Consider the following 144,179-nt stretch of genomic DNA (forward strand, 5'->3'; position numbering starts at 1 on the left):
ACAATTCAGCATTCTTGCAATTCAAGCATTTAACCTTAGATTTATTAGGATAGCCATAATAAACCTTATGTTTTCCTAATTAAGTTGACCAAACCCAGCATTCGATCAACACTTATCACCACTCAACTAGGTACGATAGCGTTCCATGTTAAACAATGATAGCATTAAAATTTGTGAAAACAGTTAAACCAAACTAACAATAATTGAGATAGTTGCAATTACTGAATTTTGTTCCATCGATTCTTTTAGGTTGAACCATGTTAAAACATTGGTCAAAGGCTATCACGAACAATTGACCCAAAAAGATATCAACCTAATTGCTACTTGTACCATTATTCATGACAATTACGGATCACCGAAATCAGGGATAGCAGTAGGAAAATCAACATTAATTCAGTTTGTCAGACTAATTAACATTAACATCCAATAAAAATGTGCACAAGAATCAATGAATACTTGAATTAAAAAGAAAGAAAATAAAGTAACTACAGAACCTCACAATGACACAATCGAACCTCCCCCCTTGAACCAGAAAAAGAAGCTTAGCTACTCATGATCTGCGTAATCTCCATGCTTTGCTTCTCCATAGCCGAACTGCCTTCTTGCTTCTTGGTCTTCTTGATGATCTCTTGGATCTTGGAATGAGTGATTTCTAGAGCTGGTTCACCCCCCCTCTTTATATAGCCAAAGGAGATGGCTGTTTTCCAACTCCTTCTAGGAGATCATCTTATCCTTAGGGAGTTTTGATCTTATCTTGAACTAATCCTATCCTACCTCTTATCTAATGCTCTAATCTCAATCCTTTTATCTCTCTAGGATTACATTCAAGAATTTAGATCTGATAAAACTCTCTCCTTGGAGATTACATTCGAAATTCGGACTCTTAACTCTTGAATTCGAGTTGGGCTGCTTCAAGGTACTTCTGCGAGTTGGGCTTAAGTTGTGAAATGGGCCTGGCTGCGAACTTGCTCCGACTTTGGGATCGTGTTCGTACTCGATGCGAATCGAATCTGTCAAAACCCAAAACATAAAAGTTGTGGGTCTTCCTTTTATCTTTCTAATGCTTTTTGAATTGTCCAATTCGGTGTCCGGAATTGAGAGTTAGGCTCAGATTACTGAATGTCGCCGAAACTGTGCAAAATCACCCGATTTGTCCTATTTTCTTCCAATTGCCTTATTTATTGCCCTAGATCAAAAGACAAGAGTAATGAGTTCATTTAAGTGATAAATAAATATAAAAGAGTGAATATTAGAGGATAAAAATAGGGTTCTTTTTGGTCTCATCAGTAGTACGCAACCTATTGGTTCCGTTCCATCCACAACTGTGTCATCTTCAGTAGGAGCGGATCTTGGTTTCTTCTTTGGGCGTGAACACCAAGTTTGGGAGATATTATTTCTCTGGATCAGGTATAATCCCTCCTGTTTCTTTTTGGTTCAGATCTAGTTTGTTTATGGTTCAAATAGAATCCTTGAGTAATGTATTCTAAATTTAGGGAATATGATTCCCAGTTGGAAGAAGGTAGGAAATATTTTTTTGAAATTCGCCCCCCATTCCGCACCCTTCTTGGTGTCCATTAGATTGATCCTACCATTCTTTCCAAGAAAGGTAACATCGAAACTTATGTTATAGAAACTAATATGTTAGTTACTTCTGTGTCCTAGTGTGTTGACTCTGGGGCTTCAACTCATGCGTGTAACTCACTGCAGGGGTTCAAAATTAGCAGAAAATTGAGTGATGGCGAAGTGACACTATTTTTGGAAATGACTGCAAGTGTTGCTACTGCGGCAATAGGAACCATAGAATTAGTTTTTAGAGAAGGACTCCTTGTACTTAAAGATTGTCTTTATGTACTGAACTTGAGAAGAAATTTAATTTCTGTTTCTAAACTATGTGCTGATGGATATATTGTTTATTTTAGTAATATGATTACTGTTAAACGGAATAACAAGTTCATCGCATGCGGGGAACTGGAGAATGGTCTCTATGTTCTACATCCTTCTCTGGAAACTAACCTAACCAAAACTACATTGGTCGAAAATCCCAAGAAAAGGAATCGTGATACAGTTAATCCCACGTGCCTCTGGCATTACCGACTTGGCCATATCAGTGTTGACCGAATCACAAGACTGGTAAAGGATGGTCCTTTGGATTTTCTAACCATAGAAAATCTTCCCACTTGTGAGCCTTGCCTTCAAGTTAAGATGACTAAGCGGCCATTTGACGGTAAGCCTAAAAGATCTGAAGGCACACTTGACCTGATACATACTGATGCATGTGGTCCCCTGAGTGTTAGGACACAGAATCAACATGTGTAATTTCATCACCTTTACAGATGATTTTTCACGATATGGTTATGTATACCTAATGAGACACAAGTCTGAATCCTTTGAAAAGTTCAAAGAGTTTAGACAGGAGGTCGAGAAACAGTTAGGGAGAGAAGTTAAGGCCCTTCGATCGGATCGAGGTGGCGAATATCTCTCTGATGAATTCAGGGACAACTTAAAGGACAATGGGATGGTGTCACAACTAGCTCCTCCTGCTACACCTCAACTCAACGGTGTTTCAGAGAGGAGGAATAGGACCTTGTTGGACATGGTCCGGTCACTTCTCGTACGCTCAGAATTACCCAATCCTTTTGGGGATATGCATTAGAGACTGCTACCTACATGCTGAATCGGGTTCCAACCAAATCAGTTCCAAAAACTCCATATGAACTATGGACCGGAAGGAAGCCAAGTGTAAGACACTTGAAGGTTTGGGGTTGTCCTGCACACGTTAAAAGAACAAGTGCGGACAAGTGGGAATCCAAAACCAGTTGTTGCCTATTTATATGCTACCCAAAGGATTCAGTGGGTTATCTATTCTATGACCCAAGTGAGCAGAAAGTGTTCTGCAGTCGAAATGCCCAATTCTTAGAATCCGAATACATCATAGGCACTCACCGTCAGGAAATAGTTCTTGATGAGGAGAGCTCAAGAGCAGTGGGAGATGTTCCACAAGTTCTAGGGAGTGACCAACCTAGAAGGTCCACTCGGGTATCCAAACCTCCAGTTCGATATGGTTATGACCAGGATAGCTACCTGGTGGAAGCCTTGACTAGTGAAGAGGATCCCGTGACTTACGCGGAAGCTATGTTGGAAATAGATTCCCAAAAGTGGGTGGAGGCCATGAGAGCTGAGATGGACTCTATGGAGATCAATGGAGTCTGGACTCTAGCAGATCCACCCTCCGGGGTAAAAGCAATTGGTTGCAAATGGATCTACAAGAGGAAGAAGGGCCCCGATGGCAAGATTGAGACCTACAAAGCTCACTTGGGGGCGAAAGGGTATACTCAAAAAGAAGGCATCGATTATGAGGAAACTTTTTCGCCTGTGGCAATGCTTAAATCCATTAGGATCCTGCTATCTGTAGCAGCATACCATAACTACGAGATTTGGCAAATGGATGTCAAAACCGCATTCCTGAATGGAGATCTTAGTGAAGATATCTACATGCAGCAGCCGCAAGGCTTCATTGCTGCTGGTGAGGAACACATGGTATGTAAACTCAATAGATCCATATATGGATTTCAGCAGGCATCTAGGAGTTGGAACATCCGTTTTGATTCTACTGTCAAAATGTTTGACTTTGAGCAGAATCTGGATGAGCCCTGTGTTTACAGAAAGTCCAGTGGGGATAAGATTACCTTTTTGGTATTGTACGTGGACGATATCCTACTCATTGGGAATGATGTAGGAATGTTGACTTCGGTCAAGGTATGGCTATCACAGCAGTTCTCCATGAAAGATCTTGGAGAAGCTTCATATGAACTGGATCTTTGACTCTATAGAGATAGATCGAAGCGGAAAATTGGATTTGAATTTGGTAACCTCCTGATAAGATTAAGAGTTAAATAACTTAATTTGCGGATAGGATTGAGATTATCCGCTATCCAAATACTGATTTGGATTGGGATCACTCCCAAAATATTGGGAGGTTTCTTAATCAAGAAGAAAGAGGAGAAAATCCCAACAAAAATATCAGATTTCGAACTAGGGTTTTGTGGATGCAAGAGACACCTCCTGCGAATTGAGATTTGATCTCTCACAAACTCCACAGAGAAGAGACAGTTCTGCCCTCTTCATCCCTGGATTTCTCCTCCTCCAGTAGCCAACATTCCCTGTTGGAAGATTGGATCTTTGCAGCAACCAAAAGTCAATAAATCAGTTCTTGACAACAGTCTTGCAAGAAAGACCAAAAAGATTCGGTGTTCAAGGTTTCCAGAGGATTCTTGGGTGTTGCAAGGTGGCTTGGCCTAGGGACCTGGCTGTTGCAAGGTGGCTTGACAACAGTCTGCCCACTGTCCCAGGGTGTTGCAAGGTGGCTTGGCCCAGGGACCACTTAGGGTAAGTGTTGGACCCATAGAGACCATGAGATGGTTTTCAGGGGGTGCACTGTCCATAACAGTGTATTCAGCTAGGCCTTGTAACAAAGGCTGGGCTGAACCCATGTGGCTGTTGTGTAGATCAATGTTTGGGTCCCACGCTATACAAGGAAGCCCAACTGGGCAGCAGTTTGGAAGGCTAAATGATACATAACCTTAAATAGGCCTTAAGCCCATTTCGAACTGGACTAATTTGATTAGTCACTTAAGGGGCGAATTCTGAGATGGATCAGCTGATAGGATTGGGCCCACACCCTATCCACTTAGAGAGTCCAAGATCTAAATAAGATCTAAATAAGATTTAGATCTGGAAACTTCCTAATTAGATTAGGAGATGGTTGATCTATTCTGCAGATAAGATAAGGGTTATCCCTTATCTTAAAGGGACTTCTAATCCAGATATGATTTGGGTTAGCAACTCCTAATGGGATTAGGAGTTGATCCCTTCAAATCAATAAAAGGAAGAGTGATGAACCTACAATTTATCTATATTTTATGAGGTTTTTGCATGAAATTTTATGCTGGTTTAATTAGATTTTGCCCTATTTTAGCTGGATTGCAAGAAAGATTTCAGGGGGAGCCAAATCAACAAAAAGAAGGCAAAAGCAAGAAAAGATAGCCCAAAATTTATCAAGTTCAGCCCGACCCAACAAGGGAGTTTCATTCGGCCCAAGTAGTGCAAGCTAACTCTTTGGAAAACCCAAGGGAAGAAGCCTAGCAAAAAGGAAATTTCGGCCCAGCCCATTTTTAGCCCAAATAACAGCCTAGAGTGTAGCCCACATGAGCTCAAAAGCAAGCTAAGTTGTAGCCCAAATAGAAGCCCAAAGGGAGCTAGGGGCGGCAACTCCTAGATGTTTCTTGAAGAGAAGGAGGGAGCACTCTAGAAGGTTCATGAGAGGTGTAATACACCCAATTCTAGAGACTTCAAGAAGGGGCAAGAGCCCCCTTTAAAAACTATATAAGGAGGCCTCTAGGAGGGGGGAGAGGTGTTCAATTGCTTGAGAGGAAGGCTCGCCCACTCTTAGAGGTTCGGCCACCTTGAGAGAAGAGAAGAGAAGAAGGCTAGGCGCAAGGAAGAAGAAGAAGAAAGGCTGAAGGAAGTTCAAGACAAGCAAGCTAGAAGAGAAGGTGAGTTCGAATTGAGGGTTTGTGATTCAAAGATCTTTTGTAATAAATCATTTGTAGTTTCATTCTCTTTTGATTTGAATTCAGTTTCTTTGTTATATTTTCTTTCTTCTTTCTCCTTGTTCCATTCTTCCTTGATGTATTTCAGCTTGTAAAATTTCAGTTCAGTAATCTAATTCTTTTTGATTCATTCAAATGGTCATGAATTATACTTGAAGTTTCTTGAATAAGGGTGTTATTGTAGATTAATTCGGCCAACTAACCTCCAAAACTCAGATCTAAGAATTCAGATCTGAGATTGCAAGATCTGAATTGCTTGAAAGAGAATTCAGATCTGCAATTTTCAGATTGGCCGAATGGATCTAAAGCTTGGAATTCCTAGAGTGCTTGAGAGAGACTCTAGGAATTCAGATCTACTATTCAAGAACTGAATTGAGTGCAAGGTTAGAGATAACTTGCACAATTCAGTTGGTGATCAATTCAGATTTGAATTGATGCCTTTGAAGTGTTTGAAAAAATGCATGCATGGAGATTAGATTCTTGCTAGAGATAGAAGAACCGTCACTCATGCATAGGATGAACATGCGCTTGAGAGAGGCTGTTCATGACCTTGGGGTTTCACCAAACCAATGCTCAATCATGATTTATTCGAATGATCCAAATTGGTAGATTGCTGAATTCTGAGATTGACATTTACTGCTTACTCTTATAACCTGATTTGAAGGCAATTGGGCCAATGATTTAGATAGATTTTAATTTAGGATTTCTTAGCTTTCATTAGAGTTTTGATTTATTTGTTGATCAGATAAGAAGTGCTCAATTTAGTATTGGTAATTGTTTCCTAAATCCTCGTGGGAACGATACTTCACTCTCTACTTTATTACTTGAACGGCTAGTGCACTTGCTAGTGTCACAATGAGCAACACATCAAGTTTTTGGCGCCGTTGCCGGGGATTTATAGAAGCAATATTAGGAAACATTGAGCATTCTTAATCTGGTATCATTCAGCATTGCATTCATAGTTGGTTTAATTTGCTTAACTTTACATTTTAGCTTTGAATGCAACTGCTGTACTACTGTAGTTATGTCTCTTCTTTCTTAAGTAGATTACTTTCTTTTTCTGGTTTCAGTTTCATTTTAATAAAGGCATATTTGATTTCTATTCAATCTTGGTGTTGTTCCCTTCAAAAAGAAGAAAAAAAGAAAAAAAAATCACAAGAACATGAGTGTTGCAGATCTGAGTTGCATTCGGCACTCAGATCAGCAGATTTCAGATCTACAGCACTCAGATCAGCAGATTTCAGATCTGCAGCACTCAGCCGAAAAGAGTTGCTTGTGTTTCAGACTTTTATTTCTTTTTCCATTACAAAAAGAAAATATATATATATATAATGAAAAAAAAGGGGAGATCTTTTGAACAACAAAAGGAGCAATTGAGAATTCGGATCAGAATTCAGATTTGAGTTCAGATCTGAATTCTGCTATTGCAGATATGCAACATTTCAGATCTGAGTTTCTCTGAACTCAGACCTGAACTGATGCAATTTTGAGGGGAATTGGGTGTCATCACCACCCCAATTCACCCTAGAGCACTTCTACTATTCCCCAAAAACAATTTGGTAGCAATAACTGAAGGTAAGGCAATTGAGAATTCAGATCCGAACTCAGACTTGAGTTCAGACCTGAATTCTGCTATTGCAGAACTGCTCAGTTCAGATCTGAGTTCAGATGAACTCAGACCTGAACTGATACAAGTTTAAGGTGAATTGGGTGCCATCATCACCCCAATTCACCCTATGATAAATCTGACATACCCCAAAGGTAATTGCATAGCAAAGAATGAAAAAGAAAATTCAGATCTGAACTGATACAGATCTGAACTATAGTTGAGGACTGAACTGATACAGAGCACATTTTGGATTTTTGGGTGACTTGAACATTTGCTTTATCCACTTGTAACCGAGCTACATTAGCTAAGGAGGTGTATGTTTGGATTGAATAATTGTTATGCCTCAGATATTTAAGAAAAATTAGCACTTTCCAAGTATTTCTATTAGCATTCAGATCTGTAGCAGGGCTGCTATAGTGCAACAGTTAGCAGACCTGATTTCAGATTTCTACAAAAGTTGTATGGACCGAATAGCTTGTAATACCAAACATTGCAGACCCAATTTTCAGGTCTTAGCAAGTGTTTGATATGCATCAGCTATACAGGTTTGAGCTTCAATTGTAGAGTTTAAAATCCTTAACCCAAGCCTAACTCAGGACTGGTTTTAGTTTATTTCAGATCCTTTTAAATTATTTTTCAGATCAGATCTGATTTCAGCCCTAAAGCATCACAGAATTGATTTCAACCTTAATGGATGTATATTGTAGTGTATACCAATGAGTGTGTATGAGATATACAGCTCAGATCTGAATTATTATTTGTTAATTTCTCTAGACTAACAATACCAAAGACTTGTAGATCTGAACTCAACTAAATTGGGTCTGAATTCAGATGTTGCAATCGATGGATGTAGATAAAGGAACCTTGAATAAGATGATTGGTTTAAATCTGCTTTTAGTATAATCGGCTTCATTTATTCATGATAGGATGTAGGTTTTTGTATTCCAATAATTCACTTTACATTTTCAGTGTGATAGGACTAGTTATTTATTTTCTTTTGTGAATATTGGCATTTTTATTGCTTTGACTTTAACAGTTTATGACAAGCAGACCTGAACTGGAAGAGACCCTTTACGACCCAGAGATTGAACGGACTCTCCGTGTCCATTTGAGAGCTGCTAGGCAAGTCAGACAAGAAGCACAAGAAATGGCTGAACAAAGAACTATGATGGATTATGCCAAGCCCACCCTCACCGGGACTGTCTCTAGCATTATCAGGCCAACTATTGCTGCCAATAACTTCGAAATTAAACCGACCATAATCCAAATGATACAAAATACGGTTCAGTTTTGTGGCATGGCCCATGAGGATCCGAATGCCCATATTGCTAACTTCTTGGAAATCTGTGACACCTTCAAACACAATGGGGTAAGTGATGATGCCATCCGGCTGAGGTTATTCCCATTTTCTTTGAAGGATAAAGCCAAAGCTTGGTTGAACTCATTACCGGCAGGATCTATAGCCACATGGGACGAAATGGCCAGCCGTTTTCTCTCTAAATATTTTCCCCCTTCTAAAACTGCTAAAATGATGAATGACATCACTACTTTTTTCCAGCAAGAGGGGGAATCTTTAAATGAGTCATGGGAACGATACAAGGAGCTGTTAAGGAGAGTTTCTCACCATGGCCTCCCCATTTGGCTGCAAGTGCAGACTTTCTATAATGGTCTTACTGACTCAAATAAGACCATATTAGATGCTGCAGCCGGAGGATCCATAAATAATAAAACTCCTGAGGTTGCCCATGCACTTATTGAGGAAATGGCAGCCAACAACTATCAATGGCATTCGGAAAGAACTCAAACTAGGAAGCAGCAAGGCTTGCATAATGTTGACACTTATACAGCACTAGCTGCACAAATAGGAGCACTCAGTAAGAAAATAGATGAAATGCAGATAGCTGCCATGCATGTGCAGCCTCTTAATTGTGAATTGTGTGGGGGAGGCCACATCAGTACAGACTGCCAAGTTGGCAATCAGTTCAGACCATCTACTGAACAAGTTGACTATGTCAGCAATTCGTCAAGACAGCAGGGTTACCAGAGTCACCATACTTTTCATCCAGGATGGAGGGGACATTCAAACCAGTCCTGGCCAAATCAGCATATTTCCAAGCCATTCCACCAGACTAATCATCAGCCTGAACCAAAATCCAATTTGGAGGAACTGATGACAAAATTTATAGTAGGTGCAAAAACTAGGTTCCAGAACCAGGAAGCCTCAATCAAAAACCTGGAAAACCAAGTGGGGCAATTGGCGCAATTAATCTCTTCCAGACTGTCGGGAACTCTTCCAAGCAACACTGAAGTGAATCCACGAGAGCAGGTGCAAACTATTACCTTAAGAAGTGGAAAAGAGTTGCCTGAGGTAGAAAAGAAGAATTGGGCTGAACCCAAGGCAGAAACAAGCCTTGGGACCAGACAACAGAAGACGGAACAACCAGAAGCACAACAAAGGATGCACCAACAACCACAAGTTCCATTCCCTAACAGGATGAAGCAACAAAAATTGGAGAAGGAATTTGGTAAGTTTCTTGAAATATTTAAAAGTTTACATATTAATATTCCTTTTGCTGATGCTTTAGCCCAGATGCCACACTATGCAAGGTTTTTGAAGGAATTATTGGCAAACAAAAGGAAACTGGGAGATGTGGCTACAGTTGCATTAAATGAGGAATGTTCTGCTATCCTTCTGAACAAGCTGCCTCAGAAACTCAAAGATTCAAGGAGTTTCATTATTCCTTGTACCATTGGCAGTTTAAAAATTGAAAAAGCTTTATGTGACCTGGGAGCTAGCATCAATTTAATGCCATATTCTATCTTCAAGAAATTGGGGTTGAATGAACCCCAACCCACTAGAGTGGCATTACAATTGGCTGATAGATCCATTAGACATCCTAGGGGGATCATAGAAGATGTGTTAGTTAAAGTTGAGAAATTCATTTTTCCAGTTGATTTCATTGTGTTAGACATGCAAGAAGATGTGGAGGTTCCGCTTATCCTAGGGAGACCTTTCCTGGCTACCGAGAAAGCAATGATTGATGTCCAACAAGGACAACTCAGCCTTAGGATACAAGATGAGGAGATAATTTTTAAAATGTCTAATGCTATGAAACATGCACCCTCTAGTGATGATTCTTGTTTTATGATTGATGCCATTGAATTGACAATTGATGAATGCTTCCAGGTAAGTAGAATAACTGATCCTCTTGAACTCTGCCTCCAGCAGGGAGAACTTGAAGAAGGAGAAAATGAAAAAATAAACCTCATGATAGCATACCTAAACGATAAGCCTCAATTCAAGGGAAAGGGGTTTCTTAAATTAGAGAACTTAGGCAAATTGCCTGGACCATCAGGTAAGCCATCACCCCAAGAATCCCCCACCCTTGAACTGAAGCAATTACCATCCCATTTAGAGTATGCTTTCCTTGAGGAACCATCAGATCTCCCCGTGATAATTTCCGCAGTGCTGAATCCCTTACAAAGAGAAAAATTATTAAGAGTGCTGCGGGAACACAAAAATGCTATAGCTTGGAAGGTAGAAGATATCAAAGGCATTAATCCATCAATCTGCACTCACATAATTTTGATGGAAGAGGACAGCAAGCCTTCCGTTCAACCCCAAAGGCGCTTGAACCCCAACATGAAAGAAGTAGTAAAGGCTAAAATAATTAAGTTGTTAGATGCTGGGATCATTTATCCTATTTCTGATAGTTCTTGGGTAAGCCCTGTGCAAGTTGTGCCCAAAAAAGGGGGTACGACTGTTGTTCCAAATGAGAAAAATGAACTCATCCCTACTAGAACCGTTACCGGATGGCGTGTGTGTATTGACTATAGAAAATTAAATGAAGCCACCCGGAAGGACCATTTCCCTCTCCCATTTATGGATCAAATGTTGGAGAGGCTAGCCGGGCATGAGTATTATTGTTTCTTGGATGGATATTCAGGGTATATCCAGATACCAATTGCACTAGAAGATCAAGAAAAGACCACTTTTACTTGCCCGTATGGAACCTTTGCATACCGAAGGATGCCCTTTGGGTTATGCAATGCCCCAGCAACCTTTCAGCGATGTATGATGTCTATATTTTCAGTTTTTGGCTCTTCGTTTGATGCATGTTTGAATAATCTGGAACAGGTGCTTACTAGATGTAAAGAAACACATCTTGTGTTGAATTGGGAGAAATGTCATTTTATGGTGCAAGAAGGCATAGTGCTTGGACACAAGATCTCTCAAAGAGGTATAGAAGTCGACAAGGCCAAGGTGGAGGCAATTGAAAAATTGCCAATCCCAACATCTGTTCGTTCTTTGAGAAGTTTCTTAGGACATGTCGGATTCTATAGAAGGTTTATTAAAGATTTCTCAAAAATTTCTAAGCCATTATCTACCTTGCTTCAGAAAGAAGTGCCTTTTGAATTTTCAACTGAATGCCTTCATGCTTTCAACATCTTGAAAGACAAATTGATCCATGCACCTATCATGGTAGCACCAGATTGGACCCTCCCATTTGAATTAATGTGTGATGCGAGTGATTTTGCTATAGGAGCTGTTTTAGGACAAAGAATGAACAAACATTTTCAGCCAATTTACTATGCTAGCAGAACCTTGACTGGACCCCAACTCAATTACACCACCACAGAAAAGGAGCTGCTAGTAGTAATATTTGCACTTGATAAGTTTCATTCATATCTGATATTATCCAAGGTTGTTGTCCACACAGATCACTCGGCATTAAAGCACTTGCTTACCAAGCAAAACTCAAAACCAAGACTGATCAGGTGGATCCTTTTATTGCAAGAGTTTGACATTGAGATTAGAGACCTGAAGGGTGCTGCAAACCTGGCTGCTGACCATCTCTCCCGGTTGGACACGGTAAGCTCAAAAGAGGAGATAACCAGCAACATTCGAGAAGAATTTTTGGATGAGCAGTTGTACTCAATACAGAAATACTCATATCCTTGGTATGCTGATTTTGCTAATTATCTAGCTGCACAAGTCCTTCCTCCTAACCTTTCATATCAATAGAAAAAGAAATTCCTTTCTGATGTAAAATACTATCTGTGGGAGGAACCCTTTTTGTATAAATTGTGTGCAGATCAGATCATAAGGAGATGTGTCCCCGAGGAGGAGATGGAGCCGGTACTCCAATTTTGCCATGATAAAGAAGCAGGAGGTCATTTTGGAGCTAGTCGCACTGCAGCCAAGGTTTTGCAATCAGGTTTTTATTGGCCCACACTTTTCAAAGATGCCCATAGGTATGTGTCCACATGTGACAAATGCCAAAGATCGGGAAACATTTCCCGACGGAATGAAATGCCCCTTTCCAATATTTTAATCTGTGAAATCTTTGATGTTTGGGGTATAGATTTCATGGGACCTTTCCCGAATTCTTTTGGGAATAAGTACATCCTCGTTGCAGTTGACTATGTATCCAAATGGGTAGAAGCCATGGCTTTACCCACAAATGACTCAAGAAGGGTGGTACACTTCCTAAAGAAGCTATTCTCCCGATTTGGCACTCCGCGAGCTATAATTAGTGATAGGGGAACTCACTTCTGCAATAGCCAATTTGAGAGGTTAATGCAGAAATATGGAATTACACATAAATTAGCTGCCCCTTATCACCCTCAAACCAGTGGCCAAGTGGAGTTGGCTAATAGGGAACTCAAAAGAATTCAGGAAAAGACCGTAGCATCCGCCAGAAAAGATTGGTCCATCAAATTAGATGATGCATTATGGGCATACAGAACTGCATTTAAGACACCCATTGGCATGTCCCCCTACAGATTGGTCTTTGGTAAAGCATGCCATTTACCAGTTGAATTGGAACACAAGGCCTATTGGGCTCTTAAATTCTTAAATTTTGACATTTAGGCCACAGGGGCTAAAAGGCGGTTGCAATTGAATGAATTGGATGAATTCAGACTTACCACCTATGAGAATGCCAAAGTTTATAAAGAAAGAATAAAAAACTGGCATGATAAGAACTTGCTGAGATGGGACTTTTATGTAGGCCAACAGGTATTGTTATATAATTCCCGTCTCCGCTTGTTTCCAAGTAAGCTGAGATCCAGGTGGTCTGGACCCTTTACCATTTCACAGGTTTTTCCCCATGGGGCTATAGAACTCACCCACCCAGTTCAGGGCACGTTTAAAGTAAATGGTTAGCGCCTGAAACCATATTTAATGGGCGGTAGTACCCCCTCCATCCACTATTTATCTTGATAACCAATAATCTTTTATGCTTGCTCATGAACAGGTTAAGGAATCTTTTTGTCATTTTTAGAATATTAGTTAGTAAAATAAAGATCTTTTTCTCAAAATTCCAATTCTTTAAGGACTCATTTCATCATTTTCTTTTCTTCAGTTTGCTCTAGCAAGTTTGATCCCCTAACACTACGAACATTGAGGACAATGTTCATCTTAAGTGTGGGGGAGTGAGCCCGAGGCTAGGGTATGGGGGTTGAAACCATGCACCTCATTTACCCCAACACACATATGCAGGCAATGACATAACCAAAAAAGACTGGAACCCCTCAAGTTCATTACTATTTATTTGATGATTTTTTTTTTCAATGAGTTGAGGGAAACTAATGTACTTGTTAAGTTTTTATTCTTGTGAATGACCCAATTTGATATATGCAGGAAAAAAGGGGAGCTGAATATGCCTTTCAGCATGACTAGCCCTAACTTCCTTCATGTGTATGGAAGCCCTTGATTTCATTGTTAATAGTCAAGAAAGCTAGTGCACATCTGAAGTGTTTATTCCTGAGGTTCAATAATTGCAAAGAAGGACAAAAGCCCAAATTGACTCCGCTATTCTAAGCTGAATAGTAAAACTAGCAGCTTAGAACATGAGTCCTATTTACCTACCTCAAGCAAGTGACCAGTGTGAGATGGAGCATAAGATGCACTCACACCAAAAAAAAAAGTAAATGAGAGAAAAAAGTGTGTGAGAGGGAGCATAAAATGCACTCACACCGAAAAAAAAAAAAAAGGGTGAGATGGAGCATAAAATGCACTCACCCTTAGAAATAAGTAATTGTGGTGACAACCGAGGTTCAAAGGGGCACTCTAAAGTTGAACTCTCATTGAGATTTAGTTACAGATGTGAAACTTAGTGAAATTTGATTATTAACCTTGACAATTAAATAGCTGATTTATATATGAATTAGGAGTGAAGGCTAGACTATGATGAAATTCATATTCTCCTTTCCTTGGATCTGATACATATCTTAAATGGTAATTTACAAGAATAAGAGTTGAGCACTTACAAAAGTTCCCCGACTACTCAATGCATTTCTATCTTAAAAAGTTCACCAGGTAAATGGTGAGAACAGAAGGGGGGAATGTTAAGTTTATGGCTGATGTCTTTGCTTGAGTACAAGCAAAATCTTAAGTGTGGGGGTATTTGATGAACCTACAATTTATCTATATTTTATGAGGTTTTTGCATGAAATTTTATGCTGGTTTAATTAGATTTTGCCCTATTTTAGCTTGATTGCAAGAAAGATTTCAGGGGGAGCCAAATCAACAAAAAGAAGGCAAAAGAAAGAAAAGAAAGCCCAAAATTTATCAAGTTCAGCCCGGCCCAGCAAGGGAGTTTCATTCGGCCCAAGTAGTGCAAGCTAACTCTTTGAAAAACCCAAGGGAAGAAGCCTAGCAAAAAGGAAATTTCGGCCCAGCCCATTTTTAGCCCAAATAACAGCCTAGAGTGTAGCCCACATGAGCTCAAAAGCAAGCTAAGTTGTAGCCCAAATAGAAGCCCAAAGGGAGCTAGGGGCGGCAACTCCTAGATGTTTCTTGAAGAGAAGGAGGGAGCACTCTATAAGGTTCATGAGAGGTGTAATACACCCAATTCTAGAGACTTCAAGAAGGGGCAAGAGCCCCCTTTAAAAACTATATAAGGAGGCCTCTAGGAGGGGGGAGAGGTGTTCAATTGCTTGAGAGGAAGGCTCGCCCACTCTTAGAGGTTCGGCCACCTTGAGAGAAGAGAAGAGAAGAAGGCTAGGCGCAAGGAAGAAGAAGAGGAAGGGCTGAAGGAAGTTCAAGACAAGCAAGCTAGAAGAGAAGGTGAGTTCGAATTGAGGGTTTGTGATTCAAAGATCTTTTGTAATAAATCATTTGTAGTTTCATTCTCTTTTGATTTGAATTCAGTTTCTTTGTTATATTTTCTTTCTTCTTTCTCCTTGTTCCATTCTTCCTTGATGTATTTCAGCTTGTAAAATTTCAGTTCAGCAATCTAATTCTTTTTGATTCATTCAAATGGTCATGAATTATACTTGAAGTTTCTTGAATAAGGGTGTTATTGTAGATTAATTCGGCCAACTAACCTCCAAAACTCAGATCTAAGAATTCAGATCTGAGATTGCAAGATCTGAATTGCTTGAAAGAGAATTCAGATCTGCAATTTTCAGATTGGCCGAATGGATCTAAAGCTTGGAATTCCTAGAGTGCTTGAGAGAGACTCTAGGAATTCAGATCTACTATTCAAGAACTGAATTGAGTGCAAGGTTAGAGATAACTTGCACAATTCAGTTGGTGATCAATTCAGATTTGAATTGATGCCTTTGAAGTGTTTGAAGAAATGCATGCATGGGGATTAGATTCTTTATAGAGATAGAAGAACCGTCACTCATGCATAGGATGAACATGCGCTTGAGAGAGGCTGTTCATGACCTTGGGGTTTCACCAAACCAAGGCTCAATCATGATTTATTTGAATGATCCAAATTGGTAGATTGCTGAATTCTGAGATTGACATTTACTGCTTACTCTTATAACCTGATTTGAAGGCAATTGGGCCAATGATTTAGATAGATTTTAATTTAGGATTTCTTAGCTTTCATTAGAGTTTTGATTTATTTGTTGATCAGATAAGAAGTGCTCAATTTAGTATTGGTAATTGTTTCCTAAATCCTCGTGGGAACGATACTTCACTCTCTACTTTATTACTTGAACGGTTAGTGCACTTGCTAGTGTCACAATGAGCAACACATCAAAGAGGGGGCGGCAGACTTTAGACACAACAACATCACAAGCAAGCAACAGATAGTCTTGTCTTCAGAGCTGAAATCACAGAAGAGAGAATCTACACCTTGCAAATACTCTCTTGCCGCCTCCTTCCTGCAGCCGCTGCCTACAGCAGTTCGATCTCCAGTTCTTGGGAGAAATCAAGATTGGATCTTGATTCCAATCTTTTGGAGAAAACATTAGTGGGAGTTGTATTCCCAAGCCGTCTAGGTGATTCTTGAGAATGATCAAGTTCTTTTGGAAGAACACTGTTGATTCTGCTCCACCCTGCATTGCGTCATCTTAAGTGGGAGTAGATTTTTGATCCTTCCTTGGGCGTGAACACCTCCATTGGGACATACTATATCTCTGTATCAGGTATTATCTTTCCCTACTCCTTTTGGTTCAGATTTGGTTCAATTTATGGTTCAAGAATGATCATTGAAAATATGATTTTCTAAATAGGGAATTCGATTCCCAGTTGAAGGGAGAGAAAAAAAATTTTGGAATTCGCCCCCCTTATTCCGCAATCTTTGGGCGTCCATGTGATGGATTTCCTATCCCCTCATGGTATCGGAGCCATGGTTCAAATCTTGAACCATTCTGTTTCAGATCTGAACCTGCGCAAATAGGGAGAAGGCATTCTACCCAATTTGCGCAGATATGGGTTTTGGGAAATTTGTTCCCAAAATTGATGGGCAAATAATCATAAATTAATTTTATATAAATCTGATTATTATTTAGAATAGTTCTATATGATTTTCTTGATTTATGGGCTGTTCGTACAAAAGGAGATCAAATTCTTCATTTGCGCAGGGAGAACTGCAAGATTTGCAATTTCTTGAATTTATTTATTACATTTGGCCTGTAAATAATTTTTTTTTTATTTTTAGACTCAATGTATAGGCATTCGATCTGATGTAATTATTAATAGAAATCGGTTTTCTATTTAATTTTATTTTGAATCGAAGATGGCGCAGAGAAGGAGATTTCGCAGATGGGACATTCGCTATCTATGATTTGTAGCTTGAGAAACAGCAATCTATGATCTAACCTCTGTTTTGTAGGATGGAGTGTGTGAACAGTCCTGATTAACTGATTCTTGATTTTCTTTTATCAGTTATTTAATTTAAGATTATTTTCTTGTATTAAGGATTTAATTAAAGATCAAACCCTAGACCCATTCGAACCAAGATTGGTTCAAAACTATTGGGACAAAATCTAGGGTTTAATCAAGGCTGAAAGTCAGCCCTAATTTTTTCCACTAATGGGCCTGAGGATTGATATTTAATTAAATGGTTAATTCGGCCCAACCTGTAAAGGCTCTGTTTTAAATAGTTAAAACTGCTAAAAGCCCACTTCAAAGGATAAAGCTATATGGGCCGAACTGTAACCCAGTTCAGCCCATATACCTGGATAATATTAATGGTTAATATTATGGATTTTTAATGGGCTTCCAATGGGCCTTACAGATAATTAATTGATTTGATCAGTTTATCCCTGTATGAGATGTATGGATGTGTGATGTGTTGCGTGCATGGGCCATAAGTGCTTGGCCCATGCTCATTCGACAGTGGCTCTTGCGCACATCATGGCTGAATGCACATCATTGCCATGGTGTCCATTTTGGTCATTGGATGACTTCCCTCAGTGGTAGGCCCCACACCCCATCAAGAGGTTACATGCGGAATCCTAGCCGATTTGAGGCCCACCAAAATCTGGCTTTGTGAAAGTCAATGGGAGCCACTTAGGTTTGACCTAAATCAAATAGGGGGTAATTAACTGTTCCCTCCAGCTAATATGAGTGCAAGTGATAGGGAGATTCATATGATGAACTCTCTAAAGGCCTTCCATCATTAGCATGAGGATGGGTCCTTCAGTAATGGGGAAACGCACAAAAAAATGGGCTATCCATTTGCTGTTGGGCTTGTCTGAGTGTTTCATAAGATGATAGGGGCATCATAGACCGATGTGGGAAGGGCTTCACCAGAAAATGGGAACTCTCTCACGGTACCTTGGCGTTCACGAATATGATGGGTAAGCACTCACTGGATAGAAAGGTTTACCTCAAAACGGCTCTGAACCTTGTCTGACAGAGGCCAAAGGGAAAACTCATATAATGAGTGGATATGATCCTTCACAGAAAGGTGGTGGGGTTATGCAACTGAAACAGTTGGCTCCATGCACCCTATGTGATTTCCCACATTTCCAGAGACAACCCATAGTCTCCGTCACAAAGAAATGAAGGAAATCATAGAGATGAATAAATGGAAATGGATCATAGATTAAAATCCATATCTATCAAATGAACATGAATCAAATTAGGTTATGGACTGATATTTGCTCTTTTATCAGAAAATGGCAAACGGATCTTTTGCAAATCTTCTTGATGACAACAAGCTTAAGGGCCCAAACTATGCCGACTGGTATAAGAACCTTATGCTAGTCCTAGCTTCTGAAAAGCTGGACAAAGTGGTAAAGAATCCTGCCCCGGAGCGTCCGAGTGACAGGGCTTCTGAGGCCCGAAGGAGAGACTATTAGGAATGGGAGGAGAAAAACTCCCTCACCCGATGTTACATCATTGCCTCATTGGACAACCCAATACAGAGGCAGTTTGATCATATCGAACTTGCCAATGACATATTGGATAGTCTCAGAATGATGTATGAAGAGCAGAATCGTTCTACTCGACAAAAGGTCTTGAAATAGTTTATGACCTGACAAATGTCCAAGGGCCAACAAGTTCACGACCATTGTCTTCGGATGATGGGATACATCAACGAACTGGAAGCTCTTGGATCCAGGCTGGACCTTGCAACCCAAATAGATGCTATCCTTAACTCTTTGCCTCCTTCCTTTAATCCGTTCATCATGAACTATAACATAAACAAGCTGAATGTCAGCTTGCAAGAGCTCAGCAATATGTTGCAAAGAGCTGAAGAACTTATTAGAAAGGATGAGCCTGTACCTATGCTTGTTGAAACTAGCAAGACAGGCAAGAGAAAGAAGAAGGCAAAGAAGCCTCAGAATAAGGCCACTAAGGGAAAGAAGCAGAAGAAAGACAAAGCCTCGGATGCCTATCACATCTGCAAGAAGACCGGCCATTGGAAAAGGAATTGTCTTGCCTACCTGGAATCCAAGAAAGGTAATTCCGAAACTTGTGTTATAAAACCAATTTATTGGTAGCTTCTGCGTCCTGGTGTATTGACTCTAGGGCTTCAACTCATGCGTGTAACTCACTACAGGGGTTCAAGGTAACCAGAAGGTTGAGTGAAGGAGAAGTTACACTCTACTTGGGGACTACTGCATCTGTTGCAGCCGTAGCGATAGGAACCATGGAGTTAATTTTTAGAGAAGGAAAATTTGTATTAAAAGATTGTCTTTATGTACAAAATTTAAGAAGAAATTTGATTTTTGTTTCAAAACTGTGTGTAGATGGTTATTCTGTCCTCTTCAGTAATACGATTACTATTAAAAGATATAACAGATTCATCGCATACGGGGAACTGGAGAACGGTCTCTATGTTCTACATCCTTCTCTAGAAACTAACATAACCGAAACTACGTTGGCTGAAATCACCAAAAAGAGAGCCCATGATACAGTTAATCCCACGTGTCTGTGGCATTACCGATTTGGCCACATCGGTGTTGACCGAATCACAAGGTTTGTAAAGGATGGTCCTTTGGATTTTCTAACTGTAGAAGATCTTCCCACCTGAGCCTTGCCTACAAGGCAAGATGACGAAACGGCCAATTAACAGTAAGCCGGAAAGATGTACAAGCACACTTGACCTAATACATACTGATGTATGTGGTCCCCTAAGTGTTAGGATGCGAAATCAACACGTGTATTTCATCACCTTCACAGATGATTTCTCACGATAGGGTTACGTGTACCTAATGAGACACAAGTCTGAATCCTTTGAAAAGTTCAAAGAGTTTAGAAAAGAGGTCGAGAAACAGTTGGGGAGTAAAATTAAAGCCCTTCGATCTGATCGAGGTGGCGAGTATCTCTCTGACGAATTCAGGGTCTACTTAAATGACAATGGGATAGTATCACATTTAGCTCCTCCTGCTACACCATACTTAATGGTGTTTCAGAGAGGAGGAATAGGACCTTATTGGATATGGTCCGGTCACTTCTCATACACTCAGAGTTACCCACATCCTTTTGGGGTTAAGCATTAGAGACTGCAATTTACGTGCTAAATCGGGTTCCAACCAAACCGATTCCGAACACTCCATATGAACTTTGGACCGGAAAGAAACCAAGTGTCAGACACTTGAAGATTTGGGGTTGTCCAGCAAACATTAAAAGAACGAGTGCAGACAAGTTGGAATCCAAGACCAGTCATTGCCTATTTGTAGGCTACCCAAAAGGCTCTATAGGTTACCTATTCTATGACCCAAGTGAGCAAAAAGTGTTCTCCAGTCAAAATGCACAATTCTTGGAGACCGACTACATCTAGGACACCCATCGTCAGGAAATTGTTTTTGATGAGGAGAGCTCAGGAGCAGTGGGAGATGTCCCACAAGTTCCAGGTAGTGAACAACCTAGAAGATCCACTAGGGTATCCAGGCCGCTAGTCCGTTATGGTTATGACCAGGATAGTTATGTTAGACAGTTTTGTATGCCCTTAGCTTCAATCTGATTTGATGTACTTTTGTTATTTAGTGGAAATAAATAAAGTGCATATTTGATTCATGTTGTTTGGTTTAATTCTGTGTAAAACCCTAAAACTGGATATTTATAGAGACTCATGTTAGTTTTAAATGTTCACAACCGTTGGATAAGTCTGGGGAGATTTATCCTGCCAAGGCTGATACTGGTGTGCCCCCAAGTGTTGGGATGGCCTGTCTCAGCCATCAGGGTAAGACCCAAGGCACATGCAGTATGGGATTACTTGAATCCGTGAACTGGACTAGATTTCCAGTATTGCCCTGGACCTTGGAGATAGATGGGCAAAACTGGAAAGTTACACCTGACCCCTAGACTCGATTATGACATTTCACTAGGTGTTGGATCAGGCTGCCTTTGATATTCCATTCAGTGAGATCCTTAGCGGGGATCAAAACCTGGGTATGTTGGGGCAGTTTGAGAATTCATCGGAGTGGGTGATCATAGTGACAGAATCAGCCACTTTGTCGGACAAAGGGTAATGATTGGGAATGCACTCTCTCTGATGGAAACCAAACTGCCGGCAGTTGATTTCAATCGTTGGAATTTTGTTTTGCAAAATTAATATATTTATATATATATGTACGGTTTTGAATTGTTTGCAAATGGTTTTAATTCCCAGGATCCATGTGAGAGGAGAGTGCGGCACTGTACCTTGCAACCGAGGGAGAGGTCCTCTCTTGTCGGGCAGTGCTTGATCATTAAGGGCTGAGAGGTTAAGTGTAAGACCATTGAGGATAATACCTGATGGGCTAATCTTGCACCTGTCCACAGTCCCTGGGTTTTTATAAGATGGCTTGGCCCAGGGACCACTTAATGTAAGTGTTGGGCCCATAGGGTCCATATGATGGACTCAAGGGGTTCATTGAGTTTTTCAGTGAATTCGGCTGGGCCTTGTATTAAAGGCTGGGCCGAACCCATGTGGCTGGTGTGTAGATCAATGCTTGGGTCCCACGCCATACAAAGAAGCCCAACTGGGCAGCAGATTGGAAAGTAATTAGACACTGAACACTTAATGGGCCAAAAGCCCATTTCGAGGTGGGCTGATATGATCACCCATCCTTGGGGCGAATTTGATATTAAAGTTAGTAAAAGGATTGGGCCTTTAGCATTATCCACTCTTAGAGACCAAATTCAAATTAGATTTGAATCTGGTAACCTCCTGATAAGATCAGGAGTAAGCTAACTCTATCTACAAAAGGGATTAAGATTATCTCCTATCCAAATACTGATTTGGATTGGGATAACTCCTAAAAAAGAGGTTTCTTAATCAAGAAGAAAGGTGGAGATTTCGAACCACTTTGAAGAGGTATAGGATACCTCCTACGAATTTAGATCTGATCTGATTCATACTCTCCAGAAAAAGAGAAAAGCAGTTCAGCCTTTTTCGTTTTTGGATATCTCCTCCTGCTGCCACCATCTGCCATTGCAAGATTAGATCTATGCATAAAAGAAAGTCAAGAAATCTGTTCTTGACATCAGTCTAGCAAGAAAGACTGAAGAGGATTCAGTGTTTAGTACTTCCAGAGGATTCTTGTGAAGGATCCAGTGTGTAGGATGCACCCTGCTGGTTCTGTTCCATTCACAGCTGTGTCATCTTCAGCAGGAACGGATCTTGGAGCATTCTTTGGGCGTGAACACCAACTTTGGGAGATATTGCTTCTCCGGATCAGGTATTTTCCTCCCATTTATCTTTTGGTACAGATCTGGTTTGATTATGGTTCAAGTAGAATCCTTGAATATTGTATTCTAAATTTAGGGAATATGATTCCCAATTGAAAGAAGGTAGGAAATTTTTGAAATTCGCCCACCCATTCCTCAACCTTTATGGCGTCCATTAGATGGATCCTACCCTTCCTTCAAGTTACCTTTGACTAGTGAGGAGGATCCCGTGACTTACATGGAAGCTATGTTGGACATAGATTCCCAAAAGTGGGTGGAAACCAAGAGAGCAGAGATGGACTCAATGGAGACCAATGGAGTCTGGACTCTAGTAGATCCACCCTCCGGGGTAAATGCAATTGGTTGCAAATGGATTTACAAGAGGAAGAAGGGCCCCGATGGTAGGGTTGAGACCTTCAAAGCTCGTTTGGTAGCGAAAGGGTACACTCAGAAAGAGGGCATCAATTATGAGGAAACCATTTTGCCTGTGGCCATGCTTAAATCCATTAGGATCTTGCTAGCTGTAGCAGTGTACCATGATTAAGGGATTTGGCAAATGGATGTCAAAACTGCATTCTTGAATGGAGATCTTACTGAAGATATCTATATGCAGCAGCTGCAAGGCTTTATTGCTGCAAGTCAGGAAAACATGGTATGTAAACTTAATAGATCCATTTATGGACTTAAGCAAGCTTCTAGAAGTTGGAACATCCGTTTTGACTCAGTTGTCAAATCGTTTGACTTTGAGCAGAATCCGGATGAACCCTGTGTTTATAGGAAGTACAGTGGAGATAAGGTTACCTTCTTGGTTCTGTATATAGATGACATTCTACTCATTGGGAATGATGTTGGAATGTTGACTACGGTGAAAGTATGGCTTTCACAGCAATAGGATTATCCCAATTTGCCTACATTGACAAAATAGTCAAAAGATACAGCATGAAAAAACTCCAAGAAAGGAAATGTTCCTTTCAGGCCCGGAGTCACTCTCTCCAAGAAGATGTCTCCCAAGACTTCTGAGGAGATTGATGGCAGGAAAGACATTCCCTATGCCTCTGCTGTAGGGAGCATCATGTATGCCATGCTGGTCACTTGTCCTGACATTGCTCAAGCAGTGAGTGTAGTAAGCAGATTTCAGGCCAACCCAGGCCAGGAGCACTGGACTGCTGTGAAAAAACATACTTAAGTACCTTTGAATAACTAAAGAGTTTTGTCTAGTATTCGATGGTAGCTCACTACAAATCCAAGGGTATACAGATGCCAATTTCCTGTCGGATCTAGATGATAGAAAGTCTGCATCTGGATATGATTTCACGATAGGATCGTGTGTTGTTTCCTGAATGTCAACAAACAGGCCTAAGTAGCAAATTAATAGTCCACAACCCAAGCCGAGCGCATTGCCGTAAGTGAGGCTGCCTTATGAATGAAGGTGTTCATTCCTGAATTTAGAATTCAGCACATCACCCATTCCACTATTGTATGACAACACTGGACCTACGGAAGAATGATATTAAGAGGTAGCATCAGCGGAGAATGTGGTAAACCCATTAACAAAGCCACTATCACAGAAAGTGTTTGAGAAAACACGTGTTTGAGAAACCACGTGCAACCGATTGCTTTTACCTCGGAGGGCGGATCTACTAGAGTCCAGACTCCATTGGTCTCCATTGAGTCCATCTATGCTCTCATGGCCTCCACCCACTTCTAGGAATCTATGTCCAACAAAGCTTCCGCATAAGTCACGGGATCCTTCTCACTAGTAAAGGTTTCCACCAGGTAACTATCCTGGTCATAACCATAACGGACTGGTGGCCTGGATACCTGAGTGGATCTTCTAGGTTGGTCACTACCTAGAACTTGTGGGACATCTCCCACTGCTCCTGAGCTCTCCTCATCAAGAATAATTTTCTGACGATGGGTGTCCAGGATGTAATCGGTCTCCAAGAATTGGGCATTTCGACTGCAGAACACTTTCTGCTCATTTGGCTCATAGAAATGGTAACCTAGAGAGCCTTTTGAGTAGCCTACAAATAGGCAATGGCTGGTCTTGGATTCCTACTTGTCTGCACTCGTTCTTTTAACGTGTCCTGGACAACCCCAAATCTTCAAGTGTCTGAACACTTGGTTTCTTTACGGTCCAAAGTTTATATGGAATGTTCGGAACCGATTTGGTTGGAACCCGATTCAACACATAAATCGCAGTCTCTAATGCATAACCCCAAAAGGATGTGGGTAACTCTGAGTGTATGAGAAGTGACTGGACCATATCCAATAAGGTCCTATTCCTCCTCTCTGAAACACCGTTAAGTTGTGGTGTAGCATGGGGAGCTAATTGTGATACAATCCCATTGTCTTTTAAGTAGTCCATGAATTCGTCAGAGAGATACTCACCACCTTGATCAGATCAAAGGGTTTTAATTTCTCTCCCCAACTATTTCTCGACCTCTTGTCTAAACTCTTTGAACTTTTCAAAGGATTCAGACTTGTGTCTCATTAGGTACACGTAACCATATCGTGTTAAATCATCTGTGAAGGTGATCAAATACACGTGTTGATTTCGTGTCCTAACACTCAAGGGACCACATACATCAGTATGTATTAGGTCAAGTGTGCCTGTACATCTTTCAGGTTTACTATTAAATGGCCATTTCGTCATCTTGCCTTGTAGGCAAGGCTCACAGGTGGGAAGATCTTCTACAGTTAGAAAATCCAAAAGACCATCCTTTACCAACCTTGTGATTCAGTCAACAACAATGTGGCCAAGTTGGTAATGCCACAAACACGTGGGATTAACTGCATCACGGGCTCTCTTCTTGGGGATTTCAGCCGATGTAGTTTCGGTTATGTTAGTTTCTAGAGAAAGATGTAGAACATAGAGACCATTCTCCAATTCCCCGTATGCGATAAATCTGTTATTTCTTTTAATAGTAATTGTATTACTAAAGAAGACAGAATAACCATCTGCAAACAATTTTGAAACAAAAATCAAATTTCTTCTAAAATTTTATACATAAAGACAATCTTTTAGTACAATTTTTCCTTCTCTAAAAATTAACTCCACGGTTCCTATTGCCATGGCTGCAACAGTTGCAGCAGTCCCCAAGTAGATAGTGACTTCTCCTTCACTCAGCCTTCTGCTTACCTTGAACCCCTGTAGTGAGTTACACGCATGAGTTGAAGCCCCGGAGTCAATACACCAGTACGCAAAAGCTACCAATAAATTGGTTTCTATAATAAATTGGATTCCAGGTAGACAGGACAATTCCTTTTCCAGTGGCCGGTCTTCTTGCAGAAGTGACAGGCATCTGATGCTTTGTCTTTCTTTTGCTTCTTGCCCTTAGTGGCTTTCTTCTGAGGCTTCTTTGCCTTCCTCTTTCTCTTTCCTGTCTTGCTATCTTCAACAAGCATAGCTACTGGCTCATCCTTTCTAATCAGTTCTTCGACTCTTTGCAACATATTATTGAGCTTTTGCAAGCTGACATTCAGCTTGTTCATGTTATATTTCATGATGAACGGATTAATGGAAAGAGGCAAAGAATAAAGGATAGCATCTATCTGGGTTGCAAGGTCCAGCCCGGATCCAAGAGCCCCCAGTTCATTGATGTAACCCATCATCCAAAGACAATGGTCGTGAACTTGTTGGCCCTTGGACATTTGTATGGTCATGAACTGTTTTAAGACCTTTTGTCGAGTAGAATGATTCTGTTCTTCATACATCATCCTCAAACTATTCAATATGTCCATGGCGAGTTTGATCTAATCGAAATACATCTGTAACTGGGTTGTTCAAGGAGGCATTGATGTAACACCAGGCTAGGGAGTTTTTCTCCTCTCATTCCTTATAGTCTCTCCTTCGGGCCTCAGAAGTTCTGTCACCCGGACACTCCGAGGCAGGATTCTTTGCCACTTTGTCCAGCTTTTCAGAAGCTAGGACCAGCATAAGGTTCCTGTACCAGTCGGCATAGTTTAGGCCCTTAAGCTTGTTGTCATCAAGAAGCTTTGCAAAAGATCCGTTTGCCATTTTTTGTTAAAAGAGCAAACATCAGTCCACAACCTAATTTGATTCATGTTCATTTCATATATATGGATTTTAATCTATGATCCATTTCCATTTATTCATCTCTGAGATTTCCCTCCTTTCTCAGTGACGGAGACTACAGGTTGTCTCTGGAAATGTGGGAAATCACATAGGGTGCATGGAGCCAACTGTTTCAGCTGCATAACCCCACCACCTTTCTGTGAAGGATCATATCAACTCATCAAATGAGTTTTCCCTTTGGCCTCTGTCAGACAAGGTTCAGAGCCATTTTCAGGTAAACCTTTCTGTCCAGTGAGTGCTTACCCATCATATTCGTGAACGCCAAGGTACCATGAGAGAGTTCCCATTTTCTACTGAAGCCCCTCCCACATCAGTTTATGACGCCCTATCATCTTATGAAACACTCAGACAAGCCCAACAACAAATGGATAGCCCATTTTCTTGTGTGTTTCCTCATTACTAAAGGACCCCATCCTCATGCTAATGATGGAAGGCCTTTAGAGAGTTCATCATATGAATCTCCCTATCACTTGCACTCATATTAGCTAGAGGGAACAGTTAATTATGCCCTACTTTGATTTAGGTCAAACCAAAGTGGCTCCCACTGACTTTCATAAAGCCAGATTTTGGTGGGCCTTAAATTGGCTAAGGTTTCGCACGTAACCTCTTGATGAGGTGTGGGGCCCACCATTGAGGGAGGTCATCCAATGACCAGAAGGGACACCATGGCAATGATGTGCATTCAGCCATGGTGTACGTAAGAGCCATTGTCGAATAAGCATGGGCCAAGTACTTATGGACCATGTACGCAACATATCACACATCCAAACATCTCATGCAGGGATAAATTGATCCAATCAATTAATTATCTGTAAGGCCCATTGGAAGCCCGTTAAAAATCCATTATATTAACCATTAATATTATCTAGGTATATGGGCTGAATTAGGGTTATTCAGTTCGGCCCATATAGCTTTATCCTTTGAAGTGGGCTTTTAGTAGTTTTAACTATTTAAAATTGGGCCTTTATAGGTTGGGCCGAATTAACCATTTAATTAAATATCAATCCTCAGGCCCATTAGTGGGAAAATTAGGGCTGACTTTCAGCCTTGATTAAACCCTAGGTTTGGTCCAAACAGTTTGAACCAATATTGGTTCGAATGGGTCTAGGGTTTGATCTTTAATTAAATCCTTAATTCAAGAAAATAATCTAAAATTAAATAACTGATAAAAGAAAAACAAGAATCAGCTAATCAGGGTTGTTCGCACACTCCATCCTGCAAAACAGAGGTTAGACCACATATTGCAGTTTCACAAACTGCAAATCGCAGATAGCGAATGTCCCATCTACGAAATCTCCTTCTCTGCGCTGCCATCTTCAATCCAAAAATAAAAATAAATAGAAATCCTATTTCTATTAATTATTACATCAGATCGAATGCCTATACATTGAGTCTAAAAATTAAAAAAAAATTATTTACAGACCAAATGTAATAAATAAATTCAATTAACTGCAAATCTTGTAGTTCTCCCTACACAAATCAAGAATTCGATCTCCTCTTATACGAATAGCCCATAAATCAAGAAAATCATATATAACTATTCTAAACAATAATTAGATTTATATAAAATTAATTTTAAATTATTTGCCCATCTGTTTTGGGAACAAATTTCCCAAATCCCATATCTACGCAAATTGGGTAGAATGCCTTCTCCCTATTTGCGCAGGTTCAGATCTGAAACAGAATGTTTCAAGATTTGAACCTGGCTCTGATACCACTGAAAGGATAGGAAATCCATCACATGGACGCCCGAAGATTGCGGAATAAGAGGGCAAATTTCAAAAAAAAAATTCTCTCCCTTCAACTGGGAATCGAATTCCCTATTTAGAAAATCATATTTTCAAGGATCATTCTTGAACCATAAACTGAACCAGATCTGAACCAAAAGGAGTAGGGAGAGATAATACCTGAAACAGAGAAATAATATCTCTCAATGGAGGTGTTCATGCCCAAGGAAGGATCAAAAATCTGCTCCCACTGAAGATGGCGTAGTGCAGGGTGGAGCAAAATCAGTAGTGTTCTTCCAAAAGAACTTGATCCTTCTCAAGAATCACCTGGACGGCTTGTGAATACAACTACCACCAATCTTTTCTCCAAAAGATTGGAATCAAGATCCAATCTTGATTTCTCCCAAGAATTGGAGATCGAACTCCTGTAGGCGGCGGTTGCAGGAAGGAGGCGGCTAGAGAGTATTTGCAGGGAGCAGAATTCCCTCTTCTGTGATTTCAGCTCTGAAGACAAGACTATCTGTTGCTTGTTATTGTGTGTCTAAAGGCTGCCGCCCCCTCTTCTTTTTATATACTTAAAGGGATCAGCTCCTAATCCCATTAGGAGTTGCTAACCCAAATCATATTTGGATTAGAAGTCCCTTTAAGATAAGGGATAACCCTTATCTTTATCTGTAGATTAGATTAGCCATCTCCTAATCTAATTAGGAGGTTTCTAGATCTAATCTTGGACTCTCTAAGTGGATAGGGTGTGGGCCCAATCCTATCAGCTGATCCATCTCAGAATTTGCCCCTTTAGTGACTAATCAAATTATCCTAGTTCGAAATGGGCTTAAGGCCCATTTAAGGTTATGTATTCTTTTAGCCTTCCAAACTGTTGCCCAGTTGGACTTCCTTGTATGGCATGGGACCCAAACATTGATCTACACATCAGCCACATGGGTTCAGCCTAGCCTTTGTTACAAGGCCTGGCCGAATACACTGTTATGGACAATGCACCCCCTGAAACCCATCAGATGGGACCTATGGGCCCAACACTTACCCTAAGTGATCCCTGGGCCAAGCCACCTTGTAACACCCAGGGACTGTGGGCAGAATATTAAATAAACCAATGTCGTAACCTCTGATTACGGTGTAGGTGTCCTCTTTGGGCAAAATTTTATTTCCAAATTTTAAACCAATCTTTTATAGTGTAGGTGTCCAGCAAACACAACTACACCGTAACCATTGCTCAAATTTTTCCCAAAGAGGACACCAATGTCATAACCTCTTTGGGTTCACACCCAAAGAGGACACCAAGATCCGCTCCTGCTGAAGATGACACAGCTGTAGGTGGAACGGAACCAGTAGAGTGCGTCCTACACACTCGATCCTTCTCAAGAACCCTCTGGAAACTCTGAGCACCAAATCTTTTACAGTCTTTTCTGCAAGACTGATGTCAAGAATTGACTTCTTGATTTCTTTCTTCTACAAAGATCAAATCTTGCAAATAGGAATGGTGACGGCTAGAGGAGAACTCCTAGAATGAAGATGGTTGAATTGCTTCTTTTCTCTCTGGAGTGTGTATGAGATCTAATCTCAGTTCGCAGAATTCTTTCTTGCATGAACCCCTGGTTCAAAAATCTCTTTTCTCTCTTGAGTTTCTCCTCTTTGGTTCTTGATTAATAAACCTCCTAAATTAGGAGTTATCCCAATCCAAATTAGTATTTGGATAAGGGATTATATTAATCCTATTGTAGATTAAGTTAGCTTACTCCTGATCTTATCAGGAGGTTACCAGATTCAAATCTGAGTTGAATTTGGTCTCTCAAAGTGGATAAGGTTAAAGGCCCAATCCCTATGCTAACATTAATCTCAGATCCGCCCCATAGATGGGTGATCATATTAGCCCAGCTCGAAATGGGCTTTTGGCCCATTAAGTGTTTAGTGCTTAACTAGTTTTCAATCTGCTAGCCAGTTGGGCTTCTTTGTATGGCATGGGACCCAAGCATTGATCTACACACCAGCCACATGGCTTCGGCCCAGCCTTTATTACAAGGCCTAGCCGAATTCACTAAAAAGCTCAGTGAACCCCTGAGCCCATCACATGGACCCTATGGGCCCAACACTTACATTAAGTGGTCCCTGGGCCAAGCCATCTTATGAAAACCCAGGCATTGTGGGAAGGTGCAAGATTAGCCCATCAGGTATTATCCTAAATGGTTTTACACTTAACCTCTCAGCCCTTAATGATCAAGCACTGCCCGACAAGAGAGGACCTCTCCCTCAGCTACAAGGAACAATGCCGCACTCTCCACTCACATGGATCCCGGGAATTAAAACCATTTGCAAACATTTTGAAACCGTACAAATATATATATGTATATATTAATTTTGCAAAACAAAATTCCAACGATTGAAATCAACTACCGGCAGTTTGGTTTCCATCAGAGAAAGTGCATTCCCAATCATTACCTTTGTCTGATAAAGGGGCTGATCCTGTCACTATGATCACCCACTCAGATGAATTCTCAGACTGTCCCAACATACTCAGGTTTTGATCCCCTCTAAGGATCTCAATGATTGGCATATCAAAGACAGCCTGATCCGACACCTAGTGAAGTGTCATAATCGAGTCTAGGGGTCAGGTGTAACTTTTCTAGTTTTGCCCATCTGTCTCCAAGGTCCAGGGCAATACTAGAAATCTGGTCCGGTTCAAGGATTCGAGTAATCCCATACTGCATGTGCCTTGGGTCTTACCCTGGTGGCCAAGACAAATCATCCCAACACTTGGTGGCACACCAATATCAGCCTTGGCAGGATAAATCTCCCCAGACTTATCCAACGGCTGTGAACATTTAAAACTAACACGAGTCTCTATAAGAGTCCAGTTTCAGGGTCTTACACAGAATTATACCAAACAACATGAATCAAACATGCACTTAATGTATTTACACTAAATATCAAAAGTACATCAAATCGGATTGAAGCTAAGGGCATACAGAACTGTCTAACAACATAAAGGGGGAGGGACTAGCTTTAGGCATCAATCAAAAAATCAAGCAATCAAGCAAGCAAGCAGTCCATCCATCTTGGAAGCAAAGCAAGAAGGAGACGACAACCATGAGTGGCTGAGTTACTTTTTCTGATTCAAGGGGGATTGTTGATTCGATTGTGTCATCGTGAGGTTTTGTGTTTAATTTAATTTCTTGCTTTTAATTCAAGTATTCGTTGATTCTTGTGCATATTCTTATGGAAGTTAATGTTGATTAGTCTAACAAATTAATTAATGTTGAACTTCCTACTATATCCATACTTCGATGATCCGTAATTGTCACGAATAGTGGTACAAGTAGCAATTAGGTTAATATCTTTTTGGGTCAATTGTTTGTGACAGCCTTTGACAAATGTATTGGCATGCTTTAATGTAAAGGGAATCAACGGAACAAGATTGGATAATTGCAGCTGAAAGAATGGTAGGATCCATCTAATGGACACCAAGAAGGGTGTGGAATGGAGGGCAAATTTCAAAAAAAAAATCCTACCTTCTTCCAACTGGGAATCATATTCCCTAAATTTAGAAAACATTATTCAAGGATCCTACTTGAACCATAAACAAACCAGATCTGAACCAAAAAGAAATAGGAAAGATTGTACCTGATCCGCAGAAATAATATCTCCCAAAGTTGGTGTTCACACCCAAAGAAGTAACCAAGATCCGCTCCTACTAAAGATGACACAACTGTGGATGGAACGGAACCAGCAGGGTGCATCCTACACACTGGATTCTTCACAAGAACCCTCTAAAAACCTTGAACACCGAATCCAAGTGTCTTTCTTGCAAGACTATTGTCAAGAAATGCTTTCTTGACTTCCTATTGCTGCAAAGATCCAATCTTCCAACAGGTAGTGAAGGCGGTTGAAGGAGGAGAAGTCCAGGGACGAAGAGGGCAGAACTGTCTCTTCTCTCTGGAGTCTGTGAAAGATCAATTCACAGATTGCAGGATGTGTTTCTTGCTTGCTCAAAACCCCTAGTTCGAAATCTGAAATTTCTGCTAGGGTTTTCTCCTCTTTCTTCTTGATTAAGAAACCTCCCCATATTTTGGGGGTTATCCCAATCCAAATCAGTATTTGGATAGGGGTTAATCTTAATCCTATCTGCAGATTAAGTTAGTTAACTCCTGATCTTATCAGGAGGTTACCAGATTGAAATCTAATTTGAATTTGGTCTCTTGGAGTGGATAAGGTCAAAGACCCAATCCTTTTACTAACACTAATCTCAGATTCGCCCCATGAACCGGTGATCATATCAGCCCAGTTCGAAATGGGCTTTTGGCCCATTAAGTGTTCAGTGTTTAACCAGTTTCCAACCTACTGCCCAGTTGGGCTTCTTTGTATGGCATAGGACCCAAGCATTGATCTACACACTAGCCACATGGGTTCGGCCCAGCCTTTATTATAAGGCCCAACCAAATTCACTGAAAGACTCAGTGACCCCCCTTGAGCCCATCACATGGACCTTATGGGCCCAACACTTACATTAAGTGGTCCCTGGGCCAAGCCATCTTATAAAAACCCAGGGACTGTGGGCAGGTGCAAGATTAGTCCATCAGGTATTATCCTAAATGGTCTTACACTTAACCTCTCAGCCCTTAATGATCAAGCACTGCCCGACAAGAGAAGACCTCTCCCTCGGCTGCAAGGAACAGTGCCACACTCTCTACTCACATGGATCCCGGGAATTAAAACCTTTTGCAAATCTTTTGAAACCATACATATACAAAAATATATATATATATATATATATATATATATATATATATATATATATATATATTATTTTTGCAAAACAAAATTCCAACGATTGAAATCAACTGCCGGCAGTTTGGTTTCCATCAGAGAGAGTGCATTCCCGATCATTACCATTGTCCGACAATGGGGCTGATCCTGTCACTATGACCACTCACTCAGATGAATTCTCAGACTATCCCAACATGTCCAGGTTTTGAGCCCCACTAAGGATCTCACTGATTGACACATCAAAGACAATCCGATCTGACACCTAGTGATGTGTCATAATCGAGTCTAGGGGTCAAGTGTAACTTTCCAGTTTTGCCCATCTGTCTCCAAGGTCTAGGGCAATACTGGAAATCTGGTCCGGTTCAAGGGTTCAAGCAATCCCATACTGCATGTGCCTTGGGTCTTACCCTGATGGCCGAAACAAGCCATCCCAACACTTGGTGGCACATCAGTATCAGCCTTGGTAGGATAAATCTCCCCAGACTTATCCAATGGCTGTGAACATTTAAAACTAACACAAGTTTCTATAAGTGTCCAGTTTTAGGGTCTTACACAGAATTACACCAAACAAAATGAATTAAACATGCACTTTAATTTATTTCCACTAAATAATAAAAGTACATCAAATCCGATTGAAGCTAAGGGCATACAAGACTGTCTAACTGCAGCTATCTCAATTATTTTTATTTTGGTTTAACTATTTTTGCGGAGGTTATTGCTATCCTTAATTGATATGGAATGCTATCGTGCCCAGTCAGTCAATGATAAGTGTTGATTGAATGTTGGATTTGGTCAACTAAATTTGGAAAACACGAGGTTTATTATGGCTATCCTAATAAATCCAAAGGTTAAATGCTTGAATTGCAAAATTGCTGTTTTTTACCAATGATCGATGATCAATTGACTCAATTTGAACCCTTGGATCAGAGTTGGTAAGATTGAATATTCCTTGTTAGTTGTTTTCTACTCTTTTGTTATTTTAGAATTTTAATTATTCAAATTTCCCACTCTTTATATTGCGCATTCGGCTGAGAAATTAATTATTGGCTCCCTGTGGAATTCGACCTGGTATCACTGTTACTACAAGTTTATAGTAAGGTGGGACTATAATTAATTTTGAGGGCTTCGACAACCCGTCAATGATGCTTTAGTAGTGAAGCTAAGGATCAATGACTTTGAGGTGAAACGCATTCTAGTGGACTTAGGTAGCTTAGCAAACATACTCTTCAAGGAGGCTTTCGACAAATTGCAGTTACAAAAGAGCAACCTGAAGCCAACAAATACACCCCCGATAGGGTTCAACGGCAAAGAGGTCAGGCCTCTTGGTCAAATCACAGTACCGTGGAGGCAGGCACGTGGCCGAACATTGTACGATTTAAGCACACATTCTTGGTGGTCACGACTCTGTCCCCCTACAATGCGATAGCAAGTCGGCCTATCACACACGTTTTACATGCGATAGTGTCCACTTTCTATTTAGCGGTGAAGTTTCCATCTGATTACGGCGTGGGGGTCGTGCGAGGTGACCAGATTGAATCCCATAAATGTTACGTGGCCACTCTAAAAGGAAAAGCAAATCTAGAGGAAGACGTTGAGCTCAAGCAACCGATAAAGTACACCAAAGAGCGAGCTACCCCGAAAGAAATAACAATCCACATACCGGTCTCTGACGCCGAACCGATCAGAACTCTTCAGATAGGTGCCTCAATCAGTAAGCCACTTCAAACTCAACTATTAAGTTTTTTACATAAAAATTTATATGTTTTTGCTTGGTCCGCAGTAGAGATGTCTGGGATTGACCAAAAAACAAAAACTCACAAATTTAATGCCAACTCTTTAGTCAGGCTAGTAAGACAAAAGAAACGCAACCCCGTCCTAGAATGATGGAGGGTAGTCGATGAGGAGGTCGGGAAGCTCCTTGTGGTAGACTTCATTAGGGAAGTCCATTACCCAAGCTGGGTGGCCAACCCGGTTCTGGTGAAGAAGGCAATGGCAAGTGGCACATGTGCGTCGATAACACCGACTTAAACAGTGTCTGCCCAAAAGATTGCTTCCCACTGCACAAAATTGATCGCCTACTGGATACGACCTCAAGGCATGAGTTGTTGAGTTTTCTGAACACCTATTCCGGTTACAACCAGATTAGGGTGGATCCTGTTAACCAGGATAAGACCGCATTTGTAACTGAGCTCAGGCTATTCTTTTATAAGGTTATGCCCTTTGGATTGAAAAATGATGGGTTAACACTCCAGCACCTTATAAATAAAGTTTTAGATCCGTTGATCGACAATAAAGTAGAATGTTATATTGATGACATGGTCGTGAAGACTCAATTTTCAATTTCTTTGTTAATCAATTTAAATGATGTTTTTCAAATTTTCAGAAAATACCATATGAAATTAAATCCAAATAAGTGTGTCTTCAGAGTCACTTCAGGTAAATTCCTAGGCTACATAGTCAACCGACATGGTATTGAAGCCAACCCCAAAAAAATAAAGGCAATCCTAGATATGAGACTACCTCGAGAAATAAAAGAAGTCTAGAGGCTAAATGGTTGGGTAGGGTAGCAGCCCTATGTCATTTCAAGTCTAAATTGGTGGGCCGATGCATTCCCTTCTTTAAGGCAATAAAAAAGAGCAAGAATCTCGAATGAGTGCCAACTCACCTTTGACAAGCTGAAAAGGTACCTAAGTACCGCACCGGTTTTAACTCGACCTGAGGAAGGGGACGAGTTAAAACTATATCTCTCTGCGAGTGATGAAGTAGTTAGTTTGGTACTAATCAAAGAAGTAGATTGGGTCCAATGACCCATCTACTATGTTAGTAAAGTTTTGTAGGATGCAGAGACTATGTATCCGCAGATCGAGAAACTAGCATATGCATTGGTCATAGCAGCCCGGAAACTACGCCCATACTTCCAGGACCACACTATCGTTGTTCTCACCAACAGACCCCCAAGGCAGATTCTGCTTAAGCCCGAAGTGTCTGGAAGATTAACAAAGTGGTCCATCGAGCTGAGCGAATACGATATCCGGTTCGAGCCACAACCAGCAATCAAAGCCCAAGCCTTGGTAGACTTCGTAGCAGAGTGCACGTTTGGCGCACCAACCCATGAATTGACTGAGCTTGCTCACACATTGGAGGCGTCTACTAGTGTGGCACCGGACTCGGTCAATGTAATACCAACTTGGGACGAGGAGCCCTATATCCTCCACGTTGATGACTTATCCAATCAGCAAGGAAGCAATGCGGGACTGCTACTATACGGCCCAAGCGAGGTGAAGCTAGAGTATGCTCTCTGGTTTGGATTCGAGGCATCGAACAATGAGGCAAAGTATGAAGCGCTGATCGCCGAGCTGAACTTAGCAAAGGAAATGAGAGCAAAGCACCTGATCGTATGCAGCGATTCACCAACTAGTGGTCAACCAAGTCACTGGCGACTATGAAGCCCATAACCCAACTATGGAAGCTTACCTAGCCAAAGTCAGAGAGATCCTGCATAGCTTCAATTCCTGTTTCACCAGGAAAATTCCAAGGTCCGAGAATGTTGAGGCCGACGCCTTATCTTGCCTAGCGAGCATGAGCAACAATACTCTGTGAACTGTGTACATAGAGGAGTTACCTCAGCCCAGCATTCTCAAGGGGGCAGAAGAGGTCGCTCCCATGTTGCAAGCAGAATTTAGCTGGATCGACTCGCTCACCGATTACCTTCTTCACAGGACCTTACCTGCAAAAGGCAATGCAGCTTGGAGGGTAGAGCATCAATCAGCCAAGTACCCTCAAAAGCTGAGCTCGTACTTCATGACACCCATGAAGGCTTGTATGGTGGACACTTGGGGGGTTGAGCCCTCGCACAGAAAGTATTAAGGTAGGGCTACTAATAACCAACAATGAAGGCAGACGCACTTGTGCTCGTCAAGAAGTTTGGCAGATGTTAAAGGCATGCCAATATTCACCATCAACCTGTTGCCGATCTAAAGAATCGACATCCTCAGTCCTTTTCTGTCAACAACTAAGCAAAGGGGGTTCCTAGTTGTGGTAGTAGATTACTTTACGAAGTGGGTGGAAAGCGAGCCCCTAGTAACCATCACAGCTCGTAACATACAGAATTTCTTCTAGAGGAACATAGTATGCCACTTTGGACTACCCCGGGTGATAATATCCGATAATGGGAAGTAGTTCAAAGATATTAAGTTCCAAAACTAGTGTGTCGAGATGGGGATCCAGCAAAACTTCACCTCAGTGGCACACTCTCAAACGAACAGACAAGAAGAAGTAACTAACAAGGCGATACTTCATGGATTGAAAGCTTGCCTAGCTCGAGCAAAAGGATTGTGGGTGGATGAGCTGCCTAGTGTCCTTTGGGCATACCGAACTACTCTCAAGACTGCAACGTGTGAAACCCCCTTCAACCTCACATATGGCATAGAGACGGTGATCCCGGTAGAAATTGAGGTACCCACATTGCAACTTGAGGCCTATGAGGAGGACGCAAACGATGACGAGCTCTGTACCAACCTGGACCTGGTAGAGGAGGTGCAAGACCAGGTCTACATCTGGACTATTACATACCAATAGAGAGTAGTTCGGTACTATAATGCCTAGGACAAGAAGCGGCAGTTTCTATTAGACAGTTTTGTATGCCCTTAGCTTCAATCTAATTTGATGTACTTTTGTTATTTAGTGGAAATAAAAAAAGTGCATGTTTGATTCATGTTGTTTGGTTTAATTCTGTGTAAAACCCTAAAACTGGACATTTATAGAGACTCATGTTAGTTTTAAAAGTTCACAGTCGTTGGATAAGTCTGGGGAGATTTATCCTGCCAAGGCTGATACTAGTGTGCCACCAAGTGTTGGGATGGCCTGTCTCAGCCACCAGGGTAAGACCCGAGGCACATGCAGTATGGGATTACTTGAATCCTTGAACCGGACCATATTTTCAGTATTGCCCTGGACCTTGGAGATAGATGGGCAAAACTGGAAAGTTACACCTGACCCCTAGACTCGATTATGACATTTCACTAGGTGTTGGATCAGGCTGCCTTTGATATGCCATTCAGTGAGATCCTTAGCGGGGATCAAAACCTGGGTATGTTGGGGCAGTTTGAGAATTCATCTGAGTGGGTGATCATAGTGACAGAATCAGCCACTTTGTCGGACAAAGGGTAATGATCGGGAATGCACTCTCTCTAATGGAAACCAAACTGCCGGCAGTTGATTTCAATCGTTGGAATTTTGTTTTGTAAAATTAATATATTTATATATATATGTACGGTTTCGAATTGTTTGCAAATGGTTTTAATTCCCGGGATCCATGTGAGAGGAGAGTGCGGCACTGTACCTTGCAGCCGTGGGAGAGGTCCTCTCTTGTCGGGCAGTGCTTGATCATTAAGGGCTGAGAGGTTAAGTGTAAGACCATTGAGGATAATACCTGATGGGCTAATCTTGCACCTGCCCACAGTCCCTGGGTTTTTATAAGATGGCTTGGCCCAGGGACCACTTAATGTAAGTGTTGGGCCCATAGGGTCCATATGATGGACACAAGGGGTTCATTGAGTTTTCCAGTGAATTCGGTTGGGCCTTGTATTAAAGGCTAGGCCGAACCCATGTGGCTGGTGTGTAGATCAATGCTTGGGTTCCACGCCATACAAAGAAGCCCAACTGGGCAGCATATTGGAAAATAATTAGACACTGAACACTTAATGGGCCAGAAGCCCATTTCGAGGTGGGCTGATATGATCATCCATCCATGGGGCAAATTTGAGATTAAAGTTAGTAAAAGGATTGGGCCTTTTAGCCTTATCCACTCTAAGAGACCAAATTCAAATTAGATTTGAATCTGGTAACCTCCTGATAAGATCAAGAGTAAGCTAACTCTATCTGCAGAAAGGATTAAGATTATCCCCTATCCAAATACTGATTTGGATTGGGATAACTCCTAAAAAGGAGGTTTCTTAATCAAGAAGAAAGGAGGAGATTTCGAACCACCTTGAAGAGATATAGGATACCTCCTGCGAATTCAGATCTGATCTGATTCATACTCTCCAAAAAAAAAAAACAGAAAAAGCAGTTCAGCCTTTTTCGATTTGGAGATCTCCTCCTGCCGCCACCATCTGCCATTGCAAGATTAGATCTTTGCATAAAAGAAAGTCAAGAAATCTGTTCTTGACATCAGTCTTGCAAGAAAGACTGAAGAGGATTCAGTGTTTAGTACTTCCAGAGGATTCTTGTGAAGGATCCAGTGTGTAGGACGCACCCTACTGGTTCTGTTCCATTCACAGCTGTGTCATCTTCAGCAGGAACAGATCTTGGAGCATTCTTTGGGCGTGAACACCAACTTTGGGAGATACTGCTTCTCCGGATCAGGTATATTCCTCCCATTTATCTTTTGGTACAGATCTGGTTTGATTATGGTTCAAGTAGGATCCTTGAATATTGTATTCTAAATTTAGGGAATATGATTCCCAGTTGAGAGATGGTAGGAAATTTTTGAAATTCGCCCACCCATTCCGCAACCTTTATGGCATCCATTAGATGGATCCTACCATTCTTTCAGTGGTTTAAGAGCCACAGGTTCGAATCTTGAACCAAAAGAAAATCAGATCTGACCCTGCGCAGATGGATAGATGGTGTTCTTTCAGGATTTGCGCAGATTGTTTTCTTTTTCAAGAAACTGTTTCTTGTTAAGGGCGATTGATCTGAAATTAATTTTATTAAATCCAAAATTTATTTAGAATTGTTCTTTATTTATTTTTGATTTAATCGACTGTTCGAACCTAGAGATCACAGTGCAGATTTGGCGCATATAGTCTGCGCACCCTTTTACTTTCCTTTTATTTATATTCGGTTTGTAAATAATTTTTTTTATTTTAGACTGAATGTATAGGATTTGATCAAGAATGTAATTAATAAAAATAGGATTTCTGTTATTTTTCTTGATTAAAGAAGAAGGAAGAAGAAGGCGGCGCTGGAGATTTGCAGTTGAAGAAATCACTTTCTGCGATTTGCAGTTTGTGAAACTGCAACCCTTGTGATTAACCTCTGTTTTGCAGGTGGTGCGAACAGTCCAAAGTTTGATTTGTGATTGTTTGAAATCAAAATTATTAATTTCAGATCTTTCATGAATTAATTCTTGAATTGAAAATCAGTTTTGGATCCTCTCGGACTAGATTGGACCAAAACTGTTTGGACCGAATCTAGGGTTCGATAGGTACTATTTTTCAGTCTGTATTTCTCACACTTGCTGTTCCAAATCTGATGTTCAATTACAAGGATTAATTCGGCCCACCTGTAAAGCCCAGTTTTAAAGGGTTAAAACTGCAAAAGGCCCATTACTGTGAGATGAGCTGTATGGGCCGAACTGCTATCTGCGATTCAGCCCATACACCTAGTAGTCATTAATTGTTAATGACTTAGTTTTTAAATGGGCTATTCAATGGGCTTTACAGCAGTTAATTGATTGGATCAATTCCTCCTTTACATGTGATGTTTGGATGTTTGATGTGCTGCGACCATGGGCCATAAGTACTTGGCCCATGAAGACTCGTTAGTGGCTCTTACGCACACCATGGCTGAATGCACATCATTGCCATGGTGTCCTTCAAGGTCATTGGATGACCCCTCTTTGCTTGGTGGGCCCCACAACCCTGAAAAGGGATGCGTACGGAACCCCTAGCCGATTAAGGCCCACCAGAAATCTGACTTTATGAAGTCAGTGGGAGCCACTCTGGTTTGACCAAAATTAAAACTAGGGCATTTTTGTTCCCTCTAGCAAATATGAATGCATGTGATAGGGAGACCCATATGATGGACTCTCTAAAGGCCTTCCGTCATTAGCACAATGATGGGTCCTTCAGTAATGAGGAAACGCACCATAAAATTGGGCTATCCATTTGCTGTTGGATCTATTAGAGTGTTTCATAAGATGATAGGGGCGTCATAGACCGATGTGGGAGGGGCTTCATCAGAAAATGGAAACTCTCTCACGGTACCTTGGCGTAACCTGAATATGATGGGTAAGCACTCACTGGATAGAAAGGTTTACCTGAAAATGGCTCTGAACCTTGTCTGACAAAGGCCAAAGGGAAACTCATTTGATGAGTGGATATGATCCGTCACAGAAAGGTGGTGAGGTTATGCAGCTGAAACAGTTGGCTTCACGCACCCCATGTGATTTCCCACATTTCCAAAGACATTTCGTAGTCTCCGTCACTGAGAAAGGAGGGAAATCTCAGTGATGAACAAATGGGAATGGAACATAGATTAAAAGCCATATCTATGTAGGTAACATGAATCAAACTAAGGTTGTGGACTAATGATTTTGCTATTTTATCAGAAAATGGAAAACGGTCAATTTGCAAAGCTTCTAGACAATAACAAGCTTAAGGGCCCAAACTATGCCGACTGGTACAGAAATCTTATGCTGGTCCTAACTTCCGAAAAGTTAGACAAGGTGGTGAAAAATCCTGCACCGGAACGTCCGGGTGATAGGGCTTCTGAGGCTCGGAGGAGGGACTACCAAGAGTGGGAGGATAAGAACTCCCTAGCCCGATGCTTTGTCGTTGCTTCATTAGACAACTCAATACAGAGGCAATTCGATCAGATTGAACTAGCCAAGGACATATTGGACAGTCTAAGAACAATGTATGAAGAGCAGAACCGTTCTACTCAACAGAAGGTCCTGAAATTGTTCATGACCGCACAGATGACCAAAGGACAGAAAGTTCATGACCATTGTCTTCGGATGATGGGTTACATTAACGAACTTGAAGCTCTTGGATCCGGGCTAGATCTTGGCACGCAAGTGGATGCCATCCTCAATTCTTTGCCCTCTTCCTTCAATGCGTTCACAATGAACTACAATATGAATAAGCTGAATGTCAGCGTTCAGGAACTCAGCAATATGTTGCAGAGAGCCGAGGATCTACTCAAGAAGGATGAGCCTGTGGTTATGCTTGCTGAAGCTAACAAATCGGGAAAGAAAAAGAGAAAGGCAAAGAAGCCTCAGAAGAAGCTACCAATCCTAAGAAGCAGAAGAAGAACAAGGCATCTGATGTCTATCACTTCTGCAAGCAGACCGGCCACTGGAAGAGGAATTGTCCTGCCTACCTGGAATCTAAGAAAGGTAACATCGAAACTTGTGTCATAGAAACTAACATGTTAGTTACTTCTGTGTCCTGGTGTGTTGACTCCGAGGCTTCAACTCATGCATGTAACTCACTGTAGGGGTTCAAAGTTAGCAGAAGGTTGAGTGAAGGTGAAGTGACATTATTCTTGGGAACAACTGCAAGTGTTGCAGCAGCGGCAATAGGAACCGTAGAATTAGTTTTTAAAGAATGAATACTTGTACTTAAAGATTGTCTTTATGTACAGAACTTGAGAAGAAATTTAATTTCTATTTCAAAACTGCGTGCTGATGGATATACTGTTTATTTTAGTAATGTGATTACTGTTAAACGGAATAATAAATTCATCGCATGCGGGGAACAAGAGAACGGTCTCTATGTTCTACATCCTTCTCTGGAAACTAACTTAACCGAAACTGCGTCGGTCGAAAATCCCAAGAAAAGGAATCGTGATACAGTAAGTCCCACGTGCCTCTGGCATTACCGACTTGGCCATATCGGTATTGACCGAATCACAAGGCTGGTAAAAGATGGTCCTTTGGATTTTCTAACTGTAGAAAATCTTCCCACTTGTGAACCTTGCCTTCAAGGTAAGATGTCTAAGCGGCCATTTGACGGTAAGCCTGAAAGATCTGAAGGCACACTTGACCTAATACATACTGATGTATGTGGTCCCCTGAGTGTTAGGACATGGAATCAACACGTGTACTTCATCACCTTTACAGATGATTTTTCACGATATGGTTACGTGTACCTAATGAGACATAAGTCTGAATCATTTGAAAAGTTCAAAGAGTTCAGACAGGAAGTCAAGAAACAGTTAGGGAGAGAAATTAAGGCCCTTCGATCAGATCGAGGTGGCAAGTATCTCTCTGACGAATTCAGGGACTACTTAAAGGCCAATGGGATAGTGTCACAATTAGCTCCTCCTGCTACACCTCAACTCAATGGTGTTTCAGAGAGGAGGAATAGGACCTTGTTGGACATGGTCTGATCACTTCTCGTACGCTCACAATTACCCACATCCTTTTGGGGATACGCATTAGAGACTGCTATCTACGTGCTGAATCGGGTTCCAACCAAATCAGTTCCAAAAACTCTATATGAACTTTGGACCGGAAGGAAGCCAAGTGTAAGACACTTGAAGATTTGGGGTTGTCCTGCACACGTTAAAAGAACAAGTGCGGACAAGTTGGAATCTAAAACCAGTCGTTGCCTGTTTATAGGCTACCCAAAGGATTCGGTAGGTTATCTATTCTATGACCCGAGTGAGCAGAAAGTGTTCTGCAGTCGAAATGCCCAATTCTTAGAATTCGATTACATCCTGGACACCCATCGTCAAGAAATAGTTCTTGATGAGGAGAGCTCAGGAGCAGTGGGAGATGTCCCACAAATTCCAGGTAATGACCAACCTAGAAGAACCACCCGGGTATCCAAGCCACCAGTCCGATATGGTTATGAACAGGATAGTTACCTGGTGGAAACCTTGACTAGTGAAGAGGATCCCGTGATTTACGCGGAAGCTATGTTAGACATAGACTCCCAGAAGTGGGTGGAGGCCATGAGAGCTGAAATGGACTCAATGGAGACCAATGGAGTCTGGACTCTAGTGGATCCGCCCCCCGGGGTAAAAGCAATTGGTTGCAAATGGATCTACAAGAGGAAGAAGGGCCCCGATGGCAGGATTGAGACCTTTAAAGCTCGCTTGGTGGCGAAAGGGTATTCTCAGAAAGAAGGCATCGACTATGAGGAAACCTTTTCGCCCGTGGCCATGCTTAAATCCATTAGGATCCTGCTAGCTGTAGCAGCGTACCATGACTATGAGATTTGGCAAATGGATGTCTAAACCGCATTCCTGAATGGAGATCTTAGTGAAGATATCTACATGCAGCAGCCGCAAGGCTTCATTGCTGCTGGTCAGGAACACATGGTATGTAAACTTAATAGATCCATATATGGACTTAAGCAGGCTTCTAGGAGTTGGAACATCCGTTTTGATTCTGTAGTCAAAACGTTTGACTTTGAGCAGAATCCAGATGAGCCCTGTGTTTACAGGAAGTCTAGTGGGGATAAGATCACCTTTTTGGTGTTGTACGTGGACGATATCCTACTCATTGGGAATGATGTAGGAATGTTGACTTCGGCCAAGGTATGGCTATCACAGCAGTTCTCCATGAAAGATCTTGGAGAAGCTTCATACATACTGGGTCTTTGACTCTATAGAGATAGATCGAAGCGGATAATTGGATTATCCCAGGCTGCTTACATTGACAAAATTGTCAAGAGGTACAGCATGGAGAACTCCAAGAAAGGAAACGTTCCTTTCAGGCACGGAGTCACTCTCTCCAAGAAGATGTCTCCCAAGACTTCTGAGGAGATTGAGAGCATGAGAGACGTTCCCTATGCCTCAGCCGTAGGGAGCATCATGTATGCCATGCTGTGCACTCGCCCTGACATTGCTCAGGCGGTGAGTGTAGTAAGCAGATTCCAGGCAAACCCAGGGCAGGAGCATTGGACTGCTGTGAAGAACATACTCAAATACCTTCGAAGGACAAAAGAGTTTTGTCTGGTATTCGATGGTAGTTCACTGCAAGTTCTAGGGTATACCGATGCCGATTTCCAATCGGATCCAGATGTTAGAAAGTCTACATCTGGGTATATTTTCACGATAGGATCGGTGTTGTTTCCTGAGTGTCAGCAAACAGGGGTCCTAAGTTGCAAATTAATAGTCCACAACCCAAGCCGAGTGCATTGCCGTAAGTGATGCTGCCTTATGAATGAATGTGTTCATTCATGAATTTGGAATTCAGCACATCTCCCATTCCATTGTTGTATGACAACACTGGACCTACGGGAGGATGATAGCAAGAGGTAGCATCAGCGGAGAATGTGGTAGACCCATTGACTAAGCCACTGACACAGAAGGTGTTTGAGAAACACGTGGAAAGTATGGGACTCCGGCTTGTACCAGATTGGACCTAAGTGCAAGTGGGAGCTGTTAGACAGTTTTGTATGCCCTTAGCTTCAATCTGATTTGATGTACTTTTGTTATTTAGTGGAAATAAATAAAGTGCATCTTTGATTCATGTTGTTTGGTTTAATTCTGTGTAAAACCCTAAAACTGGACATTTATAGAGACTCATGTTAGTTTTAAATGTTCACAGCCGTTGGATAAGTCTGGGGAGATTTATCCTGCCAAGGCTGATACTGGTGTGCCACCAAGGGATGGGATGGCCTGTCTCATCCACCAGGGTAAGACCCGAGGCACATGTAGTATGGGATTACTTGAATCCTTGAACTGGACCAGATTTCCAGTATTGTCCTGGACCTTGGAGATAGATGGGTAAAACTGGAAAGTTACCCCTGACCCCTAGACTCGATTATGACATTTCACTAGGTGTTGGATCAGGCTGCCTTTGATATGCCATTCAGTGAGATCCTTAGCGGGGATCAAAACTTGGGTATGTTGGGGCAGTTTGAGAATTCATCTGAGTGGGTGATCATAGTGACAGAATCAGCCACTTTGTCGAACAAACGGTAATGATCGGGAATACACTCTCTCTGATGGAAACCAAACTGCCGGCAATTGATTTCAATCATTGGAATTTTGTTTTGCAAAATTAATATATTTATATATATATATGTACGGTTTCGAATTGTTTGCAAATGGTTTTAATTCCCGGGATCCATGTGAGAGGAGAGTGCGGCACTGTACCTTGCAGCCGAGGGAGTGGTCCTCTCTTGTCGGGCAGTGCTTGATCATTAAGGGCTGAGAGGTTAAGTGTAAGACCATTGAGGATAATACCTGATGGGCTAATCTTGCACCTGCCCACAGTCCCTGGGTTTTTATAAGATGGCTTGGCCCAGGGACCACTTAATGTAAGTGTTGGGCCCATAGGGTCCATATGATGGACTCAAGGGGTTCATTGAGTTTTCCAGTGAATTCGGCTAGGCCTTGTATTAAAGGCTGCGCCGAACCCATGTGGCTGGTGTGTAGATCAATGCTTGGGTCCCACGCCATACAAAGAAGCCCAACTGGGCAGCAGATTGGAAAGTAATTAGACACTGAACACTTAATGGGCCAGAAGCCCATTTCGAGGTGGGCTGATATGATCATCCATCCATGGGGCGAATTTGAGATTAAAGTTAGTAAAAGGATTGGGCCTTTTAGCCTTATCCACTCTAAGAGACCAAATTCAAATTAGATTTGAATCTGGTAACCTCCTGATAAGATCAGGAGTAAGTTAACTCTATCTGCAGAAAGGATTAAGATTATCCCCTATCCAAATACTGATTTGGATTGGGATAACTCCTAAAAAGGAGGTTTCTTAATCAAGAAGAAAGGAGGAGATTTCGAACCACCTTGAAGAGATATAGGATACCTCCTGCGAATTCAGATCTGATCTGATTCATACTCTCCAAAAAAAAAAAAACAGAAAAAGCAGTCCAGCCTTTTTCGATTTGGAGATCTCCTCCTGCCGCTGCCATCTGCCATTGCAAGATTAGATCTTTGCAGAAAAGAAAGTCAAGAAATCTGTTCTTGACATCAGTCTTGCAAGAAAGACTGAAGAGGATTCAGTGTTTAGTACTTCCAGAGGATTCTTGTGAAGGATCCAGTGTGTAGGACGCACCCTGCTGGTTCTGTTCCATTCACAGTTGTGTCATCTTCAGCAGGAACGGATCTTGGAGCATTCTTTGGGCGTGAACACCAACTTTGTGAGATACTGCTTCTCCGGATCAGGTATATTCCTCCCATTTATCTTTTGGTACAGATCTGGTTTGATTATGGTTCAAGTAGGATCCTTGAATATTGTATTCTAAATTTAGGGAATATGATTCCCAGTTGAGAGATGGTAGGAAATTTTTGAAATTCGCCCACCCATTCCGCAACCTTTATGGCATCCATTAGATGGATCCTACCATTCTTTCAGTTTCCTCTCGGCAACCTAGTCCTCTGAAAAGTTATGGTACCTGAGCCCGGCATGGGTAAGCTCAGACCGAACTGGAAAGGTCCGTACCATATAAGATGGGTGTTCAGGGAAGGCACGTATGAGCTTGAGACTTTGTAAGGAAAGCAGGTGCCTCAAGCATGGAACATCGACAACCTAAGAAGATATTACTTATGAGTCCACAACTCCAAGGTAAAATTCCTCCAAGTCCATGGGACCACTGAACTGGTCAAAAAGATGACGAGAAGGAAAGAGGACTATGAGTCACTCCCAAAGCCTAAGGGCCACGATGCCAAGCTGACAGAAGATCTCAGCACTACAATAAGTCGTAATCACCTCTTCGGCATAGGCAGACTCAGCCACAGTCACCTCTTCGGCATTGGTAGATAAGTCCTAGTCGCCTCTTCAGCATAGGCAGACTTCATCCCAATCGCCTCTTCAGCATGGGCAGAGAAGTTCTAGTCACCTCTTCGGCATGGGTAGAGAAGTCCTAGTCGCCTCTTCGGCATGGGTAGAGAAGTCATAGTCACCTCTTCGGCATGGGCTGTCTATGACCCGGTCACCTCTTTAGCACAGGCTCATTAAAACCCAATCGCTTTGGCATGGGTAGGGCAAAGTAGCCCGGACACAAACAAGTCGGGCATGCATACCCTACAGCGTCTTCTCACCCTGGCATACAATAACGACTGTTCCCATTCGAGTTCAGGAGTAATCTCGACTTCGGGAGAAATCTATACTTAGGAAAACTTTTGCACACAAGGAATTTGCAAAGTATTTGTATTCCATTGATAAAATGCTTCGAGTACATAGTGAAAAAAAGAGAGAGTGATAGAAAAAGATTACAGCTGTTTAGCCGAGCTCGGAGGCTTGGAACATCAATTATCTACAAGGGGGAGGGGGAGTCCAAGAAAAGAGGCATCAGTTAGTTTGGGGATCCTCATCCCCAACGGAGGCTTCAATAGGTGGATCTGTCTCCATGCGATCCTCAGCGACATCAGCCTCCTCTCCCTCTCCCACCATCTCGTCATCGAGTAGGTCATCATCGCTATCCACCTCGAAGTCTGGATCCTTGGTAGCTTCAACAGCAATCTCCTTGGTGATCTTGGACGTGGTGGTAGCACTAAGGTCGAGGTGGGGAAATTCACAATGAGTCAACCACATACTGAGCTTAAACCCCTTGTGGTAGCCCGCTGTCCCAACCTTGACCAATCTCTTTCGAAGCTCCACCGAAGATTTATACTCCTCGACGGCCTTGACCTTGACCTCCTCCATCGCCTAAAGCAGGATTTCAGTCCGCTCTTTCACGTGAGCCACAAGGTTCTCATTCTCTCTCTTTAGTGCCACCTCGCACTCCTCGAGCTGCTTTTTCTCTGCCTCGAGCTCTTTCTTCTTCGTCATCAGCAGAATCAATAGATCCTTCTTAGCTCATGCATCATTTTTCAGCTGGTTGATCTCGTTGTGAACTAAGTTGAGCTCAGAGTGGGCACTTCAGGGGGACTCTTCGACTTCGAGAGCTTGCTTTAAATTCACCTTGGACTGATAGGCCAAGGCGTGGATAGAGGAGTTCACCTGCCAAAAGAAGAAAACAAGCATCAATATGCAGAAAAATCTAAGTATAAGGCAACTTGAAGGCTAAGTTTAAGTACATACCACCATACAATGTGTGGCCGCTCGGGCCCCTAGCTAAGCAACCGGAAAGTCAGCCCAACGAGTGACCTCCTTGGCAAACACCGCACCCTTGCTCTTGAAAAGGCCAAACTTCAGAGTCAAAATGCTCTGAACTGAAGTATCGCTGCCCGAAGAGGTGGTGATCCTTGGAATGGGCTCTGAAGACGTGGTCTCCTCGGGGACGCGGGGTGGAGTGGCCTTGCCCAGGTCCTCCTCAACTAAATCAATTATGGGAGGCTGTTCGGCGATGGGTGGGTGTTCGACCGTAGAGGCGGTGACCTCAGTGGTGGTGGTCTCAATATGGAGATGAGCCTTATTGGAGGCCCTCTTCTTCTTCTTCCCCTTTTGCATGCTCCCAAAGAGCTCATCGGCAGGGATGTCATCCATGGAAACTGTGGCAAGTAATGAACCAATTCAGATACAATACCAAAGTAAAACAAATAGAAAAAAAAGTACAAGTAGCGACCTACCAGGAGGGCTTAGACTGGCTTGCACGAGTTTCTCCTCGGTAACAAAGTTTTCGAACTTCAGGCCGAACTTCGCCCAAGATCGGACCTCCTCCCTTGTCTTTGGGTCCAATCTGACACCGATGTCCTAGATGGCTTCCCTCCAATGAGCTTGTACCCGAGGCGAGGAGACATATAGTAACTTCGCATGTGCTCGGGTAGAACGCAAGCTGAGTTCTTCTTGATGGAAATGATCAAAGAGAAGATGTCGAGGTTTAGGGGGCGGTTGTAATCATGGAAAAGGGAAATGGTGCCTATAATGTTACGGATGGAGTTCGGGTGTAACTGGTCTATGGAAAAATGTCAAAGAATTTAACGACTTTGACTATAAAAGGGTGAAGTGGAAGACGCAGACCAGCTACAAGCTGCTCCTCAAAGAACACGATCTCATTGTGATTATGATCCCAAAGAAAGTTGCCTAAGGGAATTCTATATACAAAGTAATTGGAGAGTCTGTACCGAGCTACTAAGGATAGGAGCCTATCCATTGTCATTGTAGATGGACCGAAGTTGTCTGGCAGGTGACCTCAGTGTGAGGTGGAGGCAGATTTTCCAGAAGCTTCTCGCTCTCGCCGAGGTGAGCCTGCCTCAGATGGATTGGAGTCCACATCCTGTGCCGAAGTACCCACCTCAATAGGATGAGGCTCCACAATCTATGCCGAGGTACCCACCTTGGCCCTAGTGGACTCACCGCTATCATCTACAAGGCTATCTAAGCTAAGGCTAGACATATTAATGGAAAGGATAACGGAATAAAAAGCAAAGGGAGACGAACTCACCAAAAGAAGACCGAAAAAACCGAGACGGCCTCGGACCTGGGAATAGCTAACACCGAGCTAGAATTCTTGAACGCAACCTCAAGGATTTTGGATTCGCAATTTTTTGGTGAAGAAAATGGGCCCTTCGGCCCCTATTTATAACTAGTATATTGGGGAATCAATGGCCAAGATCTACACAATCCAACGGCTCCTAGGAAAATTGGTTACACACCTCCTAAGGTTGAAATAAGTTTAGCACGCATTTTGGCATCCGCGGAGCCTATAATCGGCTTGACATCCACGTGTACCTGGTACGCGTTCTGGGTCACTTCCTAGTTAAGCAAAATGGTCGAACAGGTCCGACCAACGATCCGCCCTCCACATAACCTAGACTTCATGCCAAATCCACCTAGGCTCGTTATGAACTCCCCACGTCGGGTCAGGACCCCTGGCATGAGGAGTGGGGGCAATTGATAAGGGGTAATTTGGCACAACCTAGTAAGTAAGGTTACGTGGACGCGATTTGTCCATAGAATGAGAACTCAACAAGGGGAGCCTAGTTAGTAGTTTTCAGAGTTCGGATGTTCAGCCACCTCGGCATAGAGTCACTTCGACATAAAGTTACCTTGGCATAAGCCACTTCGGCATAAAGGCACCTTAGTGCTTAAGCCAGTTCGGGGCCCAGGAACCAAAGTGACACGTAATCGACTCCAGAAGCTTCCCAATGGACTCCGAACATCACGGGATCATACCGCATAACACCAGGCCTTATTCTCTCCCCACCCGGATTGGGCGACGATGATAAACTTCATCGACTAATATGTTACTCCCCAACTGAAGTGGAAACGGATCTCATCCACTCAGGCCAAAGATCCCGGAACCGTTTCACGGGACCCATGATAGTTGTATATAAGGGCATCAACCCCTTTAGGGTCCAGGTACGCACGATTACTCACATTCAAGCTCTCTAGCATCCATACTAGCTCACAAACACACAAAATACTGACTTAAGCATTGGAGCAATCTCATCGGGTCTTTCAGCCTGGTCCCTCTGAGCACTATTTTGCAGATTGATTCAGATCAACATGCGAGTACGCCCAGGCAGCTCTCCAGCTAGGAGCTTCCAAATCACGCATCATCAGGTGACGAATTTGGGGCCTGGATTTGCTTGGATGTGTAAGTTTCCATAGCCATTGTTGAAACCTGTAAATTATTCAAGGCTTTCCACAGTCACTATTTAGTTCTAGTTATTTTTTTGAATGGTTCAGAATATTTTGAAGAGACTTGTGTATGCAAAAGCACTTCTGGGTTTTTTTTTAGTTCTAACAAAAGAGAATGCTGGTGAGTAGTGAACAAGGCTTCTGTATTTGCCATTGTTAACTAAAAGCATCCACTAATTCATCAACTCCTAGGTTAAAAGAAAAAAGATTGGACCTACTGAAAAAGAGCAACTGGTGGATTGAAACCACTCAAATGTTACGTTTTGAAATTTTAAAGAAGAATGATGGATATAGTCTTGTTCGTTTTCAATTAATGGACACTAATGACAAGGAGGATTTAGTCAATTATCAAAAAACTTAGGGGTGCTTTAAGAAATTTTCCCAAAATAAAAACAAAGATAACTTTTCAACTTTAATTTCATCTATAGTTTATTATTTTACCCTACAAGATGATATGTTAAAGGAGGTAAAACAGTTTGAGGTGGTTGATTTGCTCTAGAACAAGCTTGAACCATTACTAATAAAAATAGGGGTAAATTGCTAAGAGGAGTTTGGTAATTGCAGTCACCTCCCTGAACTTTCTGATATAGTTGCAAGTAGACCCCCTTTTTAGAATCCTCTAAAAAGAGGCATGAAAAGGTCCAAAATACCCATGTTACTTTTGACAAAATGTCTATTTTCTAAATTTTCTCTTCATATTAATTGTTAGCCCAAACCCTTCCAATCTATTTCTTATTTTTTAATTCATTTATTTTCCAAATTTTCCCTTCATATCAATCACTCAAATGTAAAGCTGCAACTTTAAATTCTCTATTTTTTTATTGTTTATAAAATTTGTATTGTTTTCCTGTAGAAACTAGCCTCAATAGAAATCGCATGGCTATTTTAGACACTTTTGTGCCCCTTGTTTGCAACTATGTCATAAAGTTTAGGTGAGACAATTGCAATTTCCAAACTTCAGGGAAGATTTCAGCAATTTCCCAAAAAAACCTTAAATCCATTAGGGGAGATTTGATACCGTTCAATTTATATATTTACTAAAATGGGATGTCAAAGATCGAACAATAAACCACTTAACCAAACATGCTCTGGTATCATCTCAAGTAACCACTGTTCAACTTAAAAGATTAAACTATTAGGTGAGGGTCCTGAATAGGTTTCTTAATCTCTAACATAGTGTTACCTTCATCAGCAAAGGGAGGTCTTAACATTAGAGCTCAGGCAGGATTTTTGAGCAATGAACCAATGTCGTAACCTCTGATTGTTTCAAAAATCATTTTTGGTTCGACCACTATTCCACTAAAGGGCAAAATTAGAATTTTGAAATAAAATTACAAGCACATGGAAGATGATGAATGGTTTATGGCATCACTCAACAAGGGATTCCCTTCAGAGCTCCGAAACACTCTATAATGAGATCAGCTTCAGTTCTCACAAGACAGTGTTCACACCACTTGTACAGCCTTTTGTAGTTGTGCATTGGGAATATCTCTGTACTTGTGTGCTTTTTTTCATGGGGAGATTTTCCCAATGCAAGGGACTGTGTGAATGGTGTGAGCATGGTCTTGTGAGGACCAAATTTGATTTTCTCTAGAGTCTAGATCTGCTATCAACAAACTCTTCCTACATACCTATCCATAAAACAACCCCATGTATTGCAAACAAAGATGAGAACAGCTCACTATGAATGATAAGGGAGATATTTCCAATACAATGCGTGCCTAAGATATCTTGTGAATAGGGATGTGGGAAGAGTTTGTGGTAGGAGATTGGAGCTCTCACCAAACACACTTGAAGTAACTAATATGGAGCAAATCTTGTAAATTATATCAGTGGAGCTATTGGTTATGAGATAGTCTATCGGAAGTTGCATTAGTTCGGCCTTGATGAACTTGTGGCCATTCTCAACCCTATGCACATGAAGAATTCGGATTTTTTCCTCACACCTCACAGCATATTGTATCCGTGCACTGAGGACATCTCCCCATGAATTATAACTTACAAATACGGAGATACCAGATGTGTGGCTCCATGTGCTTGTGAGATTGGTATGAGGAGCACTCTATGAGGAATAAATCTAAACTGGCATATAGGAACAGGGGTGGAATCAGGGGACCCCTATGGCTCAAAGTTTCCTATAATCTCCACTTATATCATGGTTTTGAAAATTGGAATGAAAATGGAACCATTTAGACCACCAATTTTTAGGTAAAAGGGTTTAACCATCTGGTCCAAACCCTGGCCAAACGATTTTTGGGGTCCAAACCTAAAGCCATGATTGGGTCTCAGGTCAGCCAGTCTGACGATTCAGTCCATCTGGTCATGTTATCAAAATCATGACTTATACTAGGGAGAATGACTGATTAGTTCGGGTCAGAATTTTATAGCCCTACCGTATAGGGGGTGAATCCTAATCATGAATTGATGCCAAATTCACGAGCAGGATGTGGTTTATAGGGCGGGGGGCTAATAGTAGAGCATGGGGGCTGTCATTCAGAACTTTGCATTGGGTTGCAGAGTACTTCGCCCCTTATATTATTAACTATGGTTGGGCCCTGCACCTAGCAAGAAACCAGTGGGTAAAGTCAAAAAAGCCAAAATGATGTTTAAGTTGTCTAGTACTACTGCTTCCACTTGGTCATTGGTATGGGCCACGGTAGCCATGAGGAGATAAAACTATGGGCCTTGAATAGCGATAGACAACAGAAGTCTCAATGTTAATAGGGAGACTATCTACATGAGATGAGGTTGGACCGAACCCAACTTAGAGAAGTGTTGTGGAGAACAATAAGGGTGCAAGTTAGGTGGATTGGGCCGGGTTTATGCTTAATCCAGGCCCGATCTTAAAATTTGGGCATAAGGCCTGAGCTTAGATTAAACCCAAGTCAAGCCTGATCTTCTCAACCTGCACCCAATTCGTACTATAATTTGATGCATTTGGGTTGGGCTTGGGCCCAGGTCAACAAGTTCGAGTTGGTTAATGAATCTGTTCTAAAATTATACATATATATGCATTTATGTAAATATGTACACACACACACAAACATATATATATATATATATATATATATATATATATATATATATAAAAGACACACACACTACTTATAAAAGAGTGAATGCCCCTTCTTTCTATAATTTTCATTGGATGTTTTCTACCCCTCTTGTTTAAGCATACAGTGGGCCTAAAGAGGGCATATATGTCATTTACTCTCACATTAGAAACTGCCCACTTATAACCGTTCAGAAACTGCCCATGAATTATAAATAGTTTTGTCTTAGAGATATTGCCACGTGCAAATGCACATACACGTTTACACACACACACATACACACACACACACACACACACACACACACATATGTATGAATGTGTATAGTTGGGCTAGGTTCAAACTATCTAAGGGCTAGGCCCAGGGCCAACTTGAAAAATACAAAAGCCCAACTTCTTGGGCCTGATCCCAACCCAAAGACTGAAAATCCAAGCCCAATTTGTGTAAACTTTCTGCGTGGGTCGGTTTGGGCTCGGGCTAGGGCCACCCAAGTTGCACCCCTAGTGAACAACAAGGAGACCACCCTATGGCCTCCCTCCCCAATCTATATCCACTCTCTCATTTAAAATATTCATATTAATTAATAAATAGTTAAATACGATAAATATTTAATCCAACCCATATTCAATGAGTATTAAATAGTGTTATTACCAAAAGTTAATAAATATAGTTAGTAAATTACCAAAATTAAATATTCTTGTCAGTACGTTTAGTAAATTAACAAAAATTACTAGATACTATTATTAATTGGATCATCATGACTTTTTAAAGTATTTTGGGTAAATATTGTTATATTCATGTTCATTAACAACATTTTATAGAAATTAACAACTATTTAACTAATTTGTATAAAATTGAGAATTATATTTAACAATTATCAAAAAGTATAAAAATTTAGTTATTGGTATTATTATAGTTAATAACCGAATGTAGATGGGGAATAAAATATTATAATGTTGGAAAATTAAATTATTAATTAATTTATATTGAAAAATAAAAGATAAATTAGTGTAATTTTATTAGTAAACTACTTGACAAAAATAAATATTTAATAAACATTTAAAATAAATTTCAATAAATCTCCATAATTACACAAGTGTAATAAATTTTTCAAAAATTTTCATAAAACTACATTTTCATAAAATGACATTTTGGAAATTAAAAGATATAATATTGTACTTTTGGAAAATTTTTGAAAGTTTATTTAAAATTTATTAAATAATTACTGAAAATTATTGGAATTTTTTGGAAATTTTAGGAAATTTTATTACATTTGATAGATTTAAAAAAAATATTGCAAAATTATGTAATTTTCATTGTAAATTATTAAAAATTATTAAAGATAAATGAGTATGGGAAAGGGAATGCTGTAATTTGAACCAATAATTACACAAATTATTAAGATAAATTATAATAATATTGGAAAAATAAATTATCGATTATTTTATAATAGAAAATATAAGATAAATTAGTGTAATTTTGTAAGTAAACATTAAAATTAAAATAAATTATTTAATAACAACTAAAAAATAAATTTGAATAAACTTTCAAAATTACACAAATGTAATAAACTTTTCAAAGTTTTCATATAAAATTACATTTTTGAAAATTAAAGGCAATTTAGTATACTTTTAGAAATTTACCATGTGGCTAATACTCAATATATGATTTTGATCATTTTTATTATCTAATTGAATATTGGGTTGACGGAGAATGGATACCTTGCCTTGAATCTGCCCAACATTAGGGATGGTGCGGGGAAAATTTGATGACTCCCTATCCTTGATGAGGAGTGGGTGTCTTGCCCTAAACTCGCCAAACAATAAGGACGATGCAAGGAAATTCGAGGGTTCCCCCATCCCTAACGGGGAGTGGGTGCCTTGGCCTAAACCCACCTGGCACTGGGGATGGGGTAGAGACTCTTGACTATGGAGCAGGGACAGGGATGAGGTGCCCTGCCTCCGAACCCGCCCCATTGTCATTCCTATATAATTATTAATTATTAGTGAAATTAATAAAAATGTTAGCTTTTGTAATTATTTTATTTATTTAAAGTCAATCAAATTTTCATTTAAAAATGAAAATAATAACAGTTAATAAAATTACTACGAATAATTAATAAAATTAATTTATTAAAAATATGTATCCATATTAAATTAACAAAAATTATTTTCTACAAGTCAACATGAAATGAAAAATATAATTATTAAAATTTTAAATATTAACAATAACTTTGAATATTTTTAGTTAATTAATAACAAAATTTGTATTAATTTATCAATTAATTAATAGTAAATAAAAATATTCAATCTTTCATATTTTCCCGTACATTCCGTTAATACGAGTATATAAAAGAATGCAAACCAGGACACATGGCTACATGAAACATATCTATCCCAGTCGCAATGCCAGACATCCTTACAAGGAGAACGGTTGGATTGGGTTGAAGGTGTGTGTTCATTCTTATAACAAACAGGAGTTGGACTGGTTTACTTGTGAGCTGCTTGATTATTCGAAGAATTCAAACCTCTCAAATCTCGATCGAGTGTCAGTGTGTGCCCTGCAGAGGCTCTCTCTATCGACATGTTAGTTCCTTTTTTGATGGATATGTGACTTTTGTTTGTTGGCCTTGCCAAGTCCCATTGGCGTTTATGAAGGTATGAACAATGGACCATTGACTATTCCTCAGTCCACAGTGGACCATTCGATTTTAAGATTTTTAAATACATTTTTTCCACCGTTCAAATGTTGAAGTTAAGGCTGTATTTGGTTGCAGTGTAATTTTATTTGTTCCAGTACAAATGTATGGGAGTGGAAATGCAATCAAATAAAATAAGCTAAAATTTGAAACTAAAAATATGTTCGAATTTACACTCAAATCATTTGCACTGCCACAATGGTGGATCCTGATCCTCTGAAAGTGTGAATCGGTGGTTGAGGGGCCGAGCTAAAGTTCATTTTAGCTCGACCGAGCTTCTTGCAACCTTAGTACGTATTTAGTGATGTCCATCTGTGTAGAACATCGGCAAAAACTTTGATTGTACTAATATTATATATTAAGACTCAGTTTGGAAAGAGTACAACAGTAATTAAGTCGAAGATCAAGAACAGTTGTATGCTTAATTGTCGTGAATATAAGAATAATTAAGGATGGCATCTGCATGCCAGTTAGAGACGACTGCAGCAAATTAAAGAGTGATACTGGTCTTCTGACCTGCTTCTATATATAAGCATGCATCAAGAGTATTCAAACACTAGTACCGACAGACCACCGGCAATCAGGTAATTACCGGACCTCCATTAATGAAGGTGACAATAGAACTGATGTTCTTACATTAAGAGAAATATTAGAGAATTGTGAGCACTCCCCTAGCAGCTTTCCTGATTTTCATTTATTGTAATTAAGTGATTACAAATCTGAGATATAGAGAACACAAATTAATTAAGAAATTAAAGATACTTCAATCAAATACAAGAAAAGAATCATACAAGGCAAGAGGTTAAATTTTTTTTTTCAAGTTAAAAACTTAACGCCCGCAAATTCTAGTTTTCATTATTACAAGAAAGGGCGCAACAAAGATCAAGTGAATCGATTTTGGTTAGGGAAATCAATTAAAAAGAAAAAATAAAAAAAGAGAAAGATTTGAACAACTCAAGAATAGTACATTTCTTTTTGGATTTATGCAAATGCCGCCAAACCCACGATCAAAATTAGAAGCAATCCATCAGAGCAGTTATCTCATTCTCTTCATTAATCACAAAGAAGAGTCAGTTATTGTGTCATAATACCCCTGGTCCTCCCCTTCTCCCTCTAATTCAAACTGTTCACCACAATTTCTGATGCGCTTGTAACGAGCTTCGACCAGTTCCTTTAAAAATACAAGTAACAGAAACAGCCCTATGTCAGAAACAATTAAATCAATAGAGAAAAGAAAAAAGAAGGTTCAGATGAAAATGATGAAGTTGTTCTTCATCCTTGTGATTATATATTTGCTTCTCATCACCTACGTACATTGTGGTGGTGCAATTTTGTGTAGTTTTAATTTGTTCACCAACCACTAGAGAAGAAGAAGAAGAAGAAGAAGAAGAAGAAGAAGAAGAAGAAGAAGAGATTAGAGAAGGATGTGAATACATCCTTAATTACCCGTTATTGGAACTGAAGGTAAGTCCAACCGTGTACTTGGCCTCCTGAAGAGCCCACCTAAACCTCTGGAGCTCATCGGAAGGGCAAGTTCCATCATCTAAAGCCTGAAGCTCTGAGGGCTTGATGTCACAGAAGATGGGAATAACCTTCTTCCTGGACTCCATCATCAACGCCAGTTCATGAAGGCAGAAGTAAGATTTGCAGTAATTGGGAGAAAACACAGCAACCCCAACCTTACAGTTCCGTATGGCGGAATCAATGTTCTCAAACAACTTATCACCAGGTTTTAGGTTCTTGTTGTCTAAAAAAGGATTGAACTTGAGCAATCTGAGGTGATGGTAGAGCAACCCAGCTACGGTTCGCTTCGTGTCGATCCCTCTATGGTTAATGAAGACGTCGCAGGGCTGATCAGTAACCATCTGGGCTTGCCTCCGGTAGCGAACAATCTGATGATGGAGGTTCTTAGCTAATGAACGCTGCATGGTTTCTTAGTTGATGGTGAAACGTCGTCGTACGTTCTCTGCTAATGTGGTGAATACTGAATAGATAGACAAGTTACATCTGCGCTTTCGGTCGGTTATGGGGTTCTTATAGCATTTCAGACGCTTAAGACCACTAAAGTTTGATTTTCAAGATTGGACCCTTGAAACGTCGCGTGGATTTGATTTGCCTAAGAGATAACCAGGAAGAAATTTACTTGAATTTCTTGACCATGTCGGTCCGTTTATTAGAACTGTTTAATCCTTCAAACACGCTCAGTTCGATCATAATTAAATATATAAATTCACAGGATATATACATATATATAACCCAATAAGGAAAAAGGAAATTAAATTAAATTTCTCATACGTTGGATTGGAATTTACTCAATGCCTATACCCCACATATCTCCCATCAGATACCAATCCAATGATCAAAAGTTACTCTTAATTTCTGTGAAGGAAGATATATACCTATTAAATTCATATAAATTGCAACCCCTTTAAGTCGCAGCTGCATCATGTATTCACCCTTCAAATGGGTAAGTTCTAGTAGGGAGCTTTCTAAGGCTACGTATACACCGTTCAAATGAACTACTGCTGCTTGACCTTTTCAATGCCGCACCGTACGATCCAGGAAATTGCTGCTTGGGTGTTTGACTACCGTTTGTACCGCAAGCTCCGTGCAATTGTCAGTTTGTTCCTACTCCTCAGGTGGCCAGTTGGCAATTGCTCTGTCCACCTCATTCCCTCCATCGTCTTCATGTCTCAAGACAAAGGAAAGGAAAGGATGTCAATATATTATTATCGTCATCGATGATCAATATGCATGCATGCACGAGAATTGAGATCATGATCAAATTAAATCCTCTAAAATTCTCCGCTCGTAGTAATAATGGGCTAATCAAGTTATATCAAGTCATCAGTTTCTGTACTCGCCTAGGTCTTTTGTACTTTAGGATGACGTGGCATATCGTGATTGGCCCAGTACCATGTAAAGAATTGGCCAGCCAATTGGGAGTGACAGATCATGATACTGGTACGTACGTACTCAATCCATACATATATGTTAATTAAATATATGATGAATATTGATTTTGGTATACATCCCAATTTTGATTACTGACCATATAATATGTTGAAGAGACAAAGATTTTCTCATTACAGTGATAAAAAAAAAGTTAATAATACATAAATCAAGTAGTTTAAACTATTAATTACGTGTATGACTAATTATGACTTCCCACCAAACCATTCTTAATTATTACAAGCCCAACGATTTGTCTCCGTCACCCTTTCCAAATTAAAAATTACACCTCTAGTATAGTGCTTGCTACAAGTTAATCGTGAACACCAAAGCCAATTGAAAGGATCTTTCATGGAACAATACTTTTCCTCAAGATAGGAGACCCAGTGAATTGGTTACACGATCAATCCCACAGTTGATATATAACAAAACTTGTATTACCGTTATGCTCAAACTGAAACAACTATCCACGCTTTTCCTTCTTTCTTTGTTAACTAGTTAATGTGCGCACTAGCTAATACTTCCCTCTTCCCTTTGAGCAAGTCACTATATTAAGGCCATGTTTGGGAGTGTTTGTTTTAAAAGTAAGTGCCTATTGAATAAGTGCAAATAAGTACTTATTTTCATTTGGCATCCACTTTTTCAAGTACTTATTAAAAAATAAACACTTATTTCATATGGGACATTTGGTGGTCTTTTTTCTAAGAAACACTTAAATAAGTAATTGTGACTCTTTCGTCCCTCATTTTCTTTCAAATTTTCAAAATACCCAATCCAAAGTGAATGAATAAAAAGTACTTTGATAGAAATACTTTTATAAAAATATTTTCATAAAAGTACTTCCGCAAAAATACTTTTATAAAAGTGATTTTTTAAAAGTGCTTTTATAAAAAGTTAAAAACACTTGTAAAAGTACTTTTATAAAACTATTTTCGTAAAAGTGCTTTTATACAAAAGTACTATCATAAATAGTGCTTGTGTAAAAGTGCTTTCATATAAAAGTACTTTTATAAAAGTGTTTTCGTAAAAATACTTCCCCAAAGTGTTTTCATAAATGTATTTTCCTAAAAGTGTTTTTTTTAAATACTTGACTTTTTATAAATTCTAAAAATTTACCAGGGACAATTGTGGGTGAAATTTTTTGAATAAATGCTTATTGTATAAGCACTTAGAAAAAAAAATACTGAAAATTTGGACTTAAAAAATAAGCCCTTATTTTTTAAATGAAAACTTATTTCAGGCTTATTTCCCAAATACAAATAAGTGCTTAATGACCCAAATAAACACTTATTTCAAATAAATTGTTAAATTTAAATGCTCTCAAACATGGCCTAAACAGAATTGATACCCAATTGTACAGTGCACGACCATCCCTCCCAATTAGCTATTTGGAGTAGACCTCCAGTACACCACATCAAAATCATCTTTGATGGAGCTCTTTCCTCCACTAGATGTGGGCTTGGTATAGAATAGCGCGGGTGACGGGACCACAATGGAGCCTTCGTCATTGCACGGTCATGGGGATTTAACATTTGCTCTCCGTCAGAAATCGAGGCCTTAGCTTTAGAGTACTCAAGTTTCATGTCATTTTCGAGGGTGGGTTAGTACTTAGTAGTAGTAAACTCCCTGGTGGAGACATCTACAGGTACTCCTTGGCGGATTCTTAACCTCATTTCCAGATGCAGGGAACTTAAAAGGATCAAATCCCTCAGTACAATATTTATCAAGTGTCTCACCAGTTGGCACGGCCAGCACTTCAAATCTCTTCTGAAACCTTTCTATTGAGAAGGATTGTAATCTGACCAACTAATTGGAATGCACTGCCTTTTCTTGGAAGTCAAAAAAAGAATGTTACATATAACATTTATAACTTATAATATCTAATCCATAAGATAGATTAACTACATATTTCACAATGGGTAAATTATAAAGACCCCCCCTACTATAGGTCAGTGGAAATTACCTTTTCACTTTGCACTAGATACTCCCTTTCATTAGATTCCCATTAGTGGAAACCTTTTTTCCTTTTTGTGGAAACCTTTTTTCCTTCACATTTTTCCCTTTAAAAATGGCCTTTTCCGAATCAAATAAATTGAAAGGAAGGATTTGGTGGGTTTCCTATTATTATTTACCTATGACATCAAAGGTTGGTACATTTTGACGTAAAAAGTTCAATTGTTGACTCTCCACCATACAAGAAAACAACTTCATTTTTGGATTAATTTTAAATTTGTATTTTATTTCTATCACCAATAAAACAATTACTCTTTATCATGCTTACTTTTATTTAATATGGTTAATTAATATAAAATCCAATGAAATTGTAGTTTAAATTACATTTTGTGTCCAAAGAGAGTACAAAATTCAAAAATAGGGGTGTTCTAATAAAAAATAAGATTAATGAAGTTAATAAGAGTTAATACCTTAAATATAAGGTATTATAAATTGCAAGCAGTCTCTCTGCATGTACATACATCCATCCCTCCCCAGACCCCACTGTTGATATGTAAATTTTGGGCCCAATAACTGAAACAAATAGGGCCCAATACGAGATTGAATAAAAGGAGCTATTGGGTCCACTAAGAAAAAAATAAAAATAAAATAAAATAAAATTGGGCCCAATGAAGATGTTGGATGGGACCCAATGTATTGGCCTATTAGCCCAAGGAAACAATTACTTCTCTAATGAGTCTTGGGCTTAAGCTTCAAGTGTTTGGTACAGTGGTCTCATAAGAAAAAAATAAAATTAAATAAAAAAATAAAATCCTTAATTCAAATTCGGTGGATAGATTAGCTAAATCTTGATTTGGGATTCAATGAATCCCATTTAAAAGGCAACCAGCAGCTTTGAAGGCTTAATTTATCCATCAAAAAAAGGAAAATGATGATTGATCAATAAACTAAACGATGCATGGGCCTAGCCCCTTTGCCAAGTGGCATGTAGAGAGACATTCTATGCATTCAATTACGTTTAAATAGGAATCAAAGATTGATCACCGATCCGTTAATTGGGGATCTCAAACCTACTAAGTTTCCAAAATAATACAAATTATAATTAAAAGAATCTCATTTAAAAGGAAATCAACACACAAGGGGGGTTGATTGATCAACCAAGTCTGGAAATCATGGTCGATCAAATAAGCTAAGTGTTGTATGGGCCCAACCCCTTTTGCCAAGTGGCACTTGGCTTTAAATAAGTGGGAGACAAATCCAACCCATTTTCCTAGTTTGCTTTTAATTGATCACCAAACCATCAACCTAGTGGGCCCCCATATTAATTACATGACATGGCTGGATTCAAATTTGAATTCAAGTTTTTCGCAAGAGAAGACATTATAAATAGATGGAGGAAGGAGAGCAAGGGGTTTTCAATTTCTTTTGACAAGAAAAAGGAAGGGACAACTACATCTAGATTAAAGAAGATCCAAATTTTTATCTCCTCAACTATTGAAGATTCAAAGCTACCGGTCAAAAATCTCTATAAAATTACTAGAATAAAAAAGTTTTCAACAAATCCTTTCAGCCAAGAAGGCCTCCATTAATTTATTACAACCAATAAACCTCTTACAATTAAAGGTTAGCATTGCAGTTTATGTTCAAATCAACAATTGATCGCAAACAAAAGCTTTATTCACATACAAATGGTCACTGTAAGTTTCTTCTACAACTATAAGTCACTAAGCTTTTCTGATCGCATTTGTAACAAACTACAAATACATGTTCGGATTGTGCTCATAACAAAAGAATTATAAGATTTCTTTGAAAAAAAAATAGTTTGTATCCCACTTACATTTCTATAAAAAAAAATTAATTAAATTTCTTTGAATTTATCTGCATTTTTTCGTGCTCTTTGTGTCAACACCCCAATTGGTAGGACTCAACATAGATGGCCAATAAGTGATATTTGTGTGGTATAGAAAACAACGACCAACCATGACTTTTATACTATTAGCCCATTTCTTGTATACACAATATTGAGTTTAGTAAATTATTCCTTTTAAATAACTCCTTTTTGTCTCAAATAACACCTATCATACCTTAACTCATGGCTCCCCTACCAATTTGGCATGACTCTATCAAGAGAAGAATTGAGCTAGTGGGAAATGACTATTGTTGTTCTACAAGAATAATATACATGCCTTCCCCCCCCCCCCCCCCGAGGCCAGTCATGATCAAGAGAACTGAGCTACTAGGAAATGAGATCTATTGTTCTACAAAAATTCATGCCCCCTTGCCAGTAGTTGAAGCTACTGGTAAAACACAGATTATTGCGGAACAAAAGCCTTCATAAGAAAAAATGAAGTTACTGGTACAACAGGTTGTAAGCCGGTAAATCTCGAATACGACGAACATCCTCCAAAGCAAGTTCTCTCTCCAGTTGGGTCCGTGTTGTTTGTAAGACCTCCTGATTGAAAGGGACCGTGAAACATTAAAACAATGGCATACGCTGAATGCACATGTAAGAGAGAGAGAGAGAGAGAGAAAGAGAGATAGTACATTAAACTCCATGTAAGAAGCATGCATGGCAAGCCACTGGGCATCCATCATTTCAAATGCCATACAATACAATACATCAAAAGCTTCTTCATCTTCTGCAATTAATTAGTATGCTCTTAAAATGTATATCAAGATGGGCATAAAAATGCTAAACGACCTCTGAATTTGTTGTGTAATGAGCACCATAATAGTACCTGATAAGAGGTTTATGAAGTTTAATCCTGGGAGACATTTTGGTTTTGCTGCAAATGAATGGAGAAAAGAAAGATAATGAATGTATAATAAATAGTAGGCAACTGGCAGAAAATAAAATCCTAAATTCATATTTGGGAGAGGGCACATAACATGAAAAGTGAAAAGATAGTTTAACAGCTGGCAGTACAGTGAATATATTAGAGTCTCACAGTTTCACAGCTTCAACCAGGCTTTTCTTTTTGTGCTTTTTGGCCTGTTTGTACATCTCTAATGTACATCCCTTCCCCCATTTTTTGAATATAAGTTCTCTTCTTTTCAAATAAAACTTCAATCAGAAATAGAAAACTATATCCAAAATCCATAAGAATCATTAAAACATTTGCATCCCCAAATGTTTGGGAGCGGGCACATAACATGAAAAGTGAAAACATAGTTTAACAGCTGGCAGTACAGTGACCATATTAGAGTCTCACAGTTTCACAGCTTCAACCAGGCTTTTCTTTTTGTGCTTTTTGGCCTGTTTGTACATCTCTAATGTACATCCCTTCCCCCATTTTTTGAATATAAATTCTCTTCTTTTCAAATAAAATTTCAATCAGAAATAGAAAACTATATCCAAAATCCATAAGAATCATTAAAACATTTGCATCCCCAACATTGAGGATATTGAATGCCTTGTTCTTGAATTCTTTGAGTACAGTTCTGGAAAAAAAAAATCATGGAGCCATATTCTGTGGGATTTAAACCCAAAAAACAATAGGAATGTTAAGTCTTGTCAATTACTTCATGCTAAAATGCTGGAAGTTTGGTCCATATCCAGTCCACCCTTTCCAAGATCCAAGATAGGACCTACATTGCATAATGGCCTTTTTACAACTAAAGAAAAAAGGCAACATTGTCAATTAAAAGTGATTGCTTTTTTATCAGTTATCAATCATGGAACCAGCCATTTCAGTGGCAACCCAGCCCCAGTCAAGCTTGTAGTCGTAGATCTAGCCATTCAAAGTTTCACACCAGTGCCATCATTGATCACACTTTAGTGCTACAGGTCTATATATATTGCAAGTGTACACATATCAAATTACTTGGTTCTGTCTACTCATACTGCCAACCACATATGCAATATAAATAGCTTTTCAGAATCAGTTAATATAAAACAAAGCTTTCTAAAAAGCATAACAATTAGAATGAAGCATTAGTGAGAAACTTAAGGTTTATTTTCTTTTCATATGTCTTGTGTCCTCTACAATCTGCAAACTTCCCCTTCCACACTCCACAAAAAAACGCAGGGTCTCTCTCAGTATGGGCATCATGATATCCCCATTCTAAAATCTTCCCCTCTTCCCATAATATCAGGGGTGCAAGTTGGGTACTTAACCTTAGACTGCATGAGGCCTAGGCCCTCAGATGGACCCATTCAAATTTTAACAAATGTTCAACCCAAGCCTGTCCAAGTTGCAGCCTAGATAATATTTTGATATAACAATAAACGATTAAGAAATTGACTGCAAAGGCAGGGCCCTCTAGCTACCACTGGTTGTGACTGTTGGTCCCATTTAATTTTTTCTTACATCATTAACACCATCTGCTCAACAAATGTTTTGCCTTATTTTCCTCAACTTATGACTACTTTTTACTCTTGAGAATGAACCATACATGAACATTTTGCTGTAATATATTATTGACACATGCCTAGTAGCTATGATACAGGACATAACCTTGTGTCAAGTAACCTGGGATTTCCAAGCTGCTCAAGTCATTGTGCTACTGCCTATGCAAGTAGCCAGGAATATCACCAAATCATTTTGAAAAACACCACATGTCAGTTACAAAGCATATTACCATGTATGGAGGTAATAAGTTTCTTATAGTAGGATTCTTCTTCCAAATGTATAGAACCTAACACAAAACCCTTATAGCAGTGGAAGCTGTATCTTGGAACTACTACTCTCTTCATGACTCTTAAGGATTTTAAGGATTAATTGAACTTGGGAACTAAAATAATGATGCATATTAATGATGACATAAACATGCAGAATAAGTGTCAGAAAGAATTCAATGCCTGTTATCTCACTGACCTGAATATAGATCCAACATCTGAATCAACATAAATGATACATTAATTCCTGCAACAGCAAATGGATATTCCCAAGTGGCTCTCTCACCTTCTTGTTTGAACAACAACCTATGAAAAGAAGACTTCATTTTGATTTTGAATACAATTAGTATGAATTTATGAACAAAATTTTACAACAGAATAATAAAGAAAAAATGAAAAAAAAAAAACAAAAGATAGAAGATAAAATATTTAAATATCCTAGTTAGCAGTATAGCTAAATCATCACCTTAGTAAGGTATAAGCAATTGACTCACTAATGGGATCCAAAAATGTTCTAGTTGACAAGCTATCGGTTTATTAGAGTTGTTAGAATCTCCTTTTAACTTTTCCATCCAGGGGTGGAGTTGCAATTTGCTCATTAAGGAACCACAAACAATTCCATTTGCATTTTCATCATTAAATGATGATTGATTACTTTGGCTAGAGATACAATTTGTTTGAGTGATTCCTCAGAACCATAGAATGCTTTTAGGGCTTCTTGTCTTCTTTCTCTTCTCTTCAGGTTTCATCTTTCTACTTTATTGGATCAATTATGTGGCACTTTCTGTTGGTGCATCACAAGCGATAAAAAAAAATAATTTGGACCATTAACTTGCAGTAGATAGGAATTGTTAATTATTTCAACTTCCAGAATCTAATTTGCTGTCCTTCCAATATGGGACATCCTAGCAGAAATTATTCCTTCTAGTTAACCCCCAAAACCCTTAGAAAAATTCATTCTACTCTAGCTACCCCCTCATATACAGCCTAACCCAAATTCCTTTTGCACCACTTTATTAGACTACCCTTATTTTATTGGTCTTTTCATACTTTAGAGACACTGCTCAGTCACTAAACCAGCACAATTAATATATAACTAGTTAATAGATCCACAGGGAGGACACCTTTCAAGTTGGAAACAAGGCTGCAGCTAGAGGTGTCAATTGGACAGATTTGGTCCAACCCGATCCAGTCCAATGTGAGTCCAATTATAAATGGACTGGACCCAATCCAGTCCAAATCCAATACAACCAAATCCAATCCAATCCATTAAAATGTAAATGGATTGCATTGGATCCAATCCAAACCAAATGAAATATCAAAAATTATATAAAAGCACTTTTAGCATCGAAAAATCACTTTTGTAAAAGTACTTTGATAAAAATAATTTCATAAAAGTGCTTTTACAAAAGCACTTTATTGAAAGTACTTCGAAAAAGTACTTTTGTAAAAGTACTTCCAGAAAAGTACTTTTGTAGAAGTGCTTTTGTAAAAGTACTTTCGCATAAGTGCTTCCAAAAAAGTACTTTTATAAAAGTACTTTCGTAGAAGTGTTTTTATAAAAGCACTTTCGAAAAGTACTTTGGAAAGTGCTTTTGTAAATTTTATAATTTTGTAGAAGTGCTTTTGTAAAAGTACTTTTAAAAGTGCTTTCGTAAAAATATTTTTATAAAAGTACTTCTGTAAAAGTGTTTTTGTAAAAGTACTTTTATAAATGTACTTTTGTAGAAGTGTTTTTATAAAAGTACTTTCTAAAAGTACTTTGGAAAAGTGGTTTTGTAATAAAATTTGTAAAAGCACTTTTCAAAAAGTACTTCCAGACTTTTATAAAAGTACTTTTGTAGAAGTGCTTTTGTAAAAGTACTTTCATAAAAGTACTTTCGTAAAAGTACTTTTATATTTTGTAGAAGTGCTTTTATAAAAGTACTTTCATAAAAGTGATGTTCTAAAAGTGCTTCCATAAAAGTGCTTTCATAAAAGTGTTTTCATAAAAGTGCTTTCATAAAAGTACTTCTGTAAAAGTTTTTTTGTAAAAGTGATTTCATAAAAGTGCTTTCATGTAAAAGTGCTTTTATTAAAGTGATTTTGTAGAAGTGCTTTTGTAAAAATACTTTTCATAAAAGCACTTTTATTTATAAAAATATTTTCATAAAAGTGCTTTCGTAAAAGTACTTTCATAAAAGTAATTTTATGTTGTTTTCAGTTTTGGTTGATTTCAAATTGGACAAGGGTTTAGCCTCATGATCGGATTATTGGAAATTTGGTTTAGGTCTAATTCAAACCAATAAGAATATGGACCAATTTATTTTGGATTGGCCCAATCATAATTATAATGGACCGCCCAAATCCAATTTGATAAGGTTTGGATTGGATTGGATTGGATCCAAACCAAAACTTGTTGATTGACACCCCTAGCTGCAGCCTATGAGACTCGTAGATCACTAATCCCAAATACAAAAAGCTAGCATTCAATGATGTGTATAAATGTAATGCCAATTTGCATTAACTTCTAATTAATTTGGTGACATGATTACAGTGTGAAACAAGTTGAAGTGTTTTTTTCAAGACACTTAGCAAAGTACAGTTCTTTTCAAGATTATTAGGAATATTAGTCATAATCCTTGTATTCTGGAACTTCCAGATGACATAGGCATCTATCCTATCTTTAATGCAAAGGATCTCAGTGTTATCCTCGCACAAGACGGGTTTTCACTCTTTCACTCCTACCCCAGCCCCTTGATTACCTCTTATGGTTACAACTACAACTTTCATTCAAGATAAAAGGCTGATTTCTACTGCTAATTGTGGTTATTTAAATTCCTTGAGCAATGAAAGACCAACCATTATCAGAGTACTGGAGTTGCTAAGACCTACCCCAGGAGCACCACTTAAAAAATCTGCACACTTGGTGCACCTAGGTGTGCACCTGGTGCTCCTTATGCCTCAACCCAGGCGTGTGCTTTTTATATTTTTTGCGTTTTTTGTTGGTTTTTGAGCATGGTGGCTGGTACAAAGGTGGCTTGTTTTCTTTTTTTGTTTTTTGGTGTTTTTGAGCATGCCTCAGCCCAGGCATGCTTTTCAGTGTTTTTTGAGCTTTTTGCCTCAAGGCACTTGATACAAAGATGGCTTGTAGAATTAGGAATGAAAGATGTAACATCACATTAACTAATTGAAATAATGCAATTGAGAAAGAAATAAAGAAGTTAAAAGGTTTGACATGCTTGAATATGTTTTGTATGCTATTTTTTATTTTATTTTTGCATTTTTCACTTTGAGCATGCTTCAGCGAGGCATGCTTTTTGGTGTTTTTTGAGCTTTTTGCCTCAAGGCACTTGGTACAAAGGTGGCTTGTAGAATTAGGAATGAAAGATGTAACATCACATTAACTAATTGAAATAATGCAATTGAGAAAGAAATAAAGAAGTTAAAGGTTTGACATGCTTGAATATGTTTTATATGCTATTTTTTATTTTATTTATGCATTTTTCACTTTGAATATGTTTTATATGTTATGTTTATGTATTTAAACTTGAGCTAATAAGCCTTCTTGGAATAGTTAGTTTAAAATTAAAAGTTTTAATTTTTTTAATTAATACTGTTTTTAATATTTTCTTAATTTATTTTGCTTTTTTATTATTTTTAAATTTTGCACCTTTTTTTGAGAAAATTTTGCACCTTACTTCAGAAAGGCACACACCTTGCCTTGTGTCTCAGGCGCAAAATGGCCTTTGCACTTTTTTGCACATTGCACTTTTAAAACACTGAGTAAAACATCTAACTTCTCTAATCTGACAAATTAACCTCCAAGGACTATTAGGTCTGTCTCTCAACCATCATGTTATCATATGAATCTTCCTCAGATAATAACCTCTCAGTCCCATGAAGAATGACAGTTTAAGCCCTTTCACAAGAGAAAGTAGTTCAGCTCTCACCAAATCTATGTCACTAACTGATGCTCTTATTGATAATCAATTTGGTTACCTTCTACCACACCTTTACAATCTGAATCTGGCAAGCATTAGAATGCAGGTTGACTCTGAATTCTACCACTTTCCACAAAAGATGCCAAAGGTTGGGATCGTATCCAGTGTACTCCTCCCAAGACCAGTAATTTAATTTAACAATTTACTATCACAAGAAAAAGTCTTCAGTTATTCAAGTGTTGACTCATATTATTTTATTTTACTTATTCAGTTTTTGGGTGGGGAGCAGAGAGGAGGGGGGGTCCAGGGGAGGCAAGAGAAATAAACGAAACCTAGTATAGCAATATAACAAAATAATGTTGGATCCATAAAAATACATGCTGAAAAAAAAATATTGGTCCCAGCATGTCTTTTACATGGCATATGTATAAAGCACAATTTCCCAACACCACATATACTTCAAATGTGTTCAACATAACGAGTGCCTTAATATCTTTATTGCTTGGAAATTTAATAAATACTACAATTCAGAAAGCAAGGGGCCATTGCTTAGTGCAATGGTAAAATCTCAGGATGAAGTGTGAGAACATGGGTTGAAGTCTGAGAGCCAACAGCAGTCACTTAGGACCAAAATGTTAAAGGTTAGGTCCATAGCTGGTAACACTGGGTAGTGTCCCTTTTGTTATTGTTCAGATAGCTTAGGTGAAAACTTCTTGTTGCCTCAACTACAGTGCCATTAAGTTCTAGGAAAGTTAATGACAGAACAGACAGCATACCGGATATGTCCTGGCAAAGAACAACAAATTCTCAAGTGAAATAAATCCACAACCCCTACAAGAAAGAAAGATAACTAAACAATGTCATGTAAGAGAATACTTGAACAGTCAAACCATTACCAGACCTAATGAAAAAATCAAACTGAGATGATAATCTAAACTAACACAACTGATAAAAACATGGCAGTCCTAACACAAACTTTATATGAATTACTAATCAAATCCAGGTCAACATCAGTCAAACAGGTCAGGTTAGCTTAGCTAATAACAAAACCAAGATCAGGAAACAAGAGGCTATGCCATTTATACTTTTCATACCAAATGTGACATTAGCCACACTATTAACTAAATGATATTGTAATCCAATATAAATTCATGGATTTGATATAGGTAGAGAAGTATTTTTCAGAATTTCCTTCTCCCATTTTCCTCATAGACTTGAGAAAAATATAGATGTATGGTGTTAGAAGTAATTTATTACAGAAATCACAAAAGTGGTTTAAATTGAATAATGACAATCCACTGCTAAGAAACTTTGACAATTGGATCCATCAAATTGAATCTATAGCTTTTATTTATATTTTATTTCATTCATTAGTAGGTTCTTTTTCTGCCAAGACCTTTTTGGCTTGGATGAGTCTGGGAAATCAAAAATCAAAAAAAAAAAAAAACGGTAGACAAGATTTAACTTTTTAAATATGAGTAAAACTGATGTACGACCAGCTCAATTCTAATCCTTAGAGAATGTTGAATGGTCTTCTTTGATCAGAAATTTATGACCATTGATGGCTGTAATAATGACTTCTTGAAGGAACAAGAAAAAAAAATAGGAATAGAAAGAAGAGAGAAAATACCTGGAATCACTCACGGGGTGCCTAGAATCACTCTAGGGTATGGGAATCACTCACCATAATTAGCATAAGCTGAAGAAAACTCAATACACTTCATTGCTCTTTGTGTAAAACGTCCATACATATTTATAGACTAAATTCATAATAATCCTAGGAGCCAAACTGTTTGACTCATAATAGTCCTAGGAATTAAACTGTTAGACTCAATAATCCTAATAGGACTCAAACCAAATTATCATTATCTTATTTCAATTCAAACAAGACTCAATAACTATAATCCTACTTATGCAATGACTGAAATTTTAAACATAAACAAACTATAAATCAATGTTTAGAGAATTGGACTGGGCATAGAACCAGAGAAGGGAGAGATTCACGGGTCAAAGTTTCAATCAGGGTCAAACTGGTGGTCGAACCGTGATGACATGGCATATACATATATATACTATGGGTCATATAAATACCATATATAATATATTTTACAACTTTTAGTATACTTAAACATATGGGTGGAGGGCAAGTTCCTTAATTTTTAAAGCAAATGACTACGGTTCAAGTCTCTTAATTTACATTTTCTTTAAAATACATGCATTATAAAGTAACATGTACAATAAAAAGTCATTAATTAACAGAAGAAGTGGACTAGCAGTAATTGAGCATTAAGCAATATATAAAAATAAGAGATCATGGGTTCAAGACTTGTTAAACACATTTTAAAATTTCAATTATTTAAGGACCCAGGCGGTTTAATGAAACCAGGATTGGTTCACCATTTTTCATTGGCTTTTTAGAAAATACGGTTATTGGGGTGTGACCAAACCAGATAGGGTCCTGGTCACAGTTTGACCGCCTGGTCCGGTCCAGTTTCCTAAACACTGCTATAAATAGACAAGTTAGACCCTGTCACTGGACCCCACAGAAAATTTGTAAAATGGAAAAAATATCTCCTGTGTCCAAAAATACAGAAATACATAAAATTTCACAAATTTCCAATTTTCACCCTTCAACTCCTGCATCAAACCATGGTCCAGTTCTAACATACTGATGTGTTTCATTTGAGTATTTCATAAACGGGTTTAGACCTTTCTCACAAATAACCAATCAATTCTTACCGTTTTGGGCTAACCACTAAAGCACTATTTGATACCAAAAAAAAAACAACAATGATTTTTTAAAACTGTTTTAACTGTCCAGCCTAACCATTCAATCATTTGGACCATTCAGTGATTGGACAAAGTAGGTAATTCTACATTGAGATTGAGAGAGAGAGAGAGAGAGAGAGTTCTTTCAATTCAACCAGTGCTTCAGGAGAAAAAGTATTTCTGAAACTGGTTTGAGATATTCTGGTTTGGCCAATTTAGCTAGTGTTATGAACTGGGTAAACCTCTACTATTTTTTATTTTGGATATTAACAAACTTTATTGATTTAGAAGAAGAATGGATTATGTACATATGTCAAATATCCCTTAGTTGAGATGGTATAGGGGTTCTACCATTATTTGATCAAAACCAATAATTTAGATGCCAACTATTATTGTTGTCTGGCTGAATGGTTTTAACTGTTTGGAGCATTCCACAGCTGGACAGATTGGAAGGATCCTATATGTCTTTTTACGCTTTTTCTTTTTTCTTCTTTTCTTCTTTTTCGGTAAACCAGAAATCCCACCCTCTCTCCTTCCTTCCCTCCTTCATACTTCCCCTTCACTCGACCATATCATCTAACTAAAAGTGCTTGCCTCAAAATGTTGCAATAATATCCCTTTGAACTGCATGGTTGAACAATTCAACAATTGGACCATTCAATGGTTGGATAAGTTAGATAATTGCATGCTTCCCAATTTCATCTCTTCTCACAATTTCATCTCACTGCAGTTGGTTCCTAAAATTGTCTCCATATATAATATGATTATGACCATCATTGTAGCTTCAAACATTATAAAATTAGCATCTGCAAGAGTCACTCTTGTTTCCATATTAGCATGGTAAATTATGAAAATTACCTAAAATCAGTGGATGGATTAGGTCCTTGCCAGCCCATATCTTTCCATTGCTCAGAAATCATGCCTTTAAGATCAACATCTGGAAAAGCAGCACGCCACAATGCTCTAAGAGCTTCCTGCCAGTGAGAAAAAGATATTAACATGGCATCAACAATAAGAACTTCCAGAATAAAGCATTATGTAGAACAGTTACAACCATGTAGCTCCATCAGAGAAACCTTATGCCGAAGAAAGAAAATGTATGAAACAATTGGAAGACAAATGTATGAAAACATATGAAACAATTCCATTCATCAATGCATGGCCACAAATCCCATGGGATTGCAGTAAGATGTTTAATAGCAATATCAAACTCTGGATTTGAATGGGACCTTTTCATGTTCAAATTTTAAAACTTGTGATGTTATCATCAACTAGTCCTAAATGAGAAGCAGAAAGGGCTAAAACTAATTTTCTTCATGCATGAGATAATACAATCTTTGGGAAGCCATTATTGATTAAACAGTATATGCGCAATTAGATACAATCTTGTTTGTTCTGTTTGCACATCATCTCATGTACATCCCCCCCCCCTTTTGCCACTTCTGAATATAACAGTTACCATTTTTGAAAAAGAAAATCTGAATAAGAGGCTATGGTATACCATCAACAATAAATGTCAATGAACCTTGTTTGCAAGTTTCTCATATGTTTACAGCATTCTGGAGTTTTGGTAGGAGGTGGCACAAAAAAATAAGCAGTTTGTTTTTATGACATCCACAGATGTCATGATAAAATAAGAGCATACTCAACTTGTACATCCTATTTTCATTGTATCATAAAGGAGAACTAATCAAAGTTAGGGTAGGTCTCTTCCTCTATTAGATAAAACAAAAAGAATGAAAATGATGCTAGATGATAGGAAAACACTCAAAGCTTTTTAAAATTAAGTTAAGAGAAATTCAAGGGAAAGAAGTTAATACCTGATGGTCTGGGCGAGTCTCATCAAAAGGTACTTGCACTCTTTCTTGAAGCCTTTTCCATCTTACTTCCTGCTAAGCAGTAAACCCTATAAGAAATAATCTACAGCAAGAAAACAGAACAATTGCAGGATATATACAAAACCAATATTAACTAGTGCATCTATGCAAATTCCAGATGGGTGTACTAAAGAAAGAATCTCAGGGCTTTTTGGTAGATGAAAATTTTTCATATGTTGTCCATAATTATTGTAACTACCACACACTAAAAGCATATGCAATAGATTTCATATTTCACAGAATGAAAGCAGAACAGCATGTTGAATTAAAATTTCAAATCTACCTGAATTGGGCTCAAAGTATAGTCAAGACATTTGTCAGATCCACGACGTTTATTGCCTAAGCGATTAAAGAGCCCTCCTATCCATGATCGTGGTCCAACCATAGCATTATCTGCAACAATCACATATTTATAAACCATTTAAACATGTGAGGAGAGGCATGTGCACTAAATCATGGTTCACGCAAGTATACACAAACACACAGAAAGAGACTCCTGATATTAAAAACACGTACTATTATAATTTTTTTGCTAAAGTAACTGGTTTAAAAAAAAAAAGAAAAAAGAAAATGATTCTGCACGTTAAGGTAACCAATACCAACACTTTTAAGTTAACCTTTTATCAGTCAGTGTCTCCTTGTTTAACAGATTTTGAGAAAAAATGGGACCAATTCTGGTGCAAACTGAGACTCGAAATCATGCCTCAAATATTAAATATGCCAAAAATCTGAATTAGAGAAACATTCTAAAAGTTGAGGCTCTAAAAGAACATGATCACATGATAGTGAAGCTAAAGCCAACTTCCAGGAGAAGCAGAAAATGCCAAGATAATCCACTGGTTTTGCATCCTGCAGTGGCTAGTTGTCTGCAACATGACTGGGCAAGAGAGTAGATTCAGACCATCCATCTGATGAGTAAACCTCTGAATCAGATACATACGTAATGTAATTATCCATACCATTTTTATGTTCCACCATGTATATACTCCCTACAAGTAATAGCCCAACAAGGGTTAAAAAAGATCTATCATTTTGTTGCATGGAAGAACTCTATCAGGCTGGAATTTTTCATGTGTAAATCCTGTGACATCAAAACACATCTACTGGTTCTGCCCATGTGTTGTAGAAGAATATCCGAACATGCTTTCTCTATATGAAAAACCCTAACTCTAATCTAGGTTGGAAAAGAAAGAATAAGACAAAAAGAAAAATGAAGAACAAAGGTAGAAATCTAGCAAATGGACTTTTTTTTTAAATACAAGGAAAAAATAGGTAAAAAATATGTCAAGAGAAATAATTAAAGAACCATTTAGGTTATCAAACAAAGTATGTTAGGCAACATTTCATATTTCCTGTCCTGCAAACAGTAGGACTAAAGTGGATAAATCCAAACAGGGAAAGAAAATAAAAGATAAGAAAATCAAATTAGGTCTTATGAGGAGATGAGAGAAGCAATTTACTCACTAAAACGTTGAGCTGACTGTAATATTAAGTGAGCAAAATTATGAGACCATGCCCCCTGTTCGTGCTTGTTCTTTTGCCTCCAAATCTCCTCATCCTCATCGACCTGTATTTAGAAGCACCCACAAGCACACAATAATTAGAAATTATCACCCTACATCTATAACTCAGCTGACTTGACACAAATTGTTTGTTTTCAGACAATTAACTTGTCTAAACTTTTCTACAAAATCACATTGCTTGTTTTCATACAATCTAGTCCCCCCCCCCCAAAAAAAAACCCTGGTGAAGGCATGATTTTATCCCAAGTCTCCACTAACTCCATCCTAAGGCTTTATCAACTGAGCCAGTTGGCACCTTCATAAGAAACCATTGTAAAATACAAGGTTTCTTTCCTTTTCTTTTTTTGTTCATTATAAGAGGCAAAATGGTTAAATGAGCTCACAAACGTGAAATATACATGAAGACTCAATGCAGAGATTAAATGTAAGTTCTCATGGAATTGTCAGATAAAGCAAACCGTGTATCTACTGCTCTTCTTACAATTTCAATCTTTTTGATCATGTTCAATTTTGACTCAAAATCTGCTCACACTGGAGGGGAGTACTTAAAATGCATTCCATGAAATACACACGAGTTCCCCATGTTGTAGGCTATCAGCTATCTTTACTAGCAGCCTCGGTGACCCTGTTGTAGGCTATCAGCTATCGTTAGTTTGCAAAAAAAAAGTGGAGCCAGTTTGTAGCAGAAGCAGGATGAAGAGAACAAGTGCCAAACTATTAGGACTTCATGGGAGTAACATGGAAATTTGGAGTTTGAACACACCAGAACATGATGCTCTCTTCAAGGCTCAGTTTGGAAAGAGTGCAAATACAAATATATTCAGTGCAAAACTTTTATAAGGTCCATATTTGTACTTCTAAAACCTTGTAATTGCACTGAACAGTGAACACACTCTTCCCAAACTGCCCGGAGGTAATGTATTGGTAAGGTCGGGGCGGTGAGAAAAATATAACCGGAATGAGGATAAGAGGTTTTTGTCGTTTTATCTATCCCTCCATTTGTTCTGTTGTATTTTCTTTTATCCTTTGAAGGGCAGAGCAGGAAGAGATGCATTGGCGACGCTTGAATCTCATATCAGGGGATGTCTACAATGGCAATGCGATTCCTTCTTCATTGCAAACAATGAAAGAATAATGGAATAGAGAAGAAAGAGATAAAAGAAAACAAAGAAATGATTGTAGTGTCTCATGCTCCACCTCAAATTCAAACTCTCATTAATTCAGTTGTCTTCATGCAGCACTAATTACGTATACAGAAAATGAATAGATATGTGATTGCATAGAAATAGTTAGATACAAATATTATATGGATATATCTCCAGCACCGAATTCTCCGACAGGAACGAAAAGGAAGAAAACGTGAATCGAAAAGAACCCAAAAGAATAGACATTTAAAAATGAAAAGGCAAAACAGAGAGCGCAATCAAAGCGCCCATCCATGACTTTATTTCTTTTGCGGAGAAAATGTGCGTAGTTTATATATTATTTTTGGAGCGGACACAAAAACAATTGAAGACAAAAAAAAAGAACATAAAACAAAGACAGAAAGATAAACAAGGAATTAATTATTGTGCGTTGTAACATAGAACGAGAGAGAGAGAGAGAGAGAGAAAGACCTGTGACCAGATTCAAGATGAAAGGTTGCGGTAGGGCCGAAGCTGGAAGATGAGGAGGAAGAGGAGGAGCATCTGGGCTCCACCCACTCTACAATGTCTTGGCTTCTTCTGTCTCTCCCTTCTCTTTTGCCCTTGGTATTTCTACTTGGGAAATGGGAAGTGGGAGACGGCCCAGACGGGGAAGACAACCTACAGAGAAAGGGGAAGGAAGAGAGCATATCTCGCTCTTGAGCGCTAAGACCAGCCATACGCTACGAGGGGCTGTAAAACTCCGCCCGAGTCTTAATAGACGTAGAAGGTGAAGCCTTAATACATTAGTTTCTCCATTCATGGTTCGTTCTCGTTTCAGACTGTCAACGACGATTCCGTTGCCGCGTGTTAAAATGTGTTGTCTCGTAATCATCATTTTTAGCCAATCTTTTCTCTTTCTTTTGACACTTGCGGGTTTTTTTACGAATCTTTCAAAAACGGCCAAGCGCTCCAACTGAACTGAAGGGTTGCTCCAATGTTTTAAAAACCGATCCGGGTCGGTATTCGGTTGCGCGTCATCGATTCGATCGACCGGGTCGAACTGTTCAGATCGTTTCACATCAATGCATATATATATATAGCACATCTGTGTATATATTAGCAATAAATAATATATAAATATCTTTAGATATGTTATATGTATTATTTTATATTTAATTTATGTATTTTAATTCAGTTTTTAATTTTTTTTATTTATAAAAAATATAAACAATTGTGATTTGAGGCCAAAAAAGAGTTTTTTCATGAAAATAGCAAGGCAAAGTGCCTATAGCGCTTGAGGCACATAGGTCTCGAAAAATTACCCAAAATTAAAAAAAAAATCATCCCAAATATCAGAGTGCAAATTTATGGCCTTCAAAAGTTTTGTATACATCGAGTGTACAACCCATAACCCGGTCACTACGGAACGAGTCAACAATCAAAGCAGCCAGATCAAACACTTCTTGACCAAGCCAACGATTTTTGACAATCTAACAGATCTTGACCAAACCAAACCCAAAATCCTGGTTGGGTGAAAGTTCAACAGTTTTGACCAAATGGGTTAAAAATATTGGGTTGCTCAATTGGAGCTCGAGTCTCATACCCACAAACCCACAGGACATAGTTGTAGTGTGCATTGGAAACATCTTCCGTGTTTATATAATAGTTTAAAGGAATGTTCCATTAAGTTAAGTGACAAATGCCAACAATGGGATAAAGTGAGGGAATCCACAAGTTTAGGGGGTCTTTGTTGCAAAGTAAAGTTATAGGGGCTAAGTATCCCGACCCCCTAAACAAGATGGCTGTCTGTAAATTTTTAAATATTTTGTTTATGATATAGAATGACAAGTTATTTTAGTTCATTTTTATTAATAATATAATATTTCGATCATTTTAGTTTGATTTATTAATGCTATTACACATTCAATATCCGATTGTAATCCAAATTTGATTCACGTTTGATATAAAATCTAATGGATAAGATTCAATTTGAATCCAAATATAAACGAATTAAGTTTGGATTCAGATGTTTAACTACATCTCTCACAAGATTGAGAAAAACCCTTGGGTTGGAAAGGCAAATTGCTTAACCATGTTGGTAAGGAGGTTATGATAAAAGTTGTATTAAATGTCTTCTGACTTACAGCATGTCATGTTTCTTATTGCCAGTGAATATATGTGAAAGAATTATTAAACTCCAGAAATCTTTTTAATAGGGTAAGGAAGGAAATAAGAAGGGAATCTCATAGCTGAAGTGGGAATAACTGAGTAAAAGTAAATTAAATGGAGGTCTAGATTTCCATGATCTAGTTGTTTTAATAGGGCTCTCTTAGCCAAATTGGTTTGGATATTAGAAATTGGTGAGGACAGCTTATGGGCAAAGGTAATAAGAACAAATCTTTTCTTAAGGCTGCATTTGGATGCAACGTAAATTAAGAATCGATGTAAATTTTACATCGATTTGGTTTTGTATGCATTTGGAAAGAGGGCATAATTATTATCGATGTAAAACTACACTCTGGTTTAGTTTTGGGTGCATTTGGATGGAGTGTAGTTTTACATCGATAATTGATGTAAAACATCATCAACTCTAAAATTTTACATTGATAATCGATGTAAAAACTACATCGATTTTATCAATGTAAAACTTTACACTCTTCCACCCATCACTATTTTCAAAAAAGCAACAGTCACTTTCTAATTCAATGTAAAACGTCATGTTTTTACACTAATTCCAAACACAACTTAAATGACAAATTCACTAATTGTAAGTCTTGGGGTTGGAGGAGCATCCTTAAAGGGAGAAGTTATTAAAAAAGATCTATGTTGGGCCATTGGTTTAGGCAAGCCCATCTCAATTTGGAATGATCCATGGATCCCATGATTACTAAGCTATAAAACAGTGGTCCCTGACGCAGGAATCCTAGGGTGTCAAAGGTCAGTGATTTATTCCAGCTAGATAGGAGAGAGTGGAATGTAAACCTAATCAGGTCCATGTTTTTACCTTCCGTTGCTGAAAAAATCCTAGCCATAACACTCCCTTATTATGAGTGGGATGATAGTTTGGTGTCGTCTGTAGATAAAAAGGGCACATTCCTGGTAAGATTAGCCTACTTTGTGGCAAAAAGGAAAATGGAGGAGTGTTCCCATGTATCTGGAACTGATCATGGGACTTATAAAGATTTGTGGTACACTATGGAATTTTAAAATCCCTCCAAAGATTAGGCATTTCCTCTGGAAGGCATGTCTGAATGCTTTAGCAATTAAGAAATTTTCATTTAGAAGAAAGATTTCTATTAGTGTGATTTTGTCTAGTGTGTAACATCAGTGAGGAATCAGTTTTTCATGCTTTATGCTCTTGTGCTTCAGTTAGGAGGTGTTAGATTGGATCAAGTTTTGTAAATTCTTGAAGGACAAGAAAGGGGATCTTTTATAGTAAATTACCTTGATTCTCTGGAACATTTGGATTATTAGAAATGATGTTCTTTTCAATAATTCTAGTTCTAATCTATTATCTGTCATTAACAAGGTTCAGGCTCAATTAAAGGAACTTCAAAATCGGGAAGCTTCACCATTACCAACACAACCCCATTCTAATTTAACTAAGGGTATTTCGTCAATTTGGACCCCTCCACAGGAAAATTGGATTAAAATTAGTGTTGATAGAGCTTTCTCCTCTAATGGTTTTGCAACTTTTGGTTTGGCGGCCCGTGATCATCTTGGTTTTTGTCTAGCAACAAAGAGTGGCCCTTTCTCAACCTTCTCATTGTCCCAAGCTAAAGTGTTAGCATCTAGAAGGCTTACATCTATCAAAATCTCTTGGTTGGACTAAGGTAGTTGTTGAAAGAGATAATCAATCTTTATTTGGTTCATTGACTAATTTTAAATAAGGTTGCTCTTCAAACTAATCTTTTTTTTTCTATTTTGCATTGCTTAAAGTTGGCTAAAGTTTCATCTACCTCCTTTTATTTTGTTAGAAGATATCAGAATGTTCCAACCCATCAATTAGCTCAAGGGGGTTTGGTGTCTTCAAGCCTGTCGGTGGACTCTTGTCCACATTGGCTTTCAGAAATGTTGTGTCTAGATTTTGCTGTAGTTTATGAGCAGTGTAGTTGCTAGTGTTCTGTCTGGTATTTGTTTGTTTTTTTTCTTTCTTTCTTGTCTTTTCATAAAAAAAAGGGAATTTAGTTAATAAGGGCAACTTTTGGGCCTTAACATCAAGAAAAATAATCTTTTTAACATAATTATTAAAATAGATTAACTTTTTTTTTAAATATCAAATAGGGGCAAAAACATTGTTCATCTCCTTTCTCCTTCAAGCCATCGAACAAATCTCCCCCAAGATTAATAAATATTGATACAGATCTCTACTTTTTTGTTCACCCTTGTAGTTGCTAGCTTGCTTCAAGCAAAAATGGCGAAGCCCACTCATGTGTTTTTGCATTTCGTTATGTATATCTTGCTTCTCTACTTGGCATACTCATAGACCTCTTCCAATCCCAATTTGTAGGCTTTATGGCATTCAAAACTGCTTCAGATACCTCTAACAGGCTTAGTAGATGGAACCAAACCATCGATTCATGTACTTGGTACGGTGTTTCATGTGTTCTTCGAAGTGCTTCAAAAGAATAACTCATAGCAGTTCTGCTCTGAGTTTGGAACAACTAAAATGCAGAGAAAGAAGAAGAAGAAGAAGAAGAAGAAGAAGAAGAAGAAGAAAAAGGGAAAGAGAGAGAGAGAGATCGGATGTGGGGAGATTTATTTGATGATCTAGAGGAAAAAGGAGATCAACAGTGTTTCTGCCCCTATTTGATATTTAAAAAAAAAAGTTAGCCTATTTTAAAAATTATGTTAAAAAGATTATTTTATTCATTTTCAACCTATTGTATATGCAAGTTTGAATTTATTGTATATGCAATTAAATCCAATTCATTTTCAGCCTACAATTTTCAGCTAGGAGTCTAAGATTCAATATCTTGCCATGCATCATGCATTTTGTTTAAGATCTCACATTGAGATCTAACCCAAACTTGCAATTGAAAGGAAGTATATATCCACCAAATGGTCCAGATCACTATCTTATTTGGATCCAAACTCATATCCAATGAGAGATTTTTCTATTTAGGTTTAGATATAGATTAGCAGAGAATGCAGGGGCTGATGAGGGCAAGGATATTTTCTAGAAACTGAAAGTGAGTTGATGCATGTGTAAAAATTGTAGGGAGCATGCAAAAAATAGCTAGTGGCAAAAAAAAAAAATTGTGAAGTGAGAGCACTATTAAAACAACAATAACAATAGTAGTACAGGGGTCTGTAATTTATCCAATAAAAAATAAAATAAAAATAATTTACAAATTCTGGTAGATTTGAATAACTACTGATAAGTTTGGGTATTTCTCAGTAATGACTCATTATTTACCATTAAATAATTTTAAAAAATAGCAATAAATTATTGCTAATTTTTTATAGTTTTCAATAATTACTGCTAAATCATTATAAAATAACAAAAATAAAATAAAAATAATTTATTGCTGCTAAAATTGAACAACTACTGATAATTTTTGATATTTTTCAAGAATTATTGATAATTTACTATTAAATAATTAAATAATATGAATAATTTACTGGTAACTATGGGTAAAACTGAATAACCACTGAAAGTTTCTGATAGTTTACTATTTATTTTGGATAAATTTGAATAACTACTAATTATATATTGTTAAATAATTAAAAGAAAATTAAACAAACAATTGATCATTTCTGGTGATTTTCAATAATTACTGATAATTGTTTGTTAAAAACGAAATTAAAATAACAATAAATTACTATTAAATTATGGTAAATTTGAATAGTTACTAAATTTCTAGTATTTTCAATATCTACTGATAATTTACTGCTAAATAATTAACAACAAATATCAATAATTTACTATTAACATTAGGTAAATTTCAATTATCACTGATAATTTTCAATAATTAATTATAATTTACTGTTAAATATGGAAAACAAGATAACAAAAGTTTTCTGTTAAATTATGGTAAATTTCAATAATTACGATTTTTTTTGGTAATCTTCAATAATGACTATTAGTTAATAATGAATTATTAGTTTTCAATAATGATTATTACTTAACTAATAGTTAAAATTTACTTTATACTTCAATTTAATCCACATGCTCTTATGATCTTTTTATTGTAGGGTGGGGACTACCAAATCACGTGAGGATATCTGGATGGACTCTCACCTTAACCAAATGGTCATATGGGATGGCACCCTGATCGAGTGGATCACATAAAGTAACATAAAATAAAAATTAGCTTTCAAAAGTAAATTAAATGAAAGCTAAAAACGAGGTACCTAAAGCACAAAAAACATGGCAGAGATTTTTTCGCACTAAAAATAGATATGTCAAAAGCCTATGACCATTTTGAATGGAATTTTCTCCTAAAAATCTTATCCCTTCTTGGTTTCTCAAAGGACTTTTGTTAACTCATAAAGGAATGCATTTTCTCAGTCTCCTTTCCGGTATTAGTTAATGGTACGTCCGAAGGACTTTTTTATCCCTCTAGAGGATTTAAACAAGATCCTTTGTATTTATTTATTTTAGCAATGGGCTTATCCTATCTTTTGCTTCAAGCGAAACAAGAGGGAAAATTACAAGGCATTTTAATAACCCCTTCTTCCCCAAAAATTTCTCACTTACTCTTTGTAAACAATGGGATGTTATTCCTCTGAGCCCATAGGGAAGACATAGATAACTTAAATCAAATTCTTCTTAAATTTCAAGCTGCCTCTGGTCAATTGATCAACATGGAAAAATCCGATGTCTTTTGTAGTAAAAATATTCATCCAAGACATCAACGCATGATTAGGCGGTAACTACATATAAACCCTCTTAATAGGAGAGCTTCAGCAATTGGTCAAATGGGGAAGAAAATTTTAATCCAATCTATCCTTCAAGCTATTCCTATCCACTCCATGAGTCTGATTAAATTTCCTCAAAAAATCATAGATCATATGGACAAAATAATTAAAGATTTTTCGTGGGGTGTTTCCTCTTCTACAGAAACACCCTTATTGTTGGTGCTCCTAGAACACTCTCATGTTACCAAAATTCAATGGAGGATTAGGATTCAAAATTTTAAATTTAGTTAACCATGCCCTTCTTAAGAAGTTAGCCTGAAAATATTTAAATGAGCAACACAAGTTATAGGCCCAGGTGTGGAAGTCAAAGTATCTTAAAATCACAACATTATACCCTATTCAATGGCCTTTTCTGGGTTCATTTATTGGAAAGCTATTTGTCCAAAAATTATTGATTTAGCTTCTGAAATTGGTTATTTTATCAACGAGAATTCTTCTTTTATCGTCCACCAAGTTCCCTAGATCCAACTAAATCATAAGTTTTACTGGATTTCCTTTCCCTTATCTCCTCAATTAAGGAATATGAATATTTCTCTTATGATTTCTTTGGGACAGTGGAATACTAACCTAATCCTCTCTCTATTTTTAACCGAGGAAGCTTCGTATATTTTGAGAACACATATTTTTCTCTTAAACAATGAAATGGATTGGGTTTGGACAAGTCATAATTTTGGGAAATATACAGTAAAAGAGGAATAAAAAAAGAAACAAGCACCTCTATTACAAAACATGTCCTCTGATTTCAAATTCTATTTATCTAAAACCTAGAAACTTGTTATTCCTCCTCGTTATCAATTATTTTTCTAGAGAGTAATTAATGGTTATATTCCAGTAAAAATTTACTTTTTGTGGATTCTTCAAATAAACTTGTTATGTGCAATGAGGAAGAAGAATCTCTCACACATCTTTTTGTCCATTGTCAATTTTCTCAGGCTATTCTATTTGAAAATCCATGAAACTTACAATTAAATAACATATTTCAAGGATCTTGGATTTCTTGCATTAACAATTTATATAACCAAATTTCTAACAATCAATTTTTTCTTAGAATCTTAGGATGGATAGCTATTGCCTGTTATTACATATGGTACGCTAGAAATGAAAAATGTTTTAGGAACAGCCAACTTTTACCACAGGCAATTACCAATATTGTCAACGGTCCATGGAATTATTGCATGAACCTATTTCACCCAATATTTTTCCTGCGAACCATAGGATGCAGTTATCCATTTCCAATGCTACTGATATTACTATATTCATTGATGCAGGGAAAATCTCTTACCCTCTTTTCAGCTTTGGTATTATTATACTACTTAGAAATTTAACTTGTTCAAAGATTATCGGAGACCAAACTTCTCAACCCACTTCTATTGATCAAGCTAATGTTTTTTAACCATTGTTGGCCTAGACGATCTGACTGTTCAGCCCGGAAACTGTTCGAACAACCAGTTCCGTTTCACCCCTAACCTATTATTGGGTCAAAACCTGTTGAATTCATCAAAAAACCGCTGACCTGGGCGTTCGAACCATCAACTTGTTTGACCCGACCAGCGATTCGCAATATAAAGTTGTAGAGAGAACCCAGATCTGAGATCTAATCTGATACATGAACTCAGATCTGGGATCTAGCCCAAAGAAAAAACACGAAACCAGATCTAAGAAGAAGAAGAATAAAACTTTCTTGACTTCTGTTGATAACCAGGAATTTAATTTTAAATATGAAGTCAAATGTTACTTTTCAACTTGTAAAAAGCAAACTTTAACATCTCGACTCAAGGTATTCCAGGAAGGAAAAAACTCACCGTCAATATTTTTTTGTATTACATAACTACCCTAGTGGGATCCCTAGAGTTGAGTTATCTTTAAAAAAACTGAAAGCAAAAATATGAATGACAAATCTGACAAGATCTGATGAGAGAGTGAATTAGAGAATCTAGACCGACAAGATCAGATGAGAGAGAAATTAGCTTTTAAAAATAGAGTACAAGCTAAATTAAATCAAAGCAAAAATATATTAAATCGAGAATGGCAAGATGAGATGAGAGAGAAATTAGCTTTCGAAAATAGATTACAAGTTAAATTAAATCAAAGCGAAAATACCAATGGCGAGTTTAACAAGATCTGATGAGAGAGTGAGTTAGAGAATCAAGCAAAGCTGATAAAGATTTTTTTTATGTCCATCGAGAGAGATTGGGTTAATGGGTCATCCATTCAAATGTCAGATGTGATTTAAATGACAGCCACATGTCATCTTAAAACAGAATGAAGAGTTAAGATAATTGGGTTTTGCACGGTTTTTACAGGTGTCGCTCTCAGTAAAATCAATAGACCAAAGGCCTATTTTCCATGTTTTTTTTGGAAGATATTGGGTAGTTCTGATAGTCAAAAGATGCATTGATATTTTGTATGAAGATCTGAGTAGTCCGAAACTAATTTGGTAGATGCCTTTTCATGCATCTTTTTGTGTCTTTTGATGTGAGAATAAAACATGAAAAATATGAAAAGTTTTATTTGAAACTTTCTGAAATCAACACAAAATGGGTTTTTCGTGTCTTTTCACCACTCTGACTTTTGACGGTTAAATCTTTTACAAACTAAATGGAAATAGACTAAAAATCAGTCTACCAAACTTGTAAACAGCCAAAAGACCACATGAAAAAATGTCAAACGGGTCCCAAGAAAATTAAAGAGGCTTTTTCCTTCTAAACTTTCACACTCACTGGACATGTGAAAATGCACAAATATTTCGCAAATGCTCAAGGCTCCTTCCCTACACCACTTCCTTGTTATATATATATTAACAACCCCTTTCTACTGGCGTGAAAATTGAAAACCACCTTTATATATAAGGGTAAATCACAAAGCCTACGTACTATGACTGTGAGACAAAGACCTCCTTCTGTTAGTTTTTCGTTGAAATATTTTTTAATCCCATGTAATAACGACAATTAGGAGAAAAGAACTATTCATCTTCCCTGACCTCACAATACAGGAATAACACCAGCGATAATTCCTTCTACCTCAGATTCCTTTACAATTGTCTCTCTCTCTCCCCTGATTTCTCTTCAGAGATCAAACCCAGCAAGAAAATAGACTCCTTCCTTCCACCATAATTCTGAACCTCAGCTTCGTCAGATCCGAGCCACTTCTCCGCATACAAACTTCCAATTTCTAAACCTGTTTTCTATTTGCCTAACATAAACGAAATCTGCACTGTTTTCTTCGAGGACCCTTCTCACTACACTAACAAGATCCAAGGAATAATAAAACTATAGCTTCTAAGGTTTTCCGATCCATAAGCAATATAGATTGACGTACAAATCTCTATCTTCCCGACCCGCTTCGCACAATGCAAATGCCCCAGCTGCATGAATGAACTAATGTTTTATTATAGAGTTTTTTCTTCTGCCCAACTTTAGTCGAAGCTCTGAAGCTGATCTCCTGTAAGTGGATTAAGATTTGTTCGTTTCTCTTTATCCACGAAGCGGTTTTTCTCCCTTCGGTTTGTTCAAGGAAGTGTTCAGATCTTATTCCAGGAGCTTTCTGATACCAATTGTCAGCGGATATATATGGTGAAGTCAGGGAAGATGAACATTATTTTTCTCTCAATTATCCTTATTATAAAGGTAGTACGAAAATTAAAAAGCAGGGTTTTTGTCTCACGGTCATAGTGGGTCTCTGTCGCAAAACAAAATATAGAGGGTCTTTGTAAATTACCCTATATATAAAGTGGCACACTTTATGACCGTCAGATCACATGAAACTGAGAGGCTGTGTTTCTGCATCCCATAGAATCAATAGTGATCCGACGTGCTAGTATAACCCCATAATAAAATATTGACATTTTGAATGGCTACCATGCGTGTGGTTGACGTGGACTGAGATAAGGATACTTCACCAATACGGGATCTGTTCCCCACACAGAGGGCCTCACACCGACCTCACACGCACATCCTACCATCTTATTATTCACGGGAATGGGAGATGTTCCCAATGCACGGTGGATGTATCTGTTTGAGGAGCAGATCCGGTCTCTCCAAACTCTTGAAATATCTCTAGTCCCAAGTCCTAACAATTGTTTTCTTTTTTTTTTCTTTTGTAATATATATTAGAACTCCCATAGGGTCATATGTCAGGCTTGGGGCGGATTCTCCTGTCACAATAAATAAGCTGAGTTTTAACTACTCATCACATCCCGAACAGATGGTTCAAATTAAACATGTAGTGATAAATATCTTGCACATGACAATATAATTTTGCAGATGTAGGAATTATTTTTGTTAGAAAATATAAAATCATACGTTGGACGCCTTTAGTTGAGAACTCATATGTACCCCTTCATATTACTCATGCACCTCGTTAAATACCCAGATTTGACGAGTACACATTGTTATATGGATTGAATTCAGATTGCCTTAAATGGATCAAATGTAGGAATTCGGAGAAACGGATACCATTTGCAGCCTTGTCTATCCAATCGTTTAAGTCTTTAAGATTCTATATCTGAACATGTTTCGGAATCTGAACAGAAATTGGGCCTGCTTCTGTTTAGATTTGCCTCTAGTGGAGGGAGACCATCATCATCGCTTGAATTCCACTCCTCTTCAGGTGGGAACACGAATCATCCTTGTTGGTGGTTTTAAAGATTTCTGGCCTGCATCAATCATTAGAAGCTACCACATTGAGTGAATAAATTGAGAAAGAAAATCAAAATGATAAAACTTCGTACCAAAATAGGAATCAAAATATGATACGGACTAGGTAAAGGTATATTTTCAGCATGTTCAGCCAATTTGCTCTCCAATCATCTGATTTGCAAATTGGGATGTTTCAAACTTTTTATAATGGGTTGTTTCAATTTTGAACCGTTAGAAAAGTCAATTCATACAAATTTGGTATAAAACGTAACGAAATAATTTGGGTGTTTATTGAATGTGTTGTTTCTTAAAAAGAAACAGAAAAAGCATTTAAATGACCCTTTTCTTTAGATCCATTCCCTATTGTCTGTTCCTCTTCTCTTCATAATAGATCTCATCTTTTTTTCTTTCCTTCTTCTCCTTGAGTTCTGTACATTGTAACCCATTCCACTCCCCCATCAATTTTTTTCCTTTTCTTTTTTAATAAGTTTTTCCTTTTCTTTTTTAATAGGTTTTTCCTTTTCATTTTCTATGGTGAGATTTTTTCTATTTGTACTGAATAATCATAGAAAGTCTTGTTTTTATTGTAACTGAACATTACTTTTTTTTCATTTGACAAGAAGAGATCATAGACTACAAAGAAAAGGTGTCTCATGTGTGTGGGTATGTGTGAAAAGAACATGTTGGTTTAATTGCAAATCCGGTAAATTTTGATATAAAGCGCACCAAATAGTAGATTTCTGAAGTGTGCGAACTTGCTCATAAAAGAGAACTTGTGAAACCATGCATGCCACCTTGCTACCTGATTCAAGAGCCTTCTCTCTCCCACTTTCATCTACCACAACGAAGCTTCCTGTGTATTGAAAGCATAACCAAACAGTAAATATCTCTATCAGACATACTTAGGATTTTGACATTTTAATGATACTTCAGGAACACCCCTATGCGGGGTTAATTTAACAAAGGAACAGCTAAGGTACACAATGAATGCCATTTTTCCTATAAAATGTTATCAAGTAACACAAAGCTTCCAGAGACCTTTTTCTTAAGGTCTATAAAGTTACAAATAAAACAAAATGGATTATTTTAATTAATTTTACTTTTTCTATATGTATTTGTGAATCCTTTTCTATTCATCTTGCTGAGTCAAAACTCTCAGATACAGGTCAGATTCTGATTCCATGTCCATGTCCATGCAATACTAACTAAATGTAGGCTTACACTTTGAAACCACAAATCCTAATGAGGAAAGAAAGAAAATGTTGTTCATGGAGTTGCAGCAGGGTAGATGACATGGACAGGTGTTTTTGGAGAGTTGTATGGCCAGCGTAACCAATCAGATTGAAATGTAATTCTATAAGATATCTTTAAGTTCAGCAACTGCATGGAGTGTCAGGCAATCAAGAAGCAAGACAACCATAAAACAATTTAATTGGCTGATAAGGGATATGTCAGTTTCTATTCAGTGGGTGGGGAGATCAGCAAATGCTTTGGCTGATGTGTTAGCCAAGCAAGGGGCAAATACGGAAGAATCGTTCTGGGCTCAGCTGTGATTTCTGTACTCCTTTCCTAGTTTCTTTGCAATCTGTTAGGAGAGGCTTCAGCTCGCGCCTCTCCAAGGGCTGTTGTATGAGATTATAAATCTGAACCAGTTTCTGAATAAATAAAATTTAATTATTACTCATAAAAAAAGGCAACCATAAGACAGGAGTGATAAGGATGCTAAGAAGGATGAACGGTTATGTTAGAAAGGATGGAACAAGATGTGGATTTGGGGACTTGTGGTAGCCACAATATGTAACAAAGGAAAATAGAGTAAGATGCTTTTTTTGGTAGAAGATTAAAGATGTTTTAGTTTTGTGCATGGAAGACTACCCATTGCAGCAGTAAGAATGAGAAATCCAATGCTGGTTGAAGATTCTAAAAAGGCTAGGTGGATACCAGAAAAGGTTATGGGTTGAAGAACCAATAAATGGCCTAATGAGACATAATTTAATAGACGATAATGTCCATTATACAGGAATGAAACAGGGATCCCAGCTAATCCCAAATGGGGGGAATAAGGCTTTCTTGGGCTGAGATTTTTGCATCAAACCTAGCACAGTGTTCCTCCCCAAATAGCTTGTCCTAACCCAACTGGCCTGAAAACATTATTTCCAATATTATTAAAAAATATCTGTACAATTAATAACAATAAAAACATTCTGGAACACTTTACTGGTAGGAAAATGTAAACAGAAAGAAAAAAGATCATAAAACAAATGCTGAACAGAGACAGGAAAAGAAATTGCTCAAGACAAGAACATTGCACTATGATATGAACAATCATCTAATGAGAAGTGGTCACCCAAAAGACTTCTATGCTGCAACAAAGCTGTTCTTGAATGGAGTGTCAGTGAGAAGAACAGATCCTCTATGATCAACTACCAAGACTATTTTTGAAGGAACGGTCATGAACTGATCAGACATAAGTTCAAAAGATGTGCTAAACGGTACTGAGAAAAAACAGAGATGTGCTAAACAAAGATACCCGCAGGAAAAAAAAAACATTAAAATAAAAATAGTTCTTGAAACACCCCCCCCTGCGGGACATGATTTGCACCCTCCCATATGCATCCTCATCCTTATCATTCTTGTCTTATAGTTGGGGTTAATACCCCAGAAGAGTCCATATATTGTTTTTCTGGGTATAATGATTGGATAAGACAGGCCTGGCCCTTGAGAGTTTTAAGGGGATGCATGGGCACCAACTTCTCTTGCACAATAATCAACGAAGGTATGATCAATTACAGATCCAAAAACACCAAAATATATCCAAGCAAAAGTTCCAGTGAAGAATAGTATAATGAAAGAGATCATGGTCTTATGGAGAAAGAGAGAGAGAGAGAGAGAGAGAGAGAGAGAGAGGAAATTTTGCAAATAAAAAAACTTGGGAACAACTTTTTATTTTGTCATGGCCCAGAAATATCTCTTTTTGGAATATGGATGCCCTTGCATCATTACAAAGCACCATTTGGATCTGCAGAAATGCCAACCAGAATTCAAAAATATGCTTAAACCAGACTGAAACAAACTGCCTTTTAAAGCACATTATAATACAGTACAAAAGTTAACCAAGTTTTATCCATACCAAATGCTAAGGCTTAGACATAAGCATCAGATGGCACAAACCTCGTTTTATCCACATGCTCTTCTGAAATTTGGCTGGAAACAGTGCCAATGATTTCTCCCCTCCTGCATCCATTACCTTGGACAATAGATAAACATTAAAACAATGAACAAAGGCAATAAAAAGCAGTGTTTTCAAAACCAAACCAAACCGGAAAAACTGGGAGCCAGTCACCTGACCGGTTCCGTTTCATCCCAAAACCGCTTTTTGGCAAAAAACCGTTGATTTGGTCAACAAACCACTGACCTGGGTGGTCGAACCATCAAACCGTTGACCCAGACAACGGTTTTTGGTGGTTTTTTGTTTTTTAATTTTTTACTTTTTTGTCAGAATGGCCTGTCCATTTGGACTGGATGGTCAGACCATTCGACTCGAGAACCAGTCCCCAGAACAGTTTCCTGTCCACTCCAGTTTTAAAAAAACTTGGTAAAAAGGATATCAAAAGGTTAACCACAATGAACATGTAGTAGAAACATAAACTGCTTTTGTCGGATTTTGTACCTAGAAGGTAAACTTTAAGTCTTCAGTGTTTTTTTTTTTTTTTTTACTTTTTTCCTTATTGATCAGCAAGTTGTGATCTTCAATGTCAATAAGAGAAAAAGGTCAAACATCTAGAGGAACGACCTCTCTCAACAAGTAAGGACAATATGTGGGATTTGGGTTATCATTTTCCAATCCCAGTGTAGCTCTATCTATAGCCTATCCCCATTCACCACCAATTGCCATTATTAATCAAAGCTTGTCATCTCAAGTATCCAAATGAAAATTTAAAATTAAGAATTCTTTTTAAATTTGAGCAATGAAATTTAACATTCTTAATGTTGACCAAGTCCTATAAAAGGCTTCTAGCAATTCAATGAATATCCAAAGGAATTCGGAATACATGATCATTCAAAACTTTAGTTCAAAACAACCACGGGCAAAATCTTACCACTTGACCATCTAATGAGATTTTAAGATGCATGCTTTTTTTATCCTTTTCTTTGCTTTCTCCATGGTACCTAGCACAATTTGGAAAATTCTGATCTAGTGTTTTTAACAAAGTTTATAATACGAACTCAAAGAGGCCTGATCCAACAAGAAACACACTTGTGCTGAAGAAATCTTACAGGAACATGGGATGCAAATAAAAGGGATCTGGCAACTTCAACAACATGTCTGTTCTTTCTTTCCGCCACCCCGTTTTGTTGTGGAGTGTAGGAACAAGAGCTTTGATGAATAACCCCAAAAGTTTCAAGGTAGGTGGAGAGGGTTTTCTCAAAATACTCCTTAACATTGTCAGAGCGGAATATTTTGACACGGGTATTAAACTGGATGAGGATGAGTTCATGAAAATTTTTCACAATGATTGGTACTTCATCCCGGGATTTGATGAGATAAACCCAAGTATAACGAGAATAATCATCAATAAAAAGGATAAAATACCTGTAGCCCCCCATGGTTGGCATGTGATATGGCCCCCACACATCAGAGTGAACAATATGGAAAGGAGAAAGAGATCTTTTATTACTGATTGAATAGGAATGTCTACAATGCTTTGCTAGCTCACATGACTCACAATGAAGACTAGATAAAGACACTCCTTTAAACATATCTGGGAACAGATGACTTTAGGCAGAAAAAGACAAATGACCAAACCGAAAATGACATAACAAAATTTTGTTAACAGGCTCTAGCACAACTGACTCTAAAGCAACTCCATGAGGTGATCCCAAGGCTTGATCTGGTGTGTCCAACAGGTATATTCCGTTCGCCTCATGGCCACTCCCAATCGTCCTTTGAGACTACAGGTCCTGAAAAACACAATGAGTGGAAAAGAAGGTTATGCTGTAATTCATGGACTTTGTTAAGCTACTAACAAATAAAAGGTTTGTGTTAAGCTTAGGAACATGGAGAACAAAAGATAAGAACAGGGTGTCAGAGGTCTTTATATCTCCTTTACTAGAGATGGGGGCAAGTGACCCATCGGCCAGGGATATTTTCTCTTTCCCAGAGAGATGGTATGAACAAAAAATGTTAGATAGGCTAGTCATATGGTCTGATGCACCGGAATCTATAATCCAAGGGAGCTTATGATTACCTGAAACTGAAGCATGATTTGCTGAGGCATATGTACCTAAGTGAGCAAAAGCCGATGAAGTGATGTACTGTTGGAAGGGTGAGTTGAAGAAACCGTAGCTTCCAGGTGATTTAAGAGCCTCCCATACTTCTCAAAATCCAGTTGCATTGCAGCCAATTGCTCAATAGTTGATTTTTCTTCACTTTCCTTACTTCCCCCCTCAAGCACAGTAGCAGCATTAGCAGTCTTGGATTTTCCCAACTGACTGCCCTTTTTAGGGTTGTTATTGTTCTTAAACCTATTGGGAAGAAGTTCGGGATGAAGCTTCCAACAAGTGTACTTTGTATGTCGGGGTTTCTTGCAATATTCACACAACTGCTCTCTTTTCTCAGTAGGGCCCTTCGGTTTCATTCCCGCATGTGCAAAATGTTCTGTAGATGGACTCTGCAACTGCACCAGCCGTCTACTCTCCTCACTACTTATCATAGCATATGCCTGTGAAAGAGTAACCTCATCCCTGGCCAAAATGTTCTGTCTGATAATATCAAACTCAAGGTTGAGTCCAATGAGAAACTCAAACACCCTATTTCTCTCCACTAGCTTTCTATACATTTTAGCATCCTTTTTACTCTCCCATACCACTGTTTCCATAACATCAATTTCCTGCCATAGGGATTTTAGTATGGAGTAGTAGATTGCCACACTCTTCTCCCCCTGTCTCAGGTTCTTCACATCACTTTTCAATTTGTATGCTCTGGCTACAATCAGATTCTGTGAATAGGTCTCAGTTACACTGTCCCATATCTCCTTAGCCGAAGACATCCAGAGATAGTGATGGCTTATATGAAGTTGCATAGAGTTGACTAATCATCCTATAACAATATAGTTCTCTTGCATCCATCTTTCAAATTCAGGGTCTGTCTCTTCGGGTTTCACCTTGCTGCCTGTGAGATACCCCAGTTTTCCTCTACTACAAACATAGATTTTTATAGATTGTGCCCAAGCAAGATAGTTCATCCCATCTAGCTTAATTGTGGTAACACCCGTCAAAACGGAATCTACTGGAGCAGGTCCAGAACCTAGCACCTGCTTGAACTCACTTCCATATGTCTCCATTAATCAAACGGAAATCAAAGAACAGAAAATTTTGACTATGTGGACTTACTTGAAGTCAAACCAGAACTTGGGTGCTTGAAAAGCTAGGGTTTTGCTCCATCAAACAGATGGGCGGGAGAGAGAAGACACTGCCGCACCTACCAGAGTAACCCAAACTCTTCCAAACCTGAACCGCCCTCCTTTAGCAGTCACAAGACAGCATCACTTCTTGGCAAAATCTGGCCAGAACTAAACTCTCCAAACCCTTCTACCAACTAGGCAAGTGATTCTCTAAACTATAGAGAACCTATCTCTCCATACACTCTCTTGATTTTAGAATGTACAGGAATAAAGAAAAAAAGAAGAAAGAGGAACTGAACCCGCTCTGATACCAAGATGTGAATCAGTCCTCTAATATCAGGTTTAAAATCAGTGATTAACAGTACAAATCAGATCTGAATGATAGTGCAAGAGCTGTGTATGTCGAAGAGAAGAGGTAAGAGAAGAAGAAGTCGAATTAGTCTACCTTCTCCTCTAACCTTATTTTTTATTAATCTCTAAAAACAAATTGATGATGACAAGTATACCCTTAAGTGGGCGACCAGCTTGGTAGTTACATAAAGAAAATAAAATAAGAACAAATAACAGGCCCATTAAGTGAGGCCCATCAACATAAAATAAAAGGTAAAATAAAGGATGTCACATAAGAGGCTGTTAGGGCCCATTCGGCCCAGTCTCTTTACAAAAAGCACTTTAAATGATAAAGTTAGAATCAAAAGCTTATTATGTTTATCAATGTTTTAAAAACTGACCTCACATTGAACTAGAAAACTAGAAGGTTCACAGGTGAAACAGTTAAATAGCAACTTACCCAGAGTAATAATAAAAAAAAACGTCAAAAACCAATGACCCGGTCAACTGTCAGGATCAATGGATCAATTGTCAGGGTCAATAACATGTTAAAACACTAATTCTTACATGTTATTCATGCAACTCCTATTGTAAAATCTTGAATCACAAGTGTTGGAATGCAGGTTTGAGTTTGATAGCAGCCACTTTGTGCAAGAAAATGTTGAAGACCAGAGGTCCATATTCAGTCCACCCCTCCTAAGACACTAGATAGCCAGGACCATCAATGGGCAATGGCCCTTGGTCCTATTTGAATAAGTATTTGTTTGTTATGGAGCATAAATATAGATGATTTTCTTTAACAAAATTTATTATATGAAGAACTTTGTAAGCTTTATATGCTTTGTTGAATTTGATGGCTATAAGTACTAAAAAAATGTGTAACTAAAAATAAGTAAAACCACACAAGCAGCATACTGTACAGGTCTTTAGGATACTTGTATATTTTGAATTTTGAGAAATCAACTGTCACATCCTGTTTTCTAGACAACTAACCATATAATCAATCATTCAAAGTAAATCGATAAGTTCTCAAAAAGTAAAAACTATCTAAACCCACTAGGAGGGTTCCAACAAATTTATCATTTTATTTATACCATTTCTAATTCAAAACAAGGAAAGAGAAAGGAAAAAATAAAACCAAAGGAAATATACTTTTGTAAAAGTGCTTTCGTAAAAGTAAATATCTATGGCAGTAGTTTTGTAGGCAGAGTTCCCTCAAAGAATGAAAATGAGCAAAATGGGACATGATTATTTTTCATATTGCATGCTACTCAATTTTTGTGCTATGGGGCTGATTTTTCATTTTAAAAAGAATGCGGCCCATGACAAGAATTTTGTTACCAAACACTCTAATATTATTCATTCTTGCCCATTCTTATCTAGAATGAGCAAGAATTTAAAAAAAAAAATGAGGCCCAGAACAGTGAACAAAACATAGCCTAATCTCTCAGGGACAAATACACTTTGTATATCATTTAAGAAGGGCTTGATTATATTTACGAGAATTGTTGCAATGATTTTGTAAATGATATTGTACAAACTAATAGATGTGTAATTTCCCACCTCTAGAGCATCGGTCTTCGGTATTCGGGATTAGAGCCAAGAAAGTAGGATTGTTTTATTTAAACGAAGAAGTACAAAAACACACGATGCAGATTTCTGAATTCCAGCCCCCCCCCTACTACTAGCCCTCTGTCCCCCTATAAACCACATCCTACCCGTGAATTTGGCATCAATTCACGGTCAAGATGCATTCCCCCTATACTTTTAGGGCTAGAGAATTCTGATCTGGTCTGATTTGTACTTCTCCCTTATTTAAATGCCTTGTCATTCTTCCAAAATGAAAAATAAAAAAAAATAAAAAAATAAGTTTTTACTGTCTCTTCGACCAATTGGCCATGGCCAATAATTTCTTTGTACTTCTAAAAAAAAACATTTGACCCATTTGATCCAAGGGCTTTTAAGTCCCCCTCTTGAATTTAGTGCTTCCCATATTTCCTCCAAGGAGACCTCTTTAATTTTCATTTTGTTCCTCTAATATAGTACCCCTTTATCCCCTCCAGAGCCTTGTCAATACTAGCAGTTTCCCCCTTCGTAAATCTATCTTCAAATTTTTCTCACAAAAAAAGTCGTTGATTTCTCTTACACCCGTAATCCACCTCCCATTATCATCTTTTGTTTTCTTTATTTTGTTTTGATTCCTTCTAATTTTATATTTTTATTACCCAAATTTAGCCAATTTATTCTCATTTTTTTGCCCAATGGATTTCTTCCCCTTTTGTAGAATCATGTTTTGTTGTTTTTGGATTGGCATCTCCTCATTATTAACTATCTCTATCTTGTCTAGATTTAGAATTCATTCCTCCTCGGTGCTTTTTAATAATTCCATCAGATTTTTCTTTTTTCCATTATATTTCCAAAAATCTTTATACAGGTTTTAATATTATTAGCTGCTCTGTTTTTTTTTTTTTGTTAATTGTTAGACCTTTCGAGCCATCATCTCTTTTGCTCCAAGCAACTGTTATTATTCCCTCCTGGTCCTAGTTGTTACCCCATATAACTTCAAATCTGAAAGGCTTTGGGCCAAAGTCAACGTTTTGACCTGTACTCATCATCATGGGTATAATCAGAACTTAAGAAAGGCAGAATTTCAGTATTCACCATAGAGTATTAACTAATGCTAGATTAATTTTTTCAAAAATTAATTTATTTCTCCATGTGAACTAATTTACTCCCCATAGTTTCTAATTCTAACAGATTACAGTCGTTTCTATTCTCCAAGTTTATCATCTTGTGATCTAACTGCATTGAAGTCACCAAGACCAACCATGACAGAAGATTAGGATGGGGGGAAGCACATCCAAATTAAATTAAGGGCACAAATGTACCAACCAAGGGCTAACTTGTTGGTGTTTTAGCTGGTTTGTTTTAGCGATGATGCAGAATCAAATCCCGCAACCAGTACTTTGGAGAAAAAGGGTCAGAGGGTAGTTATTAATGGTGCATAGCACCAATTACCAAAAAATATAATAATAACACAATACTCCGCCAACTGAGTGGTGGCTTGGTTGATATGTAAACTGTACTGTACCAAGAAAAATTGAAATGCAACTCCTAGGGGGACAAAGGCCAATGATTAAATAACAAAAAAAGGTAAGTGCACAAATTTCCCCTAAAGTTTTTGACAATCATAGAAACCTCCCCTCAACTTTTACTTCAACAAAAACCTCCCCTGAACTTTTGGAAAAATCTACACATACCTCCCATCTATCATTGAACCAGACGGAATGTGTTCAACTGATGCATAACCATCCTACCCTTTTAAAGGATTATCGAGCCCTGTTGTCATTCCCGCTAATTGAAGGATTCTCAAACTCTATTAGTGTGTTGTAGATTCTCTTTTTCACATATAATTTTATTAAAATAATACTGATTTTAACTTGAAATAACCCATGTATCGTCATTTTTCCTTTTCAGTCTCCTATAGTCAAGAAGAGAGGTAGCATTCAGCCACCACAGATTCTTTTACCCCTCAAGTTTTACGTCTCTAGTTTCATCTTGATAACGTGAAACCTGATCTACAACATGATAATGTAACCACCTCTCTGTTTCTCCCTCAACCTCACCCACTCCACCCTCATCGGCCGCACAACAGTAAAATCTCCTTGGTCTCTCTCTCTCTCTCTCTCTCTCTCTCTCTCTCTCTCTCTCTCATACACACACTCTCTGGTGCCGCTGCCACCATTGCAACCTCATCCGACACTGCTGCAACCGGTCATTCTAGAAAACATAAACTTGTATTTCAAAATTGAAATTTTATTGATACTTTGAGGAAACTATACAGTAATCATGGCTTACGATGTTAGAAAAAAAAAAAGCACCTTCTGACAATTGAAACAACAAATAAACAATAAAAATAATAAAATAATCATAAGACAATAAAGAGAGAGAGTAAAAATAATTCGGCCAACCTTGTAGGCTATGGCTGATTGATGCTCTATTTATAATGGTAGAGTTTGGACTACATTGGGATTTACAAGAGATAAGAACAAGGAGGATGTACATTATCTAGGTTAGGTGAGGGTTATTTAGGATAGAATCTATCTTGCACAAGGATTAGAATTATCCTAGATAGGGTAGCTATCTAGAAGAGTCCACAAGATTTGGTGTCTTGAGAGAGATGGGCCTGGAGTCCACAGAGTCCATCGAGCTCGTGCATGGCCCCATGATCTTGTACGTTAACATCCCCCCGCAAGCTGAACAGGGCAACATGAAGCTTGGATCGAAGGTGAGCAAATCATGTGGACGAGAGTGGCTTTGTGAAGACATTGACTATTTGATCTGTAGTAGGTATGTACCAAATGCGAAGCTTCTTCTGAGTGGTGAGATCCTGAAGAAAATGAAAATCCACTTCGACATGTTTGGTTCAGGCATGAAAGATAGGATTTGCAGCCAAGTGAGTGGCTCCCATATTGTCGCACCAAAGGATTGGCGTGGGAGTGGAGTAGCCAATATCCTTGAGAAGAGACTGATTCCACAACAGTTCTGTTATTGTATTTGCAAGAGCCCGAAATTCAAATTTAGTGTTGGAGCGAGCTATTGTCTATTGCTTCTTGGAGCTCCAAGCAATGAGATTTGAGCCAAGATATATAGCATACCCGCCAGTTGATCACCGACCGTCTAGACAACTGGCCTAGTCAACATCAGTGTAAGCAACTAATTGGCGAAGAATCCTCTTACAGAAAGCAATTAAAAATTTTCCGTAGTGTTTTCTTTGATAAGGGGCAAGGTAAGAATGCAGACCAAATTATAAGTAAAAGCACTTAGAACAATTATCATGACAGAAGATAAACTATGGCAAATCAGGTATCCTTCGGTAGAAACAAACATAGAAGATAGAACCCACCAAAAATTGTTGTGTTAATCACAGGAATGAAATCTATGAGTTCCCAATCTAAGTATCTTGGGCCTTGGCTGGCAGAGAGCAAGATGTAAGAGTAGCAGCTACAAAGAGCTTTAGAGAAGAGTGGATGGCAAATTTGGGACATGACAGGTTAAGACTTTATCTCAAGCTGGAAGAATAAATGAAGGTGGAGCAAGCCCAGAGAAATTTTTTATGGAAGGGTGATAAGTAGAAAGAATTTGGTTATAATATCTCTTGGCAAAAGTTCTGTAGGATGACAAATGAATGTGGTCTAGGATTTTGAATGATGCATTCTATGAAGTATGAACAGATCTCTATTTTCAAATAGATCTAGAAGTTGATAAGCGGAAGTAATGAGCTTTGGGCTTAGCTAATCAGAAGTAAATATTTAAAGGGGGACTGGTTCTTTAGTTGGAGGAGGGCTACAGATTCCTGGTGGTGGAAGTGTATTATTAAGCTTCAAAAAGGAGTTGAGTAAAATGTTGTGTTGGATGGTGGGGGAGGTAACCAGATTTTTGCTTTACAAGACCCATGGATCCCATGGACATTGGAGACTAAACTAAGGCTTAAGCCTGATGCTCAGATTATGGATTCCTTATTGAAATTTAAGGTTGCTGATCTCATTACAGATGAAGGGGAGTGAAATGTAGCTCTGTTGCATGATCTATTTGAGGAAACCACAGTTAAAGCTATTAAAAATGTCCCCTCACCAGCAGGTAGAAATATGAACAAAATAATGTGGAAAGGTAGCAAGGATGGTAATTTTTCTGTAAAATCTACCTATAGAACCTATAGAAAAGTTGTCTATGAAATCTCAAGTACAACAATTAAATAAAGAATTTGGTCTCTACCCATTCCCCATAGGTGTCAACTGCTTTACTGTAAGTATGTTTTAGGAGCTGTAAGAACCAAAGATTCCATCTAGAGTCTCAGAATATAGTCTCAAGAGTCCGGATCTGTTGATCACAAGACATTGCTAGCCATGTTCATCCAGCTGCACACTAGGAATATAAGTGATATAAAGTACAAGAGATGTTCCCAATGTGTGGCTAGGTGAATGTAGCTGGTAATGTGTTGTGGTCAGCAAATTTGAACTCCTAAGAACAAGGGGTGAAGTATAGTACATTTTTTGTAAGAACAAGCCTGAAACCCAATTACACTTGTTTTTTCAAGTGCATATTCGTGGAGGAAGTTTGATTACAAGCTCAAGTGGGCATTAACCCAGATAAACTGATCCAAAGCAATGAAGTAGACTGTCTTGAGTGGTAGAACAAGCACGGTGAGGGAGATAAGCACACTAAGAAGTGTTTTATGGCGAGAATTGTTACAATAATTAGAAGCATTTCGGATGTGAGGAAACACAATGCAGTTTGAAGGAGTGACACCAAACCCTTTGTATGTCTGTAGTCAAGTGGATGCTTACTATAGGCTGGATTTCAATATCTTGAATGCTCAGACAGTATCTGGGTCTATATCCGAACCCAAACATATATGGTTCTACAATACCTCCAATCCTTATTGTTGATAGCTCTTTCAACACCAGCACACACAAAGTGTTCACTAGTCTTTTACTTGGTTCTCACTTAAATAATCACTTGATTGCAGGACAATCTTGCATGACCAACTCCCCTGCAGTAACCGAAGCCCTAGCAATCATCCAAGGCTTAAAAGGAAATTTATATCTTTGGGTCTCTCAAGGGCCACTCTCTTTTCTAATGGTAAAAGGGTTATTCTCAAAGTGAAAAGAACCTCAATAAACATCACTTGGCATGAACAGGCTTGAAGGCAAGTGATTGAAGAATTCAGCCATAGAAAACAATCACATGGTATACAAATATTTATAACCTTTTTGAATAGTGTGAAGTATTGTATGATATTGCTGAAGCTATTAAAAAAATTGTACATTAACCACTATACAATGATAACATGTACATTGGCCCATATACAGAAAGAAGATCCACCGAATAATAGGTCCAGCTTTCAAAAAAAAAAAAGTAGGGGCACCTTGGAATATTCTTTGTGCACTAAACCTTGCAAAAGCTAGTTGTATTACAGACTCAATGAAACAAACAAAAAAAATGATGGCCAAAACAAGAAGCTGCCATATACCAAAGTGGCATGAATACTTGTAGTGGATGACCTTAGTCAACATTATCCTTGTTAGTATGTTCAGAGTGTATTTCAGCTCTACACATACTAACTGCTTATATAAAAACCTCTGTCTCATCAACCTCTATAGCAGGTTCATACATTATTTACCAAGTTGTGATCATTGTACGACACATTTGGTATATCCATTTCAACATCATCCACGCCAATAACTCAACATCATTTTACTATTTATCTAAATTGACTGCAATTTCTTGTATCTACTATTTATTTCTTATATCTACTATATATAATGATCCAGCAAAATGTAATCCTATCTGCACTGATATCATATTAAACTCAACAAAGCTTTACTCCAACTAATAATTGGTTGGCTACATGAATCCTATTCCACCATTCCAGTCAGTATAGTGCCATATTCATTGTTAAATTATGTGGCCTCAAATCATTTCTCACTTCAACCCATCTACATTTTGGCCTACCCCTACCTCTTCTAGACACTTCAACTTGCAACAGGTCACTTCTTACTGGTGTTGTATTATGTATATACTCTTCTTTGCACATGACTAAACTATCTTAGTCCACTTTCCCTCATTTTATCCCCTACTAATGATACTCCTAGGTTTGTTCAATATTTTCTAGTTTCCTCACTTATAATGTCAACATATGCATCTTTGCTACACTTAGTTTGAAAATTCCATTTATTAACTGCCTAACACTTTTTCTCCTGTCATTTATGGAAGATATAGTGGATGCCTAAATTCTTAAAACTTATGTATACTTTGTCATATTGAATAGAATTTATCCCTCTTTGCTAGCATTAACTTTCCTGCTAGAAAGTCTGAGCAATAATGGTAGATACTATTAAAGAGCAGTTCAAAGATTCCACCTAATAGAACTAAGCAAAGAAAAAAAATCCCTAATTTAAAAAGAAAAGCAAATATCTATTGATACCAAAAAGAAAAGCAAACATATTACCACTAGATTATGAAAAATCATAAATTGATACCAAAGAGAAAAGAAAATATCTATTGATGAAGTATTTAAGAACAAATAAAAAAGACACTAATTTAAAAAAAAAAAATACACTAATTTAAGTACAAATTTGCACTACACGCAGGAAAGCAAAAAAGGATGATGAGATCCTTCTATCGTTTTTGTTTTATCATTTTCTTAAACAAAAATGAGCTCATATAATTATAGTTAAATGGTTTGCCTCTTTTGCAGATAATCCCCCCAAGCATTCATTCTTATGTTTTTTCGTCTGGCTACTAACGTGGTGACCGAAGAAGGGTTTTTTTATCCAAAACCCTTCGACATACTATGCAAAACCTCTTATACCCATCAGCATCCTACTTCCAAAATACAATGGTTAAACCATGAAGAGTTTATATGGCATTTACCTTCTCTTCTCCTGCTCGAACGAACAAGGGTCGATGCTGGCTTGGGTATCGCACACCACTTGTAACCCTATATTACCTTCTCAATGCCTATTCGAACAACGATTCTCCCTCTACCATTATTCTTGTTCGTCAAAAAAGCTATTCTCTTCATCAAAAGTTCTTTCCAAGGAGAATCTTTTGTCTTGCTGAACAAGAAGAAGAGTGGCTTTGCGCGGGAGAAGAATTTTTGGCCTCTCCGCATTTCTATATTAAACCGGTTCATTAAAAGATTAGACCAGTTAAAATCCGACTTAATTTTAGAACCCGCCGTGCCTGTTGTCTTGTACCACTCGGTCATTAAGACCACCCGCTCAGACCAATTTTTTATGGTATTGTAAGCCTGCATTTGGAAGAGGTGTAAAACCCCGTCGGTATAAAACCTCACCACCACTTTAGTTTTATTGGTATTTATTTAAAGTGTAAATCAAGATGGATGTAAAATTTTACTCCCATCAGATTTATCCGTGTTTGAACGAGTGGAGTTTTACATCATAAATTAATGTAAAATATCATTTATGATGAAGTTTTACATCAATTATCAATATAAAAACTACGTCAATAAAATTGATGTAATACTACATCAATAAACACGTTTTTCTATGCTCAATAAAATTGACAGCTTCCAAACGCAGCCTAAAGAACTGTTACCATTTCCAATTAAATTTGCTATTTGATTGGATTGGGGGGCTTAAGATATGCTTTGATATATTATCCTTCCGACTAGTACCACTGGACTTTGATGAAGAAAACCAAATTGATGGGTTTGATTAACAGGATTTTTCGGTTTGGTTTCCTTGATTAGGTTTAACTTTTTGGTTTTTGTTGAACACCCCTACTTCCAACTTATCATGCTTCAAATATTTGGAAGATCAAGTCCCATAATTAAAGGGTCCCCCTGAGAGAGCGCATATATGTATGATCAATGTCTTTAAATCATTTGATCTCTTTAACAATTTTCATAATTTTTTTTCAAAGTTGAAATTGTATCTTTTACCACCAACATGCTTATAAGAAAAGTATTGTTTTTAGGGTTTGGTAAAGTTTTTTTATCAGCAGTTTTTCTTTTTTGCTTTTTTTTAAATGGGCTTTTGGATCCATAAAAGGTCGTTTATGACTTTTTTATCACACTTTTGACTTCTTAAACTCAATAAGCCCCCAAAACACTTTAAAACCCCAAACGAAGCCTTATTAATTTGTTTTCTTCATTATAGTTTTCTTGATGGGCAGGTCCACATTATAATGAGTTGAAAAAAAAGTAATGGAAAACTAGTGAGAAACGGGTGTAATCATCATAGACTCCTGGTAGTCGATCAGTCTCCGAAAGTCCAAAGAAGGCGACGGGGATGAGAGAGGATATGGAGAAGAGAGGAGAAGAGAGGAAAGAAGGGAGACTCCCTTTCTCAAAAACCCTAGGCCATGATTATGATTATGTTGTCTCCCCTTTGGGGAAGAATTGCTCTCCCCCTTTTATAGAGAGGATTAAGGCCATTAGGGAAGGAGTTATTTCCTGTTAGGAAAGAGGATCTCTCCTATTAGGAAAAGAGGTCTTATTAAGGGATCATTATTAGAGAATGCTATCCCTTTCAGATTCTCTCTATACGTGACCCTGTTGCACTGACATGGCACGGGTGATTTCATCATTTAGCAGGCATATTTTCATTAAACTCACATGCGTAACTTAAAGACGTACATGTAATCGATATCTATTCTCGTTCTACCGTGATTTCGTAGTTTTGTGATGGTGTCGGGTTCATCGCAGTTTTGTGCATGTTCGGGTTCACCGGAAATCCGTGTGTCTAGGGTTCATCGCAAACATGCATGTTTCTTAGCTTTATCACAAATTCGTATTAGCCAAAGTTCATCGCTACCTGTCCTGGGTGTGAGTTCATCGCAATCATGGATCCATGATGAATTCATCGCAATCATGCGATGGGTTCTGGATTCATCGCAGACATCCGTGTAGTATTGGTTTGACACCTTTTGTACTCTGAGGGTCTTAGTGACCACTATGTACCTACATTATCCCCCTCTGCTTATCAGTAAATGGGAGCTTATCAATAAGCACTTGCCTTTATATTTATTTCTAGATCTTTGGGTGAATTGGTTTGCATGTGTTGGGTCTTGGAATTTGCCCTATTTTATGATTTTGTGTAAATGGGATGCGTCTTGTGTCTACGATGGGGACTCCCTACATTCCACGGTCTAGCCCCCGTCTTTTGGTGATTTTCTTCTTGTCAATGGTCAATGCTACACCTTATTTGTGTGTTCCAGCCCCCTAACTGTTGATGGGAAGGAAACTAGCAAAAGACATTGGGAATTACTGTGTGTGATGCTCCTTCCAAGTAACATGCAAGCTAGCGAGGGAGCGTATGGGATTGCAATATGTATTGCCTTTTTCGTGGCGATGGTTGGGTGGTGTTTTTTTGGATTTTTGACCCCCTTGACTATTAGTAGGAAGGGAGGGAGTGACTAGGGTTGATCCTGTTACTGCTTTGATTGGCGCAGCCCCCTACATCTTGAAAGAATGTCTTCTATCAAGAAAGTCATGTGGTCTGTGAATTTTTGTTGTGATTTGCAAATGTCGAGTGGTAATCAAATCATTTAAAATTGGTCGATTTGTGCACTCCGTCACAAATAAGTACTTTTCATAAGTATTATGGGTGTTAATCGCAATCGAACATCATTGCGAGTATAAACAACAATTAATTGCGAATTAAAAGAAATCGTGCGTGCTCCTTAGTTTGGAGGCACAACGCAAGTGTTAAACGTTATTGAGAAAGAAATTTGCAGGCGTTCGCTAATATTGGAAAGTGCTTTGCAAGTTTGTAGGAAACGTCAAGGTGACAGGATTAAGTATTTCTGGGTTGAGAGCCCATTGGATTCTATCATAATTGAGTATTGGCACAAAAATAGTGAACTTTATCGCAGATCGAGCAGTGTTATTCCAATATATGAGGTAATATTATGTGCGATAAAGTTACGTAAAATGAGTAAATAGTTAATGTGTTCATAGAGAGGGAGTTGCTTAGTGTCGCAATGTTTGTTGTATCTGAAGTCTCTGGGGGCCCTTAACGGGCGATATGGTTGAAATTTGATCGTAGTGTAAATATAAGGGAAAACTTGTACGTAGCATGTTACTTTTTGTGCTTGTGATCATTGCATGAAAGGGTTGCACTAGTAAGTGTTAGCTAACAAGCCCTCAGTTGGGTTTCATCATGATCGAGTGCAAGTATGTTGTGATTTTATCGCAATTCATTAAAGGAGATGATCAGTGTGGATTTCGTCTTCTGAGGCGCAATCAGGAGGAGTTGACTCAAATAATCTTATATGACTTAAGTAACTAAGCAAGAGGGTTGCGCGTGTATTAAAACACTGCCAGGTGCGAGAGAACACCAAGCAAAAGAGTTGAAGTGTGGGATGTGCGTTGACACCTAGAAATGAACTTATGCCTTTTGTGGGCAAAAGAACACTGATATAGTTTTGTTAGCCTTTCTAGGCCTACGTGTTGCCATACCTTAGAGGGGGTGGGGCCCTTCATGAACTATGTAGTGGGCATTCAATCTATCATAACCAAACCTTGGAAGGGTTGAGTGTTGTTTGCAAGTGGAGTGTTATTGCTAATATTGGGCGGGTGAAGTTTGTCCTCCCAAATTTTATTGTGGTAGGGGTCATATTTCCTGTAAACAGAGCCCCCCCAATAGTTTCATGGATGTGTGTGTGTGTGTGTCTAGGATTGCCAAGGCTTGTTTATGCCTGGGGTTATTAGGGCTTTATCTGTGCCTAGGGTCGCTAGGGCTTATTTGTGCCTGGGGTTGCCAGGGCTTTGTCTGTGCCTGGGGGAGGCTGGGACTCATCGCTAAGGTGGTTGGGGTGTTGAGGGCTTTGTAGAGATGCCTAGGGGTTGGGACTTATCGCTGAGGTGCCTGGGGTGTCCAGGGATTTGTAGAGATGCCTAGGGGGTTGGGGCTTATCGTTGAGGTGTCCAGGGTGTCCAAGGCTTTGAACTGCGCCTGGGGTTGCCAGGCCCTTCGCATGGAGCATGCGATATAGAGTGCTCGGGGTTTCCAAGGCCTTCGCATGGAACATGCAATATAGAGTGCTCGGGGTTTCCAAGGCCTTCGTATGGAGCATGCGGCATCATGGAACCGGCCACGGCATCGCAGAACTGGCCACGACATCCTGAAACCAGTCAGGGTATGAGTGTGTGTCTAGGGTTGCCAAGGCCTTCACATGGAACATGCAGCATTGTGGAACTGGCCACGACATCGCGGAACTGGCCGTGGCATCCTAGAACCGACTAGGGTATGAGTATGCGCTTGGGGTTGCCAGGGCCTTCGCATGGAGCATATGGCATCATGGAACCGGCCATGGCATCGTGAAATTGGCCGCGGCATCCTAGAACCGACTAGGGTATGAGTGTGCGTATTTATATATATGTATGTATGTATGTATATATGTATATATATGTATAAGAGGCATGGTCTATATACATTGCACCAATCGAAATATATCCATTAGCAACAATTATAACATACTATTCAAAATGTGTCGATGTACCATGACTTCATCGCAAGACTGAATACATTGCAACATATGTAATGAATGCGTAAAATCTCATTTCAAAATTTGTTAACTTAACTCAAAGTCGTATTTCTTTATTGTAAAAAAAAAAAGAAAAATCATGTCTTAAAACCACACTTTTGAGAAAAATGATAAAATTTTAGAGTTAAATAATAACATATTTTACATATTTTAGAAGATGGCATCGAAAGCATTTTTTTTTTGGAGAAAAAATTATTTGATTGGAAAACCTTGCCGGAACAGTGTTTTGTGATAAAAAAGTGTGCTTTCGAGAAATAACTTTCAAGACTGGACACTTATTGAGACTCGTGTTAGTTTAGAATGTTCACAGCCAATGGGTCGGTCTGGGGAGACCTATCCTGACAAGGTTGACACTACGGTGCCACCAAGTCGGTTGGGGTGGCTTGTCTCAGCTCCCGGGGTGAGACCCTAGGCACATACAGTGTGGGATTAATTGAATCTTTGAACTGGACCAGATTTCCAATATTGCCCTGGACCTTGGAGATTGATGGGCAAAACTGGAAAGTTACACCCGACCCCTAGACTCGATTATGATACTGCACTAGGTGTCAGATCGGGCTGTCTTTGATGTACCAATCAGTGAGATCCTTAGCGGGGGTCAAAACCTGGGTATGTTGGAACAATCCAAGAATTCATCTGAGTGGGTGATCATAGTGACAGGATCAACCCCTTTGTCGGACAAAGGTAATGATTGGGGATGTGCTCTCACTGTTGGAAACCAAGACTGCCGGCAGCCAATCTCAACCATTGAGATTTGTTTTGCAAAGTATGTTTTATATGATATATAAAAGTATATACATTATGGTTTCTAAAATGTTTGCAAAAGGTTTTAATTCCCGGGATCCATATAAGTGGAAAGTGCAACACTGTTCCTTGCAGCCAAGGGAGAGGTCCTCTCTTGTTGGGCAGTGTATGATCATTATGGGCTGAGAGGTTAAGTGTAAGACCATTGAGGATAATACCTGATGGGCTAATCTTGCATCTGCCCACAGTCCCTGGGTGTTACAAGGTGGCTTGGCCCAGGGACCACTTAGGGTAAGTGTTGGGCCCATAGAGCCCATTTGATGGGTTTCAGGGGGTGCATTGTCTTAACAGTGTATTCGACCAGGCATTGTAACAAAGGCTGGGCCGAACCCATGTGGCTGATGTGTATATCAATGTTTGGGTCCCACGCCATACAAGGAAGCCCAACTGGGTAGCAGTTAGGAAGGTTAAGTGAGCACATAAGCTTGATGGGCCAGAAGCCCATTTCGAACTGGGCTATTTATTTAGTTAATTAAAGGGGCGAATTCTGAGATGGATTAGCATATAGGATAGGGTCTTAATCCTATCCACTCAAAGAGTCCAGATCTGAATGTGATTCAGATCTAAAAACCTCCTAATGGGATTAGGATAAAGCTAATATAATCTACAGATAAGATAAGGATTTAACCTTATCACTAGAAGAGAAGGCTGATCCAAATATGATTTGGATAAGCACCTCCTAATGGGATTAGGAGCTGATATTTTCAAGGTAACAAAAAGAAGGAGGGGGCGGCAGCCTTGAGAGAGACCAAGAAACACATCAGATCCTCTTTAGTGCTGAAATTAAGAAGAGAGAATTCTGCACCCTGCGAATACTCTCTTGCCGCCTCCCTGCTCTTGTCGCCTTGTTTGCCAGTTCGATCTCCAACTGTTGGAGAAGTTAAGATTGGATCTTGACATCAGTTCTTTGAGAAAGGATTGAAAAGGGAAGCTGTGCTCACATTCCATCCTGCTGTTTCTTGAGAAGGACAGAGTTCTTGGGGAAGAACACTGTTGATTCTACTCCATCCTGCACTGCGCCATCTTCAGTGAGAGAGTCTTTGGATCCTTCCTTGGGTGTGAACACCTTCGTTGGGAGATATTACTTCTCCGTATCAGGTATCATTCTCTCCCATTCCTTTTGGTTCAGATCTGGTTCAATTTAAGGTTCAAGATTTATCCTTGAAAATATGATTTTCTAAACAGGGAATGTGATTCCCAGTTGAAGGGAGAGAAATTTTTTTTTGAAATTCGCCCCTTATTCCGCAATCTTTGGGCGTCCATGTGATGGATCTCTCAACCCTTCCTGTTCACCATTCCTCATTATATTGCTGATTTGCTCTAGACAGGGAAACCCTAGGTCGGGATTATGATTATGTTGTCTCCCCCTAGAAAATAATTGTTCTCCCCTTTTTATAGAGAGGGTTAAGGCCATTAGGGAAGGAGTTCTTTCTTGTTAGGAAAGAGGATCTCTCCTATTAGGAAAGTAGGTCTTATTAAGGGATCATTATTAGAGAATCCTATCCCTTCCGAATTCTCTCCGTATGTGACCCTGTTGCATTGACGTGGCACGAGTGATGTCATCGTTTGGTGGGCGTACTTTCATTAAACTCGCATGCATAACTTAAATATGTACGTGTAATCAGTATCTATTCCCATTCTACCGTGATTCCGTTATTCTGTGATGGTGTTGGGTTCATCGTAGTTTTGTGCGTGTTTGGGTTCATCGGAAACCCATGTGTGTCCGAGGTTCATCGCAAACCCGCATGTGTCTTAGCTTTATTGCAAATTCGTGCTAGCCAAAGTTCATCATGACTTGTCTTGGGTGTGAGTTCATCGCAATCATGGATCCGTGATTAACTCATTGTAATCATGCGATGGGTTCTGGATTCATCACAGGCGTCCATGTAGTGATGGTTTGACACCTTTTGTACTACAATGGGTGTTTGTAGTTTTCATGATTCATCTACAGTAAGTCAAGTTTTTGTGGACCTTAGCTTGTTTTAATGCTTATCCCTTCCTCCTACTCGTATTATATTTTTGGTAGTAGTACATAGTAGTATTTTCAGTTATTGTTCATGATGAAAGACATAAAATGTACAAGTAGGGCTGGAAACCTTGACACTAATCCATTTGACCCACCCACCTTGGAACTCATCCATACCCACCCAATCTATTGGTGGGTCAATATGGATTAAGTAACCCATTAGGGTCAATGGAATTGTGGAAAAGGGTTAGGGTGGGTTGGGTCGAAGGTACCCATTAGGGTCAGGATGGGTTGGGTCACGTGGGTCAAGATAGGTTGGGTTAAAGTCAAATCTATTTATACTCGTCAAATCTATAAAAAAAAAGAAGTTATAGTGGTTTTTTTTTTTTATTATTATTATAGTTTTCTTAATGGGTAGGTCAACATTTTAGTGAGTTGAAAAATAAGTAATGGAAAACTGGTGAGAAACGGGCATTTATAGTTTTCATGATTCATCTACAGTAGGTCAAGTTTTTGTGGACCTTAGCTTGTTTCAATGCTTCTCTCTTCCTCCTACTCATATTATATTTTTGGCAATAGTACATAGTAGCAGTTTTAGTTATTGTTCACGCTCAAAGACATAAGATGTACAAGTAGGGCTAACAATATTGACCCCAACCCATTTGATTGATGTCTTTAAATCATTTGATCTCTTTAAGATTTTTCATAATTTTTTTTAGAGTTGAAATTGTATCTTTTACCATCGACACGCATATAAGAAAAGTATTGCTTTTAGGGTTTGGTAAGTTTATTTTTTATCAACTATTTTTTTTTGCTTTTTTTAAATGGGCTTTTGGATCCATAAAATCCCGTTTATGACTTTTTATCAAGTAGTATTTTGTTGGACACTTTTGACTTCTTAAACTCAATAAGCCCCCAAAACACTTTAAAACCCCAAATGAAGCCTTATTAATTTGTTTTTTTATTATTATTATAGTTTTCTTGATGGGCAGGTCCACATTTTGGTGAGTTGAAAAAGAAGTAACGAAAAACTGGTAAGAAATGGGTGTTCGTAGTTTTCATGATTCATCTACATTAGGTCGAGTTTTTATGGACCTTACCTTGTTTCAATGCTTCTCTTTTCCTCCTACTCATATTATATTTTTGGCAGTAGTACGTAGTAGCAGTTTCAATTATTGTTAACGCTGAAAGACATAAGATGTACAAGCAGGGCTATCAATCTTGACCCCAACCCGTTTAATCCACCCACCTTGGAACCCACCCAATCTATTGGTGGGTCAATACGAGTCGAGTAACCCATTAAGGTCAGTGGAATTGTGGAAAAGGGTCAGGGTGGGTTGGGTCGAGGCTACCCATTAGGGTCAGGATGGATTTGGTCACGGGGTCAAGATGGGTTGGGTTAAAGTCAACTCTATCTATACTCGCCAAATCTCAAAAAAAAAAAAAAAACAAAGAACTTTGCAATATTCAAACTCAAGCCTCCTAGCATCCCCACATCTCATTACACTTTCAAACCACCATTTCACATTTCATTTTGGGATTAAAAGTGAAATAAAATAGATTTTATTAACTTTCATGTTTACATGCAATTTTATACAAAGGCACTTACACGAAAGCACTTTTGTTAAAGTATTTTTACGAAAACACTTTTATGAAAGCACAAAAGCATTTTTACAAAAGTACTTTTATGAAAGCACATTTACAAAAGTACTTCTACACAAAAGCACTTTTATGAAAGTACTTTTACATAAGTACTTTTATAGAAGTACTTTCATAAAAGTACTTTTATAAAAGTTATGCATTTTTTTTTTGCATTTTCTGCATTTTCTATAATTTTTGATATTTTATACATTTTATACATTTTGGTATTTTTCTACATTTTCTAAATTTTTTGGTATTTTTCTGCATTTTCTACAATTTTGGGTGCTTTTCTACATATTTTTTGCATTTTTTTGGTGTTTTTCATGCATTTCCTACAAATTTATGGTATTTATTGCATAATTTCTGATTTTTTTCTACAAAAGTTTTGAATTTTCTATAATTTTTTATTTTTTTTGTATTTTTTACATATTTTGTTTTTTTTTTGCAAAATTTCTTATATTTTATGCATTTATTTACAATTTTTGCATTTTCGAGTATACAGATTGACCTAACTCGTTTTTGTCATACAACAGTCTTAAGAGAGAATATTCTCTCAAAATTTATTATGTTGGGTATACGAGCCATCCTGAGAATGAAGGTAAATGGGTTAATATGGGTGATAGTGATTAAAGATCAATATGGATGGGTGAGAGTAGGTTATAGTTAAGGTGAATCATGATCCTTTAACAAAGATTGATGATGGGTCATGGTAGGTTGGTGGGTTAATATGGTTGAATTGGTATTTGACCCTTATCCAACCCAATCCACCCATTTGCCATCCCTAACAAGGAGCAACGTTTGGGCAGTGGCTTGCATGGGATGAAGCAGGCCCATACACTAAGATTAAGCATCTTTATCTTTAATATTTAGTAGCGGAAGGGCACGTGCCATGTTGACATGTTGTATTAGATTTAAAAGTTTTTTCACATCACATCTTAAACCGCTCATTGGGAATGACAAATAATATGGAAGATGTTCCCAATGCATATTGAGATGTGCATGTGGGGCACTGTAGGGCATGACCCTGTGGGGCGTTGATGATGTGATCTCAAGACAAATATGTAGGGCGTTTGTGGGCACCACAGCATACCCCAATTGTGTATTGCGAATATCTCCCATTAACAATTTTGGGAGACATTCCCATGCCCCCCCCGCTGAGATGTGCATATGGGGCGTTTGTGGATGCAGATGTGATCCCTTTGAAACCAGATAAAAGACCAGGCTCTGCAGTATACAGTGGATACCAATGGGTCCGCGTGTAAGAGTGAGGACACAGTGCATAACATCCTACAGCTGCATATAAAGCAGATCTCTTGCACTATTTTTGTCATTATTTATAGAGAGAGCTTCCAATGTAAGTAGAGTTGTCAATGGACTGATTTTGGATTAGACCCCATCCAAATCAAAATCAATTTGGACGGATTGAACAGATCAATAAGATATATTGAATTAGACTATTGCATTTCAAAGTACTTATTGGATTGGATTGAACCTAGTTAATCCATAATGGATTTATATTGGATTGGGTGGGATTGAACCAATACCTTATTCATTAATAGAAGATAAAAATATAGGTGTCAATGGACCAAATTTGAGTTGGAACCAATGTAAGTTAAAATCAATTTGAACAAATTAAATAGTCCAAACATTGAATTGAAGTTGTCCAAAATAGTTCAGAATATTCGTTGGATTGGATTGGAAATTAAAGAAGAGACCTACTCTGTCTCTTTGCTTTAATCATGCTAATCCACGCAAAAGGAGTATATAATATGCATGACAACAATCAAAAGAAGAGAAGACAATATATAGCAGTTGCCTCACAAAGGAAATACTTGCACGCATACTAGGTATATGATACAATGTGTTAATTAGCAGATGGGAGATGTATGATTTCTCAAAGTCATCAGGGAACAGGGTATGACTTGCTATTACACATGCATTTATATGCCATAGGACATGTCTCTGCCTCCGCAAGCGACGCACACATAAAGCTCACCATGACTAGTCTACAAGGCGAGCATGACCCACAGGCATGCGAGCAATCTGGCAAGCTTGACCCTGCCACTTGAAGCGTATCAGGCCCTCTCGGTTTCAATGCCGCCCTCCTTTCCATGTACAACTCGGGTTTCACTATTTCATTAGGCCGTCTTGGGGTGTGGCGATGGTCATCATCATCATCAACATCTGTCAAATATGAAGGGGAACACTACTGTAATATATTATATATGCATTTATCATAATTAATTAAATAAGTAAAAAGCAAACACCCTCATTTTTACTATAACAGTCAGACCCTTAATTTGTTCACATAGGCTTGAACAAATTCTCATGGCAACATGTACATGAGACCAGCTCAGTCTCGAACTACCTCTACTACATTAGAAAGTGTTAACATAATAAAGGAAGAAAGAATAAATCAAGAACATACGTGAAGGGGTCTGGCGGCCAAATTGTCTTGCAGATATGACTATTGTTGGACTGAGAAGGAGAAAGACTAGAAATGCCGCAACGCAGAATTGGCTTGTCATGGCTTTGATCCTTGTGTCTGATGACCAAAATGGTGGAGGAGATAAGAACGAGATGATAATAATGTGGATGGTGGTGGGAAGAGAGGAAAAGTAGAAGGGGTGTATTTAAAGGGAGAGGCCAAAAACAAGGTATTGAAGCGAATCACAGACGAGGAATGGTATGGAGGAGATCACATGAAAGAAGGCGGAGAAGGGAGAGTGCTCACAGGCTTGGGCGCGGGCTGAGTAGTGAGGATTAACGATTGACGAATGCTGTTGGGGGTTTTGCTCTCCTCTTCACGGAAGAGCACGCTTTTGGTGATTTTGCCGAGAGGGAGAGAGGGTGAGAGAGGGCCGCGATTCGCGAGGCTGCACTTCCAGTGCTTCTTTTACGTGAACTCTCTGACGAACTTAATTTGCTCCAGTAAGCTCAGGGCACCATAAATATTTTGACGAAAGATGGATGCCCATAAATTATCCACTAGGAGCCAATGTGACCGCCATTAATGGTTACTGTTCCCTTCAACAATCATCTAGATGCATTTAGGTGTCTACAAATTAAAACCGCCAACCATACAAGTTGCGACGACTGAACGACTCAAATGATGGATGGTGCGATTGTATGTTCAATAGTCAGAGACCGCAAATATGACTGATGGGAGGATGCTAAAATTTCTCGCAAATGGCAGAAATGAAGGAGGGCCAAGACGTTACATTTGGTGGGATGGGCCTCAAACCAGTATAATCCAATGACTTAACTGTACGCCCAATTCAGAGGGCAAAATCAATACTTTACAGTTATAAACAATTCGTGTATCAAAACAAAAAAAAAAAAAAAAACACAGTTATAGAAATATATTTTCGATCCGTAGTGGTTTTTGAGTGTATCATGCGTCTTTAAATTTAGAGGGCAGAAACAATTAGTGTATCATGCGTATATTTTTTTAATCGAACTAATACTATCAGTCTTTAAAAAATTATGAATCAAAACCAAACTAAATCCAGCAATCAATTAATCAGTTGATTGGTTCGGTTTTTGACCAGTTTGATCCGTTGATTTTCGGTTTTTTTATATTTATAATATATTATAATTACATATAGAAATATATATTATAATATAAATAATATAATAAGAAAATCTATGATGCCGAAAATTGGAAGGCTTTCAAAGCCCACCGGCCACCACTCGTGAATTTTGATAAATATCATCTGAGTGATTTATGATGCTATATCTGATTTTTTATATCAATTAACTGAAACCAAACCAGTCGATTCGATTAATTAAAATTTTCGATTTATTTATTTATTTTTTGGTTCTTTATGATAATTATAGGTTTTAAGTTTTAACATTGCCTATGTTTTGAGATTTCAGACTAGTCCTTGTCCAGTTGTCCTTGTTGCTGATCAGCAGTAATGCTGCAAACAAGTTGACGTACCAGTGAGTGGGGGGTATGCAAGAGACTGTCACGAGGCAAAGCAATTCAACATGATTAAATGACAAAGTCTGCAACTGAGTAATTTCAACATATTGATTTGGATGGTTGAAGCTTGAAAGGAACCTTCCAAAACTCTAAAATAACCCATCAATCAGGTAGTAAGAATTTGACTGTACTGACTTTCCGTCACCAACCATCTCTTTTAGGTCAGGCTATCAGGACAGTTAAAAATTGCAAATCCTGATTCTCTGGTTCTCTTTTTAAAGTTTTTTTAGCTCTAACTGTTGAATTGGGTTCTGTTCCTCACAGACCGCACTTCACACCGATCTAACAGTCACATTCACCTTTTACATAAATAATAAATACTATGAGATCGTGTTGTGAGGAGCAGATCCGAACAGAACATTTCGGATCTAACTATTACTTTTTACTAGATATATCGTACTTACTTTCCTTTCCTATACACAAACAGTCAAACAGAGATCAATTCCTTGTTTTTCCCTTTTGGTTCAATTTTAGATTAGCTGTCTTCCATATCTGATAAAGACAAAATACTCACATCTGGGGCGCCTCAGAATACCCCAACAGAACATTTCCACGTTGTATTGGGAACATCTCCGGTCATCTCTCGTATTGGTTATCGCTTATCGGGTGATGTTCCCGATACAAGGTGGGAATGTTCTGTGGGGCATTGTGGGGCGCCCCCTTGTGGAGTATGATAAATAGCTGGGCTATCCGGTAAAAGGGATTATTTCGATTTGGGCAGCCCAAAGGCCCCAAACCAAGTAAAGAAGGACTTCATAGCATTAATTGGCTTGGGCTATCCAGAGCTGGGTCCAAGTTCATACTGTTTAGTTGAAATAAAACTGGGCTCTCTGGGCTCAGTAAAAGAGGATGAATTCTAGCCCTTACCCTGCCTGAACCAAAGAAAGACCAGGCAGCCATTATTTTAGAAATAATTGATCATACTGGGGACCTTGATATTTTGACAAAAAACAGAGTTCCCACTTTGAATCTTGTATAGGATTCTCTGTCTTTCCCTTCATTTCTCTACTTTTTCTTTCAAACCAAACACAGTGTAAGGTTGACAAGGTTTTTCCTGCAAGCCAATGATCCATTGAGTTTTGTTTTAGATTTTCTTTCTTCACTAATGTCAATTGCCTTTCCCTAGGTTTTTTATATTTATTTATTTTGAATATTTAACTTTTTTTAATATTGTCTTGTGAATTGTGACTTAACTTGATCAAGTTAATCCTCTCAACTCATAAACAACTTACCATGCAAGTCAACTTTTTTTTTTTAAGAAAAAAGAATCTTCTTAGTCTTTTTGGCTCAAATGCTCTTCAACTAGCTTATTAAAACCCACCCCGGGTTATGTCTGCTGCTTGGGTGGGTCCAACCTGAGTTTTTGCAAGGATTGGACTAGAGTTTTCGGGCTGTGGGCTGTGCCTGAGCCAAAAAATTCGGGCCTGACCTGAACTTGGGTTGGGGCCTCAGGTAGTCTGAACTCAACCTAAGCCTGATCTGGAAAAATATATACATACATACAATATGCATATTTTTGTGTTCAAATTCTAATTCTAAATTGGGTCATAAAACCTAAAGTATAAAAATATATTTCATAAATTCTGACCAATCTATCCATGCCTGACTAAGCCTAACGTAACCCAAGCCCAGTCCGAGTTGTATAGGATTAAGCTCAGGTTGGGCCTGGATTTATAAACTCAGATTTGATCTTAGGTTTGGTCAGGCCTAATCCCGAGATTTGCACCTTTGGCTTGGGGCTTCTACACTTTCTGCCACTAGTAGGTTGGTTGATTGATCTGATGTGATTAGCTTATTTTAATAATATTATATATATATATATATATATATATATTTCATATTTGCGATTTGGATCGATAGAATGATAATTGATTGATGATCAATTGTCTGTGGCTTCTGGATTGCCTTGTTGTCACAGTGAAAGAGAGCCTAATGTGTAAAGAAAGAAAACGAAAAAACATACAAGTACAATTGTAGAGTAGTTTTCAAAGAAATTTTTGAATCGGGGCAGCAATTGAGCAAGATAAATAGTAAAGGCTTGAAACAATTCAAGTGCAAATCAGATGGGGATTTTTGTATTGAGATGCCTAGATTTCTGATTTCCGATCATTGAATTGTACAATAGAAACCTTATCAGGACACAAAGCAAGCACATCCACACGCCAGTACATCCACCTCACACCTGCAACCAAATCCTGTAAAGGTGTTTAAATCTTGAATCATATAAAAGTTTCAGATTAAGCAAATCCATCATTACCTAAAATGACCAAAACTAGTCTAACAAACGATCAGTCCCCTTCCAACATGTTTGCAAGACAATCCCTTTGGGTTTCTCTAAACAGGTTTGAAATTACAATTTGATGGTATAAATTTTGGCCAGTCTCTCTACTTGGTTTATAGGAATAGGGGTATAGAATCAGAATCGGAATGGGCTATTCCAATTCTAACTGTTTGATTGGATGGAATCAGAATTCCATTTTCATTCCTGGTGGAATGACATTCTCTCATTTGAGGGAATGGTTATTCCCTACCCCTCCCTTGAGAATGAAATCTGATTCCTATTGAGTGCTGATTTCAATTCTCATTTTCATTCCTATCTGAACCAGATTATATATATATGGGAATAGACCATTAGGATTCTGATTCCAATTCTGACTGCAAACCAAACATACTCTAAATGTACTGTACTAGTGAGTGGTGACGTAGGAATATTGACTAAAACATATGGTGGTACATTTTAGGATCAAATAACATGTCTGGCATAAAATAAAATAAAATGGAGGTTCAACTTATCAACTATTTGGGGGTGTATCAGTCGATCTTGGCGAATTTGGGGGAGTCATTAAAATTGGAGAATTCATATACATGCATAGTATTTACACTCAAGAGTTGTATTTGTATACCACTTTTAACCCAAAATGTAAAGCTATTAAGTTGTTGGTCAATTCTTGTATATCAGTCTTATGCCTCTCTTATTCCTTTCCAATGCTCAAACGTGTGCATTCCGACAGTATTAATTCTGTTTCAAGTTCTTAATTAATGAATAGATTAGTAATAAGAAAAAGCATAATGCAAACAAGAAATCATGCTTGGAAATGAAACCACTGGATCCCATAACTAGAATGGAAGAGAGACATAAAAGACAGATAAACTAATGGAATATATAATTAGGACGGTAGGAGCAGCTGTTCAGAGTTCAGACCTATTTATATTTATTTGGTTAAATCTTGATGTAATGCATTTCGGTGGGTGAATTCAGCAAATATCTGTCAATGTTAGATGTCTGGCCCAAATCCATACGAAAAGGCAGGAATCAGGTTCATTTGGTCCCCCATGATTCGCACTAATGTCTTTCTTGATAAAACTTTCACTGGGGAAGAATCATGTAAAATTCATCCTTGTTTTGCATTTATGAGCTTGATAATCTTCCTCCTGCTTCCTTGATTTGTAGTGTATGGAGCTTTTGGAAGAAAGTAGAAAGCTTTTGATGGGGTGGGGATAATATTGTCTACAAATTATTGCAACCAGACAGCCTCCACAAAACTAATATCATCTTCTTCACCACAAGAAAGGCAAAAAGGGGGACAGACAGCAATCTACAGATTTAATTGAATGATTTTGTAGTATCCTACAGTAGCAATTTAACTTCCTCAGAAGTATATAGTATATAGTGATTGAGATGTATGTAGACAGAAACTGCCAAACCAGCAGCCCAACCAAATCTTACAACCATGTGGGATGTGGCTAGGATTCCTGACTTCCACTGTATTGGTCCAAGAAGTGTGGCACATGCTCTGCAACTTGTTGGGCACTTGGTTTTGGACTAAAAGGAATAATATTCAATACCACAGGAAGTTATGGTTATCATCCATGTTATACTCAAGTAATTAATTCTTTATCACACTATTTTTTTTAACTCCATTAAATTCATTCAACCAAGTTGAATCCAGTAAAATAACCATCTCAAACCAAGTTGACCCAATATATAACATATTTATATATTATCATCCATGTTTTATATTAAAACCCCTCTATAAATTAGGTCTTAACTTTTCAAAACAATTGCCAGAAGGGAAGCACTTTCTCTCTCAAGTCTCACCAGTTCTAGTTCCTTTTATCTAGATCTTCATCTCATAGCGACTATAACTAAGGGTTGAGTCTGGGAGGACTCAGCCCAAAACTTTAGGTTTTAATAAATAAAACAAGGAGAGGGCAAATCCTAAATCCTAATGTGCTGCAACTCCAATCTGATTCAGAGGAAATGGTTTGAGTCAAATAGATCTATCCGCCAACTCACTATACTGATGATTCCCTCCTCCCCTATTAATTGCTTTCCGATTTAGCCTAGAAAAAATTCTTGTAAACAAATAACAACCTCCCCATTTGAGGGGAATTAATTAATGGCTCAATGCAAGTTTTCTAGTGTTTGGTCCATTCATTGCATGGCTGTCGATACTGACTTGTCACTCTTCATGTCTGGGCGGGGTCAAGCTGCCCTATACTCACCCTAAAGAGTAAACAAAGCCTTGGATGTTCTTTCGCTTGGACATAAACTACTGCTAGAAGTCATGGAAGCTCCACACATATCACTTCTCCTTTCTGAATTTTGATAATATAAATCACATCCACATGATTAAATACCCACATGAAATTACTATAAATTATGTGAGGTTCATTGGGTTGGAGGAGATCAGGAATGTGTCCTGACATTTCAACCACTCAATGAATAATGATGCATTATTGTCTGTTTCTGGGTGAAAAGGAACTTTTACTTGTAATGTGGTGGTGGTGATCATCAAGCCATCAATCATCTCTGGACATGGACCCCACAAAATTCCTGATTTGAGGGTTAAGTGGGCCGTCAACATCACATATATTGCCGCAATATCCAGCTCAGGCCGACAACCAGATATAGCTGTCGCACAGTGGCTCCACATGGCTTAGCCCATGGAAGTCATCGGCACTACTGGGCTTCCAATGCAGGAATCCATAACATTTACTCGGGTTTGGAGTACAGTAGAAGAGTAAAGCCCAAAAGGCCAAAAGAGGGGTTGGCGGGTCAGACCTGAAACTTCCTCGTCCTTAGTTAAAGGACAAATGGGCACCTTGGTTTTAGTGTGGGCTGCAGATCTAGACTCTCTCAACAAAGTGTAAGATGACAAGAAGAATGTTTCATGTCAAGAAAGTGAGAGCCTTTGCTTATAGCCACTCCATCAGACAAGTGCTGTTGTAAAGTTTTACAAGAAATGCATCACAAAGCGTAAGAGACCACTTTCTAAAGTAAATTGCTTCATAGCTCCTATGACTTGGACCATGAGGAGAGGAATCAATGGCCCTTCTTTAAACAATTCATACTTGAAACAAGAGAGTAGGACAAGTATCTCAATTAGCAATGGGAGAAAATTTTGAAACCCAATATGTTTATTGAGTTGTTAATCTGAAAATGTGCCCAATCAAACACCTTTCTATGAAGAACTTTCATGCATAACATAACCCCTGACACCAGAGCTCTTATTAACCATTATTGGGCCATTCTTAGCCTAAGCTAGAATTGTGTACTTCTTTCAGTGTAAAGGTGAAGATTGTGGTTTTGACAGATCACTTCAATTAGTCATTTCCCATCAAGAAATGAATATCTTTACAGAAATGGCACTCTTCATACTGAAGCATTTCAAAAATCATGTTCAGAAATGTTACTGGAGAGACCCACTTGGTCTCCCTTTTGTCTCACTGAAAGTGCAAATTGGCTTTTAATGGATTACTGTGTTCATGCCTGTGAGTGGTGATTCCATGCATAAAAGCTAGGGAGGCCATCTCATATGAAGTGGAAGACAGGCAAGAGCCAAAACAGAAGATCTTTTGCTTGCATTACAACATAAAGCATGATCACTTGTGTTTATGAGGATTTGTTGTTAAAACTTTAAGAGTTGGATGACTATAAAACAAATCCTTGTCTGGGGCTTCTCATATCCTCCCCTGAACCAGATTCTGTAAGATTTGGAGCACTTTCCTTTGATTTGAATTTTGTTGCTTTGACATGGTGTGTTGATATGTGGTACTATATTTGCAATCTTGTTGTTGCCATCGGAGATAACTTGGTGTGGTTGATGTCTTAGTCTTAGAAAGTTTAGAACCCAAGTTCCAAACTCAACCACACACTTTGTACTGGAGCCCTGAAAAAGTTTTAAACTAAAACGTGGAGGGTTCCTGACTTCCTGGTGGTGAGGAATGAAAGATTAAAAGTGGTGGTGGGCGGTGGCGGTGGAGGGCAGTTGGGGATCACAAGAGGTTAATGGGATTGATGAGGATCACAGGTTAAATCCATTTTGTGAGAAGCCATTTAAAAAGCAGCTGAGAAATCTAGCTATTTAATGTGAGGTGTCATATATTATTATCTAGCTATTTACTTATGTTTGCTTAATATAAACCTCCTTTCATTACATATTGTCATAGGGGTTAATAGAATGTCATCATATTATTTTTGGAAATTTTCATAAATCTAAAAATACACTGATATTACCAATTTAGAGTTTTGCAAGATCAAAATGCCTTTATGCTATTTGGGTCCATAAATAGGATGATCATGTCTGGAAAAAATGTAAAAAGTCAGGAGTAGAGATCAATTTATACAAGAAAAAAAAGGAAGAAAGAAATAGTGGGAAACTAAGTTTAATGATCAATTATTATTAATAAAATACTTTTTTTTTCTGTTTGAGCAAAAAATACTCTTTTTTTTTTCTTTATGAAAACAAATTGGTCTTCTTGAAGAGAGGCTACAGTTGAAAATGGGGATTTGGATGTGATAATTGGGATTTGTAGAATCTATATATTTGGGTATTGGTATTTTCGAAACTTAAATTTGATAGAAGGATCTTTTAATTTTGTCATTTATGGGAAGGATTTTCTTGTCATTATACATTTCTATTTGTATTTTAAAAGAAATATTATGATGGAGATGTCTTACCTATTTTCAAAGAAAAGGATTTTATGATAAGATAAAAAATGAATTCATCAAAAAGAACCTTGGAGCAGTTTCAACAAATGACAAAATTGGAGAAAATAAACTAACATGGTTTGATCACGTGTAAAGAAAACCATCTACAGTTCTACACAACCCTTAAAAGAAGTGACGTATTACAAGTGGAAAAGGCCAAAGGAGTTCAGAGCAAACCAGAAAAGACATGGGCTCTTAAGTTAACAACAAATATTGGGCCGGAAAAACCGGGTTTATGCAGTAACCAACTAAGAAGAGGAAAAGTTTCAGTAGATGTGAAAAACATAAGAAAAGTTAGAATAATTTGTTAAATAAGTGGTCAATAATTCATATTTGACTTGTGCACATCTTTTACCGTTGAGCTAGTTGAATTGGTAATCAAGGAGGTGATGAATGATGAAATGGGCCGACGGAAAACGCTAGCCCCACGGGCAATTTATGGGCTAATTTGGGGTCCAGCAACACTCGGTAAACAACAAACATCCAGGGTGTCCTCTCGGAGATCATGCAACATTGCAACCTATGTACCAGCAGTAAGAGTGTACACACTACTCATTACTTAGGCTTAGGCATAGCCTACGCCCAGGATTGGATGATTTGGGATCTTAGAAGCTAATTAAAAAAAGATTAGATGCTAATAAACATAAGCATAACATCATTAATTCCTACTAACAACAATTTTACAAATATGGAGTTCTGAGCTAACATCACTTACAACAATTTTACAAATATGGAGTTCTGAGCCAACATCTAGAGAGGTGAGCTAGAGTCCATCTTTCTCTCATCTACCAATAAAAAGAAAAAAAAAAAAAAAAAGAAGAATGGGACCACGTGAGGACCCCAAGTGGGGCCCAGATGGAGGATTCCGATTCCTCCTCACTCACTCCTCAACATGAGATTTAAGTTGCGTGTGACCCAACCAAAGCAACCATAAAAGGCAAAGATATTTTTTGATCGAAACCTTTCACCTATTATATCTACGCAAAATGCACCCAAAGTAAGAACAAAAATAAAAAAGAGGGTGAGCTGCTCGCCGGCCACTGCCCCAAAGTTGAGATGTGTGAGCACTGCAGATGATTGCTCAATATGCTCGCGTTTGATGCTTTGCAAACTTTGCCATACCGAGTAAGATTATCGATTACATAAACAACCTGACCGGCAAAAAGCTCAGCTTAGTCGTGGCAGGCCAGGCTAGGGAATCTGCTATTAGGAATGGCAACAGGCGGGTATCATATTTTTCTTTCCGGATTCTGATTCTGAAATTAACCTCATTCTCATTTTTGATCTCGGGATAGGAATGGTAATGGGTGAATATCATATTTTTCATTCCCGATCTCGATTCTGAAATTAACTTTTATCTTCATTCCTGATTTCTGCCAGGATAAAATTTGTCCTTCATCCCCGATCCTCGTCAGGGATAAAATTTGTCTTCCATACCTATTCTCCAACGGAGATGGATTTTCCGTAAAGATTCAAATCCCTAAAATATTTTCAGATAATATTATTTTAAAACAATAAATTTACTTAAAATAAATAAAAATTATAAATAATATTTTAAATATGTTTTGATATATATATAATCAGGGTTGGGGCGGGGCGAAGACCTTAACCCCTATTCTGACCTCAACCCTGACCAGAGATTCCTATTAATCCCTGTTTCCATCTCCATTCCTTCAAAACAATCCCCATCTCCATCGGAGAAGTCAGGTCCCGTTGGGGATTAAAAAATTATAATCCTTATCTGCTATAAATAAAACGCTACAAATACTGTTCCAACATTTCACTACAGCCTTACATTAGCAATATCTCTTAACATTCATCGAAAAATTTTCTCTTTATACGGCTGCAATGGCCGGTTGGGATGTTGTTAGCACTGTTTATTGATAGCTGATCTCAGGCCATCCACTGTGGGCTAGCCGGCTGGGTCGGAGAAATGGAGAGTGGAGGCTGAAGAACTGTCGGTATAAATGAGGATATGTTAGTAATTATAACACAATTGAAACTTTGAAAGTGACGCGACGGGTTTCGGTGTCACCATTTGATTGGTCCTTAGTTCCCTTCCATTTATGTATAGTCGTCTAGTGAGAGAGAGGATGTGGGCTGGTGGCCTACTGGCCTGCGGCCTGACTGGTGGCAGCTGGGATCTCCTAGGTTCTAGTTCTACCCACAAGATCAAGAACTCTGCCCGCACTTACTCATACAATATTGTAGCCATATATAAGAAACATCTGGTGTGTTGATATATAATTATGCAGGGGAAGATATTCTCAATGCACGGGAGATCCGGAGTGACCTGGTGGGTGGACCTGTCATTATTCCTTGCTCACTAGCTCACTCCAGCAGGACAGAGGGAGTGACAGACAGAAGAAGACTTCCCAACTATGTATGACAGCCAAGCTTAAAAAATAAAAATAAAAACAGAGAAGCAATCCGACGGAACACCCTCAACCCCACTCTTCTCTCTTCAATTACAAGTTTACAATTGAAAAAAGAAGCCTAATAATAAAGAAATGACCTCTCAACCAACCAATCTCACATTAGTCTCTTCTTCTGCACATAAAGGAAAAAAAGAAATCGAGAATTCAATATTCGCTCGTTGTCAATTTTTCCCATTCATTCATTTTACGGAGAGGGAGAGACGGGAAAAAAAAGCTGTCGGCATGCCTTGCGGGGCCTACTTTCATATCGTCAAATCCTCGTTCGCATGTGCAAAGCTTCATCAGTTCTTGCTGGCACTGGCGATCCATATCCACCCCACCTCTCTGTCTCTCTCTCAGAGAGACAGACGGATAGATAGAGAGAGACTCATAGAGTAATGAATTACGGGTGCTGAGATCTTTCTCCGGGACGATGTACTTCTGAAGCTCCCTGTTTCTATCCAAGTTCTTGCCCCCTGTCTGTTACTATGGATTCGAGAATTCGTCTCGATTATGCTCTGTTTCAGCTCACCCCAACCAGAACCAGGTAGGAAGCGTTTTTTCTTTCGTTCTGGGCTTTGTTCTCGGAGTTATCTAGCTTGGGTCCTGATGATCTGGGTATTTTCTCCGTGCATTTTCGTTTAAAGGTGTGACTTTGTTGTCTTCTACGGAGGTAAGAACGAGAAACTAGCGTCTGGGCTGCTCGAACCGTTCATTTCTCACCTCAAATTTGCCAAAGAGAAGATATCCAAGGGTGGCTACTCCATTGCTCTTCGTCCACCTACTTCAGATGCCTCCTGGTTCACTAAAGGCACATTGGAACGGTAATTAGTCTTCCAGTTCCTCTTAGCTTTTCTACTGTAAATTGCGGAGTCTCTCCGGCGTAGATTCTTTTATGGGTCAATGTGGAAGAATCAAGTAGTCCACTTGGAAACCGGACGAGTCCGCTCGGTCTATTGCCCAATTCTATCCATACCATACATTTGGTAGGTGATGGGTCGTGCCGTGGTTGATTCTTTGTCGAATTGCGAATTTTCCGTTCGATTCACCCGAGTCAATCTCGCCAAGGTTTTCTCTTTTTTTGTGCAATACCAACTCGTGTATTACTTGTGCTGCTTGAGCAGATTTGTCCGGTTTGTGAGCACGCCTGAAGTTCTCGAGAGGTTTGTTACAATTGAAAAGGAGATCTCGCAGATTGAGACTTCAGTAGTTCAAACATCCAATGAGTTTTCAAACCACACTGTCGCAGGACAAACCGAAGAAGGTGATGCTCAAATATGATTTCCACATTGATACTTTGCCACTTACATTCTAAAATCCTTTATTTCGGTGCAATCCATTCTGTTGCACCTTCCCCGTATGCATGTATTATTCTTCATATCTGATTACGGCTGTCATTTCTTCTTGAAAAAATGTCATTGATGCTTTTGTACAGATCAAACTTTCTTGCTCTGAAGTAGAGAATTCTGAGAGTTTCAGGGTTTGAAGATCATTTTAATAACAACGGATTATTTATTCCTGATAAAGCTATCTTGAAGAAAAAATGCTGAATTCAGTTATCTGCCTTAATCATTGACTAAGGCACCATTTCAATTTCAAAATTTAATTTAACAATTAATTATGGATACTTTAGGCAATGTTGCAGCTGTTGATGGGAATGCCAAGAAATCACCTTCTTCCACTAAGGTATTTCACCGTGTTAAGAGTTTATTAGGGTACACTGTCTGGTTATGTTTCTTCAGAACTTAAATAGTAACCTTTAACTTCATGGTGGTGGTGTCCAGTCAAAAGGCGAATCTAATGATGTTGATGAGGATGCACAAGAAGAGAACTCCAAGTAAACTTTCCATTACTTTAATCAGCTCTGTCTGATAATTTCTCTGTTAAATTCATAGGCAGTTTCTTACCTTGATATTAAACAGGATTCACCTCCAGCGTCTTTTGGAGACTCGGAAAGCAGTTCTTCGGAAAGAACAGGCAATGGCTTATGCCCGTGCATGTGTTGCTGGATATGAAATGGACCAAATTGGCGATCTCATCTCCTTTGCTGATGCTTTTGGGGCTGCACGTTTAAGGTACAAATGAGCATCAGAGACAACCATAGTGAGGTTCACTATCAGAGATAAAAGCAGACTTTTGATTTCGAACTTTTCATGATGCCTCATAAACACATAATCAACCAAAAATGAATGACATATCATCTAAGTTTAGGGTAGGGTTATTACTGTGTAATTATTCCCTTTGTACTGCATTATCATGCTCCTTAGTTTCTCTTTTCTACGTTATTGCTGTCTAAATGGCTTCTTCAGTTTATTATATGAAATCTCAGTACTAGGAGTAGCAAATTGGTGCAAACATACTATGTATCCTGCACAACCTATGAAGGTTGGGTATTACTGAGATTGCTGAGCCATTGTCAATCTAATTATTTACTCAACAAATCTATTAAGATTCTTCTGAGCTTGGTACATGTTTTCATGTTGTCAAAGGACTTCACTGTATTATTTCAGGTCATTCTGCATCAGGCTGGACTTGGTCCTGGTGAACGTGGACTGTCCTAGACAGTGTTAACTACATCTTTTCAACTTTGTTGATAGATTATATCAAGCAGGTTATTCTCTAGAAAGTTGTGGGGGAGAACACACACACAAAAAAAAAAAAAAGAAACAGAGATCCTAAACCAAAACTAAGATGTGAACTGTAAGAATATTTAGCATCTTTGAATAACATGGTGAATTTTCTGGTTTTAGATGGGAAGATTTCACCTCATCGTGGTGGGCTTGTCTCATGGATCTTTTAGTAACTGCAATTTTTTTAATGCTCACTGAGCTAATAATTCAATTTTGTTCTTCTCTCCAGGAAGTTTTTCCAGCACTTCCTTTTTAATGTAGGCAAGTATTTTCTTCTTGATTGATAGTTAGTGGAAGAAACATGTAAAAACCACAAGGCATGCACAGAAAGAAACTACCAGTAAGTGTGTACAATAATAAGTTGTTAGTCTTATTTATGTGCTTAAGATACCCAGATATTTCAAGGGTAAAGTTGGACAAGGTGTATGATGGGAATCTAGACGAAAAGTTCAGGCTCCCGTTTGGGAAGAGTGCAAATGCAAATTTGTACAGTGTAAAATCTTGTATGCTGTATACCTAAACTTGTATTTGCACAGTACATATTTGTATTTGTACTCTTCCCAAATTGAGCCTCAGGCTCAGTTTGGAAGGAGTACAAATACAACCATGTAGAGTGCAAAACCTTGTATTCTCTATTATTTTGGATGTATTTGTACTGTACATGTTTGTATTTGTACTCTTTCCAAACTGAGCCTCAAGTACTGAACATGACATGACATCCATGTACATGTATCTGGGTATCATTGAAGGGAGGAGGTTGGTTAAGTTTAAGCTTTGAAGGGGGCCTCACAACCTAGGGCATATTTTTTTCTGACTTCCATTTTATCTTTAAGAAGAATTTTGCTCATCTTCATGTGGTATGAGAAACTTCTTACCCCATTTATCTTATTCATTAATCATTAATGGTGATGCATGACCCTGTAACCAGAAATATTTTAAGAAATTTTAGATTATCTACTTGTTTGGTAATATAATTAGGTTTGCGACCTTTAGGATTTATTCATTTTTGTATCTTAAGTTTCAATTTGGGCCCTGGGTAGTTTTGTAGTGAAGATAATGCTTTTCATAACTTGGAACGCTTTTTCAAGTTCCACCAATAGTTTCATGAATTCCCAAGAAAAGAATCATGTCCTATCTACATTTCAGCTCAGATATTTGCATCTGCACATTTCGTGCTGCTTTTGGTACTAAAACTTCCATGTGCTTGTCTTGAGTTTGAGGATGGCTAAGTTCTAATTACAATGTCATGTAGGGAAGCATGCATAAATTTCAAGGAGTTGTGCAATAGAAAGCATGATGATGGGCTTTGGATGGATGAACTAGCAGCAATGGAAGCCTGCCCTCAGCCAGAGCTTCCATACTTGGGAACATCTGGGATTATACTGACTACTGAAAGCAATAACCTTGGCCAGGGTATCATGTCAAATATCCAGAATGGTTTCTCCAATGGGCAACTTGATCCAAATGGATCATTAGATACTTCAGTGTCTGATTCAATCGTAAGTCACACAAGTTCAGAAATAAATCAAGGTATTAAATGTTACCTCCTTTTTTTTACACTGTTCCTGTTTCGTTTACTTAACCAATGTGACAAGGACTCTGGATAAATCTGCCCTCTATATTTTAGAAATCTTAAAATGAAAATTTCTAATGTGTCTTTTACTCCTTTTTCCCCTTCCAGCTGCCTTTTATAACATATCCTTCACATTGTATCATAGACATGGTCCACCAATGATTGTTCCATATATTTGTTTAGTTGTCAGACTACATCATGCATATTGTATCCTAAGTATCGTATCAGTAGGGGATCTCATATATTCTAGACCAAAGCAGGTGAAAACTTGGTAGAGCTTAAAATCGTTCATTTAACAATCTCTTTAAAAGGGAACAATCTGTAAGATGGGATGAAAGAAATTTAAACATTCTGCAATTCCAAATTTTTTGACATGGACTTATCTATTTTGGTGCTATGCAAATGAGTAAGTGATGAGGATGCAAGTTTATGTACTAATCCACCTCCAAACCCCCAACCCAAAAGAGAGATGAGGAAGCCATGCTTATATAGTTTGGAAAAATAAGAAGCAATTGTGCATGTCAGGGTACAACTTTCAACTTTTTTACTTATATTATGTTTAACTATATATATTTAACTAGCATTAAACAGCAGTATGCCTTTTGATATTTTCAGCTATTGATCTGTCAGATTTATGTCTAGGTTTCATATATTGAACTAGCATGTATTGCAACATATCATATTCATGTCTAAGTTGCAAAGAACCATAGAGGACAACATACATTTTTCTTCCAAAGAATCAACAGGCACATCTGTTTTATCAAAAGGTTTATGTGCAGATAATAGCTTGCTGACATCGGGTCAGGTTCCACCAGCATCTGCCAAAGCTCAAGGTCCAATGCCATGGCAAAATCAGCTTCCGCAGTACATGTACAATTTCCACAACCCAGGTATTCAACAAATGCCCCCATATCAAGGATATCCCTTCAACAGCATGCAGGTTTTTCCTCCCTATTATCCAGGGCATATGCAATGGTCTCCAAACGGTGAAGAATCTGGCCATGATCTTGCCCGTGAACCTGATTACCGTCACAGTCATAAATCACTTTCCAGAAAAAAGGAGAAATCACCAAATAAACAAGAAGAAGAAGGTTCAGAACAAGATGGATCCAGCGATCCCAGTGCCTCTTCTGGTAGTGAGTCAGATGGATATTCACAGAAAGATGGGAAGCATTCTGCAAAGGAGCAGTCACAGAAAAGAAGGAATAGAAAGAAGTCTTCAAGAATGGTTGTTATCCGCAACATTAATTACATCACTTCCAAGAAACGAGAAGGACAAAAGGATGATGCATCTGATGAGTCATCTTCAGCTGAAGATGAATTCATTGATGGAGATTCCCTTAAACAGAAGGTGGAGGATGCAGTTGGGTCTTTGGAGAAACATCACAAGTCAAATTCACGTCATCATAAAAAGAGAGGTGGGGACAAGCATTCCACCATTACAGATGGATCAAATGGTGTGGTTAATCATGATCTTGAGGGTGATGATGATGCATATGTTTCGCAGGGAGGGAAAAAATATGAGAACTGGGACACTTTCCAAAGCCTTCTGATGGGACATGAGGACTCAGGTGCTAATGGCGTAGAAAAACAGCAGACTGTGGATGCTCGAGATGAATTTGTTACTATCAGGAGTTCTGACTCGGGAGCACTATCTGAGTTCACAGGTGCAGTACACCTGGAATCAGAGAAAGGAACAAAGCAACGACCTATTGCAAATGATTCCTTCCTTATGTCTGACAGAAATGCAGCTAATGAAAGCAGGACTTGCATGGAAAATTTTGAAAGTGGAGAAAATTTCTACTCAACTGTGAAGAGAAGGGAATGCACTGATGAAGAATTGTTATTTTCATTGAGAATAGGGGATTCAGAGGGAAAGTTCAGGGATGTGGTATCTAATTGTGTCACTGAACCATCTGCACTCAAAAGTCATAAAGGAGAGGATTGGTTTATTGTCAACCAACCTGAGAAATTGAGGGACCAATATGGAACCACAGATCATGCAATTTTCAATGGGGATCACAAGTTGACAACAGAGGGTGGCTTTTTTGGCACTGAGAACAATAAGAAGAATGTGTTTGTTGATGATTCTTTTATGGTGCAGGCTCGATCAATAATCGATGATCAATATGATTCTCAATGGAGAACAGATGTAGGCATGGATGCTGACTTTAGTGTAGCTACTCAGCATGAAAGTAGCACTCCCGATCCCCCAGGGGATCGTCTTAGAATGTCTGGAACCTATGAGCCAGATGATCTCTACATGGTGCTTGACCGAGGTTCAGGAGTGGGGTCTGTTGAGGCTTCTTGGACTCCTGAAATAGATTATGGAAATGATATTTCGTTTTCTGAAAATGAAAAGAGACGCTGTAGTATTGAAACAAATGGTTGTGACAAGGATGATCCCTGTAATGAAAGCACCAAGAATGGAAGTCCTGAAACAAAAGGCCGAGTGAAAGAAGTGAATTCTAAAAACCTGCGTGGATCTCTTACAAAGACCAGACCTGAAAGTATATCAAGAACCAAGAAACCGTCCACTGTAAGCAGAGCTGCAGTTCAAAAGACTAAACAGGAGAAGGTATTAAATGGTTACTTCTTTTTATGAGAACATGGAAATAATTACTAATTAAATCCATCTTTACTGTTTCTGTTCACTTGCTTTTTTTACCTTGCTTCAATCTCAAAAATCAATTTCTCTCGAATACAGGAGGAAGAGAACCGGAAGAGAATGGAGGAATTGCTACTTCAACGTCAAAAGAGGATTGCTGAACGAAGTGCAGCTAATGGTTTTACTTCAGCAACATCTAAGAAGTCTCCAGTAACCAACAAGACTGCAAATTCCCTGAAGAATGACAAGAAAACATCTCAAACCACAAGTCATGAAACAAAGAGGTTAAGTTTACACAAACCAAGTGTTGCAAATTCAACCACAGATGGCCCTGCATCTGGACAAATCAAACACAAAGGTTCATCAACTCCTCCATTAAATTCATCTGAACCAAGAAAAACAGGTCCAAAAGTCAGTGTAGGGGTGGCTTCTCCCTTGGCACGGAGGATGTGAATAAGATGAAAATTTTCAAATCAGGTCAAAATCTTAAACTGCGCCAGCAATCTTTCTCACCAAGATGTAACCTGTTCTCATCTACTGCAATTAACTCTAACCCTGTCTTCTATATCTGCAGGGCAGGAAGGACAATGACCAAATTGATGTCTCAGCTATTACACCATAGGCAGAATTAAGAACCATACAAGGAATTACACCTCAAATTATGTTGTGAATGAGTGAGCAGGCAAAGGCATCTCAAGTAGATAACTTCGGCAACGGAAGCTGTGAAGATCATTTGCTTTGTTTGGGGGGTGTCGAGTTGGCTTCAGTCATAAATCACTCAGACAGTTTTACACAGTCACACCTCAGAAATCAATGGATTCATTACTGGCACAATGGTAATTCCCCTGATAACTACACCCAAAAAGGCACAAAGAATAAGAAATTTCCAGTCTCATCTGAAATTTCAGATAGAAATCCCTCAACCTGGTTGAGTCAATCCTATCACCAACTAATGGAAGTATCACAGAGCCAATCCACCTGAGAAAGAATGGAAACTGTGCAGCTTCAAAGGGGTTATAGAAACTTCTTATATTTGGTTGGAAAAATGGAAAGCCTGCTCCTATTTGGATTAAAATTGGACTCAGTTAGTTCTGTCATAATCTCGTGTTTCTACTTGAGGAGCCATATTTGCATTTATCTTCCATTTTGGATAATGGAATGAGTCAATGCAGGATTACCTACTGAATGGTCCCCTCTGTCAGTGGGTTATAACTACTGTTTGGCTTTTTTGCATTTTTCTATCTTGCTTTAGTACTTCCTTTTCAATTGAGGATGCACCTACGCTTTGTGTAGCTGTGTGAGTCAAATATATCTTAGCAGTTGTGGCCATGTTTTGAAAATTCATTTTGTTTGTACTTAATATCCATGTGTAATCTATTCTTTATGGTGAGTGATTCTTTTGGGATATGAATAATGAACCACCTCTGCTTTGTAATATTATTATCTGTAATGTGAAGTAGTTATATTCATTTCTAATGGATGAGTGTATGAGCCAGAACCAGATTTGTCTAGGTGTGAGCTATTGGTAGGATCTGAATGCAATGTGCAAAATTAGTATAATTCTTTCGTTTCATTCTGTGAATATGCTTAAATTGGTGAAATGATGGCAGCCCTTTCGGAACAGAATAACTATTGAGCTTCTGGCCTATCTGATGTTGGGAAAAGCCTGAATTCAGCCTAAGAAGCTTGGAGCTGTTAGCATTTTGAACCCATGCCATTAAAAAAATAAAATACTCGACTAAACCAAGCATGGCAGTCGGCAGAGACTCGATTAAACCATATCAGCCATTGCACTCTGGGACAACGAGGTTTCCGTGTTGTTTAGCAATGCAAAGTTGCAAACATGGAACTTAATTTGGTCATTGTTTGGAGGCCTACCGGTTTGGGGGCGTTGCTCTAGAAAGCTACCAAAACCCTGATAGCGGGGAAGATTATTAGGTAAACAGCCTAATAATTTGGTTTGCGTGTATGGGGTCCAATACATTTGTTTACAGTGTTTTTGGTAACCCTTTTTTTTTAACGAATAATCTATACCATTTTAAAAAGCACGTAACCTCAAGAATATTTTTGGAATTTTTTAAGGACAAAATTTAAAGATATTAAATGAGTTAAAAAGAGGTAATTTAAAGATATTCAATGCATTCAATTTTCTCTCATTAAATTCAACATTTAAGTTATTAACTTGCATTCATATTCATTGAGTTATATATTTAAGTCATTTTTTTTTCTTCTCATCATTAAGTTCTATTAATTAAATCCATACTTAATAAATTAATAATTCCAATAACATAAAAACTTATACTTTTAAAATCTATCTAGCAAAAAATAGTTAGGTGATGGTAAGAAATTAAATCATTTTAGGTCAAATGGATTAATCCATGTTGCTATGATGAAATAATCAAATTAAAAAAAATTGGGAACATTTTTAACATACATATTAAACAATAATAAATATGATAAATAAAAAATATTTTTATTAATGATGGAAATGGAATGTAAAATTTAAAATCAATCGAAAATAAAAATATTTTCCTAGTCTCTCTCAATAAATCCTATATTTAAGATATATTTTTCTCATAATTAAGTTCTTGTTATTAAATCCACAATATTAATTTTATTAGTATAAAAATAAATATTTTGAAAAGTAATTTGAAAACAAAACCATTTTATTCCCTCTTAGTGGTGGGTAAGCAATTCAACCATTTGGGGGTCAAATAGATTAATAAATAATTCCATAATTAAATAATAAAAAATTAAAATAAATAATTATGAAATGTAAGAAGTATTTTTATTAATGATGAAAATTGAATGCCGAATTCAAAATCTACCTAGAAATAAAATGATGTCATAGTTAAATAATAGAAAATACAAAGAATCACCAAAATAAAAAATAAAGATAGAGAAAATTTTGGGCACATATCTAATATGTTATATATTTATAAAAATAAAATATTGGGTACATCTCTAATATTTTGCATCCATTGTATTGGACAAAAATAAAATTTATACATAAGAAATAATTTTATCAATGATGGAAATGTAATACAAAATTTAATGTCAACAACCTAGAAATCAAACAATTTTTATTTTTAGATGGTAGGTTAGTGGTTTGAGTCAAATGATACCATAGACAAACAAAAAATAAGTGTAATAAGTAAAAAATATTTTATATAATGTAAATAAAATATAGAATTTAAAGGGAAATTTATAGTCAAAGTCGGTTGTACATTTAAAATTAGGATGCAAGTTGGTCCAGAAACTAACAAAACTTTGACAACCAACACTACATTTCAAATTATAACCCCCAGTGTCATCAGATGCTTATGTGGTTGTTGCCAACATGGGACTCTGGGTCCATGTTGGACACAACAAAAAACCTATACCGAAAATAGGTTTTCAATTTTTCTTTCACTCCCTCAGTCTCTCGATCTCCCTCCCTTCTCTCTCACTCTCACAATCATTTCTTGATCTTCGGCTCCCTCTGTCTTTCCCACTCTCTCAGCTTCATTCTGTAGCCAAATCAAAAACTTCTCTCTCTCTCTCTCTCTCTCTCTCTCTCTCTATATATATATATATATATATATATATATATATATATATATATATATTGTTCTCCCTCAATCTTTCTCGTTCTTCTCCATACTCTCCCTGTCAATCAATATCTCTTTCTCCCTCAATCTCTATTGTTCTTCAATTGGTGTAAAGATCTCATTATTACTTGAAAAAATAGAAAAAAATAAAGAAAAAATGTATTATATATGTTTTTTTATTAAATAAAATATATTTTCATTATATAATACATTATCAATCCAGTCTTGGGCTAAGGTCAGACTTTTATGAGAAAACCCGAGCTCGACAAAAAAAAAGTCGGGCCTAATATTTTAGGTCTGAGCCCATGGGCTTGAAATCTTGTTTAAACCCACCTTAGATCGAGTCAGGCCGGGCTGGCCAGTCGGGTTACTCGACCCATGAACAGGTCTAATTAAGAGTCCCATGCTGACAACAACTAGATAAGCCTCCGATGAGATGGCGAGGATTTTTATAATTTAAAATGTAAAGCCAGTTGCTAGAGTTTTGTTAGTTTATGGATCAACTTGTAGCCTAATTTTAAATGTTCAGCCAATTCCGACTATAATTTTCCTTAATTTAAAACTAATCCAAGAGCAAAGCTATTTTATTATCTAGATGGTGGGTTAGTGATCAAACTTTTCAAAGAAATTAAATCCATGATGTCATAATTGAATAATAAATATTTTTTATTTTTAATCATGTTGTTACTTTTGTTAATTTTCAATTTCTGTCTTAATTATGACATATTTAAAATTTAAGTAATTTATACGAAGAAAAATTTCTCATGTACAACACATGTGCTTAATTACTAGTATATATAAAATGTATATAAAACTGAAATTTGAAAAAATAATAAAAAGCATTAAAGGGGATGGTTTAGAGTACCGATGCACTTCTATGCAGAGGTGTATCGATACTTTGAACCTTCTAACAACCCTTTGTTTTAGAAACCGACAATTGAGGGTAAGGAGATGGTGGTAAAGAGTGAAAGACATTGTATTAGCTCATTGGCTTAGGCAAGGAAGAAAACAAGAAAGATGAATTTACTTAGGCATAGGAGAGCTCAGTGTAGTAATCTTCTTTAATTCTTGGCTTCCTACAGCTACAGGTCTGCTGAGTGTAGATATTTAAGTAAATGAATTATACTTTTTATTTTTTATTTTTTTATGGATCAAGAGGTACTGCACAAGACAGGGGTAATACGGCCCCAGAAATCAGCAGCAGTGCAGCACAAATAAAAATAAGAGATGGAATACAAACTAGGCAAACTTGACCGACCATGGTAGCATTGCAAACCATCCAATCCACAGCTTAGCTTGATTTGCCTCTCTAAATGCATGCTGAATGCTGATAGCGAAGTCCACCATTCAAATGAGAGCTGATGCGTCTCAATGATGTTCGAAACTCTCCATAGCGTAGCGATAAATCTCTTCGGACAGTTAATGATCAACTTTGAATCTCTTTCGATGATGATCATGCCTCTCTAAAATTTGATGATGGTAGTAAATTCAATACTATACGCTTTGCGATCGTGAATAGAGCCAAGGTGGTCTCTTGCAATACATGGAAGATGCATCATAATTTATCTTTATTATACCCATATTTGGTCCTCTCCAAACAATTGGATTCCAGCACTTCAGGAAATAGAGTTTTCATCCATCTTGGTACAATTTTCAATCTATAAAATAATTCAAAGTTCTCAAACAAGATAAGAGGAGGGATGGTCCTGTTATTAAAAACATTTTCATTTCTGTTTTTCATAAGAACCATAGAATAATAACACACTTTTCTAGATATAAGCTCCCTTTGTCCAAAGAACCTCCATTTGAAATGCGGGTCCACGAATCCAAAATAGATGTATCATCATTCTTAGGCCCATCGACATTAGACCTAATCGCCATCCATATTTATTTGGGATATGGGCAATTTTAAAAGTATGCTCAATGTCTTGATTCTAAATGATATATACTTGAGCCCCAATTAATAAAATAGTTAGCAAAACCTGATTTTGTCTTGCAAAAAATATTGAGATCGAAAATCATTCTGTTATGCTAACAGAAATTAAACGATTGCTAATATTAACGGAGTCAGACTATCCAACTCTTTTTTGGCAAGGAAGGAAGGACTATTTATTAAATCATAGATATTGATTAGACCTAATCAAAGGAAACTCGAGGGGGCAAGTGGGCCCGCCTTTTCTTTAGCTCAGAATCTTATATGTAGGGGTGTCAATTAGACCGGATTTTGTCTAATCCAATAGTTCATTATAGATGGACCATATCTAATCCAATCTAATGAATACTTTGGATCATTTTGGATCAGTCCAATTTAGCATATAGACCATTCAATCTATTCAAATTGATTATGGTGGTGCAAAATCTGACTATTCCTAGCTGGAGGGTGATCCGAACTTCAATTGGATGGCGAGTTGGATCAATATGCAAAACAGTGGATCAGAGAACCCGGGGTAGCTAATCCGGCAAGGTCGCTCCGATGTTTAAGTCAGTACTTATGCTATGAATGCGAGCTGAATGCTTGAGAGCTTGAATTCTAGTGAGTAGAGTAATCATGCATACCTTTGCCTTGAGGTTTCATGTCTTTATATACTGGAGCAGTCATGGCCTTATGAAAGAGCTCCGGGATCTTCGGGCTATGGAGATAAGGTTTGTTCCATTTTTGAAGGAGAGCAGTGTGTTGATAAGGTTTATCGTCTTCCTCCGGTTCAGGCGGAGCCGGGACGAGTTCTTATTGTGATCTTGGGAAATTTGAGATTTGTTGGCTTATTGCGATCTCGAGAGATTCGGGATTTGTTAGGGAGGCCTTTGGAGTCGGTTATGTAGTGTTTTGGCTCATTAGCTCTGAGTTGGAACTTCGGTTCTTTAGTCCCAAACTGGATCAGGTGTCGAGGTGCCTCTACACCGAGGTGGTTGAATACCCGAACTCCAAATGTTGCGAATTGAGCTTGCCTGGATAAATTGTTATCCTTCGATCAGATTGCGCCTACTTGTCCCCTTCTTGCTAGGTCGTGCCAAATCACCCCTCATCAATTGTCCCCTGCTACTCCTGCCAAGGGTCCTAACCCAGTGCGGGGAGCTCATGAAGAGTCCAGGTGGATTTGGCGCGAGGTCTAGTCAAATTGGAGGGCGAACCGTTGGTCGGGCCTGTTCAACCATCTGTGTCAACCACGAAATGACCCAGGTCACGTCTCGGGTACACGTGGACGTCACACTATTTATAGATTCCATGGATGCCAAAACATGTGCTAAACCGATTTCAACCTTGAAGGGGCATGCAACCGGTTTCTTAGGAGTTGTAGGATCGTGCTGATCTTGACCATTGATTCCTGGATATACTGGCCATAAATAGGGGCCAAAGGGGCTCATTTTCCTCGCCACAAGTCCGCAAATCCGCAATCTTTGAGGTCGCGCCCAAGTCTTCCAATTTGGTATCAGCCTTTTCTGGGTCCGAGGTCGCATTCTTTTCTTCGGTCTTCCTCTTGGTGAGTCCCCCTTTCTTTGCCCTTTCCTTTTGATTCCGCTGTCTTTTTCATTGAGTATGTTTAGCCTTAACTTAGATAGTCTTCTAGACAGAAGCGTTGATGCAAATAAAATTTATCATATTCTTATTAATGAATATTCAGTCTTTCCACTCTTAATTTACATTAAATTGGACTCATTACTCTGGTATTTTGATTCAGGGCAAGGAAAGAAGTCGCAAGAAGAAAAACAAGGCTAATCAGATGGTTTTTCACAGTTTCAGCACCATTCAGTAATCTAGGCCTAACTCTCGTATCCGAGATCCGATTGGGATGATTCAAGACTCACTGGAAAGATAAGAGAGAAAAATACAACTTTCATGTTTTGGTCTTTCACAGATTTGGTCTGCATCGAAGTCAGATCCGGTCCCAAAGTTGGGGAAAATTCGTAGGAAGGCCCAATTCGCAGTTGAAGCCCAACTTGCAGAAAAGCCTTGCAATAGCCCAATTCACAGAAGAAGCCTAATACGAATGCAAGAACAAGAAACTGAGAAGAGTGCTACCTGATTTAAATTTGTGATGTAATTCTAGAAAGATAAAGAGATTGAGTTCACTAGAAAAAGAGATAAGAGTAGGATTAGACTAGGACTTTCTATTTTTGAAAGATAAACTCCAAGAAGGAGTTGGAGACTACTCCCCCCCTTTAAGCTATATAAAGGGATGGGGGGCAGACTAGAAAGGTATCAAGAAGTAGAGGAGCAATTAATCTATCAAGCAAGAAAGCTTCAAGAAGGAGGTGGCGGCAAGAAGAAGAGGAGATCTTAGCACCATGGGCGAATTCATGAGTTCTTTCTTTCCTCTTGTTTGCTTTATTTTCTTTATCATGAATTGATTTATTTTTAGCTTGGGCTGTGGAAAGCCTAACCATGATAATGAATATATTTATATCATTATGATTTATCCAATATCGTGATTTCCATATAGTCTATGAATTATTTGCTTAATGCGATTAGGAGTGGCTATCTCTTAATTGATTCAGTTTATATGAATGAATCGGGAGAGGAATTTATATATTCGACCACATAATTCATGGAGTGAATTGAATGGCATATATAGATATGTACACATGATTCATCTAAATATATGAATTTTCCTTGCACTTAATGCATTCCTATCATTGAGAATTCTAGTCGAGGGATCGATAGATTACTTGATAGAAATAAGTTTAATATATCTTGGGAAAGAATATTAAATAAAATTGGGAAAAACTTCAGCTTATGGGAATGACAAATGATATTGGTTAATCGCATCTATTAATATTCATTAGAATGGTTAGGTGGAACACTGGTCCTAGCGATTTCACTCATTGCATATTCGGTTATTGATTGCCTTTGCTTTTATTTTCTTTTTCTATTTTTATTTTCAGTAGTTCTTACTCTTAAATCTGAATTTCGATTGTCCAAATAATCAGGGAAGACTGTAGTTCTATTACTTATTTTGTTAAATCCCCGTGGGAACAATATTTTCATACTAGTTGATAACTAGTGCACTTGCTAGGGTTATAGTCATAGCTATCAAGCGGTGAGTCCGCTAGGGCCAATGTGGGTACCTCGGCTCAGGCCGTGGATCCCCATCCTACCGAGGTGGTCGCTTTGGGACAAGACACGGTCCTCAGTCTGCTCAGGGTGGACTCACCTTGGCAAGAGCGAGAGACCTCTGGTAACTCGGCTTCCACCTCGCACCGTGGTCAGCTTCCAGATAACTTCAGCCTGTCAATAATGACGATAGACAGGCTCCTAGCTTTAGTAGCCCGGTACAGACTCTCTAACGACCTTGTATATAGCACCCCCTTAGGCAACTTTCCTTGGGATCATGATCACAACGAGATCGTGATCTTTGAGGAGCAACTCGTAGCTGGTCTACGTCTTCCACTTCACCCCCTTATAATCGAGATCATTAAACTTTTTAACATTACCATAGATCAGCTACACCTGAACTCTATCCACAACATCATAGGGACCATTTCTCTTTCCCATGATTATAACCTTCCCCTTGACCTTGACATCCTTTCTTCAATTCTTTCCATCAAGAAAAATTTGTCTAGTGTTTTTCTTGAGCATAGGTGAACTTACTACTTGTCACCTCATCCTAAATACAAACTGTTGCACGAGCTCCCTAATAAGTTCCTAGCTTGGAAGAGGCGTTACTTCGTGGTCGGCAACATCGAGGGGTGGCCCTTCCCGACTCATTGGAGGGCAGTCATTTAAGACCCCGATGTTAGACTCGACTTGAAGACAAGGGAGGAGGTCCGAGCTTGGGCGGAGCTCGGCCTAAAGTTCAAAGACTTCGTGACCAAGGAGAAGCTCATGCAGGACGACCTGAGTCCTCCTGGTAGGTTGCTGTTTTTTGTACTTTTTCTATTCGTTTCTTTGGTACTGTATCTGACTAAGCTCGTTTTCATCGCAGCTTCCATGGATGATATCCCTACCGATGAGCTCTTTGGGAGCATGAAGAAGGGGAAGAAGAAGAAGAGAGCCTCCAAAAAGGCTCGCATTGAAAGTGAAGCAGCCTGGACTGAAGCTACCGTTCCTGAGCTCGGGCACCCACAAATTATTGAGCAGCCTCCCATGATCAATCTGGTCGAGGAGGACTCGGGCAAGCCTACCCTACCCTGTATGCCCGAGGAGGCTACATATTCAGAGCCTATCCCAATGTCCGCCACTTCTTTGGGTAGTGACGCTCCAGTTTGGAGCATTTTGACTCCAAAGTTCGGCCATCTCAAGAGCAAGGATGCTGTGTTAGCTGAGGAGTTTGCTCATTGGGCCGACTTGCTAGTTGCTCAGCTCAGGGCCCGTGCGACTACACACTGTATGGTGGTACGTTCTTGGACTTGTCTCTCAAATTATCCCGTACTTAGATTTTTTTTTGTATACTGATATTCGTTTTCTTCTCTTGGCAGGTGAACTCCTCCATCCATGCCTTGGTTTATCAATTCGAGGTGAACCTGAAGCGGGCTTTCGAAGCTGAGGAGTTTTCTCGAAATGCCCACTTTGAACTAAACTTAGCTCGCAACGAAATCAACCAATTGAAGAACGACGTGCGAGCTAAGAAGGAGCTGCTAACTCTGTTGATGTTGGAGAAGAAGGAGCTCGAGGAGCGTGAAGCGACATTGAAGAGGGAAGTTGAGAACCTCGAGGCCCATGTAAAGGAACGAACCGAGCTACTACTTCAAGCGATGGAGGAGGCC

The 144,179-nt window shown here is 38.4% G+C and overlaps 5 protein-coding genes, 1 non-coding gene and 1 pseudogene across 8 annotated transcripts; 2 read left to right on the top strand and 5 right to left on the bottom strand.

The window, feature by feature from the left end:
* Nucleotides 1-8,743: 8,743 nt before the first annotated feature.
* On the bottom strand, nucleotides 8,744-8,850 carry LOC148875788 (small nucleolar RNA R71). Its single transcript, XR_016106346.1, has one exon. It is a non-coding gene; the product is annotated as a small nucleolar RNA R71 (small nucleolar RNA).
* Nucleotides 8,851-36,024: 27,174 nt separating this feature from the next.
* On the top strand, nucleotides 36,025-36,621 carry LOC148875789 (uncharacterized). The gene has a single exon (XM_088965715.1). The coding sequence runs from the start codon at nucleotides 36,025-36,027 to the stop codon at nucleotides 36,619-36,621; it is 597 nt and encodes a 198-aa protein (XP_088821841.1).
* Nucleotides 36,622-58,265: 21,644 nt separating this feature from the next.
* LOC148875790 (putative 2' cyclic ADP-D-ribose synthase BdTIR) lies at nucleotides 58,266-59,080 on the bottom strand. Its single transcript, XM_088965724.1, has 3 exons — nucleotides 59,042-59,080; nucleotides 58,599-59,002; nucleotides 58,266-58,323 (listed from the first exon to the last, which is right to left on the bottom strand). The coding sequence occupies exons 1-3, from the start codon at nucleotides 59,078-59,080 to the stop codon at nucleotides 58,266-58,268; spliced, it is 501 nt and encodes a 166-aa protein (XP_088821850.1).
* Nucleotides 59,081-64,078: 4,998 nt separating this feature from the next.
* On the bottom strand, nucleotides 64,079-78,671 carry LOC148875791 (uncharacterized). Of its 2 annotated transcripts, none has more exons than XM_088965382.1 (10): nucleotides 78,384-78,671; nucleotides 76,709-76,811; nucleotides 75,528-75,637; nucleotides 75,188-75,256; nucleotides 74,226-74,341; nucleotides 71,375-71,429; nucleotides 66,875-66,995; nucleotides 64,796-64,843; nucleotides 64,602-64,696; nucleotides 64,079-64,509 (listed from the first exon to the last, which is right to left on the bottom strand). In XM_088965382.1, the coding sequence occupies exons 3-10, from the start codon at nucleotides 75,627-75,629 to the stop codon at nucleotides 64,408-64,410; spliced, it is 708 nt and encodes a 235-aa protein (XP_088821508.1). In that variant the 5' UTR covers nucleotides 75,630-75,637; nucleotides 76,709-76,811; nucleotides 78,384-78,671; the 3' UTR covers nucleotides 64,079-64,407. The 2 variants fall into 2 exon arrangements, with proteins under 2 accessions (XP_088821508.1, XP_088821509.1); XM_088965383.1 differs by having other exon boundaries at nucleotides 76,705-76,811; nucleotides 78,384-78,660.
* Nucleotides 78,672-88,974: 10,303 nt separating this feature from the next.
* Nucleotides 88,975-104,862, bottom strand: LOC148875792 (uncharacterized; annotated as a pseudogene). Its single transcript, XR_016105245.1, has 4 exons — nucleotides 104,626-104,862; nucleotides 92,627-92,702; nucleotides 90,182-90,308; nucleotides 88,975-89,472 (listed from the first exon to the last, which is right to left on the bottom strand). The product of XR_016105245.1 is annotated as an uncharacterized LOC148875792 (transcript).
* Nucleotides 104,863-115,467: 10,605 nt separating this feature from the next.
* On the bottom strand, nucleotides 115,468-116,351 carry EPF1 (epidermal patterning factor 1). Its single transcript, XM_088964420.1, has 2 exons — nucleotides 116,106-116,351; nucleotides 115,468-115,861 (listed from the first exon to the last, which is right to left on the bottom strand). Exons 1-2 carry the CDS (start codon nucleotides 116,203-116,205, stop codon nucleotides 115,581-115,583), a joined length of 381 nt encoding a protein of 126 aa, XP_088820546.1. The 5' UTR covers nucleotides 116,206-116,351; the 3' UTR covers nucleotides 115,468-115,580.
* A 10,405-nt stretch (nucleotides 116,352-126,756) lies between these two features.
* LOC148875794 (COP1-interacting protein 7-like) lies at nucleotides 126,757-135,363 on the top strand. Its single transcript, XM_088965387.1, has 10 exons — nucleotides 126,757-127,623; nucleotides 127,724-127,900; nucleotides 128,201-128,340; nucleotides 128,710-128,762; nucleotides 128,861-128,913; nucleotides 128,999-129,151; nucleotides 130,959-131,236; nucleotides 132,059-133,857; nucleotides 133,987-134,364; nucleotides 134,462-135,363. The coding sequence occupies exons 1-9, from the start codon at nucleotides 127,565-127,567 to the stop codon at nucleotides 134,338-134,340; spliced, it is 3,066 nt and encodes a 1,021-aa protein (XP_088821513.1). The 5' UTR covers nucleotides 126,757-127,564; the 3' UTR covers nucleotides 134,341-134,364; nucleotides 134,462-135,363.
* The last annotated feature ends 8,816 nt before the right edge of the window (nucleotides 135,364-144,179 follow it).

This window comes from Nelumbo lutea, chromosome 1, assembly GCF_056320005.1.
Source record: "Nelumbo lutea isolate HS-2025 chromosome 1, American lotus-T2T, whole genome shotgun sequence".
Classification (NCBI taxonomy): Eukaryota; Viridiplantae; Streptophyta; class Magnoliopsida; order Proteales; family Nelumbonaceae; genus Nelumbo; species Nelumbo lutea.

Coding starts and splice junctions, on each gene's coding strand:
- LOC148875794 (XM_088965387.1), top strand. CDS start 127,565: ATGGATTCGAGAATTCGTCTCGATTATGCTCTGTTTCAGCTCACCCCA. Junction 127,901..128,200: donor ACTAAAGGCACATTGGAACG/GTAATTAGTCTT, acceptor CTGCTTGAGCAG/ATTTGTCCGGTTTGTGAGCA. Junction 128,763..128,860: donor AATCACCTTCTTCCACTAAG/GTATTTCACCGT, acceptor GGTGGTGTCCAG/TCAAAAGGCGAATCTAATGA.
- LOC148875789 (XM_088965715.1), top strand. CDS start 36,025: ATGTATCCGCAGATCGAGAAACTAGCATATGCATTGGTCATAGCAGCC.
- LOC148875791 (XM_088965382.1), bottom strand. CDS start 75,629: ATGGTTGGACCACGATCATGGATAGGAGGGCTCTTTAATCGCTTAGGC. Junction 71,430..74,225: donor AATCCATCCACTGATTTTAG/GTAATTTTCATA, acceptor TCTTTCTTGTAG/GGGTTGTGGATTTATTTCAC. Junction 64,510..64,601: donor CTTCTTACATGGAGTTTAAT/GTACTATCTCTC, acceptor CCTTTCAATCAG/GAGGTCTTACAAACAACACG.
- EPF1 (XM_088964420.1), bottom strand. CDS start 116,205: ATGACAAGCCAATTCTGCGTTGCGGCATTTCTAGTCTTTCTCCTTCTC. Junction 115,862..116,105: donor TGGCCGCCAGACCCCTTCAC/GTATGTTCTTGA, acceptor CATATTTGACAG/ATGTTGATGATGATGATGAC.
- LOC148875790 (XM_088965724.1), bottom strand. CDS start 59,080: ATGCAGCGTTCATTAGCTAAGAACCTCCATCATCAGATT. Junction 59,003..59,041: donor AGAACCTCCATCATCAGATT/GTTCGCTACCGG, acceptor GTTACTGATCAG/CCCTGCGACGTCTTCATTAA. Junction 58,324..58,598: donor ACCTTCAGTTCCAATAACGG/GTAATTAAGGAT, acceptor GTATTTTTAAAG/GAACTGGTCGAAGCTCGTTA.